General features: G+C 48.9%; 4 protein-coding genes and 1 long non-coding RNA gene across 10 annotated transcripts; 2 read left to right on the top strand and 3 right to left on the bottom strand.

Annotated features, from left to right (window-relative positions):
* Nucleotides 1-15,256: 15,256 nt before the first annotated feature.
* ADAMTS15 (ADAM metallopeptidase with thrombospondin type 1 motif 15) lies at nucleotides 15,257-28,172 on the bottom strand. Its single transcript, XM_064397681.1, has 8 exons — nucleotides 26,923-28,172; nucleotides 22,671-22,803; nucleotides 21,993-22,160; nucleotides 21,313-21,596; nucleotides 19,939-20,116; nucleotides 19,673-19,854; nucleotides 18,907-19,082; nucleotides 15,257-18,252 (listed from the first exon to the last, which is right to left on the bottom strand). The coding sequence occupies exons 1-8, from the start codon at nucleotides 27,835-27,837 to the stop codon at nucleotides 17,472-17,474; spliced, it is 2,817 nt and encodes a 938-aa protein (XP_064253751.1). The 5' UTR covers nucleotides 27,838-28,172; the 3' UTR covers nucleotides 15,257-17,471.
* A 7,897-nt stretch (nucleotides 28,173-36,069) lies between these two features.
* ADAMTS8 (ADAM metallopeptidase with thrombospondin type 1 motif 8) lies at nucleotides 36,070-54,457 on the top strand. The gene is made up of 9 exons (XM_064397864.1): nucleotides 36,070-36,811; nucleotides 43,909-44,148; nucleotides 44,686-44,818; nucleotides 45,674-45,841; nucleotides 46,465-46,763; nucleotides 48,298-48,481; nucleotides 48,769-48,941; nucleotides 49,382-49,557; nucleotides 50,978-54,457. Exons 1-9 carry the CDS (start codon nucleotides 36,122-36,124, stop codon nucleotides 51,708-51,710), a joined length of 2,796 nt encoding a protein of 931 aa, XP_064253934.1. The 5' UTR covers nucleotides 36,070-36,121; the 3' UTR covers nucleotides 51,711-54,457.
* Nucleotides 53,895-62,289, bottom strand: LOC135285522 (uncharacterized). Its single transcript, XR_010350346.1, has 2 exons — nucleotides 62,086-62,289; nucleotides 53,895-57,999 (listed from the first exon to the last, which is right to left on the bottom strand). It is a non-coding gene; the product is annotated as an uncharacterized LOC135285522 (long non-coding RNA).
* A 148-nt stretch (nucleotides 62,290-62,437) lies between these two features.
* ZBTB44 (zinc finger and BTB domain containing 44) lies at nucleotides 62,438-100,180 on the top strand. Of its 2 annotated transcripts, none has more exons than XM_064397865.1 (6): nucleotides 62,438-62,598; nucleotides 80,065-81,134; nucleotides 84,754-84,838; nucleotides 89,690-89,853; nucleotides 92,645-92,945; nucleotides 94,991-100,180. In XM_064397865.1, exons 2-6 carry the CDS (start codon nucleotides 80,117-80,119, stop codon nucleotides 95,271-95,273), a joined length of 1,851 nt encoding a protein of 616 aa, XP_064253935.1. In that variant the 5' UTR covers nucleotides 62,438-62,598; nucleotides 80,065-80,116; the 3' UTR covers nucleotides 95,274-100,180. The 2 variants fall into 2 exon arrangements, with proteins under 2 accessions (XP_064253935.1, XP_064253936.1); XM_064397866.1 differs by having other exon boundaries at nucleotides 92,645-92,728; nucleotides 94,991-95,134.
* Nucleotides 100,181-127,121: 26,941 nt separating this feature from the next.
* On the bottom strand, nucleotides 127,122-135,160 carry LOC135285450 (ubiquitin carboxyl-terminal hydrolase 17-like protein 6). 5 transcript variants are annotated; one of them, XM_064397741.1, is made up of 13 exons: nucleotides 132,831-132,976; nucleotides 132,445-132,681; nucleotides 132,097-132,159; nucleotides 131,388-131,588; nucleotides 130,857-130,967; nucleotides 130,685-130,784; nucleotides 130,474-130,541; nucleotides 130,251-130,321; nucleotides 129,448-129,530; nucleotides 129,096-129,207; nucleotides 128,716-128,856; nucleotides 128,415-128,515; nucleotides 127,122-127,656 (listed from the first exon to the last, which is right to left on the bottom strand). In XM_064397741.1, the coding sequence occupies exons 4-13, from the start codon at nucleotides 131,572-131,574 to the stop codon at nucleotides 127,146-127,148; spliced, it is 1,485 nt and encodes a 494-aa protein (XP_064253811.1). In that variant the 5' UTR covers nucleotides 131,575-131,588; nucleotides 132,097-132,159; nucleotides 132,445-132,681; nucleotides 132,831-132,976; the 3' UTR covers nucleotides 127,122-127,145. The 5 variants fall into 5 exon arrangements, with proteins under 5 accessions (XP_064253811.1, XP_064253813.1, XP_064253810.1 ...); XM_064397743.1 differs by lacking the exons at nucleotides 132,097-132,159; nucleotides 132,831-132,976 and adding an exon at nucleotides 134,994-135,160; XM_064397740.1 differs by lacking the exon at nucleotides 132,097-132,159.
* Nucleotides 135,161-140,057: the final 4,897 nt, after the last annotated feature.

Raw genomic sequence — 140,057 nt, 5'->3', positions numbered from 1 at the left:
GGGTGGGAAAACCCCCAAAGGAAGAGGGATGGGACAGCAAGGGAACAGAGAATTTGGTTCAAAGACTGTGAAGTGGGAAGCAGCTGCAAAGCAAAGCAAAAGGGAGATGGGGAAGGCAACACCTTACAGGGAAGTGTGTCCCAGGTGGGGGCCACCAGAGCCAGCCCTGCTCCTTGGTGACTCTGGGTGGCACTGGGTGACTCTGGGTGGCACTGGGTGACTCTGGGTGGCACTGGGTGCTCCGTGGCTCTGCTGCCCTGCCAAGAGGAGGGTGTTTCTCCATCCCTGTCTCATTACTGGCTTTGCTCAAGATGCAGCTCTGCTTTTCAGGATCAGGACCGTGCACTGGGTTGACCTCCAGCGTTTCTCTGGTTTGGATTAGCTGACTCATTGTTTATGGCCAGGCTTCAGGGCTGCTTGGTGGGGCCAAGATGCACAAAAAAAAATCATTTGTGTTGGGCACAGAGGGTGATTTTGTCTGCAGAGCATCGGTGCAATGTGAGATAGGCAGGAAAGCAGGTTTTTCCTGGGAGTCTTGGAGAAACCTGTGCTTTTTCATAGAAAATGTCTTACATGCTGCAGATACCCCCTGGGACTGGGGAGATGAACAGATTTCCAGCATCAGAAACCTTATCTCCATCCTCCCAACTCTTGTTTTCTCTTTCCAGTCATCCAGACGTGCTGGGGATAGAAGTCAGATGTGGTCTGAGTAGACATGAGGAATTCAAGTGGGGAAAATTGTACCAGGTGGATGAGGTAGGACTCTGGGAACAGAGGCACTGATGCTCTCTTCTCCTTCTCGGCATTAACTACTGAGGAGCCCTTCATCTGACCCCAAGGGAGCTCAGCTGTGAGGGGCCAGGGGGTCTCATCAACCTCAGCAAGCCAGGATTTCTCCCTTTGGAGACCACACAGAGCACCAAGTCATGCTTCTTCTTGGTGGGACGTGCCAGCAGCCTGCAGCTGTGCCACAGCAGCAGATGCTCTCCTGGTGCCAGTGATTCCAGGTAGGATTTGCTGAACAGACTCACTCCTGTCTGCAATATCAGAGGATGTTTGGGGCCTGTTCCTCATGGAATGTGTGACCTCAGAGGCAGCTCAGGGCCATGGAAGGAGTCAGGTCCATGTCCAGATGTCCACGGGGTCTGTGGGTGTTTGGATTGCAGATTCCTTCCGGCCCCAGCCCCGTTCCCACTGGAACTTGCAGGAGGTTTCTGTTGACTTCACCATGCTCCAAACACCGAAAAGTCAACAAATGCAGCTGCTGTCACCAGTTATCCCCAAACCTGCTGGCACAAGGCTCCTAAAGAACCAGGGAGGCTGTCAGCCCTAGAACTGCCATACCCTGAGCAGGACCCTGCCCTCACTGCTCTCCTTGGCGTGCAGACAGGCACCACCAACCCCAAGCATTGTTGGTGAGCAAATACTGATGGCCTCAGGCCTAATTTGGGTTCAGCCCATGACTGGAACAAAGGCAAAGTCACAAAATTTGGATCAGACCATATTTGGGCTCTGAACTCCAATGCAGGGCTGTTCCCAGTAATTTGCCTTCCTGCAGACCATCCACGAGCCCTGGTGCAGAGCAAAGGGCTTGGCAGTGCTCCCAGAGCCCTTGAGCACCACGTTGTGTGTCTCATCCTGCTGTTCCTTCCCTGATGGAGCAGCAGTGGGTGCTCCCTGTGGCCCTGTTGCCATTGGCCACCCCTGAGAGATCCATTCCAGCTCTGGAAGATGCCTCCTGTACTCTGAGCTCTGAATTTGGTCTTGTCAGGCTTTAACACAGAATATTGGTGCTTGGTGCTCAAACCTGCAAGGTGTGCTGGAATGGGAACAAGACTGTGAGCATTAAAAAGCTGTCTTAGGTTGGAAGATGTGTCCAGGGGTGTGAATTTTATCTCCATCTGTCAGAGCTGGGGCAGTTCTCTGCTGTTCATGGGCAGTTTTCTTTATCTCTTCCACAGCCAATCCTCCCTCCAGGAGATCTCTGCTGTCCATGGCCACTGAGTGTCCCTGCAGGGCTGATCAAATTCCAGCATCCCATGGGGAGATGCTCTGCCCAGGGCAGGAGCCAAGCATTCCTACCTGGATACAATCTGAGCCTGGAACAGCACAGCAGCCTTTGCCCACTGCATTCCCAGAGGAGCAGCTTTCTCCTGCCCTGCATTCCCAGAGGGAGAGCAGGCCCATCTCCAGCAGCCCTGGAGCTGCAGAGGAAAACTCCCCCCTTGTGCAGGATCCCTGCTCCAGCAGAAGCACAGCTGGCACTGCAGGAGGGCTGAGCCCCCATGGGATGGGACTGTGCCAGCACCCTGACCCACAGGGGCCAGGGCATGTTGTGACTCTGGAAGTGGGGGTTTTTTTGTACTATTGCATTTGTATTTTTTATTTTCCTATTAAAGAGCTGTTATTCCTACTCCCATATCTCTGCCTGAGAGCCCCTTAATTTCAAAATCATAATAATTTGGAGGGAGGGAGCTTACATTTTCTATTTCAGGGGAGGTTCCTACCTTTCTTAGCAGACACCTGTCTGTTCAAACCGAGACAAAGGCACAAGTGAAAGACTTTGCTGTCGACTTTATGCCCTTGACCCCTGTGCCACCACTGCACGCTGCTCCGTGCCACCCAGAGCTCTTGCAGACAATACCCCATTGACTCAAGCCAGTGGAGAGGGCTGTGCTGACCTTCTGCAGTGCCACGGGGCCCCGAGCCACCCTTGGAAATGGCTCACACAATGCTCAGCCTGTGCCCTGGAGCATCAGCACACCGACACCCCGCGGGGCACCAGCAGCACACAAAGGGGTCCATGGTGCTGGGGCACTGCCCTCCCTTTCTCAGGGTGAGGGACGTCACCAGCTTCTCACTGGAAACAAAATGCCCTTTAAAAATAAAGCCCAAGAGCTGAACTGGCCGTGCCTTGGGCCTGGATCCTGCCTGTGTGGCCTTTCCAGGGATGCCCTGCCCCAGCTGATAACCCCGGCTCACGCTGGCCCAGCCCCAGGAGAATGAATTAGCACTTCATGTTCCTAACATGCAAGGCGGGAGCAGAGGCCCTGGCAGAAGGCATCCAGGCTGCCAAAATTCCTCCTGCTCCTCACCAGCAGCCCCAGCTGAGTTTTGTCTGAGCCCTTTTTCTTCATCACCCCCAAATCTCCCTCTTCCTGGGACTGTTGGTAGCAGAATGTGAGAGGTTGGGGCCAGGTAAAATGCTGAGGAAACCTCACGTTAAACATATACCGTCCTGGCCATGACATTTCAGCAAAGTTTCCAAAGGCCTGAGCTCCTGCTGGGGTCTCCATCCTCCAGCATCATCCTCGGGGTCATGCAAGGGTCTTGTCCTGGGCTCTTATTTGGTTGAGCTTGTTTTTTTGTTCTTTAATACCACATTATTTTTATAGAAGCCTCTTTCCCAAACATGCCCTATAAAATCTTCAAGCAATGTCCCCTTTCCCTGCCCCTTCTTCCCCAAGTAAATATTTTTAGCTCTCATAAACACAAGCCATTAAGCACTCAAGAGAGAAAAGCAGAGTTCTGGGGAGGCACCACTGTAGGGGCAACCCACAGTCCCCTTGTTAAAACACAACCCAAAACCACCTTACGAGGAGGTTCCTGCACTTCCAGGGGTTCCACACCTCCAGAGGTTCAGCTGGACTTCTGGCTGGATCCCCTGGGGTGTGTTTAGGACCCACCAAATGCTCAACCCAATTCCTACTTCCCTTTTTGGGGAGACGGGAGGAAGCAAAGCTCTGCAAAGCTGGTGCTAAACTGGGATTTCTTCAAAGGAAACCAGAAAGGATGAGGCAGCCAGATCTTAGGGGGTTGCAATGATCTCCAAAATGTCAGAGAACATAGAAAACTCTCATACCTAACCTAAATTCCCCCAAGACTTTGTGGGACACCGTGCAGGAGATGCTGTTTGTAAAGATGCTTTGCTGTCTCTTGATCCTGGATTGTGTGATTCTCACAGAATACCTGTGAGATAAATTCCAATACATTTCCTAAATTTAATGGAGTATTCACCCTTCTTTTCCACCTCCTAAAGTCAAAATGTTGAAATTTGGGGAAGTCTGAGCAGCCTCATAATTTCTGCGTGTTCTGCTGGAGGCCAGCACCCCTGACTTTATACAAATTGCACAAGGGACCACAAAGGGGACAAATAAATTCCCTCCAAGGATCACTCAGAGCAACGCAGAGAGAAATTCTGTCCAGGTCTTGGCTTTCAACCCGGGTTGTGCAATGAGCAGGAGGGCTGGGATTGCACTGATGAGTGCAAGATGTCCCCAGGGAAGGGACATCCAGAAAAGGCTGCAGCAAGGCAACAGGGACAGGAAAGGACAGTGGGAAAGCTTTTGATGACAGCAGAGGTGACTCTGCTTGGGTGCAAGAGTTCTTAGAAGAAGGAGAGGGGTGAGGATGTGGGTTTGGGACAAAAGTGGATGTTTGAGGTGTAGGATGTGGGGCTCAGGAGCTGGACACACCAAGGCAAGGTTTAGGAATGAGGGCTGGGAAGGGGCTTAGTGGCATGGCTTAAATGGAGCAGGATCAGAGCTGGGCTCCCATCCAAGGTTCAGGGCAAGGCAGAGCTCTGAAGTTTCCCAAGCTGCCCAAGCCTCCTGGGTCTGCAGCTTTGCAGCCTCCCAAGATCAGATTCCCATGATGGATTCTTAGTGGCAGGAACACAAAGCTTCCCCAAAGGGCCCAAATCCCATCTGCTGCGCAGCCTCCTCGGGCTATTTGTGATATTTAGATTTCTGAAGAAATCAGCAAATGAGGAGGAATTTCTCCCTGCTTTGATGCTCCTGTTTCCCTCCTCTCTGGGGAACGTCCCCTCCTCCTGCTCCCATGTAAGTCCAAGGTCAGTCCATCTAAGTTCCCACAATCCACTGCCCAAAAAAGCCTCCTGCTGGGAAACCATCCTGCTGCCATCAGGTGCAATCAGACCTGCTTTCCTTCTCCATCAGGCATTTATAGGATTTGTTAAGATGGGATTTGCACAATTTAGGAAAATAAGGGCTTTTTGAACTCTCCTAATCTCTGAGCAGGAGCACCCCAATTTTTGCCAGTCTAGAAGGTTTTCATAATGTTCCTTTCCCTTCTGCTTCTTTCTCACACCTTCACTTCCACCTTCATAGGGGAATTGTGTCATTGCTGAGCCTTTGTGGACTATGCTTTCCGAAGGGAAAGGGATGCTGAGCACCTTACCTAACCCACCAGCCAAGCCCTCAGGCATCATTTCCCATCTCATGCAGCCCTGAAACAGGAGAGGTCTCATCACCAGTTGGTGTAAATTGACTGGGAATGATATTCCTTTCCCTCCTTCAGAATAAAACCCATCCATGCTGCTGCACTGCTCCTTTTCCTCTCACCTCTCCCTGTTTCCTGAGCCATGGATCCAAACCCCTGCACTGTGGCTTGGGTTTGCTGTTCCTGCACCAATGCTGGGCTCAGGATGGGGGGAATGTCAGCTTGTCCTGAGTCACAAAAAACCACACATATCCATTTTCCTGTCCAGTGTGCTTTATACAAGCCCAGTGTGAGTAAACAAGGGAGCACAGATTGCTGAGGCTGTACAAACACTGCTGCACACCGGGTTATCCCTGGCAGATGGGAATGGTGAGGCGGCAGGGATGGGCCAAGGGGGTAAAGGAGAGGAGCTGTGGGCTCTGGAGCTGCTCCTTTCTCGTGGGTGGTGCAGGAGGCAGCAGCTCAGAGTGGTGTCTTCTTGGGCTGCCTAAAAACAGAGGCCAGACAAAATTAAGGGAATAAAAAGCAGTTCAATTTATTGAAGGGCCTTCAGGTACATTTAGGGCAGACAAACCCCCCCAGGGGTTACACCCAAAAATGGACTCATGGGTTTCACACTTTTATAAGTTTGGTCCATTTGCATTTTGGGGGTTATTCTGCCAATTATAGCTTCAGCTAATGAAGTAATTTACCCCAAGTTTTCTCCCCCAACTCCCTTTTGTTTCCATCTCTCAGGCCTGAGGCAGTGAGGTGTCCTTGATTGCCAGGCCTGGAGAGGAATTGTTGTGTCTGCCCCAAATGGGGAAGCAGCAGCTCCCACTGTGTGTGGAGTTTAGAGTTCTGCACTAAAGAACTGCAGGATTACAATTTTGTAATTGTTCCTTTCCCTTCTGCTTCTTTCTCACACCATCACTTCCACCTTCATAGGGGAATTGTGTCATTGCTGAGGCTTTGTGGGCTTTGCTTTCCAAAGGGAAAGGGATGCTGAGCACCTTATCTAACCCACCAGCCAAGCCCTCAGGCATTGTTTTCCATCTCATGCAGCCCTGAAACATATGAAAAATAGAAATCTGAAATCCTAAGGCATCAAGAGCATCCCCAACCCCACTCCCATGTGCCTCATTTGGCTCTGACTCAGCCCAAATCCCCCAGAGCATGTGCTGGGGTGGAGATCACCTCTGGGCAGGCTTTGCTGGTTGTGGACATTTATTATCCGCAGGGCTGGGCTGAGGCACGTGGAGGAAAGCAGCCACCATCCTGGAATAATGTTATCTTAGCAAATGGGTTTGTTATGGTTGTCAGCTTCCTCGAGGAGCCTTCCTTAATCTGGAAAAGCACTGGGCCCAATGCAGAGGGAAGTTTTTCATTATCGGCTCCGAGGAGTTCGGAGATGAGAGATTAGGGGGAAAGGCACAAATCCGCTGTTCCAGGAAAGAAAAATACAGGATTGCTCTCTGGCATGATGTGAAAATGCCTTGGAAATACTGGCTGCATCCAGAGCAAGATATTGGCTCTATTTGGATCGTATTGTTATATATTATTATGTAGTGTATAGGCTATGCATTGTATTGAATAATTTTATTATTATTATTATTATTATTATAGCAAACAGCATTTGAACTCAATGATCCTTTTGGGTCATCATTTCCAACTCAGAAAATTCTTTACTTCTATGATCATCATGTTGCATTATTAGATATCATGATGACAATGATGATGATGATGATGATGATGATGATGGTGATGATGATGATGATGGTGATGATGATGCATCTATAATGTGACATTTCCAGCCTACACACCACAGGCACACCCAGGACCTGCAGCCTGGCTGGGAATCAGGAATTTCTCAGCATCATGAGGCTGCACCCACTAACTTGATTTTTTTTTCCCATTTGGGAAAAATAACAGCGGAATTTGGGTTTGTTTGGTTTTTTTGCTGCAAGATCTCTTTTTTTTGAGAGGCACCTGCAGAAACTGAAGGTGATGGGTCAAGAGAGGAGCTTTGTTCATCCCCTGCAGCTGGATGGCCTCTGATCCAGCAAAGCAATGCGATGTCTTGTAAATACAAGTTTTTCTAGTGAAAAATTCCTTATATGTCTTTTGCTCATTATCGGAACTTCAGCCCTAACACAACTCCAATGGGTTTGGAATCTGCCCAGCAGGAGCAGCCATGTCTTGAGTGGGGACTGAGCCTCTGCAGCCTGGATTTGAGCAAGAGCTCAGGTTTAAACGTGGCTTCAGAGGTTGTTTGGCACAACACCCTAGAGCCAGGGGAGAAGAGGTATATATCTATATAAACAGATAAATATAGATTATATGGATATACATATAGATATAGATGACATTTAGATGATATAGATATAGATATAGATATAGATATAGATATAGATGTAGATATAGATATAGATATAGGTATAGAGATTAGATATAGATATAGATGATATGGGTACAGATATAGATTAGATATGTATATAAATTAGATATAGATATAGACATAGATATTAATATATAGAGAGAGATATAGATTAGATATAGATAGATATAGATATAGATATAGATATAGATATAGATATAGATATAGATATAGATATATAGATATAGATGTGAACCAATTTGGGGGACAAAAAGTACCATGAGGAACACTAAAAGGAGAGTGAAAGGGATGGAAATAGCAGAAGGGCCCATCCCAAGTGGGTTTCACCTTAATACAAGCAAATCTCACTGCTGCCCCAGGAAGGATTTATTCCCAAATGTCTGGGCTCACTACCCAGAAAAAGGAGGATTTAAGGCCTTTTCCCAGACATCTGTGCTCATATCTCTCCCAGCACACTGCTGGCATCCATCAGGGGAGCTCCACGTCCCCTTCCCGTCTGTCCCACATTTTCAGCCTCTCCACACCACAAGGGGAATGTTGTCGGTTTGTTTTTTTTTTTCATCTCCTTCCCGCTCCAGTTTGATCACTTGGTTATTTATTTGGGTTTATTGCCTTCCTTGTTCGTTTGTCATTCCGTTTACTCAGTCCCCCAGGCCGCTGAAACGAGGCACCGAAGGAGAAAATATAGGACAAATAATTATTATTTGCATGTTCTCTGGAACAAGCCAAGATTCTCTGGGGAGAGGGTGGGATTTGCCTCTGTTTGTTTCCTCAGAGGCAATATTAAATGGAAAAACATGGAAAGGCGGCTGGAAGAGTTAACCCTTCCCAGAGCCACGTCTCTGCACCATGGAGAGGGGGCTGAGATCCTCCAGCAGCAGGATGGAGACAGAGCAGGAATCAGAAACAGGTTCCCTGGTGCTTTTGGCTTCCCACCAAGCAGCAACAATGGAAAAAACAAAAGGCAAGAGGAATCCCTGGCAGGGAGCAGAACAAAGCCCTGTGGTCTGGGCAAAGCCAAGGGCAGGGTTATTCCTTTCCCATATAAACACACACTTCCCCATCCCAAAATAAACATATATACACCCCCAGTGGCATTGTTAGGGGTGAATCCCAGCTGGATCTGGGGAGGGATTGCAGGGTTGGGGGCGGGTGGCACGTGCCAGGCTGAGTGCCCAGCTGGGGGATGCTCTGCTCAGCACCACCAGGGACCAGGACCAACCCTGCCCTCCCTGGGGCAGCTCCCAGGGGAATATTTGGAAGCCTTTGGATCACTTTGTACCAGTTGTGGGGCTTTGGTTTTTCGTTACTAGGAGGAAACAAGCCATTGATGCCTCCAGCTCGTGTGATGCACTAATTCTGGGAAATTTGGCTTTTTCAGACCCAAATAGGGCCTGAAGCATCAGCCAGGATTGGAAAAGCAACACTTCCAGCAATCCTGTGGGGAAGGGAAGGGAAGGGAAGGGAAGGGAAGGGAAGGGAAGGGAAGGGAAGGGAAGGGAAGGGAAGGGAAGGGAAGGGAAGGGAAGGGAAGGGAAGGGAAGGGAAGGGAAGGGAAGGGAAGGGAAGGGAAGGGAAGGGAAGGGAAGGGAAGGGAAGGGAAGGGAAGGGAAGGGAAGGGAAGGGAAGGGAAGGGAAGGGAAGGGAAGGGAAGGGAAGGGAAGGGAAGGGAAGGGAAGGGAAGGGAAGGGAAGGGAAGGGAAGGGAAGGGAAGGGAAGGGAAGGGAAGGGAAGGGAAGGGAAGGGAAGGGAAGGGAAGGGAAGGGAAGGGAAGGGAAGGGAAGGGAAGGGATTGTGGAGACTTGTTTATGCTGGAGACAGAATTTCTACAATAAAGAGCAGCTTATTTGCTTTAAAATTCTGTGTTTCCCATTTTCTTCAATATGCCAGGTCCTGTCTCTTGAGGACATGGTCTGAGGACTGAAAGGAGAAGTGCCATCAGATGTGTCATCACTTCTCACTTCCCTTCTCTTCCACAAATGCAGAAAATTTTTAAATGAAAAATTAAATTAGTTAAATTTAAAATATTTTTTTAATTAAATTATTTTTTAAAATTTATTCATTTTCAAAAAACTACACACTTCAAACAGTTTGGTACACCCCAGGAAAGCTCAGTGTGAACAGCAGAATGGGAATTTTCTTTCCTCTCCCATCTCCTTCTGTCAGCCCCTCAGGGATGGAGCAGCACAGCAGGCACCAACTCACAGAGGGGCTCTGGCTGCCCTGTGCTGCTCCAGGGATGTGGAGCAGCCAAACCCACCAGGATTCAGGTGGGGCAGCATCTGCTTTGCATTAGCATCTCCCTCTTGAGGTTTCTTGTGTTTTTATTCTTTCTCCTCATTTCCTTTTCTCTCTCCTCACTCTTTTTCTCTTTCCTCTGGGAGAAAACAGCTCAGCCCAGGTTCTCCTTGTCTTTCAGTGCCCCTTTTCCCCCGTGTTTGTTTTTCCACCTAATATATCCTCACCTCCACAGTAAGTGCTGAAGCCCAGGGGTTAATGGGCAGCTTGGGAAAACTGTAATCAAAGCCACTCCTTGCCATGATGACCCTGCTCGACCCCAAGTACGACCCCAAACCCCAGACCTCACCTCCTGAGTCCTGGGGGTGTCTGAAGATGGATGGAGAAGTGGCTTTTCATCTCCCTCATTTCACAAAGCATCCAGCACTGGGACATTGGTTTTTATTCCCAAATTCCCTGAGATTTCTTTAAGATGCCCAGATAGGCCATGCTTTGATAGACTCAGCCTACTCCTCATCATCCTGCTGCTTCTTTCCCTCCATCCCTGGTCCAGATGTCCTTCCCTGCTTCTCCTGCCTGGCTTTCCACAGCTGGGGCTGCTCCTGGGCAGCACATGGAGAGCACAGATCCTTAATTAGCTCTGTCAGGATGATTCTCTGCAGTGAGCACCATTTGGAGATGTGTTTATACTCTCCAGAGCCTGGGTGCTGCCCTTTGAAAACATTCTCAGTGACAGAGTTGCAGAAAAGGCCCGCAGCACATAATTTGTGTGGTGGGGAGGATTTATTTTGGGTATTTTCTCCTCTCTGAACAGCCCAAAGGCTTTGATTCAGCCTCAGTGGAGGCTTCCAGCTTTGCTTGCAGGCTGTATTGAGCAGGGAGGTGCTGAGGTCCCTGCTCAACATTAAGGGCTGAAAAAATGTGCAGTTTTTAAAGTGAAAATAGCAATTAAATAGTGAAACGTGGCCCTGAGTGCCTCAGCAGCTCGGGGACAGTGTGTTTAGCCAGATCTGACTGTGCCCAATGCTTCAGTCACCTGAAAATGTCTCAGATGCTCTGACAAATCCCTGTGGTCTCTATTTTTAATTTAGAGCAAAAAGCAGCTGTTACTGCAAATAATTACCTTTACATCTCAATTGCACACAGTGTTGTTCCCTTCACAACTCCAAAACATTGTTCCTTGAGGACTTATATTTCCAGGGTTGTCAATCCAACACCTTTCACCAGCACTAAATTCATTTACAAGTGGGGGGAAAATAAAGAAACCTTTAAAAAATAATCATGGCACATTAAAAAACCATTTGGGAGCCCATCCACCTCCCAGGCTTGCTTGGCTGAACTTGATATTAATTAGGCTAAATCCAAAGGCAGCACCTTCCCCAGGAGTTGGCTGGAAAGCTCTCACCACTCACCCCGTGGCTGCAATTTCCAAGGGTTTTTACCTAGTTAAGGATTATAATCTTTAGCAGCTGCCTGGTTTACTCAGCTCATTCCCTCAGAGATGCTGACGCCGTCTCGCTCCTCCTGCCATAACTTCTCCAAGGATTTTGCATTTATAGGAGTGAAAGTATGGGATGGAGACCTCCAAAAAGATAAAATCCTCCTCCTGCCTGTGGTCAGTGAGAGGTGGGGGTTTGCTTGCCATAAATCCACGAGCTCTGCCTGCCAGATTAGTGTTGGACAGACAAACTTGGCACTGACCGTGTTGGATAATTAGAAAAAAAAAAGTACAAAAAAAGAAAAGAAATAAACCCAAAGCAGCAGAAATGCTTGTGGGAACGTGTCAGTTTGCTGGCTGGGAGGACAGCAGGGGAAGTTTAGTCTGCTGCAAGGGCCGGGGGGTCGGCCCTGCCGGGGCCTTGGCATCCCTTCCAGCTGGTCCCACACCGAGCTGGAGCTCGTCTCCACCCCAGCCACAGCAGCTGTCCAGGCCTCCTCCGACTGCCTGACCAGGATTCAGATCTTTCTCAGAGGTTCCACAGCAGGGAAAAGCCTTTCCTGCCTGAGGAGCAGGATTTTTTGCCAGGTTCAGGAGGAACCAGCCATGGCTGCATTACCGAGCTGTGCTGGGGGAGATGATGGAGGAAATGGGGAGAGGGGCTGGGGTCTCACATCCTGGCTCCACCTCAGCATTTTGCTTTACATCCCCAAGCTCAAGTGAACATTCCTCTTTTCCCAGGCACAGCAGAGCCCTTCCCAGTTTCTTTCTTCTCCCAGGAGAGGCTTTCTGCAGGACATGTGTTATCAATTAGCTCCATTCGTTCAACGCACGTCTGGTTTTGCTTTTGTCTCCTGGCAAAGCCCAGTAATTATAATTATTATTAATAGTGATGGCAGTAATATATATTTATGTGTGTGTGTGTATGCAGAGTTATAAAAATAGCAAGGCAGCATCCCAACCCCAGGGAGCTGATCCACGGCCACGTCGAAGCCCTGGACCAAAACACCAGATGAGGCAGGAGCATTTCCCTCCCCTCCATTGTTCCTCTCCTTACACTCCAGGTAATCGCTTTTTTACAAAAATTTTTTAAGCTTCTTGGGTTTCAGCATAGAACAAATGTAAACCAGCAGATTTGCAGGCAGTCCCAGAGGCAGGACTGAGTTTAAAGACATTTGGTGTGCTCTGCCCAAGCCATCTTCAGCTCTGCAGCTCAGCCAGGGATGGGTTTGGACCCAAATGGGGATTCCTGGACAGGATTCCTTGGCCTGAGGGGATGAGCCTCATGCCTGTTGCTCCATCAGATCATGCTGACCTTCCCTTCCCTGCAGGTGAAGGCACATCAGTGTCCCCTGAAGGGAAAAGCAGCCAGGTCAGTCTTTTATTAGGTACTGGAGAGTCCAAATACGACGAATTCACAGCGAAGGGAAGAAACAATAAAACCCTTTAGTGCTGGAAAATGAGGAATCCAGAGAAGCATCGAATGCAGCATCTCATGACAGTGGGAAAAGGCAGCCCTTCTTCTCAGACAGAAAATCTGGTGCTCCACATCATTCCTCCTGCACTAGGAGCCTGTTCCTGTGCCTTGAGGCTTGATACACATGCAGGACAAAAGCTGTGTCACCCACCTGTAGCCCCTCTAGGCCATGACCAGCTTTCCCTGCCTAAACACGCCCCTTCCCTTCACAGGGTGATTCTGATCTTGATCCTGGGTTTATTTCTTCCTCACTATGTAAATTTGTTTGTTTGTTTTAAATATATATTATTTATTTTAAATATATATTATTTATAAGAAATAAAAAATTATACATAATGAAAAAAAAAAATATATATATATATATGTGTGTGTGTATATATATATATATATATGTGTGTGTGTATATATATGTGTGTATATATATATATGTGTGTGTATATATATATATGTCTATATACACACCAGGTAAATACTTGGAGATTGTGTGGGGTTTTTGTCTCTCTGGGTGATCTTTAAGGGCATCTGGTTAAAAGTGTGGGGCTGTCACCTGAAGGAGCAAGGCGATAGTTTAAACTTAATTTTCTGCTCCTGAACAGATTCTTGAGGCAAAAGTCATGGCTATAACGGGTGGGATTCTCCCTCCTTGCTGCCCATAAAGCCATTTGCAGTTGTTACCTTTGCAGTGTTGGATATATTTGGGGTGAAAGTGAACTTTATTGTGAGGGGAGCTGCTGAGGGGGAAGGTTCTCAGCTGTGTGTGTTCCTTTAGGATTAAACATTAGGGAGAAATTCTTCCCTGTGAGGGTGGGCAGGCCCTGGCACAGAGCAGCTGTGGCTGCCCCATCCCTGGACGTGTCCAAGGCAAGGCTGGACAGGGCTTGGAGCAATCTGGGGCAATGGAAGGGGTCCCTGTTTGTGGCAGAAAGGGATGGAAGGAGATGATCTTCGTGGTCCCTTCCAACACAGACCATTCTGGGACTCTGTGATGATGGAAAGCAAACTGAGCTTTCCCCCCCAATAAAACACATTCAATTTGCCAAATCATTACAACATAATGGGGGAATAAATTGTGTTTGCTGGGGGAAAATAAAATCCTAGGCAACCTGCTGAGAGCTGGGGGTGACATCAGGCATCCCTGAGCTGACAGGCCCAGGAGCAGGAAGGGCTTTATCTCACCACTGGCCCCAGCACAGCAGGGCAGAGAGAGGGCTCTGACTCAGGGAGGGTGTGCTGAGAATTTTAGGAGAAGCACACAGACAGGGTTGTTCCAGGATGTGAGTGCTGTTCCAGTTCACATCAATCATTTTAACTCCATATTCCTGTCACCCTGACAAGAGAACATCCTGATTCAAGCCTAAGGCAAACCAGCCTCATTCAATGAGCAGCCCCAGTTCCCCTGGGGCTCACAGGGAATGATTCACCCCAGGGCTCCTTCAGGTTGGGTTTCCTTTTTACCAATAACCAATCCTGTGGCAGAACCAAATCAGAATAAACCTGTTGGGTTCATAAAGATGTTGGGTTTGATGGTTTAGGATTTTAGCTTTTCTATCTTCCATCTATTTGCAATCCTGCAGTTCTTTAGTGCAGAACTCCAAACTCCACACACAGTGGGAGCTGCTGCTTCCCCATTTGGGGCAGACACAACAATTCCTCTCCAGGCCTGGTAGTCAAGGACACCTCACTGCCTCAGGCCCCAGAGATGGAAACAAAAGGGAGTTGGGGGAGAAAACTTGGGGTCAGTGACTTCATTAGCTGAAGCTGGAATTGGCAGATTGACCCCCAAAATGCAAATGGACCAAACTTACAGAAGTGTGAAAACCCCTGAATCCATTTTTGGGTGTAGCCCATGGGGATTTGTCTGCCTGAAATGAACCTGAAAATCCTTCAATAAATAGAACTGCTTTTTATTCCCTTCATTTTGTCTGGCCTCTGTTTTTAGGAAAGCCCAAAAAGGCATCAGCTTTGTTGTTTAGGTAATGAGCTGACACTATAAAGGGGTCAGGATCACAATAACACAAGGAATGCTCCACAGCCACCAACAAACAACTGTCACCATAATATTTTCTGAAAAATCCCTTCACCAGGAAGTCTTCTCCTGGGAAGCTGAGAAGCCTCAGAGAGGAATGAAAACAATAATTATCTGATTGCTTTTCCCTGATTTGCTGTGGTCTGGAGATTGTTTGTCCAACAGGTGGTTGTTTGATTGGTTTCATGTAAATTGTTTTTACTTAATGACCAGTCACCACCCAGCTGTGTCAGACTCTGGAGGACAGTCATGAGTTTTCATTATCATTCTTGTTAAGCCTTCTGTCTGTATCCTTTCTCTATCTTTAGTATAGATTTAATATAGTATTCTTTAATATAGTATAATATCATAATATAATAAATTAGCCTTCTAAAAACACAGAGTCAGATTCATCAATTCATCCTGGAAACCCCAGAAACCACCACAAACAACCCTTGCAGGACCGCGTCCCCCCGGGCGTAACTTTAAATACAGATTTATTTCAGGTTTGCTATTGACGCACAAACAGCAGAGATCGATGTTCAGTATACATGGTATACACAAAGCAGCCAGTACCATCGGCACCTCGTCCTTCTGCTGCACCCTCAGCAGAAGAACCACACACGAGGAATCCCTCCCCTCCTCAGGAACGAGGCTGACAATTTCTCGGTGGCTTAGAAACCAGCTGTGGGACGGCAGGGCACGCAAGGGCAGCTCCTCAGAGCTCTGTCCCCAGAGGGAAGCGCAGCGGGCTCAGATATGCAGGAAAACCCTCAGCAAATGGGTGGCATGTTCACGGGAATGGAGACCTGGAAGGGATTTCCTAAGAACGTTAACTCCCCTTCCCTGCTGTGCAGAGCAACCACAACATCTGCTCCTGGCTCTGTGGAGACCTAAAACATGATTGTGTTGAAAGAGGCATTAGATCGATCCTCTAGGAGGATCCCTAGGGAGGATGAGCCCACAAACACTGTCACAAGGAGTTTGTGAGCTGCTGCAAAGACCTAAGAAGGGAACTCTCATGCCACCTGTCCCGTTTCTTGTCATTCTCACCTTGCTCACAGCTGGAGACCTTCTGGAGCCACCCAAGGGGCAATGGAGTTTCCTTGCTGAACCTCCAACAAGCATGGCAGGCTCCAAGCCTTTATTTGCTGAGATGTCATCTTGTGCCTACCCAAAATCTGTGTCTCATCCCTAAAACACCTTTCCGCTGATCCCAGTAACTGCACAGCTTGACCCAGAAGCTTTGGCTTGCTCACAGTCACAGCTCGTTGATTAAGAGGCACCTGCATCAGTGACAAGGGAAAAAATTCAATGGTGCCTGATGATTTGATCTGAGCAAGAGACCTCAATGACAAATGAGGTTTGGGAGAGGTAAAAAAGCCTCTGACCACAACAGGCACAATGCTACAAAACTGTCAGAGGTGCAGAATAACCCCAGAGGCACAGAACAAGCCCAGAATAACTGGAAGGGGGAAATGGTCGTAGGTGCTTTGCAGCAGCAAGAGGGTTGACAGTCCCTCTCTCCCTGCATGCCTGAACCCCGCTGAGCCCCTTTTTCCTCAGGAAAGCAAACGACCCAAATTAATCTCCCTCTCCCTCAGCTCCAAAGGGATGCCAGGGAAGTGACTCCAGCTCGATAGAGCTCAGGATATCTCAGGGAGGCTTTACACAGAGGAAAAATACCCCAGCCTGGTTAAAGGCTGGAGGCTATGGGATGTCTGGGCATGACACACTGGTCCCATTGAGCATTGAGCACCATTTCCAGAGCAAAGCAAAGTCTCAGTGGCTGGGGGGGCTGTGTCTGACCCTGTGGAACTACAGCACAGCTGCTTTTTTTGGAATCACAGATCAAACCTCAGGCCCATTGTGATCCCTTTTAGCCCTGAAAAGCTTCAGGTGGACCAGGGTGTAAAGAAGCATCTGGATGTTCACACAGCCCCATTTCAAAGCACCATAGGAAACCTCAGGCTGGTGAGATTCCCCGGGGAACAACACCAGCCCTGCTATGCAAGGTTTACATCCATCAGGAGGGGAGGAAGGAGGTTAAAAAAATACAGAGTTAAGCACCATAAAATTTACACTGGTCAGGTCATAAACACGAGAAGAGAATGAAAATAAAGCCACCACCTTCCAGCCTGGCCCGGGGATGCTGCTGGGACAACAAAGTCCCCACCAGCAAGCCCTGGAGGCATCAGTCCCAGCGCCTCATCGCACCGGTGGTCGTTGCATTGGTAAATCCTTTTGGTCCCGTTTAGCATGAGTGTTGGGGGAGTCCAGGGAGAAGGGAGGTAGGGTTGGTCCTGGGAAGGTGGGGGGAGGCTTCATCTGTGCAATTTAGGGGCATCTCCCTGCCTGTACCACAGATCCATCACAGGCAGGGATGATCCTCCTCGCTTCCATCTGTCCCCCCAGTTCCCAGCCTCCACCGGCGGTTCCCGTGTCGTTCAGTGGCTTCGAGGTAGATGTTCATTCCCGCTCTGTCTCCAAGCGACCTGGTTGGTAAAAGCCCTCTCTCCCAGATGCATGGGGCTGCCCCCACACCCAGGTCCCTTTTTGTTCCCATTTTTTTCTTTTTTTCCCCCTTTTGCTATGTGCTATGGACATCTCCCCCACTCCCAACCTCCGGCTGCTGCTTGGCTGCACGCAGCCATAGGAACACCATGCCCTTCCTCGCAGGCACCCCTTGACCAGCTCAGCACGGCCTCAAGGTGCAGAAATCCAGCTCCTGCGGCTTCCTCCGAAAATTGCAACTCTCCCGCGGCAGCAGGCGCCCGGTGGGCACCACGCACTTCAACGCCCGTCTCTTGAAACCCCGACCGCAGCTCTTGGAGCAGGAGGACCACGGTCCGGCCTCCCAGGCCGGGCAGGGCTCCCCGCAGAGCCGGACGTCGGCGGGGCGCTGCGCCGCGTCGCACTCGGCGGCCGGCTGGCCGTAGGAGTCGCGGCAAGCCACCGAGCGCTTCTGCAGGCCATCGCCGCAGGTGACAGAGCACGCCTCCCAGCCGCCCACCGCCCACTTGTAGGAGGGGCGTTTGTAGCTCGGCCTCCCGCCATCCAGGCGGTTGGACAGGCTGAGGACGCTGTTGTTGAGGTCCGGCGGGGTCTTGCCCTCCTTCTTGTAGGAGGACTTGTCCTCCTTGCTCTCCTTGGGGAGGTAGAAGGAGTAGCGTACCCGGGGAGGGGTCATCTTTCCCACGGAGAGCACCTCCAGAGTCAGGGGCTCCTGGATGGGCTTGAAGGCCTGGAGGCTCTCGACGGCGGTGCCGGTGCCGCTGTAGCGCAGGACGCTGCCCTTGACCATCAGGTCCCTCTCGACGGCCGAGACGATGAAGTGGCCATTCAGCAGGTACTTGCCCTGCGCGTTCTTCAGCGCCAGGTAGTTGTCGTCGCTGATGAGTCCTTTGTAGCCCCGCTGCCGGATGTCGATGTTGGAGGCGCCCGCGGGGATGACCACCACGAAGTTGTAGCCGTGCCTGAAAGGGAAGAGCGGGCAGGGCAGGACATCAGGCACGGGACACAATGCACAGACCGTGCTTCAGATGCAGAAGATACAGACACGTGAAGAAAAACTGTCCAGAACCAGCAAAAAGTGAGAAAGAGCCATACTGTTGCCCAAGATGCAGAAAAAAAGAAAACACTATACAAATTTATTCCAAATATGATATAGATAGAAATCTTCTATTGTGAAAAATGCTTCCCAGGGAGGGAAACCACCATGTAAAGATAAAAATATTAGTAATGATTCAATTACCCAAAATGTCTCTGAAGACAGAACATTTGGGAAACGTCAATCAGATTCTATCTGTGACATGGTGCATGGTGCATTACTTCAGCCCTGAGTTCCTCCCACCCCTACGTTTGTCTTCTCCTTCTGAAGATCAGTTTGAATTTGCTTCAGCCTCCCTGGCTCAACAGCACTCCACCAGCAGAAGTCAACAGGACATTCAATGTGTCCTGCTGCTCCTTCAGAGCCAGCCCAGGTGTCTGTGCAGTGATGTACACGAGCACCAGCAGATTTTGCTCAGGATGGATTTATCCCATCACCATCTCCACAACCTTCCTGCATCCCCCACACCAAAACACAGTGCTGGGAGTAGGGGAAGCACATGTGGTAACCCAACACTCACATGGGTTTGGTGAACAAGCCTGAGACCTTCTTGCAGCTCTTGTTGTCTCCTCCACAGACGCTGCATTTGTCAAACTTCTTCTTGGAGCCCAACTTCCCATCACAGCCTGCCTTGATGCATTTGCCCTGGACACAGACCGAAGTGGAGTCCGGGGAGCAAGGGGTGCCATCCACGACCTAAACCAGGTGAGAAAAACAAGCTGCTGCATTTCCCTCTCACATCTCCTGAGGCATCCCAGCTGTGTCCATCCCACCCCATTCCATCTGACAGGCTCTGAGGAGATGCCAGCAGGCACCATGTTGCTCTTTGCTCATGTTCTGCTTTGCAGGCAGGATTTTGGGGTCTCTGAGAAGAGATAGATGGGACTACATCCCTTTCCTGCTCCTATCTAGAGAATTTCCTGTCCTTTCCATTGCAGGGAACAAGCTGCACAGGGGACACTGCTAACACTAACACCATCCCTCTCAGTCCCATGTCCACCCTAGATGTCCACCCTGCCCTGCCCGTTGCTTCCCCAGTACCCAAACTACCATCCTCTATGCCAGGACCACAGGAATATGCCAGAGGCACCTTTACAAGAGGAAAAAAAAGACATCTTCCAGAGGAAGACCCTCCATGGACCAACTCCAGCCCCAAGCTGATTCATACCACACTGGTTGCATCTCATCTAACACCATCCACCCACCAGACAAGGAAAATCTATTCATCTCAGGGGCACTGGATCCACCCCACAGCCCAGGCACTGACCCTGGGGTCTCTCACCAACCTTGGGTGCCAGCACATAGAAGTAGCCGGTGCCGTTGGCCCGGCAGATGAGCTTGCACTTATCCCGGGGCGAGACACCGGAGTACTTGGGAACCCAGGAGACGGAGGCAGTCAGGCGGTTCGTGCTGTGGCTGTAGCCGTTGAAAGCCTCACACTGCTCCTCACGGAAGCTTTTCCCCGGCACTGAAAACAACAGGGACGCGGTGTTGGGCCTGCACATCCAGCTGTAGCTTGCTGGGGTTGTCACAGGCCGAGCCCAGCCCTTACCTGCAGCAGCGCAGGGCTCCAGGTTGCAGGAGCGGTACTTGACGCGGATGCCCTGGCAGTAGGAGCCCCCGTTGGCCGGCACGGGGTCGGTGCATTCCCGCCGGGCCAGCTGCACGCCGCCGCCGCAGCTCCGCGAGCACGGCCCGTACGGAGCCCACTTGGCCCAGCCGCCGTCCACCTGCAGGGAGGGACAGCCTGAGGCACTGCACACCCGTCGTCTCCACGCCTGGGGCCATCCCCGCGCAAGGAAAACCTCCAACCGCCCGCAAACCTTCCTGCTGGGGGGATCCAAGGGGTGCATGGTGACCTCTTCTCTGTGGGGAGTGAGAGGAACCAAGGGAGTGGTCTGAAGTCGTGTCAGGGTTGGATATCAGGAAAATGTTCTTCCACCAGAGGATGCAGGGGCACTGAACAGGCTCCCAGGGAAGTGGTCACAGCCCCAAGCCTGACTGAGCTCAAGAAGCATTTGGGCAATCCTCTCAGGGGTGTGGTGTGACTCTTGGGAATGGTCCTGAGCAGGCCCAGGAGCTGGACTCAACGATCCTTGTGGGTCCCTTCCAACACAGCAAATTCTGTGAAACTTGCCCAGGGCTGCCTGGAGCAGAGCAGCAGCCTCACTCCTTGAGAAATGCATGGTACCCAAGGGATCTCCTGCTCTTTCCACATCAGTGTCCCCATGCTGGGTCTCCACCACCAGGAGATGGGGGATGGCTCTGCCAGCACCTGCAGAGTGACCCTGTGGAGTGTTTTGGGGTTCCCAGCACAGGCACTCACCCTGTGCTCACTGAGTGCCCTGTTTTTGGGGTTTCCAGCACAGGCACTCACTTTGTATTTACTGAGTGCCCTGTTTTGGGTTTCCAGCACAGGCACTCACCTTGTACTTGCTGAGTGCCCTGTTTTGGGGCTTCCAGCCAGCCGCTCACCCTGTACTCACTGAGTGACCCTGTGGGGTGTTGTTGGGCTCCCAGCCCAGGCACTCACCCTGTACTCACTGAGTGCCCTGTTTTGGGGCTTCCAGCCAGCCGCTCACCCTGTACTTGCTGAGTGCCCTGTTTTGGGTTCCCAGCCAGGCACTCACTTTGTATTTACTGAGTGCCCTGTTTTGGGGTTTCCAGCCAGGCACTCACCCTGTACTCACTGAGTGCCCTGTTTTGGGCTCCCAGCCCAGACACTCACCCTGTGCTCACTGAGTGCCCTGTTTTGGGGTTCCCAGCCCAGACACTCACCCTGTACTCACTGAGTGACCCTGATTTTGGGGTTTCCAGCCAGGCACTCACCCTGTGCTCACTGAGTGCCCTGTTTCTGGGTTCCCAGCCAGGCACTCACCCTGTACTCACTGAGTGCCCTGTTTTGGGCTCCCAGCCAGGCACTCACCCTGTACTTGCTGACGTTGTGCCTCTCCACGCAGGCTCCCTTGAGGCAGAAGCGCCCGTCGCCGCAGGCGGTGCCGTCGGCCCAGGGGAAGTGCCGTGTCTGGCACACGATCTGCCCGCGGGCCTTGCCCGTGCACCACAGCTTGGCACAGTACTGCATGTAGGGGCAGGGCTTGGAGCCCACCCCGAAGGCCAGCTCGCACTGCTGGTTCAGGCTGTAGCTCGTGCCCGGCAGGTCTTCGGGCAGAGGGATGGGTTTGGCAGGCTGGTCCAGCAAACAGTCCCCTGCAGGAGAGGGAGAGGGGCTCTGTCAGCTCCTGGGGATTGTAGAGACCAGAGTGGGGAGGGAAAGCACTGCCGCAGGGAGATGAGGGAGAGATTGAGCCAAAGCTGCCCCAGGGATGCCCTCGATCTTTGCTGTATCCCAAATGCAGATGATTCCATCTCCTGGTAATGCCCTGGAGCTGTGCCAGCAGCCTGAGTGCAGATGTCACTGCTGGGGACACCCAGGGGGTTTGGATACTACAGAAACCTCCCATTTCCTTCTGAATTTGTTTACAGAGCCAGGAGAGGAAGAGCTCTACAGCCAACCATCTTTTCCCAGTAAGCACCTGCAGGGCTAGACCCAGTTCCCAGGGGACAGGGACACAGGCAGGGGTTGAGGGGCACAGCAGGGCTCACCGTGGCCGCTGTCCAGGAAGTCAGTGATGATGGCAGCGCTGCAGGCTGACCAGGGGTTGGCACGGTCGATCTGGATGAGGGTGGGGGACATCATGTGGTTGGTCTTCAGCCGGCCAAAGACCTCCTCACAGGCCTTCACGTTGTCGTGGGGCATGTTGAACACGTGGCCTGGGGTGGGAAAAGGGAGGCAGCATGAATAACCCAGCACAGCACGAGGAGCAGGAACCCCCCAGCTTCTTTCAGGGGAGACTGAGACATGGAGTGGGGCAGACCCTTGCAAGGATGGCAGCTGTGGACAGCCCAGAAGAGTCAGCAAACATTCCAGCTCTCTCCCAGATGCCTCACGCACATGGAGAGCACACGGAAAAGGAAGGGCAAGGGAAATTGTGAAGAGAAGGTGACAGGTGACTTAGCACTTGCCCCGCTGTCTCCTCCCTCCCCGAGGCAGGTGTGCCCTCTGCCTGTTATTTTGGGACTCCTGAATCCTGGAAACCCAGCTGTGGGAGCAACCATGGGAGCAAAGCCTTTGCTCCCTCAGCAGCCCTTTCCCACCTGGCTCAGGAGGAAAGGCAGAGTTCCCCTATTGCCTCATCTCCCAGAGGCTGAAACCAGGCAGCTGTGAGCCCTGGCAGCTGGTGGAGCTGCTCCTGAGAGGAAGAGGAGAGCTGGGAGCCTTACCCAGCTCGTGGGCGGTGGTGAAGGCTGAGGGCAGCCCGTCGTCCTCGATGACGGAGCAGCTGCGCTTGGGGTCACACATGGTGCCCACGTCTGCCATTCCCAGCGTGTCACAGGTGGTGGCACCGCACAGGTCCTGCCAGGCACAGAGGGAAGGGGTTAGTCCTGGGGACAGCACAGGTGTCACCGTTCCCCTTTCCCACCTCATCCCTGGCCCCCCACGGGGAGCTCCTGACGGGAAGAAAGCCCAAAAGGGTGGGAAACACACCGGGATACAGAGGCAGGAAACCTCAGTCCTGACCCAGCCCAGGCTGCAGCAGTGTGTTTGCACTTCACCCCAGCACCAGGGATGTGTGTAGCATCCTGCCCTGCCTTCAGCAGCAGCTTTTCCTACCCAAACAGCTCCTCTGGCCAGGGTGGAGCTGGTTTTGCCACGGATGAGCCAGTCTGGTTCCCTTGGTGGGTGGATGGTGACACAGGTGGGTGGATGGGAACACATCTGACCTTGGACTCAGGGCTGAGCCACTTCTCAATCTCATTTCTCAGCTTCTTCCAAGGAACAAGAAAGCCCTGGACCAGGTCCAGAGGTTTCTGAGGCTAAAGAAAGTGCTCCTGCCTCTCTAAGACACTCTGCAGCCATCCTTCAAGGAGCAACCAAGCCCAGCTGATCAAAGGAGGAACCAGCCCAGGCTTCCCAAACTGAGGACATCCACATCCTACACAGATGTTGCCAGGAGAGAGGCTGGGAAGGGTCTCATCGTGGGCAGATCTGCCCTTCCCCAGGTGCTCATGCTAAAAAAAGGCCATTTAAGACACATTGATGCTGCAGCCTGGCAGTAACCTGGTCCCAGCTGCTCCCTTCCCCTGCTGGGCTGTGCTTTTGGTTTGGGAGGGCTGGAGCATCCTCCCCTCCCTCGGTGCTGCCCCAGAGCTGCCAGGGAGGCCATGCAGCGGGCACGGGGCTGTTTTCCACATGAAAAGAAAAGTAAGGGACTCGCTGGGCGCTCCCATGCTATAAATAAGTGTGATTCATGCTCAGCACTCGCCCAGCCAAAGCGCCTGGGTTGCTCAAAATCCTGCAGGAGCTGCTCTGCCAATATTTCCAGCAAGGTTTCCAAGCTGAAGGCATTCCCGCGCAGGCAGGTTCAGCCGTGGGTAAATAACAGTCCTGATGACTTCAGAGAGCCCCAGCCAGGGCTGAGATGGCTTTAACAGGAGACCTGGGGCCACGGAGCGTGGAGGCAAGACCGGGATCTCCAGAGAGGTGACGTGAAGAAACGTCTGGGTCTGCTCTGCTGGTGGAAAACCCCATCATACAACAGAGTTCAACGCTTTGCTCTGCAGTTTTCATGACCAGCTGGGGCCCTGCTGCACCCCTGTCCCAGGAGAGGAGGTGGCAACCCCACCTTGCACTGGCACTGCCACCACTGCTGGGCACAGGTTGATTAACGGTGCTGGCAAGCCCAGGGGAAGAGTTCCAGTCCCAAAACACCACAAGACCCTGTGCCATCACCACCCTGGGCCAGTCCAGGAGTGCAGTTTGCCCAGGAGCCCCTGCCCATGCTCTGACCAGCACCAGGGTTTGGGGGCAAGGATGGGGCAGGGGGAGGAATGTCACAGCCTCACAGCTCCCCGCTCAGTGCTCTTTGAAGAGTTCTCAGTGCTCTTTGAAGAGTTCTTTCCCCGCCAGCACAGCGAGCTTTGGCTCCCAGCCCAACACCTGCACTGACACACTGACCCACTTCTCGCTCTGCACCTCGCTGGGATACACCACCAGCAGCTCTCCGGGGGCTTTTCCCTCACTCCTCACCACAGCCTCCTCAGGACAGCCTGGGCAGCATCTCTGACCTTAATGAGAGGTCCTGATCCCCGACCTGAACCCCTCCTTCAGCCCTGCCAGGTGTTGAGGCTGCTCAGGAGGGGAGCAGAGAGCAATGGAAGGGATTTCGGGTGGGAAGGCACGGTGCAAGGAGCCAGCTCTGCCTTTGCTCTCTGTCGCTGGTATCCCCCCTGCTGGCACAGGCACAGGGAGGATGCTGGGGCCCCCAAGGGGCTGCAGGCAACCTGCTCAGTGCATCAGCCCTCTCCTGCCAGCCTGACCTTCCTACACGGGACCTCCCAAGGCTTTTCCTCATCCCTTGTGAACTTCTCAAGACGTTCCACAGGTCAGTCACAGGGATCTGTGCAAAATTCACCTACTCGGAGCCATAAGCACTCTCCCTGCCACAGAGGCTTCCTGTGTGCATCCAAAGCAACTCCAAAAAGCCGAGGCTTGAGCTGCAGTTTCCAAATTCCCCCACGTGCTAGGCTGCAGCCAGATGTTCCTTCATGCCACGTCCCTTTGGTTTCACAGCAAGCAAAGATGCACAGCAAACGTTTGCTGGTGTGACACCGAGGTCCAGGAGGGGTGGGAGGGATGGACAAGCCCTTGGCCACGGTGTGCAGGGATATTTCCAGGAGGGCAGCTGAAGGCTGGATGCTCTGCAGGACCCTCCAGCAAGCAGTGGCTCAGGTGGGAAGGGAATCTTCACCCACCAGCTGATCAGGACTGAGCTTCCCAAAGGCAAATCCATCATTCAGCGGCGGCAGCGTTGGAAGGGAGCAAATCCAAGCAGTAAAAGAGAGCCCCATTCGTCAGCAGCTCATCATCACAGTGAAAACTGCCTATCAACCAGCCTGAAGGTGAAATTTAAGTCGGGGGCTTATGTAACAGCTTTTTGGCAGGAAGATAAGCTTCGGGATGTCAGGGGACCACAGATGGATGCACTCAAGGAAGGCAGATGTCTCCCTGACCGTGTGCCTTTGCATTGAGCTTGCTTTGGGATTTCAGGAATGGATGGTTTAGCAATGTGTAAAAAATGCAGCCCAGACGTGATCCACATCTTCTGAATGGCTGGGACCGGCTCTGTCCCACGTGCAGCTCCAGTGACCTCACGGGGCTTCCACCAGAGGTGGAGCTGCCTGGTCCCTGCAGAGGTGTCAGCAGTGTCCTCCTCTGTGAGCTGCTCCAGCAGCCTGGGCTTCCATCCTGTCTGTGCTCCCATAGGATTTACAGCTGGCCCGGGGTGGGGAGGACAAGAACAAACACAGGACAAGATCCTACACGTCCTGCACAGCACCATTCCTGCTCCAGGCCATTGTCAGCCCTTGCTGAGCCAGGCTAGGGCCAGCTGAACTGAGCTGGACGCTATATCCTTCCCACCCACCACAAGTGCTTGACCTGGAAAAATGTTTTTGTAATGGTCTCCCTGCTGCTTAGGGGAGTTCCTCACCTGTCCCTAATCCAAAAACATCTGGGCAGAGATAGTGGAAGGAGAAAATGCAAGGAGCCTTTTCTGCCAAAGCCTGCTGCAGCCAGGATAAGACGTGACTGTCCCCTCCAAGCTGGGCTCATCCTCCTCCCATCCCATCAGGGATTTTGGGATGCAGGCACTGGACTGATATCCACACTGAGACAGGACTACAGGGAGGGAGGAGCAATGGGGAGAGGCTGTGGGAGCTTCAGTGTCACCCAGTTTGTGGGGGTGGGAGGATGCAGAGCTCATCCCACACGCCACATCACCACGGAGCCACGCCAAAGGCAGCTCCAAGCCTCTCTCCCACCACAGGGATGAAGCCAGCCCATGGCAGTGGTGGCAGTGGCTCTCTGCTCTCCCCCACTCGAGGGCTGTAGCGCTGGCTGAATCTCTGGTGCTCCACTTCCAGCCCTGAACCGGGTCCATGCAGCGCAGCCAGTGCTGAGGAGAGGTCCAGGTTCTCAGGAGAACCTCAGGCATGAGTCAGAGGAAGCAGGGAGAGGTTTTTTCTTGGCAGGTGGCACTGTGAGCTCTTCCCAGCTGGGGAGGGGGAACAGGACCATGCTCCTCCTCTTCTGGGCTCAGACCTCTCATTTCAGGGTGCACGCCAGAGCCGCAGGGCACTCGCTGCCAAGCTCCTGCATGGAGGCAGGAGACAGAGCAGCAGGTTTCTGCCCGTGGGGCAACCTGCCTGTGGGCACCTCCCGGCCTCATTCACCCCCTGGCAGGGTTTTTCCAGGCTGCTAGCCAAAACCTGCCCAGGGGACAGCAAGGGCTGGCCCAAGTCTGCTTGCTCCATGCCTCTGGTCCCCCCACCCAGCATCTGAGAGTGGAGGTTCCCCGGGAAAGAGGGACAGGCACAACCTCCCCCGTCATGCACACAGGTGGCAGAACGCCTCAGCCCAGCGCAGGGCTCCGTGACAGGGGGGAGCAGCTCCTCCGGGCCCCCCTGCACCCACCTGCTTGGTGAAGAGGATGGCGGTGTCCCAGTACTCGGGGTGCTTGTCGCTGACCTTGTTCCACTTCTTCTGCCAGGCACAGAAGTTGCGCAGGGTGAGGGCGGCGTTGCTGGTGACTTTGGGTCCCTTGTCATCCTGCCCGATGAGGAGGAACTTCACCACGGAGATCTGGATGGGGTTACGGATGCTGGGGTGCTTGTAGAGGCGGGCGGCAGTGGCCATCAGGGTGAGCAGGTAGTGCTGGAGGTCATCCCCGTGGAACTTCACCATCGACTCGTCGGCCACCACCAGGGTCTCCACGTACCGCGGGACCGAGGCGAAGCGCTTGGCGCGGCCGCCTTTCCCCCCCGCACGCCCCCGGTACTTGTCGAGCGCCTGCAGCACGCCGGGGGTGAGCGCGGAGCCCACGGCGCAGCGGGATGCTCCGGCCCCGACGGGGCGGCCGGGGCTGCGGCGCTGCAGGCGGTGGAGCCCCCCGGCCGCCCCCGCCGCCAGCGGGCTGATCAGGTACTCGGCTCCCCGGTAGCCGAACGCCCCCCGGAGCCCCCCGCAGAGGCTGAGCGCGGCGAAGGACTCGCGGTCGGCGTTGACATCCCCCGAGTAGAAGCAGTGGCGGAGCGCGGGCAGCGGGCGGGCGGCCGCCCCCAGGTAGTGCGCGGCGAAGGCGGGCGCGATGAACCGGGCGTCGGGGGAGAGGTGGAGGTAGAAATCCTCCCCGAAAGCCGAGAGCTGGATCACCACCGCCTGCCCCCCGCGCGGGGGCTCGGCAGGGCCGCCCCTGAAGTGCCTGGGCCCGTTGATGTCGGGGTCCAGGCGCAGCGGGGTGACCAGCGCGGACTCGGGCTCCGGGGGCGCGCCCGCGCCCAGGCGCAGCCCCGGCGCGCCCAGCAGCAGCAGCGGCAGCAGCGGCAGCATCGTCCCGGCGGGCTCAGGCCGGCCGCATCGGGGTTCGGGGGAGGCGCGGGGGGGAGAAAGCAGCACCCGGCCCCCCCCTTCCTCCCTCCCTCCTCCTCCTCCTCCTCCTGGACCCGCGGAGGCTGGAGGAGCGGTACCTGCTTTGCGGGGCGCACCGCGCTTTTATAGCGCGGGAGCGGGGCGCGGCTTGGCCCCGCCGCAGCCACTGCGGGGCGGGGGCCGGGGCCGAGCGGGGCCGAGCGGGGCCGGCGGAGGAGCCGAGCGGAGCCGGGAGAGAGCCGCGCTCCGCCCGGGGCTGCCGCCGCCTCCCCGGGGCGGAGCGGGGTGGGGGCGCGGCACCGCCGCCAGGACGGCCGGGGATGGAGCCGTGGGGTGGGATGGGGTGGGATGGGGGTTTGGGATGGCGTGGAATGGAGTGGGATGTGGGTTTGGGATGGGGTGGAATGGGGGTTTGGGATGGGGTAGGATGGGGGTTTGGGATGGGGTGGGATGGGGGTTTGGGATGGAGTGGGATGTGGGTTTGGGATGGGGTAGGATGGGGGTTTGGGATGGGGTGGGATAGGGGTTTGAGATGGGGTGGGATAGGGGTTTGGGATGGGGTGGGATAGGGGTTTGGGATGGAGTGGGATGTGGGTTTGGGATGGGGTGGGATGGGGTTTTGAGATGGGGTAGGATGGGGGTTTGGGATGGGGCGGTACAGAGGGTGGGATGGGATGGGATGGGATGGGATGGGGTGAGGTGGATGGGATTGAGGGGTGGGACAGGATTGTGTGGGGTGGAATGGGATGCTGGGGTTGGAAGGGGATGGAATAAAGGGTGGGGTGGAATGGGATGGGGTGAGGTGAGATGGGGCAGGATGGGAATGGAGTGAGGTGGGATGGGGAGTCTGACAGGATAGGATTGGGGTGTTGGATGGGATGGAGTGGGAGGAGACCCTCTTCACTTTTATTCCTGCAGCAAATAGGGAAACTCTGCATCCCCCAGGGATGCTCCCACCTGCCAGGCTCCCTCCTGCCACTCTCCAGTTTTGCTGGATCCTGCTCTAAGTGAAGGGATGGAGCTTTGTGACCCCGCAGGGAGAGGACCTCTGGTTACAACAGGGGTGTGCAGGGAAGATAAAAGGTCACAGAATCATTGAGTCATGGAACAATTTGGGTTGGAAAGGACCTTTAAAGGTCAGCTATTCCAGCCGTCCATGCTCTGCTCCGTGCTGGTATTTGGGACAGTTCAGTGGAGTGGGGAACCCGCTATTTGACAGCTGAGGGCTTAGTTCCCAGATTTATTCAGGAAGATTAATGTTTTCCACAGCCCAGGGGTGTCTAGCACCGAGATCTGGGCTGTGCCCCTCCGTGCACCTCCAGACCTGCCTCCCCAGTGTCACACTGCCCCAGCAATTCCTGCATTCACACCGGGGATCCCTGTTCTCCCCTGCAGAGCAGCTTCCAGTGCCCCCCTCTCCACCCACCCCACCCTCATTCAGCTTGATGGAAACGGCGATTTCCACTTCTGAGCTCAGCCCCCCTTCACCCCTGAGCACCAAATCACACTCTGTAAGTGTTAACATCTGCAATATCCCTTCCTCTGAGACTGCAGGACAGCCTGTGTGGAGAGTATGGGATTGCCCACAGCCACCAAACACAAGTACCAGCAGAGCAGTGAGTGGAGGATGCTGGGGCAGTTAATGCTCCTGGGAAGGCCTCACTGTGGATGGCATTTTTGGAGAGCAGTGAAGAGTCCTCAGCAACAACTGCAGCTGAGGGAGAGATTTATCAGCACCACAAGCACCACAGTTTGGTTTGGTGATGAAATTAAGGCCTCTCATGGACAAGCTGGCTTTGATGTGATTTCAGCAAAGGCTGAAACCCTTTGAAATGCAAGCACAGCTGAAGAATGTGTGCATGTATGAAACAGAATCCAAAGTTCTTGCCCAAGGCACAGGGCCCACAGCCCACACAGCCCACATCCCAGCTCGTTTTGCTGTCAGTGCATCCCCGTGCTGTGGTTTGCTCAGTCGTGTGCCTTGCAGCTGAACTTGTGACCCAAAAAAACTCATCTGACTGCACTGGGCTGAGGCAATCAGGGATTTGTCTGCTGGCCAAAGTGCAGTGTGCCCAGGGACGTTGGTAATGGGCAGCCCAGGGAGCGGAGGAACAAGGGAAGAGAGACACAGCCTTGAGCATCTTGAGGTGCCAGGAGTGAATTTCTCCTTCTCACAGCCTTGCTCTGCTCAGCAGGATGGTTTCTCCAAAGACCACAGCAGCATCCACAGTGCCACAGGCTCCCAGAGCTGCCACCAGCTACCTCAGCCTCGAGGTCACCAAGCCAGAGTTAGTCACTGCTGCCCCTGAGCTCCAGCCCCTCCATCTGGGAGCTCTCAGCAAGAGCATGAGTCAAACCAAGCTGGCAGGAGCTTTATCTCCAGCCTGGAGAACATCTGATTGCCTCCTGATGGGGAAAGGAAAGGCAGGCAGAAAATGTGAGTGCTTTGGCTGTGCTGGGCTGGAAGCTCCAGGCACAGGACTGGCTGTGTCCCGTGATGCTGAGGGTGTGCCAGGGCTGGAGCACAGGCATGGATCAGCTGGATGCTCCATCCCAGCTCCAGAGCCCTCACTCTCAACAGCTGGGAATCACCTACAAGGCAGGCTGCATTGTTTGCAAACCAAACTAAACGTCCCTGCAGCAGCACTTCCATAACCCTGACCCTAAACCTAACCCTGACCCAAACCCAAACCCTAACCCTAACCTTGACCCTAACCCAAACCCTAACCCTAACCCCTAACCCTGACCCTAACCCTAAACCTAACCCCTAACCCTAACCCTGACCCAAACCTTAACCCTAACCCTGACCCTAACCCTAACTCAAAGCCTAACCCTGACCCTAAACCTAACCTGAACCTTGACCCTAAACCTGACCCAAACCCTAACCCTAAACCTAACCCCTAAGCCTAAGCCTAAGCCTGACCCTGACCCCTCCCTGCCCAGGGTGGGCAGAGCAGCTGTGGAGCACGGGAGCACACACAGGTCACCCTTCCCAGCAGGTACAGGAATGTTTCTGAGCACTCCAGAAAAGAAGGAAGCACACTTTTATTTTAGTTTTCCACTTGCTCGAGGATGTGATGTGATTTTTCTCTCTGGGGACAAACCAGCAGCTGCTTGAACCCCACACTGAAGGCAGGAGCTGGTCCAGGTGACAGCCTGGTGTCACTCCCTGCCTTTGCAGGTGCCTGGGGCTGAGCCTGGCTGCTCCTCACCCCTGCAGCCCGTCTGGTCTGGATGGAAATGGGATCAATGTGTGTGCCTTGAAAGAGAGAGCAGAAATGGGGATGGAAGATGCCTTTGGAACATTCTGAGCAGCTACAGGTAATGAAATACACCAAGGGATGTAAGGTGGATTCTGCTCTACTTTGATTTTTGTCTAGAAACACTTTAAGGTAGAGCCTATCTCACTCAGGCTCAATCCATTGCTCACTCTGATCTTGAAATATCAGCGTGAGCTGGCCTGCAGTGTGGATTTTCCTTCTCTCACCTTCCTCTTCCTTCATCCCAAAAATCTCCGGGAAACACCAAGTTATTTTGTTTCATTTATTCATTTAAAAATACAAATAAGCAAAAAAAAAACACCTTAAACCTCACATGTCTCTTGGACTTTCCAGTTCACCAAAAAAAATTGTTTTAAATAGAACATCTGGGAATTTTAGGACAAAGAGTAGAAAGGTGGTTCAGGCAGAGGAAACCTCCACTCAAGCAGTTGATTTTGATAAAATGTTGGCATATCAGAGGCTTGGGCTCACCCAAAAGTTCAGGCTGTGCTCTCCCAACTCCCCATCACCTCAGCAGGAAGGAAGATCCTCTCCAGGGACTGAGGATGAGTCAGAGTGCATTGTTAGTCAGCTTTCCAGGAAATAAAATTAAATAACATTTTCATCAGCCCACAAACCATGTGAGACTGAAATAGAGAGGAGGGGAGATTATTATTATTATTATTGTTGTTGTTGTTGTTGTTGTTGTTGTTGTTATTGTTGTTGTTGTTATTATTATTTGTAGACAAGAGTATTTTCATTCTAACATGCCATATTTATTTAGAGAATTTATGGGCTGTTCCATAGGAAAAGCAGCCCTACAGCAGGCTTGGGTTTTAACCCCAGAGCAGACACAACTTTGGAGTCTCAGGAAGGACCAGACTGTGGTGCTTTGGTGCTTTGCTGTGCCCTCCTTGCTTTGCAAACGGATTCACATCCAAATTTGCAGCTCCAGGCTGAGTTTTAGTTATTCCTTTTTGCCCTCACTTGGGACAATTATTTGAGCTGCTAATGAAGCATGTCCAATGCCCAAAAGGATCTTCTCACTGATGTGCTGCTCTCAGCACACCTTGGAAGCCCCAGGACCCAGACAGAAAATAGAGAAGCAGCTCCCCAGGGAGGAGGCTGCAAAGTTGGAAACAGGATTTAGCCCTTGATTTTGGAAAGCCATAAACCTGTTCCCTTGCACCTGGACACAGCTGGAGCTCCAAACCCACCCTGAGGCAAGGCTGACCTCTAGTGCCACATCCTTGCTCTGGAAATCCAGGTGTGAAATGGAATGAACGCAATGGATGATGGCATTACAAATCAAAATGCAGACAGAAATAGAGAATAAATACGGAAAACAGAGAAAATTATATGGAAGAAATCTAAAGATGGATTAGAAATTAGAAATTGAATTTTTATAAAGTGTATCAGATCACAGCGATGGCTCTCGATGTGCCCAGCATCAAAGACAGCAAATCTCAGAGGCAGCAGCATCAGCTGATGAACCAAGACCCAGCCTGGATGTCCCTGCCCTTCTCTGACTCCTAAAAATCTTTTTTTCCCACATTCAGGGGATCCAGGAGAATTAGCATTTGCCCAGCATCACTCTCACAGCAGCCAACCCTCTGGTGCTGCTGATAAATCATCTCCAGGGATGAGTTGCTGCATTCAAACGCAGCTCTAAGGGGACGGAAAACCCCTTTTTTAATGGGGTATTCGGGGTTTTGAGGCACCAAATCCTCAATCTCCACCACTTTTAAGGCAGGAGGGCCCTCTCGTGGCTGTGGCCATGGGGGGAAGGGAGGGCAAGGCAGCGACCACAGATTTATGCTGGCAAATTTCGTTTCTTCATTCACTCCCAGGCTCCAAATCAAGCCCAAATCTCCCCTTTCCTCACAGGAACTTCCCTGAATCTCCTTACCAACCTCGGTAACCTGGAGGTTTCACTGAAGGCAGCTGGGCAGGACACTGGCCAGGACTCTGATTTAAAGCCCAGCTGCTTTTCTGGTAGACATTTCCACCCAGCTGATCACTTTAAATGAAAACTATTGGAAATGTTCCTTTTGCTGTGGGGTGGGGCTCGGGCAGGCTGCAGGACCCCTTCGCTCCCACTTCCCCAGCGAATTCCCAGGGATGGATTTAGGGTTTCCCACCGCAGCGTAGGGCAGCACTGACATCTAGTGGTCTCAGTTTTCGGCATTGGAGCTGCTTCATTAGCAGCTCAAATAATTGTCCCAAGTGTTTGCGCTGAGGGCAAAAAAGAATAAGTAAAACTCAGCCTGGAGCTGCAAATTTGGGATGTGAACCCGTTTGCAAAGCAAGGAGGGGACAGCAAAGCACCCCAGACTACCCCGAAAAGGGACAATTTTGCTGCTGCAGAGCGGGAACAGCAAAAGCAACGCGGGTCTCATCCTGGGAGCCAAAAATCCCTGGGGAGCTGGGTGCGGGCAGGAGCAGCCCCGGGAAGGGCAGCAGAGCCCTGCAGGGCTGGGGACGCGGGGGAGCGGGACACACGTTCCCAGGCTGTTTGATCAAAAGGGTCTTTAAACCCCAGAGGCTGAGCAGTTAATGGCTTTCACATGCTCAGGCAGCCCCTGGAAATGCGAGCTTTGCTGCCGGCGCATCCTGAGAGGGGTTAAGCAGCAGGAACCCCAAAAAGTCTTGAGGCTCCTCACCCTTTGCTGGGAGGGGATGCTGAGGGCAGCCAGGTGAGGTTTTGCTCTTTCCCGGCGCATTTTTGGGCTGGTTCGGAACGAGCCCGGCGAGGCTACAAGAAATTCCAGCTACTGTTCGCAGAGCGAGCCGCTAATGAAAACCAGCGGTGCCTCCGAGCTAGGATGCAAGCGAGTCCTCCCAGATCAAAGATGCAGCTCGGGGAGCGGAAAGCCGGCCATAAATGACATCCTGTTGCCTGCAGCCTTACCTGTCCCAGTTCAGGGCAGGGGCAGCGCCTCGCTGCCTCCCCTCCTCGGGAAGGGAAAGCCCTGGAGGTGTCGGCACCTTCAGTGGGGTTTGGGGTTGGAGGAGGCAGAGTCAGGGCTCACTTTTGGCTTCTGGTCCTGGCTCTGCACTTTCCTGCTGGTGTTAAAACACAAACTGCCCCCAGCCCGATGAAGCTGCAGAGGGAGGAAAACCCACCCGAGTCAGTGGAAAGAAGCAGCTCCAGCTGCAGCCGGAGCTCCCTGCCAGGAGAGGAGGGGGTGCTGAGACCAGCCAAGGCTCTGGGCTTTGAGGAACCCCATTAGATATGGAGACACGTCCCAGACCAAACTCCACTGTACCTGGGCTTCCTTTCCTCTCTTCCTGCAGTTTTCTGGCACCCAACATCTGGATTTTAAGTGTCCCCTTCCACACCTGTGTCCACCACAAGCATCCAAATTTGGTTTTAATTATTATTTCCCCCTTTGCTAGGGTCACAAACCCACACTTTAAAAGGAGTGACCAGAGCCGTGGCCCCAGGGCAGCCCTGTTTGAGCCAGGGCTGTGTGTTTACTGTAAGCAGGAATGTGGCTTTTAAGAAGAGATAATAGGGAGGGGGATGTAAATACATCCTGGAGTAAAGGGAGAGCAGCCTTTAACTCCACTCCTCATTACTCAGCACTGGCCACACTCTGGTTTCCCAGGAACCCTGAGGTGCCAAACGCCGCTTGGCTCTTTCAATTCTTTTAAAGACTGGGCAGAGGGGGGAAAAAACCGAGTGTGGAGGAGCTGGTCCTTGGGCTGGCACACCCAGCAAGGCTAAAGGAGCACGGCCCAAACCCTGAGCGTGGGCTACTCCCTGTGAGGGTTTAACAGGATGGATCCACCACCCCCAAACTGCTGCAAGGACGTCCCAGGATGTTCCAGTGCCGCACAAAGGGCGCTCCAGAGGCCAGGAATTTCATGAACTAATGGAGAAGGAGGGCTTAAGAGGAAAGAAGGAGTAATATATACGTAGTGATTTCCCTTCCTCCGTGACAGCCGGTTGTTCCCTGCTTCTGAGTGGGTTCCCAGCCAGGGACAGAATGTCTCTGCCCATCTCCTGGTGCTTGCCACGCTGAGCACACAGCAGCTACCTGGATTTACAGCCTGAGACTTTTATATTGCTGCAGGGTTTTTCCTCGCTGCAAGGGAATTCAGTCGGGAATTCCAACTCAGTCTGAAACGGGGTGAATGAAGGGTTTGTAAATGAAGTCACACAACACACACACAGAGAAACAAACAAAGAGCAACAGGAGGAGCTGGCTGCATTGTATTATTCTCATAGGTATTTTCCACAAGTCTGATTTAGCCGGTTGTCTTATTCCAGCTGGAGGAAACCCCATGTGGATCCAGCTGTTGGTTCAGAGCACGGAAACTCCTTGTACGTGTGTCCTGTTGGAGTTTTCCCTGGGGCCCAAAGCCCTCTCTGTCCCTGGCTAAGGGAAGGACATGGGAACCTCCCGAGGCACCTTCTGAAACGAGATGCTCTCCAGCTGGCATGGGCCCGCTGCTTTCCAGCTGGGAGGGGATGCTGAGGATCATCCCTCCGGAGTAAACCCTTCCGCGGTGGTGGAGGGGGAAGTGTGCCAGCCCCTCTCCCGGGGCTGGAGCCCCCGAGCCTGGCAAGGATCAGACCCGCGCGGGCAGCGCCGGGGCTGAAGAAGGGGTTAATGCTGGGAGAGCAACAGGCTGGAGTTGACACTTTGGAGGCAGGCGGGGCTGCCGGCGCCTGATTGGCCTCAAATCGTATCCAAAAGTGGGTTGGGGTTTTTTTTTTTTTTAGGTTTCTTTCCCCTTTTTTTTTTTTTTTTTCCTTCTCTGCGTCTTCGTCTTCTTCTTCTATTTTTTTTTTTCTTTCCCTGGTTTGGGGGGATATTTTTGATTTTTTTTTCCTCTTTTTTTTTGGTTTTTTTTTTTTTTTGGTCGTTTTTTTTTTTTCTCTCTCTCTCTCTCTTTCACTTCTCCTCCTCCCCCAGGCTCCGGCTGGCAGGGGAGGGGAGTGGGGAGAACAGCGAGAGATCAAAAATAAACCTCTTATGTCAAAGCCGGGGGGAGAAAGTATAAATACAGCGGGCTCGGCGGCCGGCGCGGAGGCTGCGGGGGAAGAGCCCGGGGGGTGCGGGGCCGTGCCGTGCCGTGCCGGGATGGGGCGGCGGGCGCTGCTGGGCGGCCGGGCCCCGCTCCACCTGCTGCTGCTGTGCCACGCCTGGGCGCTGCCGCCGCCGCCCCCGCGGGACGCGCAGCCCGTGCTGCCCGCCCGCCTGCCCGCGCCCCCGGGGCAGCTGGCCCTGCGCCTGGCCGCCTTCGGCCGCGCCGTGGTCCTCCGCCTCCGCCCCGACACCACGTTCCTGGCCCCCCGCCTCCGCCTCCAGCGCCTGGGCGGCCGCCGCCCGCCGCCGCCGCGCCGCGGCTGCTTCTACGCGGGCACCGTCGAGGGCAGCCCCGACGCGCCCGCCGTGCTCAGCAGCTGCGGCGGCGGGCTGCGGGCCGCCTTCCTGCTGGACGGGGCGGCCTACGAGCTGCAGCCGCTCGGGCGGGCCGCGCCCGGGCCGCCCTGGGCCCGGCTGCACCGGCTGAGGCGCCGCGCGGCCCCGCCGGGAGCGGGCCCCGGGCCCGGCCCCGAGCCGCCCCGCAGGGCGCCGCGCTTCGTGTCGCAGGCCCGCTACGTGGAGACGCTGCTGGTGGCTGACGCGTCCATGGTGCGCTTCTACGGGGAGGACGTGGAGGTAAGGGCTGGCTGGCTGGCCGCCGTCCCCCGGCCCGCCGCCGTCTGGCCGCGCTGGTGCCCGTCCCGTCTGGCCATGCTCCCGTCCCGTCTGTCCCCGTCCCGGCCGCCGCTCCCCTCCTCCCAGCTCCGCTCCTGCGCTCGCACTGCCTCTCTGCAGCCTTCATCCCTCCGTCCTCCCTGCTGCCTGTCTGTAACCTTCATCCCTCCCTCCACTGCATCCCTTCATCCCGCTCCGTCGTGTCCCATCCCCGCTGCCTCTCCTCCTCCTCCTCCAGCCTTTCTGCTCTCCGTCCCTCCTGTCCTGCCCGCTGCCGGGTCCCCCCGGGACGCCGGGGACAGCCTGGGGTGAGCGAGAGGCTCGGTGCCACCCTCCCTCGCTGTGCGGGCTCGGTCCGCGGGGCAGAGCTGCGGTGCGGGTCCGCGGGGCTCTCGCAGTGCTCGGGAGCCGTTCCCTCACCCAGCCAGCCCGTCCTTGCACACAGCGGCTCTGTGATGTCCCTGCAGTCCGGTGTCCCCAAGGCGGGGACAGGGCGGGTCGGTGCCCTCCTGGTACGGGAGCGCTGCGAATCAGTGGCTTTAACTCCGCTTTAACTCCCTTCGAGCGGGAGCCGGGGGCAGACAGCGAACGGAGCAGGGGCTGAGCGATGCGCATCCCACTCCGCAGCCACCTGTTAGCGCTGAGCAGAGGGAGGAACAGCCCCTCGGCCACCAGCGCCTGCAGCTCTGCCCTCCTGTAACGCTCTGCAGAGACCCTGCCCCGAGCAGGCTTTGGGGAGAGCCCTGGAGCAGAGTCCGAGGTGCCTCAGCCCCCCACACCATCTCCAGGGCTGTCCATGTGCCTCATTCATCAGCTCCGGGTCATTTTTCAAAGCCAGCTCCCCACCCCTACCCTGCAGGGATGGGCGCTCCAAATTCAGGTTTGCACCCTTGGAAATGCTCTGTGGTCTTTGCAAGGGACAATCGTGCATTGAATCTGCTCATTCTCGGGTTGTTTTGGGCTCGGGGCTGGGAGAAGAGTCCTTGAAGCAGGAGCTCAGCAGGGAGCGGCTGGGAAGCTGAAACCAGGGGCTGCACTTTGGCAGCCTGGCTTTGCCACTTCTACCGGCTCTATCCTTCCCCTAGGGGCTTCCCTGCTCATAACAAAGCAATATTTTAATTCCAGCCCTGCTCAGGCCAGGCTGGCCCTTGGCAAATGCTAAACTTCGGAGCTTCAGCTGATTGCAGCTGCTCAGCATCACTCTGGTTTTGCCCTTTGCTTGGTTTTTACACTGAGCCAGGCTGGCAGGAGCAGGTAGCAGAGTGAGGGGTGATGCACTTGGATGTACCCCGAGTGCTCAGAGGGCTCAGAAAAGAGTTTGAAGTGGAGTAAGCTGAATTTTTAAGCAACACATATATAAATGGTGGTGGGAATTACTCTCCCCATAGTGTGAAGTGGGTCTCTGATTTCCCAAGAGGGCAGAAAAAATAACACAGTGAACCTTCTGCACCCAGCTGAGCACCCAGTGGCTTGAAAGCAACACCCAAGGGTGTCTACATTGCTAGAAATAAAGTGATTTATTTGGACTGGAGGAAATCCTGATGATGCCCAGCTTGAGCTGGGGAAAAAGCAGCAGCCCTGTGGGTAATCATGTGAAGGCAGCAGGAGAGGAAATGGCACCTGCACAGGACCAAGGGGCTGGAACTGGGGCACCCTGCCCTGCCTGTTGGCTCCATTTTCACCATCATTTCCTCAGCTCCCAGAGCGATATCTTCACATCACCTCTCAGGGAGGGCAAGGAAACCTTCAAAGTTCTTGTTTTGCATGAATAGAGTAATAGCATATTAAAATATTTGGGAGAAAACTTGCACCAGCTCTGGTGCAGCAGCTAAAAAACAACAACCAAAAAACCACCTGCTGTGTTTCTGTGTCTTTTGTTCTCTGGAACAAGAATGCAGGGAGCAGCACAGCAATCTTGCTTCTCCCTAAATACCTTTCTTGTGGGGTGAAAGAAGCAGTGGCAAGTGCTGGTGAGATCTAGGAGAGATGCCCAATGAGTAGAAATGTTGAGTCAGAACATACCACATTTATATAATGACTTTTCTTCCCGTAACCACACTTTAATTACCAAATATTTATTAAAGGTCACCAGCATTGTTTGTATTCCCAGTTATTTTCTTGCATAAGTTGTAACAGCTCGAGCAGAAGAGTCACCCCAAGATGCACTCAAGCGTTGAGAGTTATAATCAATGCCATGCTTGTGGTGGGAAAATGCTGTTCATGATTTATTTCCCATCAATTTGAGCCTTACAACTCAGCTGTTAACCTAATTCAGACAATCAGAGGTTATTCCACCTTCATCAATACTTTTATGTAAACCAGGAGGGAATGGTGAAGTGAGAGCAGAACTAAACCTGAAATTCTGGGGTTTAATCATTGTTTGGGCTTGGTAATTGTGGTATTGGAGGGGCATCAGCAGCAGGACAGTGCTGGGCAGTAAATCCTGGGGGATGTGGCAGGGTTCAGCCTGCAGAGACTGGGAAGAGCCCTGTGATGTGGGGGTGTCCAGGCTGGACACGGGAGCTTTTGCATTTTTCTTGCAGAGAAAGTGCTTGAAAACAAAGGGACTGTGAGCGTCACTCACAGAGTGAAGTGGGGTTTGGAGCAGGGGAACTGAGGCAGGGACAGGGCTAATCCTGTCTGTGTGCAGGAGGGCTGAGCACCTGCAGCTGGGCTGCACTTGTGAGGATGCTCTGCATGGCTGGGGGACGTTTGCCAGGACACCTAAAGCATCAGGCAGCTCCAAAACCCAGCTGCAGCATCTCCAGCCAGTTGGCAGCCAAAGGGGATTCCTGTGGTGGGGTTTCTCCAGTCTCTTGGGTGCAGATGAGACACATTTCCAGGCTTTCCTCCGCAAGCACAATGGCTGTGATCCCCTTTCCCTCCTCCTCTCTGAGTGAGGAATCTGCCCTTCCTGACTCCCAGGGCTGGGAATGGCTGAGGACCACAGCAGAATCAGATCAGTCTGGAAAAGCTGGGATTCCTTGCTGACTCTGTGTTTTTTTCCAGGCAGATTGATGAGGTTTTAGGAGTGCTGTTGCAAACCCTTCCCTTTGAGACCAGACAGGAGTGCAGGGCATTGCCAGGGTCCTGCTGCCAGCTCTCCCACTCCCACTTGGACTGGAGGTAAATCCAAAGCCAGGGTTCTCCAGTCCCACTTGGGCTGGAGGTAAATCCAAAGCCAGGGCTCTCCCACTCCCCCATGGACTGGAGGTAAATCCAACGCCAGGGTTCTCCCAGTCCCACATGGACTGGAGGTAAATCCAACGCCAGGGCACTCCCTCATGGACTGAAGGTAAATCCAAAGCCACCCTGGAGCCTCAGGTCCCCTCGTGTCTGGTTCTTAGGCTGCTTTAGGGTATTCTGCAGTGTGAGTGGGTAAATTCACTTAATCCCATGAAGAAAGAAGGCAGCCCCTCCTAAGCCCATCCCAAAGGCAACTGGAGTGGGATTAAAGGGGGTGCAGCGTGCTGCTGCCATCCACCAGCTTTTCTTCTGGGATTTGTCCTCTGAGGGTGACCCAGAGCCTGCATCCTCTGTGGGGCAGGGGGCTGAAGGAGCAGGCAGCCTCCCTAGAGGTTTCTCTGGCTGGGGCACTCGCCTCGCACCAGGATATTCAACAGCTGCTGTATTTCAGGGCTGCAGAATGAAATGTGCTGGCTCCCACTAAGGCAAATCCATGCTGGCTCCCGAAGTGGAGCACTCCTGCCCTGGGATGCTCTCAGGATGGGGTTTTACTCCATCTCTGCCTCTGTGGAGGTGGGGACAGTCTGGATGTGCCTCAGTTTCCCCTGCCCTGAACAGGGGTAATTGCTGCTTTTGTGGTTCAGCCCCAAATATCCAGCGAAGAGGGGAAGAGAAGGGAGGGAAATCATGTGGCAAACAGAGCAGGGATGGGCAGAGAGCCGGGCAGGCAGGAGGGCAGCCAGGCTGGCAAGGTGTGCCCCTCTCCCCTGGCTTGCCCCCCATTTCCCTTGGCTGCCTGACACATTTTTGTGAGGAATTCTTGGCCCCAGGAGGAGGCTGGCAGGGCAGCCAGAGCCCTGGGAGAAAGGACAACCTGAGATGTTTTTACCAGCAGATTTTTTAAAGCTGGGCAGCCTTTACATCTAACCCTGGTGTTGCTCCCTTCCATCTGCCTGTGCTCCAGAATCTCAGCATTTCTTTCTTCTTTTCCCCCTCTGCAGAAATGCTGATGTTGAGGAAGAAAGCAGGGAAAAAAAACCCAACCAAATCCAACCAGCAAGCAATCCTACAGCCCCAGGCTGGGCTGAGCACTGCTCCCCACACACTGGGGAGGAGGCAGGTCGTGCTGGGGTGTTCTGTGGGTGCTCCCTGCTGTCCCTCTGTCCTGGGTGGGTCCAGCAGCATTAAATCATTCTCTGCATACCACAATAATAGTGCCTGTGTAAGAGCAGTTTCACCCATCAAAATAATAATAATTAAAAATAAATGCCAGGCTTCAGCTTCTGAGTGGTTCCCATGAAAGGGAATGCAATAAGAGACTTTGCAAGAGCCTGTATCAGAAAACTCAGTCCTTCAGTGAGGGTAAAGACAATCACTTCAGTTCCCCTTGCTCTGATTTGTATTTTTCCCTGTCCCTCTGCCTGTGCTGTTTGCTGCTGGAGGGCAGTGCCTGGCTCAGGGCAGGGCTCTCCCAGACACAGTGATGCTGTGGCAGGAGGATCTCAGAGCTGCTGTGTGGCAGACAAAAGTCACCCCTCCTCATTTTTTAGGGGGAATTTGATACTGAGAGCAGAGGGAGCCCAGGATTGCAGCTGGGGGAAAAGGGGTAGGAGGTTTGTGGGGCATCACCCTCCACAGTGCCTTGACATAAATGCACTGAAGGGATACTCCACAACCCTCTCTGGTTCACACTGGTGTTCTCTGCCCCCAGAGCAGTAAGAGGCTGATTTTCCAGCTGTGTTTACCAGACACCCTGCCAGATCTCCCAGGATGCTGGTTGGAAGTGGCAGGGAAGCTCCTTGTGCCTGCAGGGCTGCAGTGCCTGGCAAGAAGGCAGAAACCAGTGTGTTTGCAGCCCTGGGCTCCTCAAACCCGACCCAAAACACTGCCCTGCACCTGATCCCAATCCCCACATCCTCAGCCTCGGTGCTGGGATGGAAACCCTGGAGGAGGCAGTGTTCCCTGCTGCATGGATGGTCGAGCCAGAGCCGGTTTGCAAAGGCAGAGGGAGGATGGGACCAGCAGGATTCAGCCCTCCCCCTGCCAGTTGTTGGTCTAGAGCACTCAGCTGGCCTCTCCTGAGCCCTGAGGATCCGTCATTTGCTTTTGGCCATGGCTTCAAGCCCTTGGCTAAGCCAAGGCAGTGCAGGTGGATTGCTGCTCTCCCCAGAGCAGTCAGGGTCCATCTGAAACCCAACCCATTCCTGCATGGGCCAGGGATGGGTATAAATAGACACCAGATGGTGGAACAAGTGGATTTGACCTTTTAATCTTCACTAAATAGCTGTTTGTTCAGTTTGCTTTCCATCTTCCCTTTCCAGACACAGGGAAGGTGGACAGATGTTTTCCAAGTCCCTCTGTTCCTACTGCTGAAAGAGGTTTTTGGCTGGATGTACCCCTGAGGATGTGAGGACTGGTGTCCTGGGGGATTTGTAGTATGAACTGAGATCTCCCAGGTCAAATCTACTGCTATGGACAGAAACCTCTAATGGGTTAGAAAAGGACACAGATTTATTCCCTTGGAAATGAGGGATGATCCCAGGATGAGCAGCTCCAGCGCAGAGCATCCTTCTAGATCTTCAGGGGCCTAATTTTAAGAAGGCTTTGTGATATTTTTAGCAAGGTTCCCAGTGGACTTTCCCCACAGGGTGAACAATTCCCCCAGGTTTCATGGAGCAACCCCTTGTGGGGGTCTCTCCTCAATTTCTTGTCTCTGCGGTGACTTCTCCGTGACATGAGTTGCATGGATGTGAGTCATGGCGTGGAGATCTGGCCAGTCTAAATAAACCAGTCTCTTCCCTGCTCCCAGCAGTCTTGCTGGGGCCTGCCCTTGGATAATGAGCTGGGGAGGACTTGGGATATGTCTTGTTGAAACAAAACATCTGTTTACGTGGAGCTGCCAGTGGCAGGATAAAATGTGGCAGAATAATTTAAAATAGCCACAAGTGCCCTGGGCAAGTGGCTCTTGGTGCAGCAAATATGCTGTATCTCACTCAACATCTCCCTCATTTGCTAGGAAAACAGCATTTTGTGTCTCAGAAAGTGGCATTGTCCTGGCAGTACCATGATGGATGAGCACACGGAGTCAGCTTTGCTGAGGAAATGTATTTTGGGTGAAACTTGGCTATCAGAGAGGGCTCCCATCGAGTCCTTCCACTTTAATTAGGCTCTGAATTGAGACCGCAGGGTGTAATTTGTCTGGGGAGGAGAGAAGCCACTTTCTCTTTCCCAATACCATATTGTGTAATAGCTGCATTTTTTACTCCTGACTCGGGGCTGTGAGTGGTGCCAAGCAGAGGAGGAATTTTGATGCTCTGATAAGATGTTTACATCAGCCTAAACATCGCTGGCGCTTTTGACATATTAAGTAATCCCTGGTCATCACCAGGCAGGGGATGCTGCTGGGCAAAGTCTTGGCTGTCAGAGTGTTTTAGTGCCAGTTTGTCGCCAAGGATGCTGGGTTCAAACCCTGTGACCAGCACAGGCAGAAGTTTTACTGGATGGTTTCGCTCCAGCAAGGTGTGTGTGAGTTGGTTCCTGCCCTGGGGCAGCGAGGGCAGGGTTAATGCTTTGGGAATGTGCAGAGAACTCTCTAGAATGTTGAGGTTTTCCCCAAGGAATTTCTTCCAGAGGGATTTCTAGGTGCAGAGGGTTCATGGGAGAGGAGGCGTTTGGAGAAGGGAATGCAGGGCTCTCCCCCAGCACAAGGTGTAAAGCATCACATACAGGCAAGGCAGCACTGAGTCCATCAGCCCATGGTCTGGACGTGATGGGCTTCATAAACGAGGCTGATTCTTTCTTTTCAAACAAAAACAATTGCCAGGTAGCAGGGTTTTTACCCAGGCTCTGCCTGCCCATCTCTTCCCCCACAGAACCACGTCCTGACCCTGATGTCCATGGCAGCTCGCATCTACAAGCACCCCAGCCTGAGGAACTCCATCAGCCTGGTGGTGGTGAAGGTGCTGGTGGTGGAGGAGGCAGCAGCAGGGCCCGAGGTGTCTGACAATGGTGGGCTCACCCTGCGCAACTTCTGCAGCTGGCAGCAAAGGTTCAACCCCCCGAGCGACCGGCACCCGGAGCACTACGACACTGCCATCCTCCTCACCAGACAGGTCAGCAGCCAGGGAACGCCCTGCTGCAGAAGGGAGAGGGCTCAAGGCATCCCTGGAGGGGGAGAAGGGGGTTGATCGTGGAGGTGGATGCCCCACTGTGCAAAGAATGCAGCAAAGCAGTTGGGGTGGTTTTATTTGGGGTGCAGACCTGTTGCAGGACAGGCTGACTTGTAGTGGACATCAGTCCAGTTATAAATAAGAAATCCAGCCCCGTGCCATAAACCAGCCTCTGGGCTGACTGACAGAGGTCTCAACCAACAACAGCTCTGCTAAAATAACAAGCATTTGACTGGCTCAGAGTCTAGGGGATGTAGAGATTAGACCAATGGCTGTTTAGAGCCAGAGCTTTGAACTGCCTATAAAAGCAAGCCCCGAACAATTAAACAGGCTGTTGGGCTGATGAACTACTCAGGTCTGTCCTGACACGTGAACATCACATTGTACCACAGACCAGCAGTGGGGTGCTCACAGAGATGTTGGGGCTGAACGTGGGGCTCCCTCTCCCTGCTGACCTCTCCCCCTGCCTGGCACTGACAGGACTTCTGTGGCCACCAAAGCTGTGACACGCTGGGCGTGGCCGATATCGGCACCATGTGCGACCGCAACAAGAGCTGCTCCGTGATCGAGGACGAGGGCCTGCAGGCAGCCTACACCCTGGCTCATGAACTGGGTAACACATCCCTTCCCGAGGGGAAGTCTGCTGCTTCCATCCTGCTGCTGGGAGGGGTCGTGGCACAGCCCAGCACCAGCATCTCCTGGCTGGGGGTCACTCACTGAGCCTTGGGGAGCTCCTGGAACGGACAAATGCTGGTTTGCACCAGCAGAAACACTAAGAAGTGCCCAAATTGGTGTAAATTGGTGCATTTGCACCAGTTCAGGAAGCATTTCTTCACTGGAAGGGTTGTCAAGCATTGGAAGGGGCTTCCCAGGGAGGTGGTGGAGTCCCCATCCCTGGAGTTGTTCAAGAAATGCCCGGACATGGCACTCAGTGCTCTGGGCTGGGTGACAAGGTGGGGATCAGTCACAGGTTGGACTTGAGGATCTTGGAGATCTTTTCCAACCCTAGTGATTCTATGATTTACCTGTTGTGATGAGCTCAGGCATGGGATCAAGCACATCTCTGCTTTGGTTTGCCATTCCTGCACTGACCAATTTTTGCCCAGAGAAGCTGTGGCTGCCCCATCCCTGGGAACATTCAAGGTCAGGTTGGGCAGGGCTTGGAGCAACCTGGTCTAGTGGAAGGTGTTCCTGTTGATGACAGGGAGTGGAACAAGATGAGCCTTAATTCCCTTCCATCCCAAACTATTCTGAGTTTCTAAAAATTTGGGCTGCTTTGCCCTTGCACACAGCAGGCTGTACCACTGAGCTAGACCAAGCAGGTTTTTATTCCTTCTGATTTATGGAAGCAAACAGCTTTGGCAGACATAGGAGCTGCTTGATACCTTACAGATGGTCCCCCACACCATCTGCTGAGGAGCAGGAGCTGGGCTGGGGAGCTCAGCTGTGCCATGCCCTCTGCTCCCAGGCCACGTGCTCAGCATGCCCCACGACGACTCCAAGAACTGCGAGCGGCTCTTCGGGCCCCTTGGCGAGCACCACGTGATGGCCCCGCTCTTCATCCACTTGAACAAGAGCCAGCCCTGGTCCCCTTGCAGTGCCATGTACCTCACCGAGTTCCTGGATGGAGGGCATGGTAAGTCTTCAGTCTGTTGTGTTTGTGGGGTTCCCAGATGAAGGAAGGAATGATGAATCTGACTCCATGTTCCTAGAAGGATAATTTATTATTTTATGATACTCTGTTATATTAAAGAATACTAAACTATACTATTCTAAAGAATACAGAAAAATATTTACAGAAGGCTAAAAGGTAATAATGAAAACTCGTGACTCTTTCCAGAGCCTCGACACAGCTTGGCTGTAGTTGGCCAATGAGTGAAAACAGCTCACAGCAAAAACCAATGAAACAATCACCTGTGAATAAACAATCTCCAACCACATTCCAGAGCAGCAAAATACAGGAGAAGCAAATGAGATAATATTGTTTTCCTTTTTCTCTGAGGCTTCTCAGCTTCCCAGGAGAAGAATCCTGGGCAAAGGGATTTTTCCAGAAAATATGACTGTGACACCAGTCAGCTACAGCATCTCTCAGAACAGCCTTTTCTAGTTCAGGCTCTTTGCCATGCCTGGAGGGGCTGTGGGGCGAAGGGGGAGTCAAACCAGACCGTGGACAGAGGTGTGGGGTGCCCTGCTTGGTGCAGTCAGTGGCATCAAGCCCTGAGAGCTCCATGTCCAGCCTAACTCTTGAGCCCTGCCCAGGTGACTGCCTGCTGGACGCGCCGGCCGAGCCCGTGTCCCTGCCAGCCGAGCTGCCCGGCCAGAGAGCCCTGTACAGCCTGGACCAGCAGTGCCAGCAGATCTTTGGCAAGGACTTCCAGCACTGCCCCAACACCACGGAGGAGGACATTTGTGCCCAGCTGTGGTGCAGGACGGGCAGTGGGGAGCCCCTGTGCCACACCAAGAATGGCAGCTTGCCATGGGCTGATGGAACGCCCTGCAAAGTCGAGGGGCTGTGCTGGGACGGGCGCTGTGTGCAGCAGGAGGCCCTGAAACCCCAGGTAAGGGGACACTGGGGAATGGTGGTGTCCAGGTGCACTCCAGGCACCCACCAAAGCCTTCCTCTCACTCCCCTCCACAGCTGGACAGGGAAGGTTCATGAGTTGAGATAGGAAGGTTCATGAGTTGAGATAAAGACTGAGGAATTACTCACCAATCACCATCACAGGCAAAACAGGCTCAAGTTAGAGCTGTTAATTGAATTTATTAGTTACAAAATCAGAACAATGACAAGTAAAATAAGACCTTAACACTTTCCCCCCACACCTCTCTCCTTCCCAGTTCTCCCTTCTGTCTCCAGTGGTGCAGGGAGGCAAGGAATGGGGGTTGTGGTCAGCTCATCACAGGTTGTTCTTGCTGCTGCTCAGGGAGAGGAGTCAGAGTCCTTCCCCTGCTCCAGCGTGGGGTCCCTCCCATGGGAGACAACTCTCCACAGATATCTCCATGAGTCCTTCCCATGGCCACATTCTCCACAAACTGCTGCAACATGGGCCACTCTTCCACAGGGTCAGTCCTTCCAGGACAGGCTGCTCCACTGTGGGTCTTCCACAGGCTCCCAAATCCTTCCAGGACGGGTTCCTCTCTCCACAGGTCCTGCCAGGATCCTGCAGCAGCTCAGGTTTCCCACGGGGTCACAGCCTCTTTCAGGCATCCCCCTGCTCTGGCCTGGCTTCCTGCATGGGCTGCAGGTGGATCTCTGCACCCCCATGCCCTCCATGGGCTGCAGGGGCAAAGCTGCCTTACAATGAACTTCCCCACAGAATTTTGGGGAAATCTCAGCTCCAGTACTGGAGGAATCCTTGCCTTTCCTCCTGCACTGCCCTGGGGGTCTGCAGAGCTGTTCCTCTTACATTCTCACTGCTCTCTTCTCTGCACCCAATTACATCTGCCTAATAACTTTTTTTTCCTTCTTCTTAAATACATTATCCCTAAGGTCAGCACCACATCTGCTGGGCTCAGCCTTGGCCAGTGGTGGCTCCATCCTGGAGCTGGCGTTGGCTCTGCTGGACGCGGGGGGAGCTTCTGGCAGCTGCTCACAGAAGCCACCCCTGAATCCCCTCCACAAACCCCATGCAGCTGGGCTAGGGCTTGACCCTTTGGGATTTTCAAATCTCTGACCCCACCCCTGCTGTCTCTTTAACTGTCTTTGGATTGGGCTGATTTATTTCTGGATGTCTCTCCTTGGTTAATATTTATTACTGACGAGTCCAGCTCAGACAAAAGTCTGCTACTGAGCCGTGGGCTGGTCTGACCAAAACAAGCAGTGCAAATCTGCAATTAAATCATGACTTTTTGCCCTGCTGGGGAAATTAGCAGCAGTTTCAGAGTCAGTCAGCAAAGTACTCAAAGCCCAGCTTAACTTGAAGCATGTGAACAGACCGGGGGAAGTCGGACTGACTTTGTGTGAAGTACATGCCAAGGCGCTTTTCTGGATCAGGGCTGGGGGAGATTTTAGCGTTGCTCCAGCCCTGGGAGGGACAGCAGGGCATGGGCAGGCTCGGGGCTGTGCTCAGCAGCCTCTCGTGGCTCTTGCAGGCAGCGCTGGACGGCGGCTGGGGCCCCTGGGGCGCGTGGGGCTCCTGCTCGCGCAGCTGCGGGGGAGGCATCCAGTTCTCGCACCGCCACTGCGACAGCCCCCGGCCCCGGCACGGCGGCAGCTACTGCGAGGGCCAGAGAACCAGGTACCAGTCCTGCCACACCCAGGAGTGCCCGCCGGATGGTAAGGATGGCAGCGCCCACGGCTGCTGCTCCACAATGCCTTGCAGGGATTGCTCTGCCCTGGATATTCATGTCTGGGGGAGCAACAGCTTCCTGCTGGGGGCTGTGACCTTCTGTGGCTGATGGAAGGAGGGTGGGATCCCTCCTTCGTGGCATTCCTCCTCTGCTTGCACTCTAACCATGTGCTCTCACTATCCTAACCTCACTCCCACATCTCTGTGATGGCAGGGACAGCGGTTCCTGCCAGCTTCCCGTGGATTTTGGGCCATGTTTCACCTTTTTTTTCAGGGAAAAGCTTTCGGGAGCAGCAGTGTGAGAAGTACAACAGCTACAACTTCACTGACCTGGAAGGGAATCACTTGGAGTGGGTTCCTAAGTACGCCGGAGTGTCCCCCCGAGACAGATGCAAACTCTTCTGCCGAGCCCGAGGGAGGAGCGAATTCAAAGTCTTTGAGGCCAAAGTAAGATTCCTGGTGATGGGAATCTCCAAAGAAAGATTCCTGGAGATGGGAATCTCCAAAGAAAGATTCCTGGTGATGGGAATCTCCAAAAAAGATTCCTGGTGATCGAATCTCCAAAGAAAGATTACTGGTGATGAGCATCACCAAAGTAAGATTCCTGGTGATGGGAATCTCCAAAGTAAGATTCCTAGAGAAGGGAATCACCAAAGTAAGATTCCTGGTGATGGGAATCTCCAAAGAAAGATTCCTGGTGATGGGAAGCACCAAAGAAAGATTCCTGGAGATGGGAATCTCCAAAGAAAGATTCCTGGAGATGGGAATCTCCAAAGTAAGATTCCTGGTGATGAGAATCTCCAAAGAAAGACTCCTGGAGGTGGGAATCCCTCCTGTTTACCCCATGTCAGAGCTGATGCCCTCGTTCCTCCTCTGTCCCCTCCCAGGTGATCGATGGGACGCTGTGTGGCCCAGAGACCCTCTCCATCTGCGTGCACGGGCAGTGCATCAAGGCTGGCTGTGATCACGTCATTGGCTCCTCCAAGAAGCTGGACAAGTGCGGGGTGTGCGGTGGCAATGGCTCCACGTGCAGGAAAATATCCGGCTCGCTCAACAGATCCAAGTGAGGCACCAGGGAGAAGGTTCTGCAGGGCTGGGCTGTGGGAGAAACACCAGCATCCTCTCTCATTCCCCTTTTTCTATCACTAAAGTTGTGGGCTAGGAATGTTTTGGGATCCAAGCCAGCATCCTCAGCTGGCTGGCATTGCAAGAGCCTGGGCTCCTCCCCAGACTCCGAGACTTAAGCTCAGTTTATTTTGGGGCAGAATTATACAAGCCAAGTAGAGCTTATTTCCTAAAATAATAACTGATGTGATGGGCTTGGTACACCACTGCAAATCAATCTGCTGCCCCAATGAGTTTACAAAACACATTTCACACCAGTGCACTGAGTTGGACACATATTCAAGGGCTGATTGTGATATAAATGTTCAATAACTTTTTCCTGGGCTTGGGGTGAATTTGAATGGTGGGACAAGGACACTGGGGCAGTCACTTCCCTCACCCAACAGATTTGGGAATTCTGCTTTGCCAGAGAGCAGAATTTAAGGCTTTTGTTGGAAAACCGTAACAAAAGCCCAACCATCCAGTTCCATGCAGTGAGGTGACTCACACAGTCAAATTAGATTTCCTAAATGGTTTCCTTCCAGGGAACAGCTGAAACAGGGCTTCCACTCTCCTATGAGTTGTTTGTGGTTGACTAAATGGAGATTAGCACAGGAGCTACAGCCAAGAAGAGATCCCATTAAGATCAGGGTGAGGGAGGCCAGGGTGACGGAGAGCAGAGTTTGACTCAAAGGCTTTTTTTCCAAAATACTCTGAACCTAATTACTGACCGCAGCATCCACCACGGGGATCCGTGGAAAATGATCCTGTGCTGGCCCCACAGTGTGAGTCACAGTGCTGAGGGCTCAAGTGAAACCTTCCACGTGCTGTCCCGGGAGCTGGGGCTCCAGGCATGGGATTTGGCTGGCTCTGCAGGAAAACCTTTCCCTGGCATGGGAATGTCCTCTGTATCCTCCAATGGATTACTTCTGCATTGTAGTAGTGGCTGCAAAACCCTTCAAAAAGTGAGCTGAGAGTGTAGTGACTCCCTCCTGTTCTGTTGTTCTACATCTATATCTCTATCTGTACCTACATCTATATTATCTTTGTCAATAGGTGATGTCACCCTTCAGCATCACCTGTGACAGGCTTTCAATCCCAAACACTTCACCATTTCCAAACACAGGGAGCAGGGGGAATTTCCCACCTAGGCTGGTAATTACAGGGCTGTTCATTTGATTGCATCACTCATTTTCATACGTAATTCAGAGAAATCTTCCAGCTGAGCTCACATCTAGAACATCTGCAGTATTTCTGACTCTTGAGTGCTCAGGGTTACAGAGGGATGGCTTCAGAGCCAGGATCCTGAGTGCTGTTCCTTACGTGGGTGTGCTCTTAGTAAGCCTTGCAAAATAACCGTGTCCCTTTGCCCCGTGCAGATACGGCTACAATGACATTGTCACCATCCCCGCCGGAGCCACCAACATCGACATCAAACAGCGCAGCCACCGAGGGGTGCGGCACGACGGCAATTACCTGGCCCTGAAGACCCTTGAGGGCAAGTACCTGCTCAATGGAGACTTTGCCATCTCAGCCATGGAGCAGGACATCCTCATTAAGGGCACCATCCTGAAGTACAGCGGCTCCATGACCACTCTGGAGAGGCTGCAGAGCTTCCGACAGCTCCCGGAGCCCCTGACCGTGCAGCTGCTGACGATTGCCAGCGAGGTCTTCCCACCCAAAGTCAAGTACACCTTCTTCATCCCCAAGGACGTCCCTTTCAGCAAGCAGAAGGGCAAAGAGAAGAAGTCAGTCAACGTCATCCGACCGATGCTGACCTCCCAGTGGGTGCTGGGGGACTGGTCCGAGTGCTCCAAGACGTGTGGCTCCGGCTGGCAGCGGCGGACGGTGGATTGCCGGGATGTGGAGGGTCAAACCTCCTCTGCCTGCAACAGATCCCTCAAGCCTGAGGACATCAAGCCCTGTGGAGACGTGCCCTGCCCTCTCTGGCGCCTGGGTCCCTGGTCCCCCTGCTCCCAAACGTGCGGCGAGGGCGTGCGGACGCGCAGCGCCTCCTGCATTGACTACGCCGGGAAAATCACCGCCCCCGAGAAGTGCAGCTCGCCGGGGCCAGCGCCGGCCACCGCGGCCTGCGTGCTGCAGCAGTGCTGAGCCACGCCGGGCTGCTCGGGGCCAGGGCTGCAGGGCTTCCACCACGCTGGGGCAGGACAGCAAGGGCGCCGTGGACCGCTCTCCAGTGGTTCGTCCCCACCGCGTCGATGTCTACCTCAGAGGGGAGAATAACGGCAGCAAAACAGGGAGGAATCACTTCTTTTCCTTTCTTTCTTCCTTTTCTTTCTGGCTGGCTGCTCGCAGGCAAGTTGTAACTTAAAGGGAAAAATAGGCATATCTGTAGGGTGTTTCCAAAGAGCTGGATGTGGTTGCAGATTGCTTTTGTAGGGTTTGCTGGGGTTTGGCACTGGAGAAAATGGGGAGCCTGGTTTTGCTGTCTCCCCATCCCAGCTGCAGGTCAAGGAGGTCCGGGGTGGATGTCTTTGCTGATAGAACTGGGATTTCTTCACAAAAGGCGTGGAATGGGTTGCCATCCCCTCCCTGCAGCAGTGTGGGTGTCCTTGAGCATGAGGAGTGTTTTATCAGCTGTGGGTTTCACTTGGGAGATAAATTGCTTGTGTGAATGGGAGAAGGAATAAGCTGAGAGCCAGATCCTAGCATGGATCAGGCAGGAGGACAGGTGAGAGGTGGTTTGTGCTGGATTTATAATCTACAAGGTGACAAACCTCTGTCTCCAAACATCCCCAGCACCTGCGGCCATTCCTAGAGCTGTTACCTCACACCTCTGTTTCCCCAGCTATAAAACCAAGGCTTAATTACACCTGATCTGTCTTACAGGGCCACTGTGAGGATTAATTAATTCCTAATTCTGCAGTGCTCTGACTGTGAAATGCCAATTGTGATGCCCTCTGGAGCAGGCACTCTGGTGTGCCAGCATTTCCTTTCCCATCCTTGGCTTTCAGTCCCCTGTGGGCCCATTTTTTCAGCTCTGCTGTAATTTTGGAGATAATTCACTAGCATGGTTCTGCAGCAGGGATGAGCCCAGGATGTGTAGATCATGCCAGAGGTGAGCAGTGCTGCTCTTCACCTCTGCTTTCCTGGGGTGTTTGAGAATGCTCAGATCTGGTGCCAGCTGCAGCCTCGCTTGAGCAGTTCTCAGTCCAGAACCAAGCCTGGCAAGGCTGGAGCTGCTCTTTCCCGGTGGGAAGCAGCCCCAGCCCTCTCCCAGCCCAGCTGCTGCCTGGCCCCAGCACAGATGGCTGTTCAGACCCTGAACTTTGCCCTTTGCAAAGCAATTGCTGGCCATGTGCTGGCAGCAGCCTGTGCCTGGGGAGCAGGGATGGAATTTGGAAAGATTTTGCTGTTGCTGGATGAGCAATTCAGTATCTCCAGGCTCCTCTCATACCCTGCCTTGGCTTCCTTTTTGGCAGCAAAATGTTGAATTTCCAGTGGGATCTGCCTTTTTCTCATAGGAAGGGGAGGAGGGCTGGAATGTTTGATGTTTCAGATTCCCCATTCACATTTATGGAGCAAATCCTTTTCCTTGTCCCTTTTGCCTGAGCAAGCCAAGCTCGTGTGAGACCCTTTCCTGGCTGTGCAGACAGGTTTGGAATGGGATGGTGGGATGAGCTGCTCTGCTGCAGACAGAAACATCCACCTGAAAACATGAAATATTCCTGTTTTATCTCCCATATATGATTTCTATCAAAACCACGGGAGCTACAGCCCAGGATTGAGGGTATTGAGTGCTTGGTTCCTTTGGTTTTTTTAGGAAAGGAAAAAAACCTGAAGGCCAGCTGCAGAGTTTGGATGCAGAGCTGTTTGGGCTGTGGTACAGACCTACCTTTGGGCAATGTTCTACATCTGCTAATTAATCTCCAGGAATTTAAGTTCTAACAAATAGCTGGATGCTAAAGTCATGTAGCCTTGCAGGGTTATTTTCTTTTTCCCCTCTGAGTCTGCAAGGGTTTTAAACCCAAAGCCAGCATGTGTTTCCTCTCCAGTGTCACCAGCAGCATTTAGGATGGGTCAGGAACATCACTCTGAGACAGTGCCAAGGAAAATGTCTGTATTTATCACACAGGATAATGTGTGCATGCCAAGGGGCTTTTCCAGGTTTTTATAATCACTGTGTGGCTGCTTCGCTGGAGCTTCCTAGATGTAAAAACTCCTTGTTTAGGGCAAATCCTGCTGCTTTTCCAGCGAGGAGGAAGGTGGGGATCCCCCGGGAGGGGGGACCAGAGGCGGTGATGCTCTGTTGAGGTGTGGGTGATGCTAAGTGGAATTCCTGCCCCAGGTTTCTGTAAAAACAAGTAGCCTTTACGCTGATTTAAGTCAAAGAGGTTTTATATATTAGGCTATATATATATATATATATATGTGTATATATATATATATGTTTCCCTTCAGTGAAGGATTGTAGCAATGTACTGAGCCTCTTGTGTTAGGTATTTATTACAAATTTCTGTTTGGTTTTGTACAGTAGCTGTCTGGAAAGAATAAAAAAAAAAGAAGGAAAAAAGAGATTAAAAAAGACTGTGTTTTAACATGCTGCTCCCACATCCCCTCTCTGAAAGCTGCAGGGAGCTCAGAGCAGGGATGTCTTTGCTCATTGTTTATCCACTCTGGTATCTGACTGGTGTTCCCCTCCTCCCTGGTGTACCAACCAAGCTGTGTAAGCAAAACAAACCCAACCAAAATTAAGCTTTGGAATTCATCTTAAGGAGAGGGGGGGGAAAATACGATTTTCGGATTTTTAGCCTATTGTTTGTATTTGTTTTTAATTTTGAAAACAGTCTGTTTGTGGCTCTGCCTTTAGCCCTCAATAAAGGACTTCCTGCCTTTTATCTCTTTGCATTTGTCTTTATTTGCACTTTTCTCAGGACTATTATTATCTCCATCCCAGAGAGATTTTAAACCTCTCTTTTCTGTATCTTATTGATAATAAATGGTTCATTCAGTTTTAAGATGCTGAACGAAAATATTACATGAGAGAATAGACAAAATCCATGGAGCCAGAATTATTCTGCAGAAATTTGGAAGCAATTCTGTTTTGCAGATACCTTATGAGCACCTTCCTCTTTTCTATACATATACAGTATATCTTTCTGTATATATTATATACTTATTATAGATAATGTACTATAGTGTATTATAGTATAATATATTATATTATAGTATATATATTACACTATACTATATTATAAATTATACTATAGTATATAGTATTACTATATATATACTATATATATAGTATTATACTATAGTATACTACAGTATAAATAATATACTATAATATATAATATAGATAATATATGTTATATTACTATAATAATATATAGCCATATCATATGAACCATATATAATATATATATTAGATATATGAACTATCATAGAACCATATAATATATTGTGTATATGATGTATATTTACATCATATATATTATATATGCATAATATACATATTAGACACAGAGTATCACAAATCTCTTAAGTGTATTATATATCTATATGTACATCATCTATTAGATACATACATGTTATAGATCTACATAGAATTCTATTATTTATATAGATTAATATAGTCTATCTATATATCCTACATATAATCCTTTTAATCCATGATAATATATTTATTATATTATATGTAGATGTCATATATGTTACATTATACATTATACATATTATGTATGTACATACATTATACATATACATTATACATTATATGTACATAATATATACATATATATACTGTAATCAAATTTTATAACTCTTATTACAATATGTAATAGGTAATTATAATTAATAATTATATTCTAGATAATATATATTTATATACATAGTGGGTATTATATATACATAATATATATTGTATACAAACAATATAGAAATAATGTAGACACATACATACAGAATATAAATCTGTTCAGACAAATAGATAATTCTGCTCTTTACTAGGACAGACAGCCTAAACAGGACTTAACCAGAGGGGATTCTGACTCCTTCACTGAGCTGTGGGATAATTTGCTGCTCTCTGAAACACTGGAGGGCTGCATTTGGTTTATGCCAATGGGAATTTTGGAGCCACCTCGTTGGAATAAGCCTGGGCTCATTACAGAGGAATCTTGGATCCCTGCCAGTTGTCCTGGGTGAAAGCCCACCCTGATGTCTGCTTTATTTTCTATATATTTTTCATATTATATTACATTACATTATATTACATTATATTGTATTCTATTATATTACATTATATTACATTACATTATATTGTTTTATATTCCATCATATTATGTTCTATTTATTATATTCACAGCTACTATTATTTCTATCATAACCATTATATTATACCACATTATTACATTATGCAATACATATATAAAACATTTACATATATAAATATATATACATATACAACATGTTATTGTTCCAGCATTCCACATTACATTATTATTGTCTGTATTTGGGGATTTCCCTGACATGTCCCCACGTCAAAGGGCTCTGCCACTGCTGCCAGCCTGTTTCCAGCCAGGTGTGACATTCCTCCAGGTGACTGCCCCTGGCACAGGGACAGGCCCTGGCTTTTCCCCCACATTTTGACTTCCTTGTTTTGTTGCCTTCACTGGGTTTGAGTTGGATAATTTCAAACAATGCCACAAGGCTTTGGGATATTACCAGCTAGGGGAAAAGTCCTTAATTAAGGATATCAGTGTAACCATCATCATTTAATTTTAGAAAAAAACTAGTGGGATAAGAAAATGAACCGTGGGGTAAGAAATAAACCTTAGGGGAACATTTCTTACACTGTATCCATGATGGTACCATAGAGACAGTGGGGACCAGGAGGCACAGATGGATCTCTGCAGTTCCACCGGGGGAAATCATTGGGGTCAACCCATGGCTGAACCTCCCCAGCCTGTGCTGCCCATAATGCTGTCCCCTGTCAGGGTAATTACATTTCATGGGCATTATTCCTCCTGAAAGGCACTTCCAGAGGATGCAGGATGCCACGGGCTTCTCCCCCAGGCATGAACACTACCAGCTCTGTGTTGAAATGGTGCTTTGCTTCTTGATCCCAAGAGCTTCTCCCTCCAAGGACTGGGCTCTCCTGATCTCCAGCCCCAGCCTTTGCTGGATAGTTGCTCCCCCTTATCCTTGTGCTAAAACTGTTCTTTTTTTTTCAGTGAGTTTCCTCTCTCCTGGGTCCATCCCTCCCCATGTGTTTGTGGACAGGAGTCATTTCCAGTTCCACTTTGCTAAACTTTGCAAGGCTCACCTCATAAAACACCCTCCTCAGCTCTGGGCTGAGTTTATTATCCCTGGACAGAAGGGACCACGGTGTCCCAGCAAGGTCACACCAGCACTTGCTGCTTCAGCCACAAATCCATCCTTATTCCTGATGGAACCATCCTTCCTGCCCTGTCCTAGAACCACAACATCCCTTTGCTGCCCTTATCCCTCATCCATCTTGGTCTTACAACCCCTCTGCTCTGTTAGATCCCTCCTTCCCCACACAGATCCCTGATAAATCCATCCTCAGGTGCCCAAGCAACTCTCTGGTTCCTTGGCAATGGCATTTCCGAGGGGCTGTTGCAATTCAGAGCTTTTTAGAAAGGTTTCTCTCCTAAATTGCTGCTTCAATCTCCTCTCCTGCCAACTGGGATGCTTTAACCCCCAGCACTACACTCGCTGAGGAAAAGGAAAAGCACTTCCAGGTCTGGGGAGGACATAAACCCCAAATCCTCCCCATGCCAGGAGAAAATCAGGAGTTTCCAAAGAGAGAAGTCAGCAGGATTGAGTTAAAGCAGATTAACTGAGCCCTGGAGATCACAACAGGGTGGAGAGGAAACAGCTCCTACTCCTGTGGTAAATTCAGGAGTAGGCAACAAGTCCTTGAGTGTGGGAGCAAAGCTGTTTTCCCTCAGGAGCTGCTGGGTCAGGGAGGTGAGAGCAAGGCTGTGCAGGGAAGGTGTCACTTGCTTTGGTTGTTAATGAGGAATCCTGCCAGGAGCAGGCTGCTGGGAGTGCAGTGTCTGCTCCAAGAGCTGCTGAGGCACAGGAAAACACATCCCACAGGCTGCAAAAGGAGGGTGAAGCAGCTTCCAGCCAGAAATGGCACCTCCTGGGCGCTTGAATGAGGTAAGCAAGGGAGAGATTCAGGGATTAAAGAAAGGGGCAGATCCCAGGGATGGATGGGAAACACACCTGAGTGTTTTCTGAATGTATGGGAAAACAGAATTTCTGTTTAGACAGGCACAGGAGGCTTTAAGGGCATGGCACAACCTCCAGGCACTCCCCTCCTGCTGCAGACAGGAATCTCACTGAAAGCTGTTTTATACCCATCAAATTCCAGGAGGTTCAGCCCAGGAACTCCTGAGATCCCTCTATGTCCCTGTAAGAGAGCAGAAGATGCACAGAGCAGTTTTATCACTGAATCACTCAGGGTTTATGTTGGTGTTGCTCCATCTACATCCACAAATCAATCAATATTCTGATATTCAATCAGAATATTGCAAAATGAATGTAAGAGCAAATCCCATCACTGGGCAAATACCAGGAAACAGGATCTTGCATTTCTCAGCCTCTCACTGGGAAACTGCAACTGTGGAAAAAGCAGAGATAAAGGACAACCCAGCCGCTTAGGAAACCTGAGCAGGTGTGAAACAACTCAGCTCCTCCTCTGGCTTTTCTCCTCCCTGGCCCTGGGAATCACTGGAGAACCTCTGCAGGGCTGATAAAATGTTGTTGAAAAGGGAGAAGAGGCCGAGGGCTGAGGCAGGCTGATGTGCCCCTGCACGGTGATGATGTGTGCAGTGCTCTTTTCTTTTTCAATCAACTCAGTTCACCTTGCATACACAGCACTAGAGACTGAAAGCAAACACATTTCATAGTGCTTTTATAAAAGGTATCAATAAAAGGACTGAAACAGTTCTGTTCCTACCTATATCACTTTTGACAGGTTTTAACATGGCATAAAGGAGAGAGTATTTTATAAACATGGTGTTCTGGAACTTGGTACTGCCTCTGAAAAAATATTTGGTTTCTTTTCCAGTAGCATCCTCAGATCCCCAGCTTTATGTGTAACATGTAGGAGAGGTTTAATGAATAAAACTTACCAGCTGAATGCTGTTGGTGTCTGTTCTTGGCTTCCTGCACTCAGGAATGACTAGTTAATTACTGAATTAATTCTTTCAAAAGAAAGTCAAGGTAGTTCTTTATTTGGGAATTTTATGGCTTATTTCCAGGTCACAGGGAGAGGATTAAAGACTGTTGGTTTTGACAGTGAGGACACAGACATGCTTCACTTTACTTAATTTTAATTTTACTCAATTTTACTTAATTTTACTTTAATTTTACTTAATTTTATATGCTTAATTTTCCTGTCTTCCTACCATGAATTTGAGTAGTTTAGACCCATTTTCTCTCCTGTGCAAAGCCCATCACCTGCTCAGAGCAAGTTTCAAGCTGGATATGAGCACCCCCAGCACTGAGAGTCTCTGCTGGGCTCGCCTGACTCTTTATTCATTAAATTGCTACAAATCAGAATTTCAAGCAATTTTAAAGTTGCAACAACACATCTAGGAAGTCAGCGAGAAAAGGCACATCAGATTCTGCATCTGCAGGAAACAGCACTGGCTCTCAGTTCACTGAAGTCACTCGTTCTACAATTTCACCATCAAACAGCTCCTGACTGAGACTTTTCAGAGCTTTTTGAAGCTAAGGGATGGCAGCCTGAGGTTTTTCCATAATCCTCTGTGATTCAGGAGTTACCACGGGTAGCCAGGAGCAGATTTCCTTGAAAGTTATGTCTCATTAAAGTGGAAACAGCACCTGCAGACACATAATGTGCTGAAATTGGTGCTATTTTACTCCTGCTTTACACAGGAGTAGATTGCAACGGGAGGCTGCATGTGTCAGGATTGCAGGAGACATCCCGGGCAACACAAAACCAACGTAAGGGGAAGTGAAATGAGAATTTAGCAGAGTCCAACTCTCTGCTCTGGTCCCCCGAGTTGTGTAAGGAAGCATCTAAAAGGATCCCTGAGTTTTCACAACAGCACAAGGGAGTTTGGCCCCTTTTCTTTTTGCTGATGGAGCAGCGTGGCTTTTCCAGGGACAGGTTTTAAATTTTTTACTGCTGATTAACGCCTTTGGACCGTGGCCCTTCAATCTGTTTCCTGCTTCAATTTACTGAGAGCTCATCACCAAAAACAACAAAGCCAAACCAACAAAAACCCTGCCATGAAACAATGCACGGAGGAAAGGGTTACGTTCATCCTGTTGCATTAAAACTGGGTTTACCCGAATTTGGACCAAATTGTGGGGGTGGACTAATCAGAGACTCATTAAAGTTGATTGGTGGTTTGTGAGGCTTTGGGAGCAGAATGCCCTGACATCCCAGGGCTGGAGGATGCAGGAGCAGAGCATCCTTGAGCCCCGGGGCAGCCCGTGCTCAGGGGATGGTGTGAAAAACACATTTACTCTCTTGTGCAAATGTAAAAAGTTTAATAAAGGACAACAGGAGGCAAGGACTACAGCTGGGTGCATCTCGGCACTCCGCTAAGACTACACTATCACTTTCGGGGATACTCTTTAAATACTTTTTATTTTATATCAGCCTGCTGCATATTCATAGATCCTCATGCATAGTAAACTTTTTTCTCAAACTAGTTTACATATTCTAAGAACTGTTTCCTTGGGTTCGCCTTTTTAGAGCACGCACATTCCTTGGCTGTGGTGTTACTCCTTTATAATTACTTCTTTTTGGGTCTTGGTCTACACTGTCTTCAGATGGCGAGTGCTGATAGTTGGCAGATCTGTAGTAGATGTCTTTATCTTTAATGTTCATTGGATGTTATCCCATCCAAGCAGGCATTTTAACACAAGCACACTGATATCAGCTATGGCTAAGCTTCATTAACAACAGAAATAAAAACTGTACATTTATAACAAAGTTACTTTAACACCACACATATAAAACCCATTTTGATATTTGTGAAAAGCCAATATAATAACATGTATCTATAACAGTGGGATGCACAGCCGGGGGGATACACCCCCGAGTCCCTGTGCCTGCATGTCCCGGTGTCCCTCGTTCACAGTGTCCCCATTCCCTGGTGCCCCTCGTTCCCCCTGTTGGGGTTCACCAGGACCCCGTTTCCCCCCGCTGGGATACAGCAGGACCCCGTTTGTCCCCTCTAGGATTCAGCAGGACCCCGCTGGGTGCAGCAGAACCCTGCAGGTGTTCACTAGAGCCCCGTTTCCCCCGCTGAAGTTCTCTAGGACCCCGTTTCTCCCTGTTGCAGTGCAGCAGAACCCCATTCCCCCGTTGGGATGCAGCAGGATGCCGTTTGTCCCCACTGAGGTTCACTAGAACCCTGTTTCCCCACGCTGGGGTTCACCAGGACCCTGTTTCTCCTAGTTCTGGTGCAGCAGAACCCTGTTTCCCCGTTGGGATGCAGCAAGACTCCGTTGGGGTTCACCAGGACCCCGTTTCCCCACACTGGGTGCAGCAGAACCCCGCTGGGATGCAGGAGGACCCTGCTGGTGTTCACCAGAACCCGGTTTCCCCATGCTGGGATGCAGCAGAACCCCACTGGCATTCACCAGGACCCCCCTGGGATACAGCAGGACCCCGTTTCCCACCGCTGGGGTTCCCTAGAACCCCGTTTCCCCCGGTTGGGATGCAGCAAGACCCCGGGGGTGTTCACCAGGACCCCCTTTCCCTGCGCTGGGGTTACCTAGGACACTGTTTCTCCCCGTTCCAGTGCAGCAGAACCCTGTTACCCCATGCTGGGATGCAGCAGGACCCTGCTGGGGTTCACCAGGACCCGGTTTCCCCATGCTGGGGTGCACAGGGGCCTCGTTTCCTCCCATTGGGGTTCACCAGGACCCTATTGGGATATAGCAGGACCCCCTTGGGATGCAGCAGGGCCCCATTTCCCCCCACTGGGGTTCTCTAGGACCCCGTTTCCCCACGTTGTGGTGCAGCAGAACCCCATTTCCCCTGGTTGGGATGCAGCAAGACCCCGTTGGTGTTCACCAGGACCCGGTTTCCCCATGCTGGGGTGCACCAGAGCCCCGTTTCCTCCCATTGGGGTTCACCAGGACCCCACTGGGATACAGCAGGACCCCGTTTCCCCCCGCTGGGGTTCTCTAGAACCCCGTTTCCCCCCGTTGGGATGCAGCAAGACCCCGGGGGTGTTCACCAGGGCCCCGTTTCCCTGCACTGGGTTCACCAGAACCCACTTGGGATGCAGCAGGACCCCGTTTCCCCCCGCTGAGGTTCACTAGGACTCCGTTTCCTCCCGTTGGGGTTCACTAGGACCCTGTTAGGATACATCAGGACTCCGTTTCCCATCGCTGGGGTTCTCTAGGACCCCGTCTCTCCCCGTTGCGCTGCAGCAGAACCCCGCTGGGACACAGCAAGACGCCTCTGGGGTTCGCCGGGACCCCGCTTCCCCCCGCTGGGGCTCACTAGGACACTGGTGTTCACCATGACGGGTTTCCCGGCCGGTGCGCCCCGCTCCCGTTCCCGCTCTCTCTCTCTCCCCTCAGGGTGCCGGCTCCGCCGCCGGGCGCGCGGTGCGCAGGCGCGGGGCCCCGCCCCCGCCGCCGCTCGCGGTGCACTGTGGGACACAAACAAAGTGCCCGGGCGGCGCGCGCGGGAGCTCGGACGGAGGCGCGCGCGCTCCCCCCCTCCCCCCCCCCCCCCAACCCCGCGCGCGCGCCCCCCTCCCTCCCTCTCTCCCCCCGCGTGCACGCGCAGCGCGCGCGCCCCTCACGCCCCCCGCGCGCGGGGGGGGTCGCGCGCCCCCCGCCCCCCCCCCTCCCCCGGGTTTCCCGCGCGCCGCCTGAGGGGGAGGCGGCGGCCTCCGCCCCCCCCCCCGACAACATCCCGCTCGTCCCGGCCGTCCCGCTCGTCCCGCCGCCTCCCGGCCCCGCCGCCATGGCCCCCAGATAGCGGCCCGGCCTCACCGACCGCCCGCAGGTAACCGGGGAGCGCGGCCGGGCCTGGAGCGGGAGGGGGCCGCTCGGTGGCGCGGCGGCCGCTGGTGCCCCTGGGGGGCGGGAGGGATCTGGCTCCGGCCCCGCTGCCTCCCTTCCAGAGCCGGCCCGGCCCGTCCTTTCCCGCCCGTGCCCCGCGGCCCCGGGGCTGCGCTCGCCCCCCGGGGGATGCCATTGCGCGGCGCACAGCCGCTGTGTCCCCCTCCCGCGGGGCCGTGTCAGCCCCGCGCCTCGCCGAGCGTTCCCGGGCGGGGGTGTCTCCCGCGCGCTGTCTGAGGGTGTCACCTTTCTCCGCGGGTGTCCCCTGCCCCTTCTGCCGCTGCTTGGGGGTGCCAGCTCCCGCTGGGATGCCCCTGCCCCGCGTGCCGCTGTTTGGGGGTGTCCCGTGCCTCGTGTCCCCTGTGCCGGTGCTGTCCCCTCGGGGGTGTCCCCGGCCCCGCGGGGCCGCAGTGCTGCCGGAGCCTGCGGGGACACACGCCAACCTGGAGTTCCGAGGGCTGGGGGGGGGGAAGTTGTGTTGTTTCCTGCATCCCGACGGGATACCTGCTGCCTCCAGTGCCGGCTTGTGGGAGGAAATAGAGGGATTCCCACTAGCCGTGAGGCAGAGCTGCTGTCCCTTTGTTGTTGTTTGTTTTTTCCCCGCAACAGCCCCTTCTGCACATTGCTCAGTGTCCATCTGCCGGGGTCTGCTGCGTGCCTCTGTGTCCCCGCACCGTGAGGGTGTCACAGTGCTCAGCTGCCAGGAACTGCTTCGTGTTTTTCTGCTCTCCTCCATCTCTCCAGAGTATTTTTTCTATATAAACATAATCAGCAGATTCTGGGAGGGTATCATCTGCTTCTTGCTTGCCAAAAGCCTGTTGTCTCCTTTAACACTCACAGGGTACTGGTGCCTCCAGAATCTGCTGTACCTGTTTGCGTGGGGTCAAGCTCAGCCTGGTAAATCCCACACCTCAGGGAGCTCCTGCCTGCCTGCAAACGCTGCTGAGGTTTTCCCCACCCACAAAGACACATCCTCCTCCAGAGCCTGAGGGACGAGTCCTGCAGCCCACCTCGTGGAGCCTGTTGTGCCCACTGCTGAGGGCTGTGTGTCCCCTGCTCCTCACTCACCAGGTTATCCCTCCGAGTGCCTGCCAAGGGCCTGCATCCCACCCTGGCCCCCCTCAGGGCAGGTGCAGCCTTGCTGCAGGCAGGCATTCCTCCTGCAGGTGGAGGTTTCCACCCTGAGTCCTTTCACATCTTGGATGCCCAGTGCCAGCTGTTCCTGTGCTGCCTGCCATCACCTCCCTGCTGCACGTGCCAGAGAGGTCAGCCCTGTTCCCATCTCTGATCTCTTCCTGCCTGCCTGTTACATCTCCCATGGCTGAAACTTCCCCCTTTTCCCTCCTGGGCCCTGCTGATCCTGCAGTGGCAGACTCTCAGGTTAAGCCTGCCTTGGTTTTGGCTTTGCTTTGGGGTTTTCTTTGTTGAGCAGTCCAGCAGAGTAAAATCAAGTAGTGTGTGTAGTTCTGAGGCATCAGCACATCCCATCAGTGTAAAATACCATCACTTTCTCTTGTTCTGGCCATATGCATGATTTATCCACTCCAGGCCCTTCCAGTGCCTGCAGAGTTTCCAGGCAAGCAGGGGAGTGACTTTTGACAAGGCCATGGAGGGACAGGACAAGGGGGAATGGCCTCAGATGACAGAGGGCAGGGATGGATGGGATATTGAGAGGGAATTCTGCCCAGGGTGGGTGCTGAGGCCCTGGCACAGGATGCCCAGAGCAGCTGTGGCTGCCCCTTCCCTGGAACCATTCCAGGCCAGGTTGGACAGGGCTTGGAGCAGCCTGGGCTAGTGGAAGGTGTCCCTACCCGTGGCAGGGGAGTTGGATGTGATCTTCAAGGTCCCTTCCAATCCAAACCGTTTTGTGATGTTTCTAGAATCATTGTTGTCCTCGTCTGACACTCTGCGTTTGCCATACCCATGGGGAGTTTCTCAGTTTTCCCAGTCACACATTTGCTTCTGCTTTCTTTCTGCCTGATACAAGGCTTTTCCTTTCCCTTTTTAAAATTTGTATTTGATTTATTCTTGGGGTGCATCCCCCAGGTATCCACATGGCAGCTCTTACTGAGGTGGAGGTCACCCAGTTCCCTCCTGAGCTGATCCCTGGCTCCGAGCTGGATGTTTCCATAGCTGAGGTGGTGGTTGTTTGTCACATGTGGCACATGTGGTTGTTTGTCACTGCTGTGTGGGCCCTGCAGGGTGATGCTGAGTGGGAATGAGTCCTGTGCAGGCAGGTCACAGACCCAGGAGTCTCTCTGGGAATTGGGAGTGCCATGTGCTTTTCTTCTGCCCTCGAGGTGTCCTGCTGCAGCTCGATGTCTACACGTGGTGCAGATCCAAGGTGTGATGAGCCTGCACACCTTGCCTGGGTTTAAGTGCAGCTGGTTGAGGAGGTGCAGCTGGACCTGGAGCTCAGACCCAGCTCTCCCAGTGTAAATGCCTCCATTGATGTCCAGCTGTTTATTCCAGGAGCCAGTTACAATGCTCTAAGTGCCTCTCCCTTGGGACTACTTCTATTTAAACAGCTGGTTTTAATCCAGAGCTTTAATTGCTGCTGACACTCCAAGCAGTCTCTTTCCGTGGGAGGGGAATGTGCAGCCCCACTTTGGTCTCCCCAGGTGGATGGTGCATGGATGCTGAGGGAGGATCATGCTTGGGAGCTTTTGTCCTGGTTTTGTTTACAGGGTGACAGAATTCCCACCTCTCTGGCTGTGAGGTTTGGACGGGAGAGACTGTCCTTACATATTCCTTCTGCAGTATGTAAGAGGAGTAGTCAGAGGGTGAAACTGAATCCTTGCCATGTTTGTTGCAACAGGAGGTTAATCATAAACTCTGGCACTTTCCAAAGGGGTGCTGTCACTGCAGTGTCCGTGGAGGATTGTGCTGCTCCGAGGGTCTGCTCAGCTGTTTGCCGAGAGGATCAAAAGCAAAACAGCTGAACGACCACCCAGCCATTGGGTTTGGTTGTATCCCACGACTTGCTGAAGGAGATTTTGTATCTTTGTGGCCTTTCTGTGAATGGATGCGTGGTGCTTGTGCCTGGTGAGGTGTTTGTGTGGCCAGCAGCAAGTCTTGGGTCCTCCCCATTGTGTGGGGTATTTCACATCAGTGTTCCTCTGGCCTCATCCGCTCTAGCTGCTAAACTTGTTTTTCAGTGAGCTTTGAGAACATCTGAATGTATTCCTGGGAGAGCATCTGGTGATATATGGAGCTCCACTCCTTTTAGGGATTGTAATCCACTAGCTTAAAGAAAAAGAAAATCAACGTGTGACAAAGCAGTGGTGCTTTTGCTGGCGTGTGACGAGGAAGGAGATGTCCCCTGACGTAGAAGGGATTGTCTGTTGACATTCTTCTCCCTCTCCCAGTTATAAGTAGGTTATCCCTGCTCAAATTATGCAACTGTGCAGACAGCCAGACTTCAGGAATTCCAAATACTTCAATGTGTCAAGTGCTGACTTCTAAATTAAATGCCACGGTTGCAGAGCGTGTTCACAGTCTGTCGCTTGAAATACGACATCAATCTTGGAATCGCGTGTGGCTGAGAAGGGGCAGCAGCTTAATTGCTTGTTTCTTCCAAGAAGTGTTGTGTGAGGGTGCAGGAGCCAAACTGGGTGGGAGATGTGCCTCTACCTGTGACTCTGCTTCCATATGGAAGTCAGCAGAAAAAAACCTACTGAAAACATTGATTTATGTAACAAATTGAAATGCTTCATTCTCTGGCCGTTGCTGTTGCCTCAAAGATGCAGTTTCCAGCATCTAGGCCTAATTAAATAGTTGTGTGCTTATTGCTAAGTGAACATAGGAGTCCATCACTCTCCTTGCCTTGGAAAGCAGATTGATTCTTCTAATGGGTTCAGTGGATGAAAGCAGGTGTCTCGGACTGCTTTGTGCAAGGTGCTGAAATGAAATGGTGGTGGTAGGAAATGAGCTGCAAACCTGATAAAATGGGGTGACAGGAAATGTAAACGCTCAGCATTTCATTCAATTCTTACATTCCATTTAATCAAGTGAAGGAAGTGACTTAAACTGTGCATTATTTGTAAATAGCGTGTTCTTAATGCGTTCCACTTCAGAGCTGGGGAAATCATTATTTCACATGAGCAGATTTAGCAGTGTGTGAACGATGGATAATAAGTGCTGCAAAAAGTGTGTTGGGCTCAGCGTGTGGTCTGTGACAGTGGCCAGGAGTGAATCATTAGGGGAGAGTGCAGCAGCAGCGCCAGGCAGCTCAGGCACCATCCCCAGCTCCTGGTTTTCAGGTGGCCTGAGCAAGGGGTCTGAGCTGGCAGTGCCTGTTGGACCTGTCCTTGAGGGCAATACCTCAACATTTCCAACAGTTTATACCTGGAGCTTCCACAGAATACCTGTGATGAATCCCTCAACTTGTACAAAAACAATGCCTGGCTTCTGGGTTTGGTTTTTGTTTGTTTTTTTTTTTTTTTTTTCTTTTTAAACTGTAATCTCACTGAATCGTACTTTTTGTAGTATGAGAAAGAATAAATAATCTTTTTTTGCATCAGCACCTCATTTGTGATTTTACAGGTCTCGGTGTTCTCAGTTTTCTCTCTTTGGGTTCTTTTCCTTTTCCAAGCTGCATTGTCCCAGTCTGTTCAGTACATCTGTCTGCGGAGGCAGCTCTTCATCACTTTGGGGTTTTTTTTCTTTGAGCTCTGCTATTGTTTTGAGGTGATTTGGCCACAACATTTGTTTGCTTGCTTTACCCAAGAAGACTGAATAAAAAGAGATGTGCTTTCTAATAAAGGGATACTTTGTAGCTCCTCTGTGATAATATTATAAACATTTACTGTGTGTAATGTTTTATATTCCAAGTGCAAATGAACACAGTAATCATAGTGAGAGATATTGTAGTGGAAATACAGATACTGAAGAAGATCTTAGTTTATAAATACAGCTACAGATGGCCGTTGATAAGGCATTTTGTATTTGGATATTACCAAGAGAGCATTATGGAAAAAACTACACTTGTGGTGGATACTTGCCAGAGTTGAGTTGGAAGGCAGTGGAAGCGTGAAGATGCCGTGTCCTGTGGAGAGCCAGGCTCCCAGAAATGACTCGTGGGCCTGGGGTAACTGGTGGGTTAAGGGACACAGTGCTCCCCTGCTGGGGACAGATATTGACACTGTTGAAGCTCTGTGGTCTGACAGTCCCTGCAGTCTTCTTTCAACGTTTTGTTTGGGTTTTTTTTAAGTGGATAACTACCCCTGTTTTGAAATAGCTGCTGTGAGAAGTTTCTGTAAATGTTAGTAAAGATGCTGGAGGTTTAAAAAAACCCCACAAAACTCTCCTTATGCCCAGCACCAACCATGGATATGGTTCTGCCCGGCCAGCTGTGGCCATACAAGGGCAGAGAGCTCCAGCCTGTGGAGTTGCTGCTCACCTGATAATGTGATTTGTGGATAAATACAAGCACTTTTAGGATTTGGAGCCAAGAAGAACTCCTTTTAGGCATTTATCTGCATAAATGAGTCATTAGGAAAATAAAGGTACACGTAGTGCTGAAAGGGTGATGACACAACCACATTCCTGCCTTGCTTGAACTTGTTGAGGATTCTTTCTAGCTGCTTCCGTTGGGAAGGTGGCTGGTGGTGAAGTGTCTGTGACACCTTGGCTGCTGGCAGCAGTCCCTGCTGTCTGGATCAGCAGTGCCTGTTCTCCTCCTCGCATCACACGGATGTGAGACTTCGCCTTGATCTCTCCCTTCTGCTCTTTATTGAGGTTTTTCTTCAGTGTTGCTTCCAGCACTGGGGGTGTTTATGGGGCTGCTGTGCTTCAGGGAGAGTTCAGATATGCATTGCCCTTCAGAAGAAATCATTTGTTGTAGTTAATGTGGATTTCATTAGGGTGTAATGCTTCCTGGAATAAAAGTGAGAGAGAAAAGCTGTCATTTTGTGTAATAAACCTGAATATTTCAAACAACCAGTCAGTTGACAGGTAAGCTTTGTGCTGAACTAGTGAAAACTAGCACTTAGCCAAATTTGGTTGTGACAAACCTCCTGGTTGTGGTGTGCCTTCCAGTCTCTTATTTCTGTCAGATGAGACAAGGAGTGGTTTCCAGGGACAGCAGGGAGCACAGTGAGGTGGGCGGCATGGTTTGGGGCGCAGTGGAGAGGAGGGACTCCACTTTGGCTGCTTTTGTGTAATGCACCCCTGATTTTGCCTTGGAGGAAAGGAAAAAATAATGTGTGGGGATCAACAGATGGGAGAGTTTTGTTATTTTTGTCTTTTTGACTCTTCCAGGGATCCAGAGGAGTAGTGCTACCCAAACAATCTTGAGCCGTGCTGCTTTGCTGTGCCATTTTTCCTGCTATTTCTTCCACATGCCATCACCAGAAGGGGCTTGGAGATTCTTGTTTTTGTGACTAATTTGGGAGGCTGGCTTGAGTAGTCTCTTCATGGATGTTTTTCCTGACTTCTTGTTGATACGTTTGCAGAGCTTCTGAAAGTGAAGGCTCAAATGCTGTGGGTAGCCATGGTAAAACAAGAAAAAATAGCTTTCTGGAATTAGTTTAAATTAGCAGGTTGCTGCAGTTGGTGCCACGTGCAAATGAAAGTAATATATGGACATTTTTTGGCAATTTGCAGTACTTAGAAAATTTAATATTCAGTTGGGGGTTTTTGTACTGTTGTTAAAGACCAAACTGCAAATAAAACTGCAGCCTTGCTTTTTATTACACAGAGTGGGAAATGGTCATCTAACAGCTTCTCTACACTAAGAAATTTGGGAAGAACTTAACCTGAATTTGCATGGAGCAAAAGGATAAAAAAGTTACTGAGATCCCATAAAAATTATGCATGAACAGTGCCATGGAAAGCGTGGTTAAATTTGAATGTGTGCCTTAGGGCTGTAACACATCAGCCCATTCACTGTAAGCTGATTTCATTCTGAGCTGCTTCCCTGCATAAGGATATGATGAGGACTCAATTCACTTGTTGCTTTTATTCTACAAAAAAAACCACAACCAAAAACCAAAAAAGTGGAGATTTGTTTTATATATTGATGTTTAGTAGTTTGATCGTGTGTGTTTTGGGGAATTGGTGAAAAGCAAAAGTATAGGGTAGTGAATCTGCTGTGAGGTATCCCAAAACACTCTGCCTAGTGAAGTTCACACGTTAATTTTTATTACAAGAATGAAGGTAGTTCAGTGTGGAACAAGACCTTTTCACAGTTCCTGCTCATATTGTTAAACAAGGCTCAGTTTTAAGTGCTGTCAGAAAATTGCTTTTATGTGCTGTAAGGAATGCTAACGTGAGATTCCTACAGTGCAGAGTTGAAAGCACCAGGGCTGGGGAAGGTGGCATTTATCTGGTTTGCTTATTCAACCATGTGAAAGCTATATTAGGCACATAAACTTTCTGCACTACACTGCAGCTTCAAAAAAGCAACAAGTTAAATCTGGGTCCTTTGAAGTAGTGAATAGTAACATTCTGTTCTCCAGAAGTGATGACTTCAAATGATCACACCAAAACTCAAAAAACTGTCATGGCTGAGGAAAACAAGACAATTCTCCCCAGATAAATCTTATTTCAGTGCATCACTGTTGCATGAAACGTGGGTTTTGTTGGAGCCAGCAAACTTCAGTTATGTAGAAAGGCAGAGAGTCTTAAAAAAGGACATAGATCTTCTTTCTCTATCTGGAAATGATCTCAGCAAACATCTTACTGTTGCAGAAAAACATTCTGTGGCGTCAGATCAGTTTCCATACAGCAGGCACTACTGTCCTGCCCTGATTGTTGTAATCTCTGCTTTTAATTAGATGCTGAGATTAAGAGCTGTTGTGCTGCTCAGTGCCCTCGCTGTGTTCCTGTCAGTTGTGGCTGCTCCAGTGCCCCTGCTGTAACATTGCCTGCTGAAGGAAGATGCTCTGAGAAGATCTAAGCACAGTTTACTTTGCAGACACGTTAAGGGACAGCTGCACAGAGAAGAAAAATACACCAAAACCCTCTTCTCAAGACTCCTTCAGGAGGTTAAAATAGATATTGACAAATACCTGGCAAGAAATCAGGCGTTGCAGCAGGCTGCTGCTCTGTGTGCCTTTTGCTTAGCTGTTAATTTAATGTAACAGTGTGGAGATCTTACTCCAAAGTCACTTTTAACTCATCAGCTTCCAGTTCACAGCTCAAGTCCGTTCTAGATCCCTGTGTATCATGTCAAATGTTAAATTCATGCCCTTGGATTTCCCATTAATTTCGTTCTGTTCCTGGGAGACTCCAGTTCTCAGTCATTTGTTTTTGTGTGTTGTGCTGACAATACACCTTAGCCTTTTGATCAGCATTTTCTGAGCCAGTGTCTTGGAGATCTTTGCAGCAATGAGTCCTTATGGCACTCCATAGGTGAATTCTTCAATGTGTTATCCAAGTACATGAATTTCTCTCAGCTGCCTCTTTACCTTCAGTTTGTCTGTTCATCTGTGTGTTTGCACTAACAGCTCTATTTGTCATGTTAGTCAAACATTTAATGAAGTTCTCATCATAGCTGGCATTTCCTCTTTCTCTGAAAAATACATTATCAATTCAGCTTGAGACACTTTAACTTCAGTAAACACAGGTGGTATCCCAATTTCTGTTTGTTTTCTTATTCTTCATTCTTTTTTCCTTCAGTTTGTTTTCATTTGGCTGGATTTGTGCACTTGTATACAAACACCTGCAATCATGTGTCTTTGAGAGATGAAAACATCTCTATATTTTTTAATAATCAGGCCTTGTACATGAAATATTTGAGAGATGAAATTATCATAGTGCTAATGTTGCCAAGCTTATTTGCAGGTGTGCACCACAAAATGAGACAGTCTTTGAACAGTCCTGCCTCTCCTGGTACACTGACACCTCTTCCCTGGGAATTAAAGTATCACTATTTCATCACAGCACAGTCTAATGGAAACACTTTTAGACTGGCTTCTAATGAAAGGAGTGGTAGCATGTTTTACACACCTACAACATGACATTTAATCTGCAGGTTTTATCTGTGCCAGGAGTTGTAGCTATGCTTTAATCTTGCTGCATTAATCCAGCACACTCAGTGCCTGCGTTCAGAGCCCCAGGTCGGCTCTCAGGGATTCCCAAGCCTTTGGATTAGAAGCTCCTGCCAGCTCACAGCTTTTCCCATCAGTCAGGAGGCTCTGTGCTCAGCCATGGCCATTTACAGAGCTGGGCAGATGAATTTCCATTGCCCTGAAGCCAACGGGAGCATTTAGCAGTTGAAACTTCACTGTGGACAACTTAACTTCCAGCCCTGTGACATTTCTGCAGTTAATAATGTCCCCATTTATCTGTGTGTTGGTTTTCACTCTAGACCTGCTCCATGGCAGCTGTGAGCCCATCAGCTGCAGAGACCACAACTCTCATTTACTGAGACATAACTGATGTGCAATTCCTGCCATAAAAATTAAAAAGAGAGCACTGAAGTGGAATTAAACCCTCCTGCCAATTTGAGATCAGACAGGAGAAGGTCTTGCAGGCCCCTTCCTGTAGGCCATACATAAGGGTTGGTAAGGGACAAGAATAAATCCAGAAGTGTCACTTTCATGAGGAAATGACAAGCCAGAGCTGCATGAGAATCTGCTGCAAGTATGTGGCTGCTGGTGAAGTTAATGAATGTGGCCTTGGAATCTGTAATTATTATAGTCAGGCAGATGAGTGCTTAATTCTGCCAGATGGGAGAGCTCCACTCTGAGTTCCAGGACATGCCTGGGGGTTTCAAGCAGATACACTCTGCAGAAACCCTCTGGAAGCTGCATCAGCCCCAACAGGTAAGTTCTGTGCTGTGTCCTGTTCCGTCACTGGGCCGTTTCTGAGGTTTGTGGGATCCCTTTGGTCAGCAGGTTTGGCTTGGTTTGGATGCACACGTTCCCATCCTGAGCCGTGTGCTGGGCTCTCCTCTGCAGGCTGTAATTCTGCTCCTGTCAGCCCACACGGGCTGTCTTTAATAGCTCCTCTCACACTGTCAGAGCACAACTGCTGCATTTTTACATCCAACTTCTTAATTCCCATGCAAATGTCTCGTCAGGAAACAAACAAAAATCCCTAAGACACATTGTGCTTCGCCTTAAATGTGGAAACAACAACTCCCAAAAAATAGTGATGGTTTAACTCATGGTTTTCAACTTTTTCTTTGCTGTGACCTCGCAGTACAGGAGCAACAGCTCTGTGATATGTTTTCTGTTGGTTTTAATATTCTAAAATAAAAGTAGTAGACACATATATACCTCTTTTTCATCACAGTAGATGTTTTGGGTTTGGTTTTTTTTGTTGTTTTTTTTTTTTACTTTCATGTGCTCAGGCAGTCTTGTGACATGAGGAAGACTTTGGTCTCCTCACTTTGGAAACTGTAAACCTTTCCTTGGAGTTTTATAGTTTTGAATGAGGACAACTGAGATATTTGGAATTAAGCAAATATTTCTGATTTGCTCTTGGTCCATATTGCTTTAACAGCAGCCATTGTGCTTAATATCCATAGTATAAAAATAAATAAAAATCTGTAAAACCACAGAGGAGCAGGAAGTACATGCTCAGGTGTTGGTTGTCCATCTTTTGGCACGGGAAGTTAAAATCAAGTACCAGAAGCTGTAGAAGTGGATTGCAAGGATGGTGCAGTGTCTGACCATACCTCACACCTTGCTGCTGGTAAGAATTAGAGCAGAATGCCAGAGTGGGAGGATTTTTTGCTCTCTCTTGTATAGGAATATGCACTGAGAAGTTAATTAGATCAACTTTTTTCAGAAAGCTAACAGTGATTAAGGCATTGTTGCCAAAAGCAGAGGCTGGTTTTGAGTGATAAATTGCAGGGCTGATAAGAGGCTGGGAGCCTTGGCACCTCCAAGAGGAGGGGTGTCAGCTCTGGAGTCAGCACTCAGCTGAAGTTCCACTCATGCAAACCAGTCTAAGATAGTCTGTGCTCTTCTGCTTGGGGAAGGTCTGTTGGTACTGTTCCCTTCAAATGTGTATGTAAATGTTTTCTAATTTTATCCTTTCAGAAGTGTTCTGTTGCAGCTGACATCCCATCTCCACTTTACAATAAAACCATTTTGTAGAGCAAATTGATGGCTTTGGCACCCCACTACTTGTCTCAATGGCTTCACCAGCCCTGAGAATTCAAATGCACCTACTAGATTTGCATCATGCAAATGCATTTTTCCATGATCTGAGTCAGTTTTTTCCTATCCCCATGAAAGATTAATGTTTTTGATAGCAGTGTCAGTGTGAGTCAGAGCTGTGGCTGTGAGCTGGGGCTCTGCCATGGCCGCACACATCTGCTTGCTCCTTGTGCCATGCTACAGTCAAAGCTTTTGTTTCCTATTGCTGCAGGGTTTCATTTGGGGCAAACTGCAGAGATCTGTTAGGAATACGAAACATGTCTTTCATGGACACCCTGGGCCTGCCTTTTTCCTGAGTAATTATTTTGGAGGAGGAGCTGTTGGATGCTTTTCACCTTGTCCTTTGCAGATAAACGCTGTTCCTGGTCTGTTGGAGGACTTACAGTAAAGAAATATTGTGTGCTTTTTTCTTTATCTCTGTCCTGCCCTGATGAGGTTTACCATGGTTGCCACCAAAAATGGTGGTGGGCCCTGTCACAGCTCAGGATTTCCAGATGTGCAAATCTCAGCAAATTCTGTGAAGACTTGTAGCCTTGGTGTGTTGACTTTGTAAACCTCAGCTCTTACAGCACTCAGGAGAAACTTACCTAGATGTTTACAAATCCATTTAAAATTGGGGAATGAGAGTAGCTTATTGTCAGTTTCTGGGAGTGATGAACATTCAGAGCCTCTGATAATTGTGTAGGTTACTTACATTGACCTGGATCAGCCTCAGCTATGGCTGATTCCTGATCGTGTTTTAGTCTCTCTCCATGGAGCTGAAGTCTGGTTCTGGAGTACTGCCTGCCACCCTTCAGCAGCAGCTTCTCGTGGGCTATACCTAAAATTTAGGAAGATCTAAATTCTAGAATTTGGAAAGTCTCTTTGCAAGGAGTTTTTCAGAGGAAGAGATGGCTGCTTATGAACCAATTTGCCACCGTAGCATCCTTGGAAAGTAAAAAAATAAAAGATAAAAATTAAGTGTGGAACAAAGGAACAGGCTGGGGGGTGAGTACAGAGCACCCAACAAATGCTCTCTGTGAGCAGCAGTAATGGTCATGAAGTCAGTGGCCTCAACAGCTCTGGCACATGAACTTGTCAAAAGTGGTGTGCCAAAACCCCAATCTTTACAAAATACATGGTCTTGTGAAGTGCAGTATTTTTGGTGTACACTGGGAAAGCACAACACACTCTTTATGTGCCTTCTGCTGTGTATTAGCTGCTCATAATAAATAGGTGGGTTGCAGTATTTCGGCTTTCAGTTTGTTAGGTGAAATTGCTCTTCCATCCCAGCTCCCAAGTGGAGTTCTCTGGAGTTCCCTACCTGTCATCAGCCACTCCTGGTGGGCAGACAGAGATCCTCCCAGGGAAGTGAATGTTCCATGTGCAGCTTGAGCCCTGGCCGAGAACAAAACACCTCCAAACTCTTTAAAACAGAAAGTGACTGAACATTGTCCTCTTCTGAGAAGCTGGAGGAAAGGGACACAGGGGCAGTGGCAGTGTCCTGGGATGTTTCAGTGGAATGGTTTGGAGAGTCAGAAGTGGTTTGGTTCCTGAACTGAAGGACCAAGGACTGAGTCGGGCCCAGCCCCGAGTGCTCCCAGTTGTTTGCAGGCTGTGGCATCACCTCAGCCCCAGTACAGGCTGGAGCTTGGCCTCTCTCTCAGGTTTAACACAACGGGGTTTATGCAGTAGCTCCTGAACACTGGCTCCTTTGTGCACTCACACTTTGGAATCTGCTGTCCTGGAGGAAACTGAAGTTCTCAAGCCCAGCATACTTCCCAGAAAGGGTCATTTCCCTGGTCCACTCATGCACTGCAGCCAGAGGTTACAGGTTTGCATTCCAGGCATTCCAGAGCTCCAAAGTGAATGCTCCACACTGATGTCATTTCAAGCACAGAACCCTCTGTTTGCCTCTTTTACATGAATGCTGTCCGGCTTGGCAGTGCTGGGTTGAGGTCAAACTAGGTTCACTATCCTGAGTTAAAATATGATTTAAAATCAAGGTTAGAAAGTGCTGTTGATTGATTTGAAACTAGGATGGTGTGGTAGCTCTGGCCAGCAGTTTTGTGAAGTGAACCAGGACAAGATTTATAATGGAGATAGTACCTTTTATTAGGCCAGCTGCTGTTGGGGAAAGAGACGTGTGTTTGGATAGAGATAGAAATAGAAATAACAGACTTGTAGTTCGTTCTGATTGAAGCAGTTGTTCTGATTCAATTATGAACTTAATTATAGTTAATTATACTAAGCAGTTAATTTGAGGGAGTGAGGGGTGCTGGTACCTGTGTACTGCAGTGAGATGACAGAGATAAAATGCTCCAGGTCACATGTTTATCCCCGTGGAAGATTTGTCTGTGTCTGGACTGCTGCTGTTGATGGAATGCTGCTCTAACCAGTGCCCAAGGAGTGACTGACATTAAAAATAAATAATAATATAAAAACCAACCAATGATCTGATTTACACCGTGGGCTCACAGTTGGGTGAATGTATCTGAGGGCTTGGTGAGCACCAGGGTGGGAATTTCCTAATTGTTTTGAGGCTACAAATGGTATAAAGTGTGTTGGTTTCAGTGTTCAGAAAAAGTTGGTGTTTTCATGCTGTAAATTGCCACCTATCAGGATAGGGAGGTTAAAGGTACAGTGGTGGTTTTGTGGTGCTAAAAATTACTTTTGTTTTGAAATGATGTGACTAAGTGAGAAACTGAAGGCAAACAGCTCCCTGAGTTTGATTCACTGACTCTTCTAAAATGTTATTATAGATACCATGTTTCAAACCCAATGATTTGAGCCATCACATTAGGCAGCAGGTGAATAGGGAGCTAAATTTTGTGTACATGGAAGTAAATAGGTGGCATAAGCAATATTTTTGAATTCCAGTGTAGTTTCTTTTCCATTCACAGTTTCATTACATTATAACATTACACTTAGAGTGTACAGTTTCATCTTTGCTGTTTCTAAGCTCGGAAACTTGACACCTGTTGGATCCCAAAACTGTGTATGTGTGCTGTGGTGGCTGTTGCTAAAACTTGCATTTCAGTAGCCTTGAAACAGTGAGAAAGAGCTGAGTTACTCCAAACTGCTTAAAGGTCAGGTCTTCATTTGTGCTCCTAGGAGTTAAAAAAAAAAACCAAAAAACTAATTTTCAAATGAATTGTACAAAGCCTTTGGTACAGTAGCACTTCCCTTCAGACTGCTTTTGGCTAATAGTGGACAAAATTGTCCTTGCTCTGGGAGTGCTCACGTTTGGATTCTCACCTTGTCCTTGCTCTGGGAGTGCTCACGTTTGGATTCTCACCTTGTCTCACCTGTGCTGGTGATTCCTCACGTGCTTCCAGGGTAGGAATGCATTCTGGAAAAACCATTCTCCAACTCTAAATGTCTGTGTCAAAGTTAAATACAGCCCGTTAAATACGGACTGAAGTGTCCCACTGTGAATATTTTTAAAACCTGTGAAAGTGTCTTTGAATTTTGCTGTGTTTCTCTGGAGGTTTGAAATGTGTTGTGGGAGGAGGAGCCCCACTCTTGGTGATACCATCCCTGGTCCCTGCCTAGAGGATCCCCGATGGTTTGTGGCTCCAAAATTAACAGCTTTTCCAGCTCCAGCCCACTTACCACTTAGCTGAGGTGTGCTCCTTGCTGTCCCCACCCCAGCACTCCCAAGGGCGTGGGTATATTTAGTTCTGGGATCTGGCACCCGAGAGCTGCTGTCAGGGACTGCCTCAGAATGGGAAATGAGACCTGCCAAAGTGCTATTTTGAAGTGGTGATAATACAGAGATGATGGACTGGGGCTGGAGCTGTAATGGTGCAGCCCTTTACCCTGTCAGGTCACTGTGAATTGAGTGCAGCTATAAAAGTGCCTTGTGCCACTGAAAGATTGCAGAGAGGGTTTGAACCATTGTATAACCTGGCTGTGCTTTAGCACGCTCATCTTTTCATGTGGAAAATACTTTCTTACTGTTTAAATTACCTTCTAAAAATATTTGATGTTTTTACTACATCATTAACTGTAAGGAACTGATATTTTTCCCCCTCCTCAGCCTGGCCCTTTGGATTTTTCTGAAAATAGCATTTGTGCATGCTCCTTATTCACACTGAGGCCTGGGTGGGAGCCACTTGTTTGAATGGAGGTGTCAGTGCAATGAGGGTGAAAGTCATTTTACAGAAGTGATTTAACAGAGCAATATCCCACATTCGTGGCAGGAACACTGCTCCTGTAATAAATTTAAATCAATTTATTGCACATCACTGACTTCCGCTATTTTATTTTAAATTCTGTAACCAGATCAAGGTCAAGGAAGCAAAAGATGAAGGGAGAAGGGGAAGGAAGCCAGAAGAGGGGAGAGGCAGCAGGAGGGGGCAGCAGGACAAGGAATGGTTTAGAGCAGGGCAGCAGAATCGAGCTCTGGGCTGAGCTGAGCATTCCCTGTTCAGAAGAACAGAGAGGAAAATGGGCTTGTCTTTAGTGCCTCTAGGAGCTGGGAAGGTTGCTCTGAGATTTTTCTCCTTGTTTATAACGATGTATTGGTACTATTTCTAAATACCAAATTGTTCTGTGGCTATTCCTTGTGAATGTGTTCTTCTTGTACCTCTGCTGAACAGAACTTGTGGACTTCTGATGTGCCAAGGAACAGCTGCAGCAGCCGGGATTCAGGAGGAAGGGGATCCAAAGGCCACTTTTGAATATGCTTTTACAAGGTTTTGCTGTAGTGTGTTGGTTTGAGATCAATGAAATGTGGTTTTCATTTGATTCATGCTGGAGAACAAAGAGTCTGGATGTTCAGATGCCTCTTGAGGTCGATCTGTTTTCTTTCAGTGAAGGGAATGTTTTGCTTGTGCTTAACTTCTTCCTCTGCACCAGTGTGAAATTTCATTTTAAACCCAAATGGCCCTTACGTTTTCCACCAGACTTTATATATATTATCAGGTGTTAGTTAATCTGTGCTCTTGAACAGTTAGGGTTCCTCTGTCTGCAAGGGTTTGAGTATCAAAAGTGAAAACCCAGGAACAAGAAGCAGCCAAGTGTCAATGTCTGTAGAGCCAGGTGGGCTGTGACAGCTGCTCTTTCCATGTGTCACATTTGGGATAAGTTGTTCCACCCTTGCAGTTGCTCTGTGAAGCTCCACGTGAGCCATTTGCAAGCATGGGATGTTTTTTTTTACATGGAAGGGAAAGAAGGATGATGTGCAGAAGCTGGCTGACTCCAGGAATGAATCAAACACAATAATGCTGTTGATGATTAACCAGTGAGATAATTCTGTATCGTGTTAATTGTATGAGGTGTGTGCAACACAGAAAGCTTCCATGGAGGCTTGGAGGGGGCTTAAGCAGGTGAAACACTGTGGTTTATGTTCCCTTTACAGTGAAATGATTCTGAAATTTTTGGGGAATCCAGGGGTCAGACATTCTCATCAAGAACTTGCACAGAACACATGCATTTGCTCCCACATGGAGAGAACTGGTCCCCAAGAAGGCAGGTTTGTGTTTTTCAGGAGAAAGAAGTTGCCCTCCTTGTTTTATTTATCACATACATAAAATCAGTTTATGTCTGTTTGATTTAAACTTAAACTTTCCTTTGAGGTTTATATTGCACTGTGTTTGTGAAGGAATTTTCAATAACTTCTGATCCTAGTTTAAAACTATTAAAAGCAGCTTTAGGTAATCAATACCTGCACTAGAGCAGGAAATCAGACCTATTGGCAACTGTTGTTTTATGTTTACTAGCTTGAACTCTAGCCTCTGAAAATTCATGCTGTAGTTTCTCTAAAGCTTTTCTGGTATTAAATACCTTCCCTGGGAGATTTGCTTACTCCTGCACCCTTGTTGTTGACTCAGCCTGACTTTTCTGTTTAAAAGATATCTTCAGTAGTCTGTCAGTTTAAGAACTATGAGCAGTGGTTTTCTGGGCCCAGAAAATACAGGTTTCTACACAGATAACAGTTTAAAAAATGCTTTCTTTTTAGTATTACAAACATTTTTTTGAACTGTGTCGGGAATTTGGTTTTGAGTGGGCATAGCAGGAGTGTGAAGAGAGAGGGAGAAAGAGAGGGAGAGATACCCCTATAGGTATAGGGAGGTGTAGATACATAGATGTATGGAAGATGGTAGGGAGAGATTGCAAATAATTTAATCTGTGATTATGAAAATTACAAGTAATTGCATTTCTGTAGAGTTAGTCCCTTGCACAGTCTGGATCCTAGAGAAACCTGGCCTTAGAGATTCAGATGAATTTTCTTTGTACAGAGTCTTACAATCATGAATCCACTTGACTTTTGTTTTCAGAGATGGAAATGACAGTTTTCCTCTTTATTTCAGGATACCTTTGATCTGTCATATGTGGGAAGAACGCTAAGAGAGCCATCTAAAAATGGGTGTTAAAACATTCACTCATAACTCCCCTGCTCACAGTCAGGAGATGCTGGGGAAGCTGAACATGCTCCGGAATGACGGCCACTTCTGCGACATCACCATCCGCGTCCAGGACAAGATCTTCAGGGCACACAAGGTGGTCCTGGCAGCCTGCAGCGACTTCTTCCGCTCCAAACTCGTGGGCCAAGCAGAGGACGAGAGCAAGAGCGTGCTGGACCTGCACCACGTGACGGTGACGGGGTTCATCCCGCTGCTGGAGTACGCCTACACCGCCACGCTGTCCATCAACACCGAGAACATCATCGACGTGCTGGCCGCCGCCAGCTACATGCAGATGTTCAGCGTGGCCAGCACGTGCTCGGAATTCATGAAGTCCAGCATTTTGTGGAATACACCCAACAGCCAGCAGGAGAAGGTGCTGGATGCAGGACAGGAGAGCAGTGCAAACTGCAATTTCACCTCCCGGGATGGCAGCCTGTCTCCCGTCTCCTCCGAGTGCAGCGTGGTGGAAAGAACCATTCCCGTGTGCCGGGAGTCTCGGAGGAAGCGCAAGAGCTACATCGTCATGTCTCCTGAGAGCCCCCTCAAGTGCAACACACAAACCAGCTCCCCCCAAGTGCTCAATCCTTCCACTTCCTACCCAGAGTCCAGAAATCAGCCCGTGGACTCGTCCTTAGCTTTTCCCTGGACTTTTCCTTTTGGAATTGATCGAAGACTTCAGTCAGAAAAGGTGAAGCAGGCGGAGAACTCTAGGACTTTGGAAATGCCTGGGCCCTCCGAGTCCAGCAGGAGGATGGCAGATTATGTGACTTGTGAGAGCACCAAAGCCAGTTCTCCGCTGGTGATCGAGGAGGACGTGCGAGTCAAGGTGGAAAGGCTGAGTGACGAGGAGGCTCACGAGGAGGTGTCGCAGCCCGTGAGCGCATCCCAGAGCTCCCTGAGCGACCAGCAGACGGTCCCAGGGAGCGAGCAAGTGCAGGAGGATCTCCTGATCAGCCCTCAGTCTTCATCTATAGGTATGACCATTTCTGCATTACATATCCCAGCTGGCACGTGAGCTCTGGGGATTTCATTGGAGGAAATCTGCCTCGTGGGTGTTCATGCTTTACTTTTGTGAAACTCTCTTTTCCCCCCTGATTTTTGAAATATTGCACATAAACTTGGAGTTCTTTAAAGAACTTTGCAGAAGGCAGCTGAGAATGGTGAGCCTGTGGCAGCCCTCTTTATTCAGCAGAGGTTGATAACTTCTTTTTACCTCTAGTTGCCTGACTGGGGAAACTTAATTCTGCTTTCATTAGTGCCAAAAGGCACGATCTCAGCTGAGCTGCAGCATCAGATTTGAAAAGCCTGTGCCTGCAGCCACAAAGGGTTAGAACAGGACTGTGCATCAGACATCAAATCTCATATAATCGTGACAGAGAGCCTTTGTAAGAGGATTTGCAAAATAAGTGGTGAAACACTGTCATCTTAATGCCCCAGACAAAACTAAAACCACAGTCATAATATTGAGAATCTTTCCATTTCTGTGGGATTTGATTCTCAAGTTGCTTCTTCAAATGCTGCTGGTTGCTGAGAGAAATCTTTTTTCCATGACAGACAATTTGAAACCAGTTTTGGGATCTTATAGCAGGCTGTTCTTTATTAAGAGCTAATACTTAAAGGTTACTGGAACAATCCCTTTTTTCCTCTGCACAGAACGCATTGAATGGCTTTTAGTAAATCAGAAGATAGAGCTTTTGCAATATTTCTAATTTAATTATCAAAATTTTGTCCAAGTCAGCTGTTTTACTCTCAAGTGGCTTGAGCTGTGCTCAGCAGAGTTTGTTTACTGAAAGATTTTTAATAACTCCTGTTCTGTTTGAAGACTGTAAGAATGTAAATGCACTGCTCTGCTTCATTCAAATAATGTGTATGTGAAAGGCTGCCCCCATTAAGGAATTAAATAAACTACAGGACAGTAAAGAGTTGTAGCCTTGTAGTCTGCATTATTTGTTTGCTTTGGTCAGTGCAGCACTGTGACATCCCTGGAGAAAGTGAGATCAGGCTGACCCTCCAGAACTGCAACACACATTCAATGCCAAGCTAGTCACTAAAAAGAAATGAAAATATTTCCCATCTATGCCATGCTTTGCTGCTGGATTGTTCTCCAGTTTGTATAGCTCACATGTTGATATTTTAGATTGTAATGCTTTTTCCAAATGAAATGTTTTCTTTATTGGAGACAAGGATGTTTACCTTTGCTGAGGAACAGACTTAATGTCTTCTGGTTTAAATCTTTACATGTAGTTTGCCAAAATATTGCACAAATTAAAAACTAAAAGAACCTATTTGTGTGCTGGGGAGTCACCAGGAAAAGTGGTCCTTGCTCAAAAGCAGGTTTTGTTTGATTCAGTTTTTAACTCATTGCAGTCAGAACTGAAAGACTTTGCCAGGGCCGTGTGATAAGAGATGCAAATAGTTTCATCAAAGTAATTATATCATCACAGACAAAATAGAACAAGAAGCAGTAATGATTAGGGAATGTTAAAAATAGCAAATCAAGTGATATATATCATAAATATATAAATGAATATCACAGCAAGGCAGCTTAAAGAACAAACTGGGTGTAAACTCCAGGCCCCAGATGAGTAGTTTTGTGTGCATGGGGTAGAAAATATCAGGCCTTAGTGATTATAATTTTTAAACTTAAATATCTGTCATTGCTGTTAGTACAGCACGTTCTGCCTTAAAACAGCTGCAGAGAGAAGAAAAATGTGCCAGGGCAAAATCTTTAAAGTACAAATCTGCTCTTTGTCTTTGAATATGTTTGAATTAATATTTAGTGGTCTTGGCAAAATAACCATCCTCAGAATGGTTTTTATTCATGTTTTGCTATAAAGGGAAACAGTGTTCTTGCTTTTTAGCACAGTTATGATACAGCACACTTTGTAGCTAGAAAGCACTTTTTACCTCCCAAAAATGCATTACTTTATGCAGTCATGTAAGAATAGTAAATGGAGGCAGCCAGATATGTTAAAGTACAGCTTTTTCTCCCCTGAACATATTTTCCTCATATAATTGCATATATTTATCTCAGTGTTTTATAGTGCATTTACAAAAGCATTCTTGCCTCTCTCTGATATTGCAAAAAGCTCTTATTCACTCTTTGGGAAATTTAAGAATTGTTCATTTGCAATTTATTATATTTGGAAGCACTTTATAATACGGAAGGAGACGTGGAGCAGGGACTTGATAAATAAATCATTCTGGTTACCAAACAGCTGTGTCTGAGAAGATCCTCTCATAACTCATTAGCACTTTTGGCATTTGAGAGGTGAAGGCATGAAATTAAACCTAAGAGCAGTTGGGCTTATTTTTCAGTTGGGCTGTCATTTAAGTATTTCATGAGAAAGAAGGATAAATCAAAATGGGATTAACTTTTGTAGTTTATAGGTTGCTTAGCTGATGCATTTCCCAAGTATAGTTTGTCACCTCTTAACAAAATCAAAAATTTTTATTTTACTAATTGTGAAGCTGCCAGAGATGTAATTTTCCTCTTGTCACTGGCCCCATAACATGGCATCACATTAAGACAAGAATCTCTCACTTCAGCAAAGATCTCTCACTCTTTTTGACAGAATATGCACATTTTATGCTTCACCTTTCCCATCTTTGTTCCTTCTCTTTGGTTTTCCATTTTCTCTGACATTTGCCAGTGTGCACCTAATTCTACTTGATTTTCCTGGTGAGCTTTAGGGTCCCCAAATTCAGATTGCTCCTCTACCCCTCTCTTAGAAAGCAGAAGTATTTCACCCCAGCAGCAAGAGCAGCTCCTAGCACGTCCTGCCCTTTGCCTGTCCTCGAGGTGGAGGTGCAGGGAGGGAAATCTCCTTCCCCACCTGTGCTCCTGTCCCGTGGATTCAGTGGGGGAAATCCAGGGGCTGCTTGACCACAGTCTGGTGCTGAGGAGAGATGAGCAGCAGCCCCATCACTGAATGAAGGTGTGGGGTTGCTTTGATGCTGCATTTCCTTGGATTCTGTTCCCCAAGCCCCTTGAGCTACATTTGCCCCAGTGTTGGTGAACTGAGCAGAGCTCTGGAGTGGTTTTGTTTGTACATTTCTCTAACAAACAGGTGTTTGGTCTCTTTTGTGTTGCATTTCTGATTTCCCAGAGGGCTCTTCCTGTCTCAGCTGCTTATCAATAAATGAAGATATTATCAGTTAATATATTTATGGAAGATTTAGAACAAAAAAGCCATTTAGTGTGGCAGGTTTGAACTCCTTATTGCTCAGGAAGTCTTAAAAAATTGACAAATAGTCCCTTTAGGTGAATGTAACATTTCTGCTTTACAGTGCTAGTTCTGGATGTGTTTTGAAAACTGGTTGTATTTAACAGTTCCATTTTCTAGGTGTACCAAATATGTGCCCTTTATTGAATTGTCAATTTACTGAGTAATGTGTGCAGAGAGAAGCTGATTTGGAACAAGTCACTTCTGGGTGTTCTAAATGACTTTCCCAAGGCACTTTTATTATCTTGTCACCCATGTATCAGTGTCTATCAGAGATTTGAGAAAGCAAGCTTGATGTGTATTTACCTGCCCCCCAACCCTTTTTGAACAGTTATTTGCATTAAATTGCCCTTTTTTCTTTGCCTAGGCTCAATAGATGAGGGGGTTACAGAGGGATTGCCCACACTGCAGAGCACCTCTGGCACTAACGCTCATGCAGACGATGACGATCGGTATGTACCAACCCGGGGTGCAAAGTGTTCTGCACCCAGTGCTTGCTCTAATTAACCTCCCCAGCCTTAATCCCACAGTGTTTAGTTGTTCCTACATCGAGTTCTCTGTGTTGATCAAGGTACAATCAGTGCCTGGAGGGGCAGATGCTTTAGAAGAATGTAGGTGATGAAAGTCAGAATCTGCTTACTCGTTGCTTTTTGTTTCCTGTTTATTTCCAGGCAGCACTGGTGAAGAAAGATAGTCCTGTTCTTGCTGTTTCTTCATCATTGCTCTGTATTAATAAATTTTAATTAAACCTCTATGTGAAACATGCATGCTAAAGCAACAAACTGAAAACAAGGCCTAGCCCTGACTTCAACAGACCTCACTACTGCAAACTACAGGAGAGGCAGAGCAGCCTTAAATCTCTTCCCCAAACTTTCTGCCTTTAGCTTCTCACCAAGATGCTGTGTGGCACTTGCTGTAAATATTTAGCAGGCTTTTGCTGTGCTGAGCTGAGTGATTTATTAAGGGAATCCCTTATAAGGGAAGGTTGGCAGAGAAAACCAAACTGAACTGGGTCTGTTTGGTCAAAGAGACACCGTGGTTCTGTTAGAGCCAAGCGAGGTACCCACCCATGGCACACAGGGCTGCTCTCAGCTGCTCTGCCTTCCAGTTCTTAGCTCTCCCCTCTCTCAGCACATTTTTCCAAACTGGTTTTTGCAGGGGTTTGTAAGACAAGTGGGTCTGAGGAAGAAGTGTAAACCTTTGGAAGTTTTTCCAGAAATTGTGTCAAGAGAATCTCCCTATAGAGATAATAACCAAGAGCTGCATTTTCATAGCTCATAAAATTTTTCCTGTCATTTCCATCTAAAATCTGTCCCACTTCCCTTAAAAAGGGAAAATAACTGCTTAGATAAGACTTTTTGGATGACATGGAAGATTTTATCTATCTGCTAACAAACCTGAGTATAAAAATAACACCCAGCACTTAAGGGTTGAATTTATAGTAGGAGCACATGTTGCACTTGAACTAATCCAGGCTTTTAAACCTGTAATTCTCAAGTCAAGTGGTACACATATTTTCAGCAGTGGATTATTTCAGAAATTTCCTATAAAACTGCAGAGCTTCAGCACAAATTGAATAGAAAATTCAAAAGACAAAAAATTCTTCAAACACACTGAAAATTCCCACTAAAAGATCTCTTACATGCAGAGAAGGAAAGAATATTTACCTTAGTTTATGCCCCAGTTTGAAAATAATTAGTCTCAGAGTGACAGAAGTATCAGGAAAATGAACTCAAATTTGCACCTTGTCTCAATAACTACAAGTGAACTGAGAGTCATGGGGATTTTAGACTCCAGAACTACCAAGTGATTTATTTTATAAATTCAAATGAAAGTGTCAAGAATGTTCTGATTCCAAGAACCAGTTAAATGTGTAGAATGGTACTACCAAGACCTGAGCAGTTTCCTTTCAGGGGTGTGTGTGTATTTGTCTTGTTAGTGCTTTCAAACACACTGGGACAGCCCTTCAAGCATGACTTAAATTCCCATTTCAAGCATGGGATGGGCACAGCAGCCAATAAATATGGCCTGTTGTTCACTGTGCAGCAATTTGGGCACACAGTTTTGGGAGAATAAGAATTCTGAATAAAGTAAAACATGTTTCTCTAGCTGAATGATAAATAACCAATCAATACATTGTACAGATGGTGAAAATTTCCCTCCCAAACTGTTTGAATGTTTCATGCATCTTTAACTCCATGTTGTACATTTCCTTATCACTAGAAGTTCTCAAAATGTCCAAATCAGTGGTGTGTGCCCAGTGCAAATTAATATGGAAAAATGTATGTTGTAATAAACATTTATTATATTAATAAATGCAATATATTACATTTCTATTTCTAAAACAAAGCAAAAGACTAGTCCCTCTAAAGGTCTCTCAGTATTACATCCGTGTCACTCTGGGAGGAATCATAAACATTTCAAAAACTAAGATGTCTTATCTCTTGAGTTTCTGTCTTAAATAATTAACATCATTAATTTGGCCTCCTGCATAATCACTATTTCATAAACAGTAGGTCACATGTAATTGTTGTCAGTTTAATAGGCACACAGGAGTCTGTTAAGTATTAAAATTACTGTTCCAGTGAAGTCTCATCTATTCTTTCTCTGGTATTTCACATCTGGATTGTTACACACTTTTCTAATCTTGCCTGCTTTAACAGTTCTATCAGTTTGTGGCTGCACTTTAAAAGGAGTTGCTCAATTAATAAAAGTTATAAAAGGTCTCTCTGATCCAACAGAATGAGAACCTCCACTTCTCTAAAATAATTATTTGCAAATAACGAACATTTCCAGGTTCACTGGCATTTTGGCATTCATGTTTGTCAGAGTTTGGTTCTGCATAGTAAATAATCTCAGGGTGAAAAGAAGAAAAAGTGCAAGTAGGATATTTCAGTGCCAGCATTTGAAACCCCTCTCTGTGTAGCTGGTACAGAAGTTCTTGGAGATGTCAGACAAATCTCAGCTGTTAAATGCCATATTGATCACAAATTGCAAGTCGTGAAAAATTAAGTAAATGTGGGTGAAAAAGAAGCAGGGGAGAGAAAATCTAATAATGTTTCAAACATAATCTCTTCATGGTGCTAAGTTATGTCACCAAAAAGGTATTTCACCCTGCTGGCAGTGTGAGCCTGGGAAAAGACAAGCCAGGCACTGATAGCTGGAGAGCCTCCTGATTCCCACTAGATCTGCTTTAATCAGCCCTCCTCATCATGAAAGATGGATGAATTTAAAAACCAGCCTTTATTTTCATTTTCTTCTGTGGAGCTGTGCCCATAGCACTTCTCCCGTGGAGGAGGTGGCACCAGCACAGGCATGGAGGGTGAGCAAGCCCAAGAGAGCTGGAAACAAAAGGAGAGCTCTGGCTCCTGATTGCTGCCCTACTTTGGGTGTCTCCTGAGAAAGCTCCAGGAGCACAACGTGCCTGTGCCTCCTCACAGTCCCTAACACAGGAAAGAGGGAGGCAGCACCTAAGGAACATGTCAGAAGATTAAATTCTTTGTTGTCACAAAACCCAAATGTTATTCTTATTTGAGCACACTACATGTATAAAAAAGGAAGTGGAGTGCCAGAGTTGGTCAGGAATTTGGTTAGAAAAATCAGAACCTATGTTTAAAACACTCCCACTTACTTCAAAAAGCTTCAGTTGGAGTTTTTTAGACCCCAAAATGGCAAAGAGCTCCATTCTGCCAGGCCCAGGACAGGAGCTAGTGACTTTGCTCTTGCAAATATTCCCTTTATCACAGATCAGCAAGTCTGTCAGCATCTCTGTTTTCCACAGCTCTGAGACCCTACTGTGTATAAAAGGTCAAGGACAAGAAAATTTCTTCTTTAGTGCAAATCTTCCTCCAGTGCCATGTGAGGTCAGAAATCCTTAGGGTTTTACAGACTGAATGATACTAAACTCCTACAGGAAACCCTTTAATCTTGTGTGTATCAAGAGATACCTGGTGCTCTCTCTCCAGATAAATTTTACAACTGGAACTTTTGCTGCTGAGCGTTCTGCACTCAGAATTCAGATACCCCCCTGTCCTCACAGCTGTAGTGCCATCCTTTTCCAGAGTAAAGACAGTTTAAGTGTTGATTTTAAAGAGATTATCCTAGTTCTGCCCTCCTGTGCTGAACTGCTTTGTGAATTTTTGTATGATGCCTAGGAAAATGTATTTGTGCACAGTGCATGTTTCATTTGAGTGAGTGTTAGAAATCCCCAAATCCAGCATAACCCTGAAGCCAGCCCTCTGTGCCTGAGGGGGAAGCAGAGCAGCAGAAGGATTTCCTCAGTTAGGAAAACCTTCTGACTGTGAGGAGCCATCATGGCATCTTCTCAGGACATTTCAGACATTTCAGTTTAGTAAAGCTGAAGCTGCAGTGTGCTGGCCATGGACTGAACAGTCAGGGTCAGAGCAGTTCCCTGCTGCCAGTGATGGCTGATCTTTCAGCAGGCTGGGAGCAGCTGAAATGGCTATTTCACCAAAAATGCAGACCTTAGTGCTCAGGGAAGGGAAACCCTAGGTAAGTACAAACCCTGTTGTTCCCATGTTTGTACCAGCAGATTTGCTCTAATTTCACTGTGCCCTTTAGCAAGCTCCTTGCCAGAGGACTTGGATTAGAGCACTGTAGTTCCCTTAAACAGTTTGCAGCTGGAGGCTATGGAGGAGCAATTAGTCAGTTTTAAATAAATTACTTTGAAAGTTAAATTGTTCCTCTCTGCAGTTCATGAGCTGTTCTTTAAACACAGCACTGGAGCTCTGCTCATGGAGCTCTTTGAATCAGACAAGGGGCAAGTATTGCTTCATTAGATTAATATTTTAAACTTAGAAATACGCAATTGTAGATACTAGTATTTGTTGATAGAGCTTGGATTGAGATGAAAAATTAATTGGCTTTAATTTCATTTGTAAATATCACTGAAGCTGCAAAATACTCCTTTGCTTTTCATTTACTCAGCTCAATAAACTCTTCCTCAGGGACTGTTTAGTGATTGCAAGTCATCGATGTGCTGGAGAAAATGCCCACGCCTGAAAAATAATGTTCAGTTTGCAGTTGTGCTCAGGCCTGTTGCCCAAAGAAACAGAATTCTGAGCTTATTCCCTGGGTGTGCTCAGATGTGCAGAGTCAGTGACTGTAAGATTTCAGGTGCAGATCCAGAGATTTCCAGAATAAATGAGATTTCAGCAGAAATGTGATGTGTCAGTCTCTTCCATCTCCCATGAATAGCCCTCAAGGTTCAGATTTTCACAGATGAGGCTTCTTGGGTCATTTCTCTGGCTTGTTTTGTAAACGAGTGCCTTTTTTCTTTGTAGTCTGGAGAACGTTCAGTATCCCTACCAACTCTACATTGCTCCTTCCACCAGCAGCACGGAGAGGCCCAGCCCAAACGGTCCCGACAGACCCTTTCAGTGTCCCACGTGCGGGGTGCGCTTCACTCGCATCCAGAACCTGAAACAACACATGCTCATCCACTCAGGTAAGAAACAGCCCCGCTCCCCCAATTCCTGACTCACAGCCTTGCTCTGCAGCAGTTGTAATAATGCAGCTTTTCCACTCATCTGCCAAGTGCTTGAGAGTTGATTTCAGAAAGATTGGGTAGAGGTTTGTCTCGCTGAATGCTTGTTTTGATCCCTGGAGTCTGCCTGATAGTTGTGCTCGTGGATGATTAGCATTTGTGTGGACTGAAAAAAACCTGATTGCCTGGAACTCATCAGGATAAGTAATTTTCCTGAAAAATATCTGAGATGAAATAAAGTATACTTGGCCCTTTTATTGCACTAAAGAAGTACATTGAAATTCTTCCTCTGCCATATTGCAGTTCAGTTCTCTGCTGTGTTTCAGAGGAGACTTGCAGCCATAAGAAAATATTATCTGTGTCCTTGCATTGAAGGAGGTTGTATGCCTTTGGATCTCAGACTTTTTGGAGGGATTGCAAGACAACTGAATTGGTTTGATTATCAATTTAGCTCCTGCAGGTAGCACAGGCAGCCAGAGGTTTGTGTGAATGCCTCCTGTGGGTCTTGGTCCCCAAATTCATTTTGATTTCCAACCAAGCATGAACTCCCCAATGTCTTTGCTATTGGTGTTTTCAAGACTTGTCAGCATTATGTGGCAGTAGCATTGACATTTGAGGGAATAAAGGGAATATTGAAGGGTTATTGCACTTGGTCACTAAGTCTCACGGTTTAGAATCTCCTGGTTTGAGTCTGACTCTTACCTGCACACAGAGGCTGAGCCATTCTGGGACAGAGCAGCCACAACTGACAAGGTGCAGCTTCTTCCTGTCAACAATTATTTGTTGAATCCTTTCAAGCAAAATAACCAGATATGTGTTTAATTTTGAAAAAGCAAATTCTCTGGGCATATCAGCTGCAAAATGATCCCAGGCCTGTTGTTAAAATCTGACAGCAAAGCATCTGTGGTCTACCTGTCAACTGACAACCCATGGGTAAAGTTGGGAGGGCTTTGAATAGCTGGTTTAGAATAATTAACATGCAAAAGAACTCTCAAAGTCTGTAAATGTTGAAAGTGTTTTCACATGAGCAAAATGGCTCAAGAGATTTCCCTTAAACTACCAGAGGAAATAGGTGCCCTTGGACAGTAGGAAAGCATGAAAAGTTTGAGCTCCACCAGACCATATTCCAGTTTATTAACTTGTTTTCACATGCTTAACAGGGCGTTTCAGTGTAACCTTAACTACAGCTTTCTCTGTCTAAGAGCCCTCAATTAAAAGTTCACCTCCTCCTTTGAAAGTAAGGAAAGCAGAGTGAAAGACTGGGGGAATTAACAGCCAGGGTTGATGCACATTCAGCCTTTTGAGAAAATCTTTTTTATTCCTTGACAGCCCTATTATGAATAGAGCTCCATATTCCAGATTCTTAGCCTCATGTTTGGATTTTCCCACTTTCTGCCGTTCAGACTTTTTATTAAATCCTAAGCTTTTGGTGACTCAGACTTTCATCTTGTAATAGTTCTGTTTGTGTGATTACACACTCAGCCACTGCAACATGTTGCAGAGCTCACGTGTTTTAGGGTAAGAAATGAAAAATTACTTAGGAACTGAATTTCTAGAATTGATACAAGAAAATATTTCTAAATTAATACCAAAAAGAATGAGAGGCATGAAGCTCCCCTGTCTTAGAGAGCTGTCTGTTATGCAAAGTTGCCGAAAATTCTTGTACAACAAGGTTCCCACGCAATATAAAGGCTCCTAGTGCCCCTTTTATCACCATTGCTGCTGCATTACAGGGGCGTCCCTGTGCACACAGTCCCTTGCCAGAACACTTCTCTGAGGCCAAAGGCAGCCAGAAAAAAACATTGCAATTAAGGGTAGGCTGATAATTGCATTGTTGGGAACCAGTCTGGCACAAGAATCTGCCGAGATCAAAGGAGTTCAAAGGCACAGGAGATGACTGCAGCATCAGGTCCTTGTTGGCTGTGCCTGGGATCTTTAATCCACAGGGACTTGTGCTCGTTTAAACCGTGGGGAAGGAGCCCCGGGACAGGTCACAGCCATGAGATTTCCTGGAGGTGGTTACTGAGGGACTGCAGCTCTGCTCTAATTATTTCTGCCTTTTTAAAGTTAACAGAGAACCTCTTGCTCAAGCAGGGCTGTGCTGTGACCACCTAGAGCTGCTGTCCTTGTGGGGAGGATTCTGCCCTGGCCTGTGTTACACAAGGTTGTTATAGATGGATAATGAGATGATTGGCTCTCGCAATTAAAAGATAACTATTGTGTGAATATCAAGAAAAGCTTTAGTGATGTGTAGTTATGTTATTGTAGTTTAGATGTCTTCTAGTCTCCCCATAGTTCCCTTTCCTCCCCGAATTGTTGGTATCAGACAGCTGAGGTTGTCTAGGGGCTGTTTAGGACAGGTAAAAGAAGGTGTGCACATCTGCCCCTTGCATGGGGCAGCTGGGAATGGAAAAGCTTGGTGCTCAGGGGGTGCAGCATGGCAACAACTGATCTCCAATCAAGTTACAAGAAAGCAGACTCCACCGAGAAATGGCAAAGAAGAGCTGACTGACAGACTTTGGGATGGGCCAGGGCTGGTTGATAGAACCCCCAGGGGTATAAGAGACTGAGCATCCATCTTGAAGATGAACTGGCCATGTAGTGTGCACGAGGGGCAGTTCCCAGCGCTGCAGCTCTTTCCTTATGTAGTCCTTTGTTGTATTTTTGTTAAGGTTCAATAAACCTTTTTAAATTTTCCAAGTGAGCAGCTGTTTCTCACAAGGTGAAGGCGTTTGTGCTCTCTCTTCCGCAGGCATTAAACCCTTTCAGTGTGACCGCTGTGGGAAAAAGTTCACCCGAGCTTACTCGCTCAAGATGCATCGCCTGAAGCACGAAGGTAAACGCTGTTTCCGCTGCCAGATATGTAGTGCCACTTTCACTTCCTTCGGGGAATATAAACACCACATGCGGGTTTCCCGGCACATTATCCGCAAGCCTCGGATTTACGAGTGCAAAACATGCGGCGCCATGTTCACCAACTCTGGAAATTTAATCGTTCACCTGAGGAGCTTGAACCATGAAGCGTCAGAGCTAGCAAACTACTTCCAGAGCAGGTGAGGTGCACAGCAAAAACCTAACAGGGAAACTTGCTTTTTTCTTTTTTTTCTTTTTTTTTCCTTTTTTTTTTTCCTTAGATCATCATTTCCTGCTTTCAGGGCAGCCTGCTGTGCCTCTCTTCAGGTTGCCAGCTAATTCCAGTCAGATTGATTCCTGCTCCACTCTCTGTTGTATCTGATCTGTCTTACAGCATGGGAGCTATATAGGAGGCTACTGAAGAATCCAGTGATATGCAGAGGCTGGTTCTGGGTTACTTAATTTCTCTTTTCAGTAGTACCTATGGCCAGGCCAATGGTGTGAAGCCACAGTGTTCTGTACTACAGCATTGGTGATTTGCTATTGATTTGCTTTTCAAAATCTTGTCCATAGCCTGTTCACTTTCATAGGGGACAGACTTCCTACTTCATTCTAAGTGCTTGCTTAACACTGTGGAAAGATTGCATGACTCCAGACCTTCTCCTTTCTCATTTTCTAGATAACATTACTAAATGATTAGACTAATAGGTTTGGAAATAGTAAGGGCCACTTGGACATTTTTTATCAGGGCACAAAAGACTTGGCATATCTCACAAATGCACTGCTAAAGACTACTGAAAGAGTTCTGAGGTATCAGATGAGCACTGTGTTCTCTCATTGATATAAATGTAATTGTTGGAATTTGAGATAGAAAGTACAAAAGTTGGATGAGACAAATTGAAGACAGGAAGGTCTTCCAGCCCTTAAATCTATAGAGAGAGTGCAGCTTGGTGTGTGTAAGTCATCTGCCTTCAGCAATGCAAAAGACATGTTCTGAATGTTACAGCATCACAATCCCACCCCTCCTGATTTCCAGACATTATTCTTCTTCCCATAAAAAACATTTGAATATTTTGTTCTATTTGATTACCTCAGGAGTGATGTAGGATGAAAAAGATTGAAAAACAAAGCAGGAAAGCCAGATGCTGTTCTTTCAGCAGAATATTGTTTAAAAGTACAAGTGCTTCATATCTGTGGGCTTACACAGTTCTTGTTCTTGGCTCTTGTGCCAAAACTGGAGCAAACACTCTGCAGGGTGATGCCCTGGTTGTGGTCAGCACTGCATTGTTGTCAGCAAATTAAAGTCATATTAAAGGGTGTGATTTTAGTTGCCTGTAGCCCTTCCTTCAGTCTGATTTGACAAACCTGAGGTTTAGCAGAGCTGGCTGTGAGTTTGGGTTGGAGCAGTGAATGCTTCTGTCACTTAAGGAATTCTTTTAACTGAGGCATTGCCAGGTGAACCAAAGCATACAAACGTGCATATATGTGATATGTGTATATACTTGTCTCAAGTACAAACTTCATGTCTGGTGCTGAAAACTTGCAAAGAAATTTATTTCCAGTATATCCTCATGCTCTGAAAGTACAACTGGAGCATTTGGTAGGTTTTCTTTGGATCCACTCAGCCCTCAGCTGTTCAGAGTGCATAGCAGAAGCATTGTCCAGAAAGGATTAAAAGGGGAAGGAAATGCAATTCCATACTTTCCTCAGGAGTGTGATATGTGTCAGGATCACTCCCCCACTGCAGCTGGCAGCTCCCTCTGCCTTCAGCTGTCTCACCTGGTGCCCCTGGTGCCAGCCTGCCCACTCAGAGGGAAGTCCTGCTGCTGCTCTGGGGGATGCTGTACCTCAGACATGGAAAGGGCCACATTTTGCCAGTGCTAAACTCATTTTTGTTTCTATTTTTAAAGCCTGAGTGCTCCCTTTTTTCGATGAGGTTTTCAGTGCCAAATGTGTTCCAGACATTAACTTTCATTCTGTATCACAACAAGGTGATACAATCTAATAATAAGAAGTTGCTGTGTAGGAAATACGGATGTGAAATAGATGCCATTGAATAAATTCTGTGTGTGTGGAAATGAGAACCAGGTTATGGTGCTTAGTGGAGTATGTCAGTGCCACGATCTTGGCCAATGTGAAATGAGTACCTTTGTTCTCTGTCTATGCAGTGTGTAGCTTGTGTGATGGAGCTGATACTGTGGTGTGAGAAATGACATTTCTCTTCTGTCCTTTGCCCCTCTTCCAGTGACTTCCTAGTACCGGACTACTTAAACCAGGAACAAGAGGAGACCCTCGGGCAGTATGAGCTAGGGGAGCATGGCTTTGAAAGCAACTCTTCTGTCCAAATGCCTGTCATTTCACAGGTGTCGTCAACTCAGAATTGTGAAAGCACTTTCCCCTTGGGGTCTCTGGGTGGGTTGGCAGAGAAGGAAGAAGATGTGCCAGAGCAGCCAAAGACTAACACCACTGCAGAGGCAGCCGCGGGTGACCCTCCCAAACCGGAGCTGTCATCTATTACTATCGAATAATTCATGGTTTGGTTTCATTTTTGTTCTTTGGAAAGTGCCTGTGTTTGGTCCTGTACATTTTAATTTAATTTTTTTAAACAAAAAGTGGGGAGATTTTCCCCTTTTTACTTTGTAAGCTACGCTTTAAACGGAAAACTGAGACAGATGTTACATTATTTTTCATGACTGAATGATCACTTCTGTGAAAATATTTAAGACTGATTGCACAAAAAAAGATCTTGTCAGAACATCATGGAAGCTGTGATATACTTCTAAAGAGGAACAACTGATTCAGATCACTTTAACTATTCCTTCTTCCACAGGTAGAGCAGCTCATTAAGTTTCTCTTGCTTCTGCAGGCCCTCTGGTTAAGGGAAAGAAATCAGAGGAAACCTTTTTCAAATGATAAACAAAAGGATGCATTGGAAAGCATGATTGAACAGTTTTGACTAGTTTTGAGTGGATGCTTTAATCTTCTGCATAAAGAAGTGACACTTCCTATATGTGCCTGCTGTTTTTCAAAGCCCTTACTGTGCCCTGTGCTGGAAATGGTGAGCGGTTTTGAAAGGAACAGTCACACACTTCTTCAAAACACACGGTCCCTGCCCAGCCCAGATGAATGCCAGGTATTCCTACTTCTTCTATTCCAGTCCTTTTAGAAACTGCTTGATCAAATAGCCTAAACAGATCTGCCCAGCTGAGGCTGGGCATGGAAAGTCTAAAGGTGCACCAGGAATTGGGAATGATGGAGAAGTGTTTAGCCATGCAAGTCTGACAAATATCTCCTGACTGTACCTGTCTGTAGATGGGGAACCACAAAGCAAAATGAAGGTTTTCCCAAACTGAAATTCTTCAACCATGGCCAGATTATTTGCAGTTCTGATCATTGCCCCCTCACATACACACTGTGTTTTTACTAATCTGAGAGCTAGCTAGAGGGAGTTTACAGATCAGAAAAAATAAGCTCTTTTGTGCATTATTGCACTTTTTTTTTTTTGTTTATACATATGTATGTATAGCTTCAGAGATTTTTACTAGCCTGTTTTGGATAAAACAAGCAATTTATTCTCTCTAAGGACAACTTTCTAACCAACAGGGGGTTGTTTACAAAAAGCCTATAGAGCAATGATGAATTGTTCCTGTTTCAAAACACTTTAAATCCTTGCCAACTCGGTTTATTAAAGGCCATTACTCCAGCTACACACACAGCTCAAGCAAGCAATAAACTGAAATATTTGCAATTTCATTTGTCCATATTTAGAAAAAGCTACAAATGGAGGGTGTGGGATTTTCAGAGCAGTGAGTCTTGTTTGGTCGAGCCTGTTTGGGCTCAAGTACTGCTTTGAAACCTAAATTAGGAAGTACATTAGGAGATTTGTGATTTTTCTTACAGCTTCTGAAGTTAACTCAGTATTTGATGCCAAATGCCCACGGCCTACAGATGATGTGCTGAGTGAGTAGGTATTGCTTGATCTCAGTATTCCAAAGGCATGATATACTCCCTTAGTTTTGAGTCTTGTTTTTTGTAAATTGTTGTTTTCTGGACAGATTTGTTTTATGCAAACACGAGGAGGAAATTAAACCAATAGAGAAAGGTTGCTCCTGAAGAAACAGAAGACACAAAAGTCGTATTATATTGCACATCAATTTGTATTCAGTCAGCCTAGGCAGCTCTGATACTCTCTGAGACTGAGTTCTTTCTATTAATAGCCAGCTTTTGTAAGGAAAAAAAGTTTATTGACCTTTGGAAAGTGTTTAAAGGGTTTCAGTGACTTCAACAATTTTTCTCTTTTTAGGTTAAACCCACATATTTTAGTTAAATAGAGTGAAAACAGTTGGGATTTAAGTACTTTCCAAGTTGCTGGAATGAGGTTTCTCCACCAGATCCAAAGGGTGTTTTAGAAACATGCTGCAAAGAAGTTCTGTGCTGCAATTCAGTCTTGATTTTATCTACCTTTGTGAGGCTTCTTAAAAGGGCTTGAAGGAGAAATGCTTTTTCTGGGCTGCTGTGTGTGAAATAGCCCAGTGCCTGCTGATGAGCTGAATTTAGAGCCCATTTCTCTTCACTTCTGATTTCTCTGAGAAGCCAGGGAGACAAGACAATGCCTTTTGCTGAGCTTTATTGTGACCTAGAGGGCTACAACACTGAGCTCAAACCCAGCATTTTCTCTTTTTCCTGATGTGTTACACAGGTAAATGAGAGTCCTTTGTGATTCATGCTCTGAACAGTGCTTCACCCAAACCACATTTCCTGACTGCAGAGATGTAATAATCAAAGGTGGTCGGGTATGAGGTGAGGACATAATCTGATCATTAGAATCATTTTCATCCCTGAAGTATTTTACTAAAGAGTTCATTGGTGAGAAGGTACAAATACACTGTAGACATACCTGGATATTGGATTTTTAAGACTTAAAATTTTGAGTCAGAAGGCAAATTGCTTTCAGAATACCAAAGAGAAAGGGGAAAGTTACAAAGACTTTATAGTTCTGACCTGTTCTTCCTTGAAAAGAAATAAGGATCATTAACACCGAGGTGCAAGGCAAGGCCTGGGGTTCATTATTCGTTGCATTCTGTGTTACACATTATCTTTTCAGCCTCCTAATCTCTGGGTAACATCTTAATTTAGTTCTCATTTTTCAATCTGGTTCAACTGGAGGAGAATAGAGTTCTTGGAGGATTTTATTTGGTTGGTTTAGGGTTGGGTTTACTTTTTAATTGTCTGTAATTGTTTCTTGTTAATATCTCTTTTCTCCATAGAAATGAATACAGTTTAAATGCAAACACCATTTTATTTCTGCTCTCTAACTTGTTGGAACTGTTCAGTTCTTTGAAATGCTGGTGTTCTTCACAAGAGAGATGTAAAAACACAGGACATCTTAAAACAATTTATGTTGCTAATGTGCTTGGATTCCAATCAGAGCAAGAGAGATAACTAAAATAGAAAAAACTTGCCTTAAACTACACTTGGGATTAAACCTAAAACATCAATTTCTTTCAGAGGGTTTTGAATTCTGGGATGCATTTTCTTATTTCTTCTTAGCTTTTTTTCCCTCCCTCCCAAAACAATCCATTATGTAGTATGCATTTCTGTGTCTGCTAGACAAGGGTCAGGGTTGATGTGGTTCAGCCCTCCTGCTGCAAGCAGGGTCAGCCCAGTGGTGTTTCCCACAGCTGCAGTTCAGTTGTCAGGCTCGCAGAGACCACGGTCAAGTCTCTCATACTGAGAGATCAGTAGACTCGGGTGTTGAAAATGGTTCTGGGTTCACATGGATTCTGAGTCTAAAAGATGTGAATTTAAACTTTTTAAAAAAGTAATAGCTGCCAATGCAGTCAAATATATTTTATAAGACTATGATCCCTATATGTCCCCTGCGGGATGAGATTTTATTGTTTTTAAGCTATGGTTTAAGGTTTTTATATGAGGGCTTCAGGCACTTCTTGGTCGCTGGTTCCACCCTGCAGCCCCGGGTGTGGGAGCGCTGAGGTGAGTGCTGGTCTCTCTCAGAGACAAACCAGGAAGCATTTTATATGCAAATCCAGCAGGAGCTTGGTGCACCCTGCAGGGATGAGAGAATTCAGATGGAGGAGCACCTGCTGCTCCTGCATCCATTGCAACTTCCACACCATCAGAATATGGAAAATAGCTGATTTTCATTCAGGCCGCTTACGTTCGAGTTTTGCTCACAAGGTGAAATCCTGTTTTGGAGGGTTCTCATCTCCAACTGTAGACATAATAAATCCCATAGCATCGTGATGGCAGGTAAGAGGGTTCAAGACAGTACCTCACCACACCAGAGGTACCTGGTGAATAGAGTGGGTTCCAAGTATTTGAGGAAATGTACCATAAAAGAAACAAATGTGAATTTTTTTAGTGCAACAGTACTTACTGCTCTGGATTTTCGTTCACTCCGTGTGTGCTAGCGCAGTAACTCCGTGTCCCACAGGTCTCAGCTACAAATCTGGTTGCACTAAAAAAAAAAGTAGATCTGGTGCTACCAGCCTGTGTGGCAGCTGTACCTACAGTCTTCCTGAGGGTTGCTGAAGTCCCCAGAAGAGTGATTTTGTTTCACCATTCATTTAGCTGATGCATGCTTTTGATATTCTGACCTGTAACCCTGGCTACACCGAGTCCTTGGACAGCTTCCTTGCTCTGTTCTGCAGTGCCTTCACTCGAGGTGCTGCCCCATGGTGAAACCCCAAAGAGGGAAAAGTGGAAGCTGGAGGAAAAAAAATGTGAATTAAATTATTGTTGGGCTTCTTTGTGCATTTTAGTAACAGTGAAACCCCCTTAACTGTGCCAGTCTCCAGTCACCAGCCGTATATCCAGTCATCATCTCATCCACAGTACAGCTTCTCTTGTTGATGCTGGCCACAGCTAGATTACTTGGCATGTTTATTGACCTAACAGAATTGGTTTTGGGTTTTGGTTTTGTTTTTTAATGTATACGATGTTTAAATACACTTCACATTTTATATAATACTATCTGGCTATTAGTATTTTTCAGGAACCATAGTTCTTGGTGGCTATATATATTTTTGTGACTTTTTTTGTAAACTAAGTGCCGTTTCAACGTTACAATCATTTTTAGAGTTATTGTAATCAATGTGAATATCATGTTTTTTCAAATCTGTTCTGAGCCTGTAGTGTTTGCTTTGTGATCATACGTGTAATGTATATATTCTGTATAGTTACATTGTATTGAAATACTAGCTTGTTTGATATAAGAAAAGTATGTATTGGGTACCTTTTTGCTAGCCTGGTTGTTTAATCTTTAAAAAAAAGTTCCAAAATACAAAAAAAAAAATCTCCAAACTGGTCCCATTATAGGTCAAAATTAAGGGGGGAGAAAAACTAGTTTTGAGTGTCTTTGGATAGAAATATGAAGCTAAGATTTTTCATTAAAATATTAATGTTTTATGGAGTATATCTTTGCTTTGTGTCGTTATTTAACTCTGCCAGCGTTTGCCTTGCAGTAGAACAGAGTAACCTGGACCCTCAGTGAGAAGGTGCAGCTCTGTCCCTTGAGCTACATTCTAGCTTTGCTTAGAACCAAAAGAGCTGATATGAGGAGAACTCGCTGGTGCTGAAGCTGTCACTGGGAGAAAGGTAGTTTAAAACAAAATGAACAATAATAAATGGTTGGAGAAGTTACACGAGTCAAGAGTTCTAAGAATAAAGTACACATTTCTGATTCATTTTCCTTTGTATATTAGATTGCCTTCTGTTCATGTTCTCTTTAGACCTCATTCTGCAAAAGTGCTGGGGCCAACTTTCCACGGGGTGATGTTGATGGAAAGCCAAGGGGGAGCCTAATCAAATTAGCCAAAGCAGAAGGTGTTTAAAAAGTACAGTAGGCAGTCGTTGTAGTGGCAGCTGTGAGCTTCAAAGTAGTCATGAAACAGCCCAGAGTGTGGGACTTAAAATCCATCTCTGCTGTTTCTACAACCCTTGCAATTAAAATCACTTTCCTCCTCCAGACCCACCTGTGTGAGTGAGCTGCAATCCTGGCTGGATCAGCACATAACTTGGGAAAATGGCAGGTGGGTAAGTGCTTGGCTGAAGAGGCAACTCTGCTCTACAGCAGCTCAGTAACAAGCAGGCTGGAGTGATTTATACACCAGCTGCCAAACTGCTCAGTGTCTGACACAGGAGTGAGGCACAAAATGGAAAAGCACTCCCTGGGGCAGAGTAGCTGGAGCCACGATGAACATGGGGAGGGCTTGAGAGTTCCTAAATCCTGAGTTCTCCTTTCACTGAGGGCCATGCCTAGGGACAGGTGTCTGAACCAAGAGCATAACTGGGAGTTCAGCTGGTCAGGGCCTGGAGAGGATGCAGTGTGACACACAGAGGCTTGGGTCTCCCATGAAAGCAAAAATGTTGGTTCTTTGAAACCAGGTCCCATTTGGAGTTTGCAGTAAATTCTGGCTGAGTGCAAAGGCACACACAGCACCCCAGAGCTGGGCAGGGCACTGTGGGTGGATGGTGGAGCTGTGAATTCACACCCAGCACCCCAGATCTGGGCAGGCACCCCTGGGTGGATGGTGAAGGTGTAAATTCACACACAGCACCCCAGATCTGGGCAGGCACCCCTGGGTGGATGGTGAGGCCTGGGCTGGTGACTGGAGCAGGTTTTTCCAAAGTATGACCATATGTTCTGTGTTAAACATCCTTTAGGCACTCTTAACAAAGCAAGTGCACACTATTGAAGCTTTTTTTGTGTGGCTTCCTTAAAGCATTCAGCATTTTATTCCTGCCAGTAATGAAGGATTATTTCTTTTGCTTAGAGGAGAGTGTCTGAGCTAAGACCAGACTCAGCTCCTGAGAATGTGGCAGAGCAGGGACAAGAGTTCTCCCAGGGCTGATTGCACCATTCCTACCCAGGTGATATCCCCAGGAAAAAGAAGAAACCTGGCTTGGGTTATGCACAAAGTGCTTTCCACAAGCTGCATCTCCAGAGCAGTGAGGTCACATCACCACTGTGAGACCCTGAGCATGCAGAGCAGGGGAGGTGTCCATGCACAGCCTTTCTTACAGCCCAGAGATGGGGTGCAGTCCTTGTGGAGTTTGGGGTCTGCCAACAGCTTTTCAGAGCACACGAGCATGCTTCAATAGCAGATTCACTGACAGTAGCTCTGATTTCCTTAGCTGCCTTTCACAAATCCTTGAGAAATAGGCCACAAACACCCAGAGTGAGATCTGTGTGTTTGAAAACCACTCTCAGGGCTTGAGTTAATTGCCTTTGAGCATGAGCTGCCTTTGTCTCAGTCACAAGGTCTCAGGTGAAGATAAGAGAGCAACTCACAGGGCATCTATTTGTGTATCTCACTTGAACCTTTACCTCACTGTTGAAGTTTGAACTCTTCTATCCAAATTATGAAATTAATGAATTAAATGTAACATGTTGAGTGGCTGTGCCCTTTGACACACACCCCTCTCATTTCAAACACCACTGGGTTCCTTGGGAGTGTCTTTGAGAATGCATGCACTGCATCTGGCTGAACTGCTGCATTCCCAGTCTCCCCAGTGCCTCTCTAGGTGCTTGACATGTGTTCTGCAAAGCTCCCAGCACTCAGAAGGTGACAGCTTTTTCTCACAGAGTGCTGCCTGTTCCCCTGAACTGTGTGCTCATCCAGAAGGAATTCTGAACAATGACCATGTGAAAACACCAGCTGAGCAGCTCCTTCCTTGCTGCTTCCCCACAGGAGCAGCTGCTGCTGCTGTCTCCTGGTAATGCTCACATGAAATGGGTTACGAGCTCAGACCTCCAGCAAGAGCCTGGCTTTGCTCTGGCTTAGCCCTCACAAGCTTCTCTTGATTTTAGAGTGGGAATGAGAGATGTACTTTCCTGCCATCCCATGCCCATCTCTAAACAAGCTTCTCCTCCCCAGGGAGGCAGGACTGACAGACAAGATACTGTAAGAAACAGATATATTTTCTGGTCTTAAAAGGTTTTCCTTTTTTTGAGGAGAGAGTGAGCATTGATGGTGCTTCAGTATATTTTTCTCTTTCATTTTTTCCCCTTGCAGAATCTGACATTGTCTAGACTTTTTTCAAGAAAAAACAATGTCAGCTACAAACAGATTGCTTTTAAGTATGAAGGAACAGAAGTAAGTATTGGGCACAATTCACTGATGTCAAAATAAAGTCCTTAATTATTTGTTGGCTTGAAGCATTTCTGTCTGCAGTGCTGAATGGCTTTCAGACTACCTTGGGCCCAAGAGATCTGAGTATGGCCCTGACATTTGTGCCTCTAGCACATTGAAATTAAATCATTTAAATTCTCTGGGGGCAGGAGAAGCCTCCCTCCCAGGTGAGCACAAAGGGGATGATCAGGAGTGCTCAGGAGGAGCAAGGACACCAAGAGGAGTTTGGAGGAGCTGCCCCTCAATTCCAGGAGCAATTCTGTGTATTTGGGTGAAGAGACACACACAAGGAGAAATGATCCCAGGGGGTTTGGTACTCCATCATTGCATGGAAACAGCCCGCTGGTTTTGGAAGAACAAGGTAAATTACAGTTCCAGCCACTGAAGCATTTAAATAGTCTGCCTTGCCAGAAATTTAAATTGCTCCTTAAGAGCAAACCCATTTTGTGAACTTTACTTTTGCCAGTAGCTTCTCTGACTCAGCAGAGTTTATTTTATAGCCTGTGTATTAGTGGGGTGCACAGAACTTTTTGGAGAGTTTCTGTGCATAAACAGACCCTTGCACTGTGCAAAACAAAACTGGAGAGAAAAGACACCAAAGCACAAGACTAATAGACAACAGAGCTTAGAAAACCAAAACATCTCTCCAGGGTAGGACTTCATCTTCCCACAATTTAAACGAGAAAAATAACAAAAATCCTAACAAAACCTTTTATATAACTTCAGTGTGGCAGTGATCAGTTTCAGGGTTGACGTGACAGCAATTACAAACAACAGTTATGCAACTGCCTCGTTGATGGAATTGAAATTAATACAGAGAAAGGAAGGAGCCAGACAAAAAAAAGTGGCTTTGGGTTGAATTGTTATGCTTGAAAGAAATAAAAAAATGCTCAGGTCTGCCTCTTTTGAAAAAGTGAGCACAAGCCCAGGCTGAGAAATCTCCTTGAAGAACAGAGAGAGTGAATTGCTCTTAAAAATTCTGTGTTAGAGGCAAAATTGTGTTTCTCTTCTAAGGTTTACAGCTCATGGTTTTTTTAATCTAACTAGCTAGTTCAGTATTCTAATGTTGCTCACGTTCCTTTGAGTCTCCTTTTTAAAGGCATTTAGCAGAGTTCCACTGGGTGCTGTGATTGTGGCTGATTCACAGCACCGCAGGAGAAGCCCACGCTCACGTGTGCACCCACATCATCCCCTCCACTCTCCATCTGCATGCTGGAGTGGAGCTGAAGGCAGCATCTGGCATCCCAGGCAGGAATGAATCCTCAGGGTGGATACTGTTTGAGAGGGCTTGGATTCGTGGAAAGAAAACCTGGGAAAATCCTGAGTCTAACTGGAAAATCCTGAGTCAGAGCCCTGCCTGCGCTGACAGGAGCTGCTCCTGGCTCATTCCCTGAGATGTCTCTGGTGGGGCAGGGTGCAATCACTGTTCATGCAGCACTGGGTTTGTGCAGACATGAGCCAAACCCCTGGAGTTCATCTGCCATTCAGAGGCAGGTGTACCAAACTGCCAGGGTGGGTCTCTTATTGAGGAAACACTGCAGATTTTCTGTTTCTGTCCAGGCAAGGTTCCCTGCCCAGGGCAGGGCGTTGGAACCAGATGATCTTGAAGATCTCTTCCAACCCAAACCACTCTGTGACTCTATGAATTTCTCCTGTTGATTTAGGGAATAAAGCACCAAGGGAGACACAGGGAATAGGAATTAAAGCCGTTGTTTCTTTGCTCCTCCTCTCCTTTTTCACCCCAAGCAGCAGGAAGCAGAAAGGTCCTGAGCTTTTTGCTTCCAGGAGGAGAGGAGGAGCAGATTTTGGAGGACCCTACACAAGATGGGTTTGCTGCACATCCACTGCCATGTGAGTCACCCTGGGCATTCCCTGCCCTGCACAGAACAGGTTCAGCCAGGATGAAAACACTGCAGGATGGAAACCACTGGCTATCCAGACCTGCTGGAGCTTTTGTGCTGATTCCCTACCAGCCTTGCCACAAGCAGGTGTTGGACATGTGGCCTCATCCCCAGCAGCCTCGTTGCCCAGGAGAAAAGCTGATCTCCAAAAAAGCCTTGGCTGTTGAGTGCCCAAAGGCCACTTGTTCACACCTGGTTTCTGTGCGAGCCAGGAACTGAGCACTGCATGTGGCCTTGGCTGTTCAGTGCATCCAAAATCCAGTTTCTGTTCTCCTGTTGGAAGCGTGGATGCTGAGAATTTTAAACTTCCTGTGCTTAAAGGCACAGACCCACAAGAGAACACTGCATTTGACCTGAGGCTGTGGAGAAGGCTTCCAAAATTTATTGATAGCACTCTGTTTACAGGTGTGGAGTTGGTTAGAAGTGTGTAATATCACAGGGTGGGAAACTTAGAGTTTGGGGTTTTAAAATATAGAAATAAATATGAAGCAAGATGGGGGTTTTAGGGTGAAGGCAGGTTGTTCTTCTTTACCTTCTTCCTTCTTCTTCGTGGGTTTGGGTGATGTTTTGTAATTGGGCAGAAAAGTCTGCATTGCAGGCTTCCAGGGATCACTTATTGGGTTAAAAGGGAAAATAATCTAGGTGTCAGTTCTTAATTGGATAGTTTAGTCTTAAAAGACCTTGGAACAAGAGATTGTTGGCCATTTTGTGCCTTGCTAATGAAAAGCTGCAGAACTCATGGTTGTGAGGCTGTTTCACTGATAAGAAATAATAAATACCTGAGTCTGAACATGAACTACTGTCTCAAGTGCCTTCAATCCCGACCCAGAGAAACCAATATTCTCCCTTGCTTTCCTGCTTTCCTCCTCCTGTCTGTTGCTGTGGGTTCTAAGGGAACAAGGAAAAAGTGAAAGCTGGCGTGGCCTCTGACATCCTCCACTCCAGAAATAAAGCCCTGGGAGGTTGAATCTGATGATTTTCCTGGCCTTCCCCTCTGGAGACATGGCAAGGTTAGAGAAGCTTGATCTATGGTGTGGCTGGGCAGCTGTGATGGGTGCTTTGTCACAGTCCAGAGCAATCAAGCTAACACAAACCAGAGCCCTCCCTGGAGCTTTATGGAACCCTTTAAAAAGTGATGGATGTTCTGCAGCAGCAGAGCAAGGGGAATCAGTAGGTTAGGTCAAACTGCAGAACACGATAACCAGGGCAATTAATACCACTTAATGGGAAACTGCAAGCTCTTGGCTCCTCAGATATTAGAGTTCATAATCCAGGCCAGATTGCCTTTGAAGTATGGCTCTCATCAAGGGAGGCTGCAGAGCCTTGCTGCAATAAAACCATTCCATGGAGATGATCCTTGGCTCTGTCTGCCATGTCTTAAGGAGCTTCTGGCCACTGGCTTTGGCCCTCTTTGTCTCAGCACTGTAGGAGCTGGGCAGCTTTGGGGGAGGGAATGGGATCCCTTTCCCTGGAGAGCTGAGCTCGTTTGGAATGGGGCCTTTCCCCCATCAGCTGCTGTTTATGCAAATTCCCTGAATCAGCTGCAGAGCTGTAGCTGGGCATGAAGTGGTTTTGTCTTTGTTGCTGGAGATGGTGCCAGAAAGCCTGCAGCCTGAATTCCCATCTCAGAGTGGCTTTGCAGGACCCCTGTTCTGAGAAAGGCTCTCTTTTGTGTGCTGGCCAGCACAGAGCTCTGAGATGGATGTTGGGAGGGACAAAGGCACTGACCAGGGCACATTTTCCTCTCCTGCAGCACCTTGGATGTTCTGATCCCTTAATTAACCTGAAACATTCCATTTTCCAGGTACCTGCTGCTAGCTCAGGCAGCTGCTTTCCTGTCTTCTTGCCTAAAACCAGAGAGGGAGGAATCAAACCTCTGCAGGAAGATCAAACCAGAGCAGGAGAAACCAAAGAGAAAGAGGCAATTCCTGCTGAACAAGTGTCACTGGATATAAAACCCAGCCCCATCCTGTCCTTGCCCTCCAGATCTGTGCAGGGCCATGGGTGTAAGTCTGGGCTTCCTGTCATTATTGCCTTGTGCTGTTCTGGTTTTCTCTGACAGAGTGCAGCCACATCATTCCAGGGGTCTCCCGTGTTCTGAAACTTGCACACAAGAGGAGGAACTGAGGTGCTCATGCCCGTGATATCCTTCATACAACTGCATAAAATTCATTACTGTGTTGGTTTTGGTTTCTTTTATCAGGGGTTGTCAAGCACAATCACTTTGCTCATTAAAACTAACTTTATTTTTAAATTCCTGAAGGGAGACAGAGGGAAGGAAGAAGTAGAGTTTTAGTTTTCTGAAAGTGTCTTGGAAAGGAAATTAGTGGATTATTGCAATTATCCCCAAAGCAAGAATATAAAACCTGCAAAACTGGAAACTAATTTTCACTACAACTTTTTTAATTTAGAAAGTGACTTTTATTCAGGTTCATTCTGAAAAGATGGAGGTGGTGGTTTTGTACAAAATACCTCTATGATTTTGAGCAGGAAAATGTCTTTTTTTTTTAACATGATATACCTTGCTCTGAAAGGTAAAACCTCTGAAAGGTTTTCTACTTGATTTGGAAGACAAGGCAATTTCAGATCATTAAAACCCCTCACAAAGAGGACTCTGGCTTGGCCTTGGGGCAGGCCAGGAAGGCAGCACTCCCCTACTTGCATTCAAGTCATGTTTGGTAGTTTGGCTTTGGGACAGAGGTGCTTTTGTCACGGTTTTGAGGACTGAAAAACAAATCCTTAATTACCCTTGAGAAAACCAAAAGGACTGCAGTGAGAGTCCCCAAAAGGTGTGGAAAAGGGCAGGTATTGGCAGCGCTCTTTCAGCTCAGCCATGTGTAGTTCCCCAGCAATAACCATGCAGCAAAATGCCAATTTATAGCAAACAAATAGAATAGCATGAGGGCAGGAGAGAGGCTGGACTCAGAAAATTGCATTAGCATATTGGCAGTGTGGGTTCCTGGCCTGGAAGAGTGTCCACAACACAACAGTCTGCTTAATCACCCCAGGGTCCAGCAGCCCTGAGTGACAAAAAGCAGATTTTGCAAAGTAAAACCCAGCCCTGCTCTTACCTCCCCGTGCTCAAACAATGCAGTTCCATCTCTGCATAACCGTGTGGTGAATGAACCTTAAGTCTCTGAAGCCAAGTCTGAATTTAGCTTGTGGTTTTTTATCTCCAGAGGTGTTTCATTAGCTCAATTACAAGTGACATGTTCCACTATGTGCTGCTGACTGAAAAAACTCAGCCAACCTAAATCCTTCTCCAAATAGAATCCAATTAACCTCTTACTCCCCCTTCCTTTAATCCCCTGTGCCTCATGACTCATTCACAGCCACACCTTTTAAAGAAGACCAACGTGAACTCCCTGAGATCACTATGGACCAAAGGGCTGAGGTGTTTCCTTGGGGTTTTGGGCTGGATGTGCAGTGATGACCCCAAAAGTCAGAGCCTGTGTTTTGTGCTGGTGTCCAGTGTCAGCTCTCAGCTGCACAAACACAGGCAGGTGACCCTGTGTGACACAGAGAGAATCCCAGAATGGTTTGGGTGAAAGGGACCTTAAAGCTCACCCTGTTCCACTCCCTGCCATGGGCAGGGACACCTTCCACTGTCCCAGGCTGCTCCAAGCCCTGTCCAGCCTGGCCTTGGGCACTGCCAGGGATCCAGGGGCAGCCACAGCTGCTCTGGGCACCCTGTGCCAGGGCCTGCCCACCCTCACAGGGAGGAATTTCTTCCATGTATCTAACCTAAATCTACTCTATCAGTTTGAAGACGTTCTCCCTTGTCCTGTCACCCCAGCACTTGTGAAAAGTCTCTCCCCATCTTTCTTGTCAGCCCCATTAGGGACTGAAAGGCCACAGCTGGGTCAAACTGAAGCTGCTCCTCTGCAGTCTCCCCAGCTCTCCCAACCTTTCCTCCCAGCAGAGCTGCTCCATCCCTCTGACCATCCTGCTGCCTCCTCTGGGCTCCAGCAGCTCCAGCTCCTCCCTGTGCTGCCCCCCGAGCTGGAGGCAGCTCTGCAGGTGGGGTCTCACCTGGGCAGGGCAGGATTGTGGGAATGTGCTCCTTGCTGATGGAGTGACCAAATTATCCTTTGTCTCCTTAAAAAGGAAAAAAGCCCAGAAGTTTCTCTCCTTAATTTGGTAAACAGACACCTCACAGGACCTTGGGGACTTTACCTCAAACTCAAGGATAGCCAGTTGGACAGAAGCCAAAAGGTCTCACCTAAGCAATTCACTAGAAAAATAAGAGAACAAAGGAATTAATCACTTTTGTGGGGTGTTTTACCAGAGGCAAGAGCCTCTTGCCCCTGGCTTTGGTTTTCTCTGTAAAGAGCTTTGTTATTTTGCCTTTTATTAAAACTTTTCCATTTCCTACACTACCACAGCAGCCATCCTGCTGATTTTATGCCATCTCAGGTAGCTGAGCTATCTCAGGTATGATATATTTCTCTGAGAGCTCATAAAAGCTTGAGGAGATCCTGATACCACAGGGTGCCCTCCCTCAGAGGGTGCTGAGCTCTGTGTACCTGCAGAGCCCGTTCTGCCCCACAGCTGGGCTGGGCTGCTGCTGCTGCCCTGTGCCCTGCAGCTGCTGGCTGGCTGCTGCTGTGAGCACATCAAATTCTGGGTATTGCTGTGAGCACATCCAGGTGCTGGGTGCTGCTGTGAGCACACGAAATGCTGGGTGCTGCTGTGAGCACACCGAGGTGCTGGGTGCTGCTGTGAGCACATCAAATTCTGGGTGCTGCTGTGAGCACACGAAATGCTGGGTGCTGCTGTGAGCACACGAAATTCTGGGTGCTGCTGTGAGCACACGAAATGCTGGGTGTTGCTCCAGCTGCCAGCTCCAGCTGGGGCTGCCCCAGCTCCATGGATGTCCTGGCAGAGCTGCCCCACCGCTCTCAGGACAGGCGGATGCTGAAGGCACCAGCGAGGCTCAGAACCTGGAATGGAGGGTTTGGATCAGTGCCTGCTGCACCAGAGGAGCCTTGCACAAGCCTGACCTTCTGCCCAGGACCCACCCTGAGCCCTCAGCAGCACAGGCCATGGCACAGCATCCCTGCCCTGAGGCAGCAAGGCTGTCAGCTGGGGCCAGGAGCTGGGCTTGGAAACCCTGAGTGCTCAGTTTGGCCACAGCCTCGCTTTGCAAATACACACAAACATCTCATTTTCTCCTTTTTTTTTTGCCATCGTATCCATGGTCTGTGTCATGATGAACTTTTACTCCCTGTGAATTAGTAGTAGGATTATTACTAGAGTTTTGTCTGCTTGCAGGCTAAAGAAGCTCTTGATTTGAGATTTAGGCTGTGCAGTTGTGTTTGGTTTTGTTAGCAGACAGTTATTTTTTAAAATAGTTTTTGTCTTACACTTTCCTCCAAATATAACTACAACAAATAAGCAGTAAAACTCAGAGTGGCAAAAATGTGCTGTTGAGGAGGAACAGGCCCTTGGGACTGCTCAGAGCACAAGCAGAGCTGTGGGGTTACAAACAGAGGAATACAGTAGAAGACATACAGAAAAACTCCATCTCCTCCAATACTGATGTTTTGTGTGCCTTGTGGACCCTGGATCAGCACAATCCAGCTCTCTGTTTTCCAGCCAAAGCTAGTTTTGAAGTACTGATACAAACAGCACCACAACATTTCATATCTGTGCTGGGTTTCACTTTTAATTCTTGTAGCTTTGAATGTCCTGACAAGGATGTTTCAAAAAAAAAAAAAGAAAAAAACCCCAAAAATCTGTTGTGTGAGCAGAGCCCAGGAATGCTGCAGTGCTGTCCAAAATGAGTCAGTGTGTTCTGGGCTAGCAGAGCCTGTCTGGGGAAGGCTGGTGGTCGGGGTGGGTGTTTGGTGGGCACCAGCACTGTGTGCCTGGGGCTGTGCAGAGCCAGCACACAGAGAACCAGTCTGCTCAGGTTCTCCTCAGACAATTATCTATTTATTCTCCTCGGATGACATCCCTCTAAATCCTTTGCTGGATTTTCTGCTTTTAATTCTCCTTTCCTCCCCGAAGCAGAACATCCATCCTTCCTGTCTTCTGCTGGCTGCAGCCCATCCCTGCCAGCACTGTTCCTCCTCCTCCTCCTCCTTTTCCTGCTGCTCCTCCCCAGCCCTGGGCAGCTCAGGGCTGGCTGCCCGAGGATTTCAGGCTTTTCTGTGCCCTGAGCCCGGCTCACCCCGCTGGGTTTGACCCCGGGCTGATCCCAGCCTGCCCAGAGGTTCCCCAGTGCCCCAGTGCCAGGCTGGGATTTCTCAGGTGCCACGAGGGGCTCGGGGCTCTCTGAAATCCTCACAGCCTGGCTGGGACTTTGGCCTTGTGACAGATGAGTGATGCCACGGGTGGCTCTCACAATCAAAAGGCAAATATCATGGATATATGTGAGGAGAAGTTTTATAGGTTTATAATTATGTTTTACCCCCTTGTGTTGGTATCAGGGTTCAGGGCATTTGGGAGGGTGGGATTGTTACCATACCTGACCTCCAATGTGTAAGAAGGTGATCTGCCAAGGTGCCAGGCAGTGATCTCCACCCTGGACAGCAAAGGAATCAATGGACAGAACTTTGGGAGGGGTAAAGGGTTAAAAGGAGAAACCTCCATTGTGTGGGTGAGCACATGGTGGGGAAAATCCTCTGCTCCCAGAGCTGTATTATTCTCTCTATTCAGTCTGCTGTCATATTTTTTATAAGGTTTTAATAAACCTCCTAAATTTTTTGAAAGTGAGCAGCATTTCTCACAGGCTCTTTCTTTGTCTGATGCTCTCCGTTCCTGGAGACGTTTTGTTTGTGCCCTTCCCCTTAAGGGGTCAAGTGCTTCCACGGGAGGTCAGCCTGTAGTTTTCCATGGATCCACACTGCTCCATGCAGCAGTGGATTTGCTCTGTGATAATACAGCCGAGCAGGCAAAACCACAAGTAAATCAGCCTGGGGTTTTTTCCCGTTTTTAATAACAGTTTACTATTCTGTAAGTGCATGTAAAGCACATGCCCTGTTCTCCCAGCCAAGGAGCTTGACAGCTTGTCAGCAAGAACTACCACAGGTCTAGAGTGACTGATTTATACAAGTAAAAGCACACGTGCCAAGACCTGGCAACAGCCTCCTCCTTTTTTTTTTTTTTATTGCAATGACTTGGCAACCTTCTGTCTTCTCCTTCATCCAAACTTTTGCCTTTTATAGTCTTTGAATAACACCTTTTTTTAAAATATGTGTAGCAGCTTCCCTCCCTTCTCTTGCAGCCATTTGCTCTCCTTATCTGAATTGGCCATGGGACAGGAGATCTTGGCTTCCCAACAAGCAGCTCCTGACTGAGCACACACAATCCCAAACCATGCTGCACGTGGACCTGTGTTTTTGTGGACTGGGATGGGTGTGTCAGGGATGTGTTACACTTTTTTACCTGTGTTCTGACATCTCCAGGCTCATTTGTTTTACCTGTTTGTGCTAAAACTCACCTCCCTTCATAGAAAGTGCACATATCTGAGCTCACACAGGTGCAATCAAGTGTTCATTGGCATTATTCTGATGTCTTCAGTGTGGAATGGTGAGGATCTCATCTAAGGACTCACACAAATTCCTTTGCACCCATGCAGGAATTCTTCCATTCATCCACACACACATAAAAGCCACCTTGTGTAATCAGCTGGCCTCCAAGGGAGAGCCAGACTGGATTATGCCAGGCTCCTGCCTTTGCTGTCTCCAGGCCTGTGCTCAGGTGCAGGCTCACCCACAGCTGTGCAGCCACGCTCCCTCAGACACCAGCATTCCCAGGCACAGACAGTCTCTCACACATAAGCTTATAGATTTATGATTTGTTGTGAGAGTGGAAAACAGCTGCTGCAGGCTAATCAAATACAGCAGAAGATTTAATGCAAAATATTGAAAAACACTGTCTGGTAGGAGGGTGAAACTCTGAAAAACATGCTGGTCTCGTGGCTCTGGGCCAGTGCAAGAAGATTTGCACCTGGCCATGATAAACGTCAGCAGCGGGGCTGGAGGAGGCTGCCTCACCCTCCCAGGCTGCCAGACACACAAAGTCATGTTGGGCTTGGCCCTGGGAAGCAGCTCCATCCGTCTGGGGCTGTGGTTTTCCAGCAAGCAGAGCTGCTCAGGGTGCAGCAGCAGCAGGGAGGAAGAGCAGTCCCAGCCTTGCAGGTCAGGCTGAAGCTCCTGCTGCTGGCTCCCTTCTGCCCATCCCTGTGGACACATGGAAAGCCTGTTTCTTCAGGGCTGTCAGTTCAGCACCTTTCACCAGTTCTGCTAAGGCTGCAAAGGCTTGGAAATAATTAACTGCAAATGAAAGAATTTCATCTCAGGTTTCTGCTGACTGACGGCACAGGCAATTTATGATGCCATAAGAAGCTCAGGCTGGGATTATTTCTGTGTAACACCCAAGGCTGCTGCTTGGCAGCTCATTGGTGGTTGGAAGGGACAGAACTAGATTAATGCCTCGTGGATTTCATCTATAAACTTTCATGGGTTTGGAGTTGGAGGGCTCAGCTTAGCTGAGCACAGACTAAACCTGTGGCAGTTTGCAACATCATCTCCCTTCCCCGGTGCTGTAGGTGGGACTTGTCAGCACAGCTCTTGCCTTTCTCACCTGGCAGGTATGATCTCACTCATCCATCTCCAAGAGTCAGACCATGAAAGGCTGGGCTGTGAAAATAGCACAGATCTGTCTTCAAAGTGTCCTTCCCACAGAGCTTGGCTTGGCAGCCTCAGACTGCCAAAACAAAGGCACCTGCTCCTGCTTCCCTGGGTGCTCAGCAGGGAAACAGGACACCTGATCCAGGCACTCCCAGACTGAAGGACAGGTGTCTGCTGTTCCTGTCCATTCCTGGTCTGCTACAGGGCACAAGAGGCTTCTGCTTCAGCACTGGCTGCTACAAGGGGTCGTTCTTGTCCTTTGATGGTTGTGGGGTCAGTCCCTGTTATCCACCTGCCAAAGGTGTCAGTTTTTCTGGCTGGAAACTCCCCAGGCTGAGCTAGCAGGTCAGTTCTGCACACCCTGCTGTCAGCTGGGCTAAGGTGTTCTGACAGGAGCAGTGGGGCACTTGGGCTGATGTTGCAGTGCCTGTGTGCACAGCCCTCACCCGTGCCTTCCCCTTCTCCAGTACCAGTGATAACCAGATGGAAGCTTCCAGATCCCAGCTCTCCAGCAAGGAGAAGGGTTGGCAGAGTGAGTGTATAACCCAGCCTTGCCTGTGCCCAGCTAACACCTGCCCCCAGGCAGGGCAGGGCTGGAGGACCTTGGTGTGTGGCTCAGCATGGCCTGAGCTGAGGAGGACTGGGCTGGAGCCCCTGCCCCAAACTCAGCCCTGAGCCCAGACTCCCATTGCATCTCCTCTCACCCCCAGGACTCTGCTGTACTCTCATCCCCTCAGTAACTCCTGGTGTCTCCTACCCACACGTGCTGTGAGCACCTCCCTGTTTGGCCGTGTGCTTTGGGATCCTCAGCTGTTTGGGGCTCTCAGTGAGGCACCAGCTGCACCAGCAGCTCTGACTCACAGCTCTGCTCTGCCAAGGAGCCCAGCTTCCCCTTCTGCAGGGGCACGCAGCCCTGGGTGGCATCAAGTCCACACTGAATTGCACCATGCAGGGATGTGAGAAGCATCTGCTCCCTGCAGATGTTCAGCCATCTCATTGTTTGTTGGGTTTCAGGACGGGAACCCTCTTCATTTCTGTGAGACACTCGCTGTTCTCAGATGTCTGGGAGGGTGTGTGGGGTGGGGGGAGAAATGTCTTTGTGTGACGCCAGCAAGGAGCAGAGACAGAGGTTTCGTGCTCTGTGGAAAATACTTGAAAGGCCTTTGAGCTCTGGCTAATCTCCATGATCCTGTGTTTTCCAGCAGCAGGCTGAGGGAGGAAGAGTACAGGGGCAGGAGAGCAGGGCTGAGAAGCACAACTGGACTCTCTCCCGGGCTCAGGAGAGCTTGGCAGAACCCCTTGTGGCAAATGGAGCTGGATGCAGCAGAATCCAGCCTTAAGCTTGGCTCAGATCTTAGGCCCAGCAGAGCCTCCTCAGATCTGCAGCAGCTTTGTCAGTAGCTGAAGGCATTTCAGCTCACTGAACCAGACACAAGTGCAGCTGTTGGCTTCAGCTGTGGCACAGGGCAGAGGGGAGGTTGCCCACATTTGAGACCTGTTTGCCCACAGGCATTTTATGTCTGTGGTTTTTCTATAGATTTATTTTCTTCTTTCTCTGTAGATCAGCTTTTAGAATGCCTGATGCACTGCAGGTTTGACCCATTGGTGTAGGAAACCTGAGGCACACAGCTGCAGAGCAGCCCCTGCACAGGTGAGGGTTTAGCAGAGCTGTGTTGTACCTGAATTCCAGGTTACACCTTTGATCCCCTCCTCTCCCAGCTCAGAGCATTTTAGCCATTTGCAGAGTGCCTTTTGGTCTGAGGTACTGTGCCCAAGCTGACAGGAGGGTTTGAACCCCCCTGGGTTCCATTTCTCGTGGAGACATTTCTAACCCAGACAGGATTTGAGGAACAGAGGTGGAGTGGCTCTCAGTTTTTCTGTATGGGTTCAACCAGGTACAGACAGAGCAAGGCCAGTGCAGAAACTTGACACTGATGAAAGCAGTGCCAGGAAGAAATGTCCCTTCAGTGTATCCCTCCCACTTCTCACAGAAGGAAAACTCCATGCAGCCCCCAAACTTTCCTAGTCAACACTTGTTCCCTTTCCTCTGCACCAGCAGAAAAGCTTTGTTAAAAAGAATCATTTCAGGATTTTGAATGTTTTGTTCCTGCCAGTGAGTCAATGGTTTTTCCAGTCCCTCCCCCACAATAAGTGAGTGCAGGCTGAGTGTGGTCCAGAGGAAAATGTGAGTTACACGTGTCCTGGCCACATGCTGCTCTGGTACCAATGATAACCAGATGGAGGCTTCCAGATCCCAGCTCTCCAGCAAGGAGAAGGGTTGGCAGAGTGAATATATAACCCAGCCTTGCCTGTGCCCAGCTAACACCTTCCCCAGGCAGGGCAGGGCTGGAGGACCTTGGTGTGTGGCTCAGCATGGCCTGAGCTGAGGAGGACTGGGCTGGAGCCCCTGCACCAAACTCAGCCCTGAGCCGACTCCCATTGCATCTCCACCCACCTCCAGGACTCTGCTGTACTCTCATCTCCACTCCTCTGCCCATCTCCACTCCTCTGCTCATCTATCTCCACTCCTCTTTCATTTTCTCTTCTGGGAGAGGAAATTAGAGAGGCTGGACAATGGCAGAGAGAGGCCTTGGGATAATTTTGAGGTTTCAAATGCAACTGGTACCTTATCCTTTTGGCACCTTACTCATTAGGATGCAAACAGTGCCAACCATCTGTAGCTGGAACAGCCCATCCATTGCTTGGCAGGTTTGAGGGCTGTCACAGGAGGAACTCTGTCCCACAAGCAGTGCAGGAGCCACAGTGTGCAGCAGGGCCCTGGTGCATGCCAGACCCCTTTGCCCTTGCATGGTGCTGCTTGCACACAAAAAAAAATGCCTGCAGAGCTCCCAGCTCCCCCAAAGTTGTCACCATCACCATCATCATCGTCATTTTCTGTGTAGTGATAGGAAAGCCAAAGCCCAGGTATCCAGAAGATGATATTCCTGTAACAGCCTCGATACCTGGGAAGACTGGGACATGGAAGAAAGCTCTCGCTCTGAGGTTGGTGTCTTAGTTTCCCTTTCTTTGTGGGAGCAAAGACTCCCACAGGGGGTGAGAATTCCCATTGTCTGTAGAAACAGCGAGTTCCTGCAAGCACCCACACCTCACTTCCCTCTGCTCTGCTTCCTTATTCTGAGCCACTGAGGGAGGGAACAGGAAGAGATCCATGGATGGGTTTTAGGGTAAAATCTCAGGTAGGTTACCTTTATTAAAGATAAGCTAAGTACACAGAAAACATAAGCCTTACTCAGGCAGCAGTTCACAGGAACTTGGCAGAGGCCTGCCTGCATTTCAGAATCCTTCTCCTTTTTCTAGATGAAAGCCCTGCAGAAGGATTTGTTTTTCAGACAGAAGGCAAGCCAAGTTGGTGATTTCATCCTAAGGCAGGCTGTGTCAAGCTGGTCCTATTCAAACATGCAGGAAATCAACCCTGGAGCTCGTTCAGAAATGAGGATGGAGAGTGGGGGTAGAGAGAGGGGCCCTGAGGAGGACAGGAGCCTGGATTCTGCAGGCAGGCTCAGAACAAGCAGAGAGGTACCTGCTGTCAGGAACCCACCCCTCTCCCTTGGGAGGACTCACTGGCACAGTTTCAAGGAACATTTCTTAATTTCCAGCTCTTCCAAGCAGCTCTCCCACCTCTGTGCTCTCACATGGCTGGGAGGGACACGCAGGGCACTGAAAAGGGCCAGTGGTACCAGAGGAGAGGAGAGGAGAGGAGAGGAGAGGAGAGGAGAGGAGAGGAGAGGAGAGGAGAGGAGAGGAGAGGAGAGGAGAGGAGAGGAGAGGAGAGGAGAGGAGAGGAGAGGAGAGGAGAGGAGAGGAGAGGAGAGGAGAGGAGAGGAGAGGAGAGGAGAGGAGAGGAGAGGAGAGGAGAGGAGAGGAGAGGAGAGGAGAGGAGAGGAGAGGAGAGGAGAGGAGAGGAGAGGAGAGGAGAGGAGAGGAGAGGAGGTTGCTCTGGACATGGGAGCAGGGAAAAGAGAGAGGGAAATGGAAAAGAGGCTGTGAAGATGTTCTTTACAAATTGTCACAATGCTCTCCACTTAAACATTTGTAGAGCAGCTATGGAGCACCAGTGATAGAGGGGAGGCAACAGATGGCAGAATTCAGAACATTTGTTCTTGGGTCTGCTTCAAAATCTCTGAGCTCTTTGGACAGTCCATCCCCAAGCAGCAAGGGAAGGACTGTGGAGAAAAAATTGGCATAATTTTCTCTTCTGCATTTTTGCAGCTGCCAGCTTGCCTATTGTTCAGTGAAGACACCACTCCAAGAACCTCCATCACCCTGCAGCAGGCTGGGACCAGCACATCACAAGGGAAAGCCATGAGAAAAACCTGCTTGGGATCTGTGTGTGAGTGTGTATAATCCTTCATCCCTAAAGAACATCTGCAGGGGCTTCTGAGCAAGGCAGGCAGCGTTTGCTGTCACTGCTGGACAAAGCTCAGGCCTGCCCCTTTGCACTCACTCTGTCTGCAGAAAATCTGCAAGGGCTCCGCTCCTTCCTTTCTAGCAACTGCTTTCATGAATCCAGATTTTAGTGGTTTGGGTTTTATTTAAATCAAGCACTTTCTGATGTGAATAATACCAGCAAAACTTTTGTAACTTGGCCTGGAAGATGGGAAAAATGCAGACACCAAAAGCCAAGGCAGGCTCTTAAATGTCAGTACTTATTAGGCACTTTTTAACATTAGTGCCTGGTGCTGGAATCTGCCCATGCAGGCTGGAGGATGAGGAAATGTTATTTGAACACATCTGCTCCAAGAGATACTGTCAGACTTGGGGAGCATCTTGTGGTAATTAGGGGAATTCATTTCATTATTTGCTCCAGCAGCGGTTTGGGTTTTTTCCTGATTTTTCCCCCTGTGTTTTTTTTTGTTAATTTTTTTGTTGTTTTGGTTTTCTTTTTTTTTTTTCCTTTTTTTTCCTTTTTTTTCCTTTTTTATGGGGGATCCATTAAAATTTTATTTTCTGCGTTTTTTAACAACTGTAAAGCTCCCTGGCAATATTAAGACCCTGTGTTCTCATAGCACCTCCCCCCCTGCTGCAGAGCACCTGGGTAAGAAGCATTTTGGAATTCAAGGAAGAGAACCTTGCAACCAAGTCCTGTACTGTATTTTGAATTTTTGGCTCAAAATAGAAAGCAGCTGTAGACCAAATTTGCTCTTCCCCTTTCCTCTGCCATATCTTCTCCCTCTTCATTTCCCAATCCACACGTGCATCTCTGTCCAGACAGGGCCCCCCACGAGACCCCTGTGCTGTGGTTAAAGCAAACCTTTGACTCTCCTGTCCAAAACACTGCCCTGAGCCCTTCCAGTCACTGCCTTTGAGTGTTCCATACTCAGTGGGAAAGAAAGGGGTTGAACTGGATCATCAATTATGTCCCAGCCAGAAACATCTTTTTCCTCTCTCGGTGGCTGCTCTTGCCAAAGGCAGGGTGGTACCTGTGCTCCCCGAACCAAAACTTCCCTCAGCAACTTCCATCTCCTGAGCACAACCACTTACAGAATCTATTCAAAAAAATAACAGCTTTAAGCCCTTCCTTTTTTTTTCCTTTTCTTCCCCCCCCCCCCCCCCCGAAAAAGGGACCTCCAATATTGTTTAATTAAAAGCTCATTCTGCAAGGCTCATTTGATGTCAGCTTTGAAATCCTGTGCGTTTTGTTTCCATTCTTCTCCCTTTGTGTGTTGAATTCAGTACATTTCCAAACAGGGTTTCTGTGTGCTCGCTCCTTGAACCTCAATGCTTTGTGTAGCACTGAGCAGTGACAGAGTTATGTCAACCTCTCTGCTTCACTGGGCACATTTGTTCTCTCAAAATCAACACAGCAGCTGGAGACACTGACATCTGAAACACTCCTGGCTCCCTCTGCAGCACAGAGCTCCTCTCTGGGCTGGGTGGAGTGCACAGAGTGCCTGGCACTGAACTCAAGCCAGAAAAGCAGGTGCTCAAGGATAATGAAACCTAAATGAATCATAATTAAGCCAAAAAATTAAAATAAAATCCTTGGCTAGGAAAATACAGGTCCATGGGCTGGTTTTGTGACTCCCAGTTTGGCTCCATGGGGTCTTTTATTGACATGGGGCAGCTCTGTGGGGTGGATGTTGATTGGGGTGAGTTTACTTGGGTCAACCCAAATCATCCAGTTAAGATAACACAAAAAAACCCCACAAAAAACACAAGGAAGTGGCTGAGCTTTAATCCTGCCCCTGGGGGACGAGAGCTGGCTAACCCTGCCTTCTGCTCCAGGAGCTTCTCCAGCCCTTCCTGGGAAGGTGGAAGGTTGGAGGGGAGGCAAGGATCTTATACTGGGGAATGTGAGGGAAAAGGCAAAGATTTTACTGGGGAATGTGAAGGAAAAGGTAAAGATCTTATAGTGGGGAATGCAAAGGAAAAGGAAAGGATTTTATACTGGAAAATGTGGTTTTGCAAGAGATGGATGCTGGAGAGCCTGACCAAAAATCCTTCTCAGGAGATTCAGGAGACTGAGCTGGGCAGTGTGAGGATCCAGCAGGCTGGAAAAGCAAGGGGGATGTTAGAGCTACAGCATAATGCTTGAGCAGAAATGCTGTGTGAGATGGGGTGGGGGTAAAACTGTGCAGTGATTGTATTTCTGTATTTCTGTCTGATCACTCTCTGGGGAGTGGAGAGCTTGGCAATGCTGCTGGGATAGCAGGCAAGGTGTTTCAGCTTTTTTTAAAAAAAAACTCATTGAGACAGCAAAGGTTATCCAGAAAAAAACCAAACCATTGACACCAAGCTCTAAGAAACTTGCAAAAGTAATGCAGGGTCTCAGCCTCCTCCTCAGTTTCCATTTTCAGCACACCTTGCTGCTAGACCCCCATCCTTGGCCTTTTTCTCACCTACAGCAGGGGCAGAAAACAACCACAAATGTCTGTCCTGAAGAACTGAACCTTTTGTGGAAGCAGCTCTCTTTGTGTCTGGCTGAGCACTTTGAGAGGACAACACGACCAGAAGGTCCTGGAAGTGCTGGGAAGATGCAGAGGGAGGCAGTGAAGGGTGGGAGGGAGAACTGCTGTGTGGGTCCCTTCCAGCCCAGAATATTCTGGATTCTGCTCAGATTCAGGGAAGTGGGCTGGGGGGTGAGGGGGCTACTCAGCTCCGTGCCTTTTGCCTGAAGCATTAACATGCTAAGCTCTGAACCATTTCAGTTTTATTCCCAGCTTTATGTGTGTGCACAGCTCATAAAATCTGTGATGTGGGTGCCCAGTGGAGATGAAAGCTTCCCACCTGATGTGTACAGTGAATAACAATGATAGTGCACTTGCACATTTTAGAATTGTTCTGCTGTTCTAGAAAGATGAAGCTCTGCCATGAAATGGTGGGTTACATTCAGCTTTGGCTGTTTCTTAGCACCCATGGTAATTTTCATACAGCTTTTCCATTTGTTTTTCTCAGGTTTTTGGAAGCAAAGTGCTTGGAGGTGCCTGCCTGGCCTCTGTCAGTGGTGAAACAGGGAAGATTGGGATCTAGGAGTATGGAATTGGGCAGGTTTCCCTGCCTGTGCTGAGGAGGAGTGAAATGGGGGTCTCTGAATTAGGGGGAGCCTGTGGTTCATTCCCAGGGTCCCTCTGTCCTCCAGCCAGGTGGAAGCAGAGGTGTGGTCAGGGGGCCTGTGGCTCCAGGAGTCATTTTTGTTGTCTGAGTCTAAGAAATGAGTGGTTGTCATGGTTACCTGCCTCCCTTTCCTGATCTTGCCAGATGTCTTCTCTGGAGCCTTGGGCTTGGAGCAGGATTCAGCATTTCCCTCCTGTGGAGATCCCACTCTGATCCCAGCACCTTCCATTCCAAATGTGCTGCTCTGTCACGCTGGGGTGACGTTTGTGTGCTTGGGTGTCTTGGGAGCCCTTGGTGTCCCTGCCTCCTTACTGATCCTTCAGAACAGAAAAGAAGTGATTGAAATTAAGGTTTCTATGGATTTATTTAGGGGTGCAGCCATGAGTTTGCAGTGCTGTGGGGTGTCTGGGTGGGTTCTCTGTACCTCCCACAGAAAATCCCCCAGGGGTCAGCCCAGCTCTGTCTTTTCCCTCAGTCTTGTTTTTCAATATCAAACTAGTGTGGCAAGTCATAAAGTGACCTGAACCATGGAGGTCAGTCCCCACAAACCTTTTGGACTGAATCTTTTTCCCCCTTTTTTAGTGCCTTTTCTCCTTCTTTGCCAGAAGAGGAAGTTTGAGTGAGAGGGGAGCAGGTTAATAAAGTCTCTTTAGGGTTTTTTTGTGCTGCCTTTGGTTGGCATTGCTTTGGAGAGGAAAGTGAGCTCTGAAAAAGAGCTCATGCAGGAGTCCCACGCAGCAAGGGGATGGCAGGGAATGCAGCAAGTCATGCTGTAGGAATTCTTGGAGGAGGAAGGTGAAGAGTCTCAAAGGAAGGATAAGGTCATTTCCCTTTTTACAGAGTACATTTCAGAGATGCTTTAACAATTGATCAATATCTAATTGTGTAGTCTGCTGTAGGGCTTGGTGATGGGTTATTTACAGACTAACAACTGGGAGCCATGTTAACAGGCTGAACCCCTGAGCTGCAGGGAAGGGGACTGTCCCATGGGGAAGGAGAACTTGCTCCTCTGGGCCTCTTTTGAAATTAAGTCAATTATATTCACCATTTAAGGAAGATAAATCCAATTAAAATTATGAGGGTGCAAGGAATCCACTGTTGTTTTCTTTCTGTTCAACTTTTATAGTAATAATCATTACCAAAACCCCAGGAATGAGGGGCAGGGGAATCTCTGTGCGTGGACAGCCAAGTGTTACAACACAGCTCTGGCTCAGGCTGCTGAGCCCCCTTGGAGCCTGGGCTGGAACATCTGCTCCATCTCCTGCTGGAAGGTCAGCCTGGACAGAGGAATCTGGTCCTGAGTGCTGCACCAGGGCCTGGGCTCTTGGGGCTGGGCAGCTGTGGCTGGAGCTGGAGTCTGTGCCTTGAGGTGCTCCTGCAGAAACACGCCAGCCTGTGAGGGGGTGCAGGCAGGGATCCAGGCTGCTCTGTTCCCTCCTGGCTCCTGCATGGCTGGAGTGGCTCCCAGCAGAGGGCTGGCCTTCCCCAGCCCTCCCAGCAAGGTCCTGGTGAGGTGTTCTTGGCAGGATGTGAGTGGAAGGAGGTGTTGTAGGGCAGCAATACCTTCCTGCTTTGCTGGCTCTGTCTGGGAAGGGTCCAGGACCTGAGCTCTGCCCTGCTCACCTGGGAAAGCCAGGGGTAGCTAACCTGCCCAGCATTTCCCAGGAACACGTCAGGGGTTTTGCACACACCCCTCCAATCTCCTGAAATCCACTCTCTCACACCTGTCTGGGAGCTGACCTGGAGCAGTGGGCAGTGAGCAGCTCTGGCTGTCCTGAGAACTGACCTGGCCCCCTGGAGATGGGGAGGGAATTGGTGCTCTGGGCCTTGGTGTGACCAGGGCCACACGAGTGGGAAGGCATTATTCTTTGAATTAGCATTAATAGGGCAAGTATTATCTTAATGAAAAGATGGTAGTGACACTGAAGCTGTATTGGAGGTTTAACTGCTGCAGGACCCTGACTGAGCTGTGTGTTTGTTAATCCTCAGTGAGGGAGTTCTATTTCACTGAGTGATGTTTATTTAACATACAATAAGTGTCTTAATGAATCTCTATTAAAGGCATATGTGGAAACCTTAATTTGAAGCATTACAGAAGAGAGTGAGATCTTCAATTCATAAAATCCTTTTTAAACACTGTGAGCTCCAAAATCTGGTGAGTGCCAAAGCAAACTGTATCCTGCAAACTCTGCCAGATGTCTCATGTGGGGTATGCTTAAGGCCCAAAGAAAATAAGGTCTGAAGGGAACAGTTTGGCCACTGGCTCCCTAATCCAGCCTGTATAAAGGAGTTGCATTTCCATTCAGGAAATAACCTCTCCTGGATGGATCCTGTTCAAAATGTGTCTGCTGAACAATCCTCCTCATCAGCAGAAAGAGGATCTCGTGGGAAGCTTTGGGAGGAATCTGGAACCTCTTGAAGTTTGAGAAAGAAGAGATAGTAAACAGGTTAGCGGTGTCTCTGGGTGTTTGGTGATGCACTGAGCACTGCCTGGCCTGATGCTGAGTACAGAGAATATTCTGATATTTCTGGGTGTGATGTGAGATGGAACTTCAGCCAGCCTGAGGCTCTTGTGTGAAACTTGCTACTGTACCTTGTTCTGCTCTGGAAGGGCACTCCAGGATATTGGAATGCCAATAACTCCAAACTTTAAATTTAATCCTAAATATAACCATAACCCTATCCCTAAAACTAATCCTATCCCCAAACATTAGGTCAACCTTAGCATGAATTCTAACACTAACTATAACCAAACTCCAACCCTGAAGGTAACCTAACCCTAACTGCTAATTTAACCAAAACCCCTAAATGCTAACACTAACACTAGGTACTTCTGAAGGCCACAAGCCCTATAACTCACAATAAACCCCAGGCATAAACCTTGGCCTAAGCACCACTAACAGCCACCAGCCCCAGCCCTAACATCATCCCTACCACCAAAAAAAAAATCTAAACATTAAGGCAAAACCATAATACTAAACCTTTACCTTAACCTAACCCATACAAAACCCTACCTTGAACCTTAATCCTAATTACCCTAACACCCTAAGTTTAACCCTAACATACAAACTATAACTCTAAATATAACCTTTACCATGCCCTAACCATAGCATCCTAATCCCAAACCTTAACCCTTGCCTTGCCTGTTCCTCTGACCTGCCCTGGTCTGCCAGCCCAGCCTTGCATTGCCTTACAGACACCTCTGTGTCCCTCCCCCACCCTTTCTGCCCCTCCCTTGCCTTGCACAGCCTTTCATACCCATCCCCTGCCTTAGCCTCATTCCTTTCTCCCCAGGCCTTGCCATGCCTTCCCTTCCTCTCCTTTGCCCTGCCTTGCCTGTCCAACCCCTCTGTGTTCTTGCCTGGCATTGCCTTGTATAACCATTTCCTCCCTTGGCCTGCTCCCCTTTCCTGCCTGGAATTTCCTTGCCTGCCTCTCCCTGAAATTAAACCAACTGTATCAACTCTTGCCTGGCCTACCCATCATGGGACTGACCTTCCTCTGCCTCAGCCTTGCCCTGGGCATTTCTCTTCCCTCTGCTTTCCCCTCACAGCTCTTGCCTTGCCTTCCCTGCATCTCCCTTGACTTGCCCAGAGTTGTCTGCACTTCAGTTTTCTTGCTTTTCCTGCATGGAAGGCAAGGCAGGGAGATGTGGGCAAGGACAGACGCAGCAATGGTAGCCTAGGCAAAGCTGGGCAACCCAAGTGACTCAGAGTGCCTTTGCCTGGCAAGCAAAGGGTGTAGTCCCAGTGTTGGTGGATCACACTGGAAGACACCACGAGGAGTTAAATTCCAGGGGGACATTTTTGCCCTGACACCTCTTGTGTGGGAGCAGTTCTTGGGTGTACTCAGTACTGGAGGTGGTGTCCAACCTGAAGCTGGCAGGTTCCTGAGGGAGGATGGCAGTGCTTTTCCATGGGAAGGAAAGCACACAGCCCCAGTGTTTGAGGTGCAGATAAGAAGCTGCCTGGTGGAGGTTGAGGGCAGCAGCAAGTTTCTGTCCTGGCATATTTGGTGTGGGAGCATTCCCCCAGCTTGTACAGTTATGGGGTTGGTATCCACATTTTGAAGGTGGCATCACGAAAGGTTCAGTTTGGCAAATCATTTCCACCTTTCAGAGGTGGTGATCTGAAATTCCTGGCAGTACGTTTATTTTCAGCAAGGTAAGCAGCTCAGTGTTGGTGTGCAGCTGGTGCAGGTGACACCCAGTAACAGGGCTCTGGGGCCTCCATATGGGATCAGTCCCTGGGTGCTTGCTGGTTTGGAGGAGGGGATCCCCTTTCTTTTGAGATGGGGTCATGGTTCCTCTCTTTGGCAAAGAAACCAGTCTTGGATCCACACATTAGGTGGTCTTGGTGAATTTAATTGCTCTTTCTAGTGTACATTTCTGTCTGTCAGAGCTCTTGAACCGTTACAGGGGAATGCAGAAGCCACGCTGGTGAGAATTTTGTCCTTTAGCATGTGGCAGTCCCTGGTGCTGCTCAGTTTGGTTCCTGACTGTGCCACGTGAAGGATTCTGATGGTGCCCAGAGCTGAGGGAAGGTGCAGATGCCAGGGGTTGTGGTGCAGTTCAGGTTATAGCCAGCAACTGCTTTCTCAGCTGGCACTTTGGTGAGCTCTACTTTGTCTGGATGTTTTTGGGTTTGTAGCTGAACCCTGTGATAGTGACAAGTTATTAGCGCAAAGAATTTCGTGCTTTGAGTGTTTTGTTTGAGTGTGGTGCAAACAAGATTTTGTACTTGGAAGGGGAAGGTCCGTGAAATCTTTTTGTCCTGACAGTTTATCTGAGAGCAGTGACGTTTTCAGCTCGGGTCTGCCCTTTGGTGGTTTAGAGACAGGCAAGGACCATTGGCTTCTTTTGCAAGTCCACAGCGCCGTTGTGTGGTGCTTTTATGAGCGCTGACCTTTGCCAGGTGAAAGCCAAGAGCTTTTGTGCCCTGGCACCGTTGGTGTGGCAGCAGTGAGGATCATGTTGGGGTTCCCCTGTGGGGCCTGGCTCTTGGAGACTGACAGAATGTGATGCTGACATTCCTGGGAAAGAAGATGAATTCTCTCATTGTTGACTGTGCAGTTTACAGGCTGCAAAAGTCAATTCCAGCACTGCCTCTTTTTTCCAGAACCTTTTCTGTGCTGCACATTTTCAGCTCCTGGATGTTCTTAGCTTTGGAACTGGACCCTGTGAAAGTGCCTGAGGGTCCATTGAGCCGAGCACACAGAGCTGGGTGTGCTGCACTTCAGAGGCTGAAGGGGAAAGTGAAGGCAGCACTTGCTTTTTATTCTAGGATCTCTGGTGTGGGAGCAGTTGCTGGACATACTAATTTTTGCAGCTAGGCTCTGCAGGAGTGGAAGATTGTGATGGGACCTGCACCTGAGGTGAGGACAGTGCCAAACTCCAGAAGTGTGCCAAGCTCCAGAACATGTGTTGCTTTTCCCAGGATGCAAGTTAAATGTAGAGACAGTAACAGCTTGCTGAGCTGGAACCTTTTGTGACCAATATTTACATTTGATACAGTTAGTTTAGTTTCAGCAGCTCTGCAAGGTTGAAAAAATGTGATAGGACATTGAGTTTGAAAGGGAAGCTCATAACCTTGGTTTGCATGATGTTGTTGCTGTCTTTGAAGTCAATGTGAAACTGTTTCCTCCTTTTTCTGTTTCCAGATGAATATTACTGAGCTGGATTCAGTAAGAGAGCACAAATGTAAAGGTGCACACAGCACCTGGCCTAAACACCACCATTTTGGTGTTATCTGCCAGCCTGCTGAGGGTGCCCTCTGCCCCAGCTTCCAGACCATTAGTTAAGGAAAATGTTAAACAGGAGAGGTCCCAGTGCTGGTTCCTGGGAGGCACTGCTTGTTCCTGGTTCCACACTAGACTTGGTGCTGCTGAGCAGCAACCCTGGTGCCCAGCTGTCCAGCCCTTTTCAGTCCTGGTCACTGTTGGTTCATGCAGCCCATGTTCCTTTGAGTGACTTGAGCTTCATATTAAAAAAATGAAATTGCCAGGTGGGCTCATGCAAGCTTTCAAAATCCCATCACACCCACATCCCTCACTGCGTGTTTGCACCGATTGCCCCAAAACCTAAAGAGAGGGAAACACCCTGTAAAATATTCATGAGAGGCCAAGAAAGGGTTTTAATTACAGTTCTGGCTCTTATGCTTGTAGGTTCCAAATGAGTGTTTCCTCCTTTTACATTCTGACTGGTGGTACTCCCTGAGCTTCACAAACCTTCTGTAGAACTCGTAGCCCTGCTGTGAGGGTCTGCTCTGCCGTCTCTCTCTTGGCAGGGGTTGTTCCCCAGCAGTCCTGTGTTCTGGAGAAGATTGGAGGCTCTTCTTGGAGGGCTCTGGAGCTGTGGCATCGCTCTCAGTGTTGTTGTGATCTGAAGGACTCATTCTCTTCCTCCTCTTCCCTGCTGAGTTGTTGCGGCTGGTGGTGTTCATGAAACTTCTGCGGCGTTCACTGCCCCACTGGGGGGATCTGCTCCTCTCTCTGACACTGTTCCTGTGGCTGTTTGTCACCCTAACCCTACCAGGCAGAGCCTGTGGTCCTGCAGGACCTGCCTGGCTGCTGCTCTCCCCCTGACTGAGGAAGGAAGGGACCGATGAAGAAGATGCCATTTCTTCCATTTGTGAATTGGAGCACCTGAAGAACAAAAAAGGGATCTCTGTTTAGGGCATTTCTTGCAGACTTATCTGGGATTCAGCCATTTTTTGGAGTGGTTTCTATGACAGAGAACCAAAGTCACCAATGGTAAATTCAGACACCTGGGGCCTTCTTACCAGGTCTGTCCCTGTGCTAGGAAGTCCTTGTCTTTATAGCCCCTACAGCCTCCATTTCACAGATTCACAGAACCACAGGGTTGGGTTGGAAGGAACCTTAAAGTTCATCCCATTCCAACCCCCTGGCATGCACAGGGACACCTTCCACTGTCCCAGGTTGCTCTAAGCCCTCTCCAACCTGGCCTTGGACACTGCCAGGGATGGGGCAGCCACAGCAGTTGCTTTGGGCAACCTGAGCCAGGGCCTCACCTCCCTCACAGGGAAGAATTTCTTCCTTATATCTAACCTGAATCTTCCCTCTTTCACTTTGAAATTGCTACCCCTTGTCCTGTCACAACAGTCCCTGAGGAAGAGCCCTCCCCACCTTTCCTGGAGGCCCCTTTAAGTTCTCTTCCCTGCATTAGCCATCTTCAGAGAGCAGACAAGGAGCAGCTTACACAGGACAGCAGCCTGAAGCCCAGCAAGGGAAGAGAAGGACTGGTGTGGGATAGTTCAGAACTGACAGCACTGAAGGATGCAGGGAGGAATTGTCTCCTATGGCAGAAACACTCAGGAGGATGAGACACAAAGAGCAAAGCCAGGAGAAGGAAACAAATTGTGGACACGTCACGCTGGTATTACCTGGCATAGAACAGCAAATAGGCTTGCTGGCCCAGAACTGTGTGGATGCCACAGCTATCCACAGACACATCGTTCATCTTGTACCACTGCCCATTGCTGGCCTGCAAAGGAAGGCATCCATCTCTGGAGGGAAGGGCAGTGTTTCTGCACAGAAAACTGCCAAACCAAGAGCACTCCAAAACAAGTCCAATCCGGCCCCAAAGCAGGAATTCCCCAAAGCCTTGGCTGCCAGTAACACTGCCAGGATAGTCTGACTTCCCAGCACACGTTCTTCCCTGCCAGGAGGGAAGTCACTCTTCACCTTTGTGTAGCAGAAGAAGTGTCCACCCAGACAGGTGTGACCAGTGTGCACCACAACAGCATACAAGGAGTAGAGGATGGGCTCTCCAGCTGGGTCAGACGTGTATGGCCGAAGATCCAAGTACTCAGGATACTCCACAACCTATGGAGAAACCAAGATGGCTCAGGAATGTTCCTGAGGTACCACATGAAACAGCCTTTGGCATGTAATGGTTGGGTGGGAGGAAACTGTTCTCTGCCAGAGCAGAGTCCAGGCTGGGCTTCCCACGGGAAGTCTCCTGTCCCCGGGAGGGAACACGGAAAGCCCAACATAAGCAGCTTGTGACAGAGCCTTGGGGAATCTTCTCTCCAAAGAGGAAGCTGCTCTGGCTGCATACAGACCTGGCTGAGCTTCCTGCTGCTCCGATGATCAGCCCTTCCCAGACACACCGTCAGGACCCTGGGTGCCTGATGGACTGTGACCACCTTGGAGGCTGAAACCTTCCTCTTGCACCTTGAACCCAAGCACAGAGCTGAGTGCTGAAATGAAGCCAGCCTTACCTCAAGAGTGCCAGACCCCCGGTCCTTTCTCACACCCTGGCACTAGCTTTAAGGCTATTCCAGGCTGTGAGGCCATAATTTAAAAAGCTGCATCCCATTATTGTGCATGAAACCTGAGAAACTGATTCTGCTTGATTTCACACAGCCCCTCCTGCAGAATCTGGGGTTAATGTATTGTAAGAAATCCTCTTACTTGCTACATTTGAAGAACTTTTTCCCGTCCATGTCCTTGGGTTTAACAAAGTCCTCCAGAGCTGTGGTGAGGGATGAAGCTCCCTGGAGGAGTGAGAAAGGAGCTGCTGAGCTGTGGGAAATGCCCTCACCCAAACATTTCCCAGAGCTGACAGGAAGGCCCAGGCAGCTGATGCTGAGGGAGATCCAGGCAGTGTTTGTAAGGAGACAGAAAGAGGGTGTGATACTGAACATTTCCCTGTGTTCCAGGGGTTCCTGAGGCCACCTAGAGCTCCCTCTCATTGCCACTGCTCAGTTCAGCTACTGATGGCATGCAGGGGCATCAGAAGTGAAAACTGATCCAACCCATCAGCCTGCTCCTTGTATGCCTGCCTTTTCCCAAGTATTCTTTGTCATTGGCTGCAGCCACAAGCACCATCAAAACGCTTCTGACAGCTGAAGGTGCTTTTTTGGGTAATATTTGGGTTTTTTTAAATCATTTTATTGAGCTACAAATATTTCCTTTCCCAACAGGTGATCTTTCTGGAGGAGGTTCCTAAATCCTTTGTCAGATGGGTGTTGAGGGAGGGCAAAGGGAAGAGGGAGGAGGGTACACCAAGGGTGCAGAGGGGATAATGCTACTTAAACCCAGCACCACAGAGAGACCAGTGCCACAGCCTCTGCAAAAGGACACTGTCCATTCTCCTTCCCACTCACCACCAAGATCCCTTGTGCTCACAAAAGAGGTTTTTGAGACAAATACTTTGGTTCTGGAAAGCTACAGGGGCCTTGGGACCTCTTGAAGCACAATGGCAAACCTCTCACCTTGATTTTCAGAAGGACATCCAGGAAGACCTTGAAGAAATCAAAAACTGTTTTGCAGCTCAGGCATGTGACTGGAAGGAAAATCAAAATGCTGAGGGAAGTTAATTGATGTCAGTTTATGCTCACGGGTACTCCTAGGCCAGTCCTCACAGGACCAGCTGCGTGTCACAGGCACATAAGGGCACAGAGAATGCCAAGCAGGGCAGTAGCTGTGGAAGCATACCTCTGGATCTCAGAAAGCCCCCAAATATTTGATGGATGATGGTAGTTTCTTGGGAAGAGACGTCCAAGCTGGAAATAAATGGCAAGGCAGAGAGTTACCTCCTCCAAGAGTTTAGCATTGAAAGCCCTGGGTGTAGGTTTTCCTTGATGGGAGCACTTCAAGGAGTCCAACAGATTCAGGACCATTGAAAAGGGAATTTTTCTGTGCTTACTCGCTGCTTCCATTCAGACAAGCTCTGTGCATGGCATTGAGAGTACAGCGTAAGAACTCGTAGGCGTCTCCTGGGATGTCAGGCTTAAATTCTCCTATGACTAAGAAAGAAGTTAGTAGTTCTCCCCTCACAGAAGGAAAGAAAACCTGTTGAAGCACCTGAAATTGCTTACATTTGAGGTCCCTGATGACAGCCCTCGGCCGGATGGCACTGGCTGAGGAATACAGGACCTTCCGAACATGATCTTCCATGATGCACATCATGCAGAAACCCTGCTGACTACCTGAGGGAGGAGGGAATCTGGCTCAGCTTAGCAAAACCATCCCCAGGTGGAAAACCTAGTGGAGGCCTTGAAATTGTAAAGACTCTCTACTCCTCTTCTCCTGAAGTGCCATGTCCTGAGAAGCCCAGGACATTTTAGTGCATAGAAAATGTTCTTCACAGGGAGGCTAAACTGGCACAAGTTTTCTGTGCAATAAACCAAGAGGGTTCAGCTCCAAGGGACAGAGGTGTCGGGCTAAGAAGAAGTGAGAATGAATGCACCTTCATAGGACAAGTGGCTTTTAGTTTGGGTGTTTGAGGAACCTAAGCTCCTGAGGCTAACAAAGAAGGGCTGGTGTTCTCCTAAACCCACCTGCACTTTCTGGGAATCCTTGGGATGAGCCCAAGAGATTTAAAAGGAGATATTTCTGAAAGTACTCACAGAACCTGCTGTGCTGACGAGAGAGCAGGTAATTAGCCAGAGGGGGAGTGTATGTCAGGCACTGCAGGATGACGTTGAGGTAGCAAGTACTACCAAGGTTGTAAAGTCCTGCTCCAGGTCTCCGTTTTTGCCGCCAGTCCATGCAAATCTTCTCCGGGGGAACAAGGGTCTTTTGTGGTGGAGTCATTCCCTTGCCAATGACTGCGGGCAAACAACATTTGAAAAGAGATCAGACAATAGGTGAGGGAGACAGTGAGCTGGGGCCAGGGGCAGCAGGGGAAAATGGGGGACAGTGGGGGACAATGGAGGAGAGGTGCACTTTTCCCTGGGTAATGGCCAGGCACTGCCCAGAGAGTGGTGGTGAATGGTGCTGCATCCAGCTGCCATCTGGCCACTAGGAGTGTCCCCCAGGGATTAGTGTGGGGCACAGCTCCTGTTTAATGTCTTTACTGATGATCTGGATGAGTTGATCAAGTGGAGCCTCAGTAAATTCACAACCACACCAAATTTGGTGTGTTGATGTGCTGGAGGGTAGGAAGGCTCTGCAGAGGGATACAGAGTCTGGAGCTCTCCCAGGGGAGGTTCAGCTTGAACATCAGGAGGAATTTCTTCACAGAAAGAGTGATTAGATACTGGAATGGGCTGCCCAGGGAGGTGATGGAGTCACCATCCCTGAGGTGTTGAAGAAAAGGCTGGATATGGAGCTTACCTTGGTGGTTTTGGTCAAAGATTGGACTCAATGCCTTAGAGGTCTTTTCCAACCTAATTGACTCTGTGATTCCATAGGTGAATATTTAAATGCTGAGTTCACTATATGACACCAAGGACGACAGCTCTAACCCCCAACCCAGAAACATCAGGGGAAACCTAACACCCTACTGCCATCTACTGATAGGGAAGCACTTCTGGAAAACAGGCTTTTCCCCTGCTTAATCTGACAAAATCCAACAAATCCACACTGATTTCTGGGCCTCGGGCTGCCTTCCTTTCCCTCTAGAGCCTCCAATTATCAGATCTTCACTTTTCCTGGTTGTAATGTGATGAAAACAAGCAGCACCTGGGTTGGCTGCTCTTAGGGAATGCCCCAGAATTTACTCCAGGCTGTCAGCACATCAACATTTGGGGATGCAGCAGTGGCCATGTCCGTGGTCTGTGGGCATTCACGAAATCCAACCCAGCTGGTGAAAATGTTACTCAAAGAAGTAATTCCTTGTTGTAGCCATTGCTCCTCTCAGGTACAGAATGAAAAGCTATGGATGACAAAGGATATCAGAACCTCCTCCAGAAAGATCACCTGTTGGGAAAGGAAATATTTATAGCTCAATAAACGGATTTTTTAAACCCCAAATGTTACCCAAAAGCACCTTCAGCTGTCAGAAGCATTTTGTTGGTGCTTGTGGCTGCAGCCAATGACAAAGAATACTTGGGAAAAGGCAGGCATACAAGGATCAGGGGAAAGAGGCAAGTTATCCCAATGGCCAGCCCAGTCCAAAAGGTTTTTTACTGGCCCACTCCTCAGGATACCAAGCATTGGACAGGTGAGCTCACAATCACCAGTCACAGTTCCACATCTCTGCCACTTTTGTGACACAGGGCAGCACACATTGCTGGCCCTGTGGCCATCACATCCTGGCAGCTGGAAGTCACTGAACCATGCAGGTGCTGATGCTGAAGGGCTGATGATGGGCCAGCAGAGCTCCTGCTGCTGCCAGGACCTGCAGCAGCCAGAGCAGTCAAAGCCTCCTAAGGGCTGTGACTGAGCTTTGGAATGAAAGTTTCAAGCAGTAAAAAATGTCTTTGGGCCCTCCAAAGGAGGACTTGGGTTTTAAACCTTGTGTCTGCCAGCTCTCAACTCTCCAACCCCCCTGGACTGTGGGTCAGTGGCAGGTGTGTCCTTGCTGTCCCCAGCCCTGGATAGACACACCCAGAAAAGGCTGCAGTGCTGAGTCTTGGCCCCTCCACACTGCCCCGGTGGGTCCTGGCTACAGTCCTGTCGTAGCTGTGGGTGCTCTGCATCTCCTGGGGTGATGTTGGGCATCAGGAAGATGGGATCCATCCTGTTCCAGAAGTCTTGGTTGGCCTCACACTGGTGCGTTGCCCCTCACTGTGACAGCCAGTCCTGCTTCTGGCCAGGACAGGGGATAATTTTTGTTGTACCCAGAGGTTGTCTGGGTTTGTTAACCCAGAGATTATTTATTGCACTTTTCCCTGGGTAATGGCCAGGCAGGGCCCAGAGAGTGGTGGTGAATGGTGCTGCATCCAGCTGCCATCTGGCCACTAGGAGTGTCCCCCAGGGATTAGTGTGGGGCCCAGTTCCTGTTTAATGTCTTTGCTGATGATCTGGATGAGTTGATCAAGTGGAGCCTCAGTAAATTCACGACCACACCAAATCTGGTGTGTCGATGTGCTGGAGGGTAGGAAGGCTCTGCAGAGGGCTCTGGGCAGGCTGGATCGATGGAACGAGACCAGCAGTACGAGGTTCAACAAGACCAATGCCAGGTCCTGCACTTCAGTCACCCCACAGAGCACTCCAGGATGGGCAGAGTGCTTGGAAAGTGGCCCAGGCGAGAAGGACCTGGGGGTGCTGGTCAACAGTGGCTGAACATCATTGCTGGGACAAGGGTGAAGGGAATCTTCCAGGGACAAGGGGTTCCTTCTGGTCGAGAAAAAGTGTCAGGGTAGCTGGTATTGATTATTGTGACAGGCTTTCCATGCAAATCCTTCTTTTCTCATACCTTTTACTATTAATAATGTTGCTGTTAGTGTTAGTTTTCTTATCTCATTGCTGTTTCCAGTAAATTGTTCTTTTCTCAACCCATGATCTCTGCCTTTTGTGCCTCCAGCTGGAGGCAGAGGACAAGGGGAAGCAGCAGAAATACTAAATTGGAGAACACTAAAAACCATGACAGAGCTGTGCTGCAGAACATTAAACCTGCAGCTCCATGTCTCAAGGCTCCCAACTGGGAGGAGGAAATACATCAGCTTGCCCAAGAAGCTGTTGAAGTGGAGCCATAGAGCTGGACTGATGGGGCTGCCGTGCTTCTCAGTGTAACACGGGCACTCATGATGCCATTTTAGGTTTCCCTTTTTTTCTTTTCTATGTACTCTGTATTTTTCACATTTGGAGCTCTGTCACCTATTGTGTTAGTGGCTGGTTTTCCCAGTACTTTTCCATGGCCTTTCCCAAGGCACAAAGACAAATTCCAGAGCTCCTAACCCCAGGGGTACAAGGCCCCTGTGCTATCTTGGTTCTTCCAGGCTACCTAAGTTGAGAACAACTCTTGAGATACATTTCATGGACAGAGCACAGCCAGTGCAAAGGGGAGACTCCAGAGAAAGTGCTTGACCTGGGAGGAAACTGCATCACACTTGTCCTCCTAATTTGTGATTTTTACCAGCTACACTAATTTCCTAAAACCTTTAAAAATGTCCTCACCCCTGTGGGGGTGAGTTTTTGTGGGCATCTTTCCATACCTGCCCCTGAAGGCCTTCAAATAAAGATCCACTTTTATATTTCCTTACTAAAATGATGTTGAGTTGCATTTCCAGGTTAAAAGAAAGGCAGCACCCACGCCATCACACAGGAGGAGGGGCAAGCACTCTCACCCTCATCACAGCACACTGGGACCTTCTCGTGATGAAATGATGGTGAATGGAGAGATTTTGGTTCTCTAGAAGCCATCTATTCCAGTTGCTGCTGAAAAGGCAAGAGCCACCCACGTGCTGTGGATCAGGGACTCCCCATGCCTGAGCTCTGGGGCTTGCACAGAGCAGAGCTGTCTGTTTGTGAGCTCAGCTCTCATCCCAAGCCAGACCATGCTGGTCTGTCCCTCTCAGTGCCAGTGGCTGCTCTCCATGTCCATTTCTGTGACAACACCATAAATAACTTCTGTGGAGCAGAGAGGGAGCTGTCCTGGAGGGGTCTGTGACACCTGGTTCACAAGGAAATGCATCCCTGTGGGCATCACATCAGTGTGGCCTCAATTCTGTAAAATCTGAGGCATGTTTGATCAAAAAGCAATGCTTCAAAAAAAGTCAGTGAAGTCAGCAAGAGATAACTTGTGCTGGATTTCTTGCTATCTCTGGTGTTGGTACCTTGTGCTGAGTGTGAGCTCTGGCAGCAGAGGATGAATGCCCACAGTGCCAGCTGCCAGGCTGGCCATCAGCTGGGTGAGGACAAAGGAGGGAATGACCTCTCCAGGAACGAGCAGATGGCAGTGGGATGGAGATGGGCTGATGAGCAAAAGGGGTTTTAATTGTCCATTTTTCCTCCCCAGCCTTTCTTCTCCTACGCATGTCCTCATTCCACTTCTGGCCCTACAGAGAGGAGGGCAAAGCTGAAGGGGGGCTGGCAGAGCTCTAAATTAAAGGATGGGTTCTGCCTTTATTTCACTCCAAAGTTTACATCCCCATTCCCACCCCCACCACCCCAAGGGCTTTAACTGAGTTCAGGGAGGGACCTACTCCCTGCCAAGGGGGCTGTGAGCAGGCATGAAGGCCATGGGCTGGGGAGGAAAGTGGAGGAAAAGCACTGAGCTGGAGCAGCCCCAGGCAGGGTGTGGAGGGAGATCTCTGTCCCTGGAGATGCCCAGGGGCTGGGAAAGTTGAGAACTCTCATGTCCTGAAGCTGGGTGCACCAGCAAGGCTGGGATGGGGAGATCCCCCCACTCCAGGGCAGAGGCTTAGCAGAACCCGGCAGTGCTGGAGTGAGACAAGAAGGCAAAAGAGGTTATTTCTCTATTTCTTTTTCTTTTTCCTCTTTTGTAAGTTGTCAACAACCTTTGCATGAAAAAGGTAAAACTGCACAAGTAACTCCACAGTTCCTCAACATCACTCCCAAAAGACCAAAATGGAACAAAAGCAACAAGTAAAAAGACATCATCAATATAAACATCTACACTGACCCCCACTTTGCTTTTCTTCCCCTTCCATTTTCCCCATTTGCTTTTTCCGTCCTTCCCTTCCTCTCCCTTTTGCTCCACCCATTCCCTTTTCTCCTTTTTTTTTTCCCCCTGCCTTTCCCTTCCTGTGTTCAGAACTGTGGAATATCCTAAATCTACCAGGGGTCACCTCAGATAGGTTGAGATGGCCCCAAATCCTTCAAGTCAATGACATCAAAGACTGCAAATAAATTTGGGGACAAGAACCGGGGCAGGATTTGTTCAAAACTTCTGAATTTTTATTGCAATTAATTAATTAAACAACACTGTAATGCATTATATGTATATAAAGCATGTATTTATATGTACGGATATGGATGTAATGGTGGTGATTAACCATCAGCTGCATTAAGATGGTTTCTCCAAGGATGTTTCCCTGTGGATCCCAATGTGTTTCCCACTGCTCCAGTGACCAGGTTTTACTTTAACAAGGTGTGAAGTGCCGTGGAAGGCCAGCTGTGGAAATAAACCTGGATTTTGGCATCATTCTCACGTGAGCCCATTGTTTCCTCATCTCACAACCAAATACTCCAAAATATCCCCCTTGGACAGGGCTCCAGGGTGGAAATCATGTTATGAGTGCAGCTGGGGCACACGGCATCGCTGCTGCTCCTCGCCCATGGCAACGGAACCTGGCCCCCAGACGTGACAGGGTGGCCACAAGGGAACGTTCACCCCAGTCCTGGAATGGTTGCCAACAACAGAACGTGGCCCTCAGAGCAGCTAATGCAGCCCTATGACACAACCAGGTGGCCCTCGGAAATAACAACGTGCCAGCGAGGGAATTTTGCCCTCAGCCATGGCCAGGTGCCGCCCATGGAGTTTCCTTTTTTCCCTGAACCCCCCAGATCAAAGTAAGCACTTTGATTTAAGGAATGCCAGGTATTTATATTTACAGGGAGAACTCTGACCCCTCCAAGGCCTTATTTAATGGTTATTTTCAAGGTTATTTTCAGGCCCTGGTGTTCACCCCTGCACCTTAATTCGTGAGAACTGTGCTCCTTTGGAATCAGTGAAAATAATATGGAATATTTTGGGTCTAATTTAATGCTCCCAATGTGATTTCCAAGCCCCCATGGAGCAGCCCCAAGGTCAGGGGCTGCCATCCCTCATGTGGGATCACTGGCTTTAACTCACTCAACTCCTCTCACAGAGACTGAGGTAGCTGCAAAACACCTTAATGCACATATCCCCCCACTGGAGAATGACAAGGGGGGAAATCCTCATAAACATCCTTTTGGGGGATGACAGCAGAACATTTTTTTATCTGTAGAGTTTATTGTTTTAATGGAAGTTTGCTTTCTTGTTTTCCTTGATTTTTATTAGCAGTTTCATATTGCTGCACCTCCAAATCCAGCTCAGATCTAAGGAAAAGAGGGAAAACCCCAAAACCAGGGTTTCTCAGATCTGCTCATCAAAAGGGGTTTGGGAGGAGGTGGCCTGGTGCTGATTCCAGGTTATCATCAGAAAATCCTCAAATCCTTCCAAATCCATTTTACCACAGTGGAATTTTAGGGATCAAGGTGCATAAATTAGTGACGTTAAAGGTGAGTTCTTGCCAAGCTTTGCCAGCATCCAGCTCCAGATGCTCCCAATGTTTAGGATCCTCAGGACCATCCCACACCAGGTACCCCTAGGAAGGTACCAGTGCCCCTTGGAGAGCTGAAAATGAGCTAAAAACCTGCTGGTTTGGGTTTCAGGGTGAAATGTGAGCTTCTGTTGGGAGAACTTGAGTGAATTCCATCCGATGAACAGATGAGGAATCACCCTGGAACTTCTCCAGGTTCCTGGTTGTGGGTTGATGCCCTTGGGGGTAGGGGAGCCTCTTCTTGAGGTGTCTGCTGGTCTGGTCACCAGCATCATCATCATCATCATCATCATCATCATCATCATCATCACCAGCAGCCCCCTGCTCTCCTGACACAACATTCTCTCTGTTCTTTGCAGTTGACAGAGGTGCCAACGACAGCTGGGGCGTGCCAGATGCGTTTTAGTAAGTCCCACAAGGTTGGGGTGGGAAAGGGGATTCCACCACCCTCCTCTCCATCAGGGCTTCTCTGGTGCTGGGCTGGGTCTCCCAGAGCCAAAACCCCCCTGAGGTGTTCTCCAAAAGGGCTGAAAAGCCCTGAAATGGGTGGAAAATATTCTCCAAAGGTCTGGAAACACCTCAATAGTACAGAGAATAACGATGGAATGGGAATTAACCCCATTTTTCAGTTATTTTACCCAGAGCTGTGGCATTTAGGGCTCCATTTGTTGCCCACACAGTACTTTGACAAATGGTTAATTTCTTGTTCTGATCATGAAAGTGTCGATAATTGCTGATTTGTACCATTATGGAGGAAAGGAGAAAAAGGGGTGTGAGTGATATAGGAGGCAAAAACTGGCCTCTGAAAACCCACTTGATCCTTTAAATTGGTCATAGAGCATAATTTTTGGGCCATAAATGTCTGTCCATCATTAACTGCAGCATTTATTAACATTAATTTGTTAATTAGGTGTTGGCACTGCCTCCTTAAACCTTTTTCTGGTTTTTGCAGCGATCCTCAGGCCTTGAAGGATTTTTTCCCTGGATCCAGAAAGGTGAGTGACAATTCAGCTGCCTGCCCAAACCCACAAAACTTCCATAACACAAGCATTTTCTTTAAAGAAAAAGTGGATTTTTACATCAAACCTCCCAAAAGATCATGATTTCTTTTAGGTCTGAGTTCCTACTGCTGCTCATGCAGTACAGCCAACAGGGATTTTGGGGTGTTTTGAGCCAAAACTGGGAACAGGCAGAGCTTCTGCCCAATTGCTTGGGAGAGCTTGGCACTTTCTGGGGCTGCCCCTCACTGCTGCACCCTCTTTATATTCCCCCATTTTTTAAAATTCTGCACCAAAAAGTTTGTAATTCCAGACTGATTATGCTGCCCTCTCAGCACAGAGGATGCAGCTGGTCCCTTAGGATTTTAGCTCTTATATTTTTCATCTGTTTGTAACCCCGCAGTTCTTTAGTGTAGAACTCTAAACTCCACACACAGTGTGAGCTGCTGCTTTCCCATTTTGGGCAGAAACAACAATTCCTCTCCAGGCCTGGCAATCAAAGACACCTCACTGCCTCAGGCCTGAGAGATGGAAACAAAAGGGAGTTGGGGGAACAAACTTGGGGACAATGACTTCATTAGCTGAAGCTGGAATTGGAAGATTCAATCCCAATATGCAAATGGACCAAACTTATAAAAGTGTGAAACCATGAGTCCATTTTTGAGTGTAGCCCCTGGGGGGTTTTTCTGCCCAAAATGTACCTGAAGGCTCTTCAATAAATAGAACTGCTTTTTATTCTCTTAATTTTGTCTGCCCTCTGTTTTTAGGTAGTCCCCAAAAGGTATCACACCCAGTGAATTTTTTGAAGGTGCTGGGGTAGGCCTTTTCTAAATTACTCCTTGGAGAGCCTTTCATTCCCTTGAAAGGGGAATTAAATTCCCCTGGTTTGTTTTTCCTCAGTTTCCTCCATTTTTGTCCTCAGTTTCCTCCATTTTTGTCCTCAGTTCCCTCAGTGTGTTTTTCCTCAAGTTTTGTTCTCAATTCCCTCGGTGTGTTTGTCAGTTTCCTGAATTTTTGTCCTCAATTCCCTCGGTGTGTTTTTCCTCAATTTCTGCAAATCAATTCCCTCGGTGTGTTTTTCCACAGTTTTTGCCCTCAGCTCCTTTGGTGTGTTCTTCCTCAGTTTCTTCAATGTCTTCCCTCA

Source organism: Passer domesticus, chromosome 23, assembly GCF_036417665.1.
Source record: "Passer domesticus isolate bPasDom1 chromosome 23, bPasDom1.hap1, whole genome shotgun sequence".
Taxonomy (NCBI): Eukaryota; Metazoa; Chordata; class Aves; order Passeriformes; family Passeridae; genus Passer; species Passer domesticus.
The sequence above is the reverse complement of the archived record's forward strand: the minus strand, read 5'-3'. Positions and strand labels throughout refer to the sequence as shown.

Bases quoted from the DNA above. Each gene is read 5' to 3' on its own strand.
- ADAMTS15 (XM_064397681.1), bottom strand. From the start codon at position 27,837: ATGCTGCCGCTGCTGCCGCTGCTGCTGCTGGGCGCGCCGGGGCTGCGC. The intron at 19,855-19,938 runs GTAAGGGCTGGG...TGTTGTTTTCAG, and splicing joins GGAGCCCTGCGCTGCTGCAG to TGCCGGGGAAAAGCTTCCGT. The intron at 18,253-18,906 runs GTGAGTGTTGGG...CTTCCCTTTCAG, and splicing joins GGCTTGTTCACCAAACCCAT to GCACGGCTACAACTTCGTGG.
- ADAMTS8 (XM_064397864.1), top strand. From the start codon at position 36,122: ATGTCAAAGCCGGGGGGAGAAAGTATAAATACAGCGGGCTCGGCGGCC. The intron at 46,764-48,297 runs GTAAGGGGACAC...TGGCTCTTGCAG, and splicing joins AGGAGGCCCTGAAACCCCAG to GCAGCGCTGGACGGCGGCTG. The intron at 48,482-48,768 runs GTAAGGATGGCA...CTTTTTTTTCAG, and splicing joins CCAGGAGTGCCCGCCGGATG to GGAAAAGCTTTCGGGAGCAG.
- ZBTB44 (XM_064397865.1), top strand. From the start codon at position 80,117: ATGGGTGTTAAAACATTCACTCATAACTCCCCTGCTCACAGTCAGGAG. The intron at 81,135-84,753 runs GTATGACCATTT...TTCTTTGCCTAG, and splicing joins CCCTCAGTCTTCATCTATAG to GCTCAATAGATGAGGGGGTT. The intron at 84,839-89,689 runs GTATGTACCAAC...TTTTCTTTGTAG, and splicing joins CATGCAGACGATGACGATCG to TCTGGAGAACGTTCAGTATC.
- LOC135285450 (XM_064397743.1), bottom strand. From the start codon at position 131,574: ATGACTCCACCACAAAAGACCCTTGTTCCCCCGGAGAAGATTTGCATG. The intron at 130,542-130,684 runs GTAAGCACAGAA...ATTTATTTCCAG, and splicing joins TGTCTGAATGGAAGCAGCGA to CTTGGACGTCTCTTCCCAAG. The intron at 129,531-130,250 runs GTGAGAGGTTTG...TCACTCCTCCAG, and splicing joins ATGTCCTTCTGAAAATCAAG to GGAGCTTCATCCCTCACCAC.